General features: G+C 45.1%; 1 protein-coding gene across 1 annotated transcript; it reads left to right on the top strand.

The window, feature by feature from the left end:
• Positions 1–9,149: 9,149 nt before the first annotated feature.
• LOC119821134 (prolyl endopeptidase) lies at positions 9,150–117,074 on the top strand. Its single transcript, XM_038340013.2, has 15 exons — positions 9,150–9,318; positions 14,835–14,909; positions 33,784–33,917; positions 37,143–37,273; positions 39,336–39,545; positions 42,861–42,982; positions 60,349–60,454; positions 71,638–71,829; positions 73,454–73,651; positions 78,635–78,738; positions 105,867–106,003; positions 108,256–108,350; positions 110,710–110,841; positions 113,723–113,879; positions 116,333–117,074. The coding sequence occupies exons 1-15, from the start codon at positions 9,268–9,270 to the stop codon at positions 116,625–116,627; spliced, it is 2,139 nt and encodes a 712-aa protein (XP_038195941.1). The 5' UTR covers positions 9,150–9,267; the 3' UTR covers positions 116,628–117,074.
• The last annotated feature ends 27,105 nt before the right edge of the window (positions 117,075–144,179 follow it).

Consider the following 144,179-nt stretch of genomic DNA (forward strand, 5'->3'; position numbering starts at 1 on the left):
GCCATACCTATTCAAACTACCACAGTCAGGGTGAAGGTCTTAGCTGGGCACCAGCTTGATTTCACCAAGTTTGATGACTTATTTGTTTCTTTAGCAATAGAACTTGGCCACATGTTATGAAGATTAACAATAGCCTTGGCAAAAGCCTGTAGCATTGAGGGTGGGGCGGGGGTCAATGGTGCCCCTTTCACCAATGACTCAACAAGTCATTCCTGGCACTGGAGGTTTTACCTGGTAGCATAAGATGTCTAGTTGGGGTATGGTCTCTCCCATTATGTGACAACTCTGTTTACATTTCTTTCATATATGCACATATCTCCATGTTTAGCTTGTGAGTCAACTTGTCAAAGTTTTATCAAGGTTTTCTAAGATGGGATTTTGATTCCTTAAGATGTTTTGTATTTGTTCCATTGTTTTCAAGACAGATCTTCTTAGGTAGCTCAGATTTGCGATGAAACTCACAGTCTTCCTGCTGCAGTGCCAGCATGTGCAGCTTAAAATGTAACGTGTGTGTGTGTGTGTGTGTGTGTGTGTGTGTGTGTGTATGTGTGTGTGGTTTTTCAAGCCTGACTGAGGCAGGAGTTTGTCAGTGTCCCTGAAATCCATCTTCTTTTCTTGGCCACATAACCAGGGTACTGTCTTGAAAAACCAAAAACCAAACAAAACCAAGGAGAAATTTAAAGCTTTCATTATGGTGGTATATTTGCTCCTAAAGACTGTACCACTTAGTATTTACTTTACATTTTACATTGCTTTACATAAGATAAAGTGTTATGTGGTTTTAGCAGTTCATGTTCCCATCAGCACCATTTAAGATTTGCATCCTTGGTGTGTGATACTGCATGTTTCCTATGTCCTGGATAGGTAGAATATAGACTTCACTGTGATTTTGATTTCTTTTTTCCCAGTTCTCTCCCACTCCTTCTTTTCTCCCCAGTCCCAGCCCTCTGTGGAACCCTGGCTGACCTGGAACACAATGTGCAGACCAGGTTAGCCTCCCACTCACAGAGACTGGCCTGCATCCTAAATGCCCAAATTCAAGGTGTACACCACCATGTCTAGCTTTCCCAGTCCTTAATGTGACTGTTCATCTCTGAGTGTTTGCTGACTGTGTTTCCATTACTACTTGCCTTTTCTGTTGTTTATCCATATTTTAGCTGAAGAGGGACTGTTCTGTGGAGCTCCTCATTACCTGTCCTACATTTTCACTTCTCCTTAAAGGCCATCTTTTTTTTTTTAACCCACAGAAATACTTAAATGTCCTTACTTTAATATTTCATGGCTCCCTTTCTTCACACCCCTTGCTTGCCTGTGTTTATGTTCATGGAGATTTTTTTCCAGTTTACAAATTCTAGCTACATATTTAACCTATCCACGATTTTTGTTTTACCAATTTGTTTTCCATTTCTAAAACTTAGATTTTTATTTCCAAATTTAGTTGGTCATTTTTGTTATTAATTCTTTGTGACTTACTGTGGGGGGGGGTAAGTTTTTTTTGTTCCTCTCTTGAAACATTTACTATCTAGCCCTATTCATGTTCTATGCTTTATCTTTCAAATACATAAAATCTACAGACAGCCTAAATATAATTTTTGTCATTTTCTCTTGCTTATATTCATGGTAGAGACTGTCAAGGAGGACAAACAGGAACTACGCTAGATATTTTAAGCAGACGGAATTGACTGTTTATTACTCCTTATCATACTTTTTACTGTGGCTAGGATGTAAGAAAACCAAAGTCCACACTCTCACTGATTCCACAAGAGCCTGGCAACCTTCCATCCCTTTGAAACTGCTCAGGTAGCTGCAGGTGCTCCTGGGATGTTCCCACTCCCACTTTACTGACCAGAACCACTGCAGCACCAGAAAACAGTGAGCTGCAGCTTCCTGCCCTCGGCAGACCTAACTGAAAGAAGTGTCTTTCTTTATTCCCTCCTCTAATCTATTTCCTTCCTTTGATAGAACATGAAAAAAAAAAAGCTAACAAGAGAACTTAGGAAAGGTAATTTACAGGCTCGAGCTTCAATACAGAGGCCGAAGGTGTGAAAACATTGTTGAATTATAACAAACCCCCAGCCAGCAGAGTCCCTTGCTTAGTTGATTGAGTTACATTGTGTTAATTGAATCACAGAAGACCTCTAAGTTAGGTCTTCCTGAAAGCGTTTGGATGCTTTCCTTCAAAGAAGGCCATTTGTGACAAGAAATTCTGACACAATCATTGTTTGCAGGGTGAAGGCTCATGAGTGCGTACCAGGGAACCATTTAGTAAAGTGTGCCTAGGTTTGAGGGTTTTTTTGTTGTTGTTGCATGTTTTCATATGGTCTGTGTGTGCATGCATGTGTATGTGCATGTGCGTGTGTTTCTGTTGATCTTTCCTGGCATTAGGAAACCAGTGATGGTTTATTCTAGCTCCCTTGTCTTATTTTCTTTCTTCTGATGGTCTCCCTATTCTCCTACAGCTCTAACTTTGTAGCCAGTGATTTTGAGCTGATGGTTTCCATTGTTTCCACTTCTCAATTCTTAATTTAAAGCAGCAGGTGGCTAGATGATATAATTGTTCTCTATAAATAAGCAAAGTTCATTTTACATGCGGAATCATACCTGAATTCTCTCCTATAACATGGAAAAGACTCTTCTCTTCCAGTCACAAACATGTCTAACTTTGGAACTTCATTAGAAATACAGTAAAGTTCTATGACTGGCTTCCTCTGCCCACATTGTTATCTGGATTGAATTCTACCCTGTGTTCTCCTTCAGTGCTTAATTCAGCAGGGGCAGAAATGAGGTGTAGACCTACATATCCACATATTGCTCATAGCCTTCAAAGACAACTGAGACTTCATCAGAACGTTAGAGTGCATGGAATGGTTAGTCTAGGGATTCAGCATGGATGACAGGCCTTCACTTCGCATCTGTGTCCAGGAAGGGTTTGAAACAGAGAAAACTATGAAAATCCTTTCACTGGCTAGATGATCATTCCATCTGTTTATGACATATGGGCAGCACCCGTCAGGGAAATTTCACTAATTCAGAGTCACTTGTGAAGATCCTGTGTAGTCCAATTAATAAAAACCCAGAGACAGAAATTGGAGTTCAACCTGAAAATCAAAACAGCCAGCCACTAGCTCTTACCGCTACCTCAGTCCCAAATGGCGATCCTGCCTCCAAGAATCTCAGAGTCTGAGAGCTGTCTCCTCCTGTCTTATATTCCTCTCTAGGCCTGGGAATAAAGGTGTGCACCACTGGAATTAAAGGCATACACTACCCGGTTTCGATGGCAAACTAGTATGGCAAAGTAGTATGGCTACTGGGATTAAAGGTGTGTGTCACCACTGCCTGGTCTGGAAGGCTGACCAGTGGGGCTGTTGTACTCTCTGATCTTCAGGCAAGCTTTATTTATTAAAATACAAATGAAATGTCACTACATTCCTACATTATGCTAGTTCACTCACAGAGTAGCTCTCACTTAGAAATATTATTCTTAATTTTATGAAACCATAGGGTCCAAAATTTTCCAGATCTTTATATGATAATATTGACTCAAAAAGAAGGTGAGGAAGCTGTTAGTGATTTGGCCTGAAAGAGGACCTCACTCTTTCTAGGACCATGTCACACTCCTAATAACTTGCAGAGTTAGGTACACAAAAATGCATGTGAATTTTCAATAACAGCCACACTGGGAAATACCTTACATATACCTTCGCAGGAAGGCAGCCAAAAGGGCCGCAGGACAGTGAGGCAGTTAACTTCCTGCCTGGACACTGGGGTCAAATGGAAGTGTAGATCATCCAAAACAGTATCTCCAGCATCATTCCTAAGGGATGCTGAATGTGGCATCATTTCTGAGGGATACTAAAGGGCGGAACTTCTGTGGAAATCAGAAAAAAAATGTCTTTTGGCAAGGACAGGCCTGCGAGAACACAGATCCTCCTTGTTCCAGGTGAACATAGCCAGGGCCTGTTGGTGTAGGGCACGTGGTGGGCTGGATTTTGGTGCCCTCCTCACCCCCACCCTCTTTCACAGACTACAATGCTTTGGTGGGAGGAACACTTTGATAAGCAGTGTGGAATGGTATTGAGCAGCAAAGAAGTACCTGATCACTAGCCGGCCTCTGCGGGACAACGTTTGAGGTGATGCTATTAAGAGGCTGCCAAAGGCTGCCCTGGAGGTACCCCGTGTCTCTACCATGATTCATGGTAATGGAGGAACTCTGGTGTTCATTCCGGAGACAGCACCTCCATTTCTAGAATGGTTCTGGTGAACTTTAGGACCAACTGAAGAATGTAAACCTTGGGGGTTTTGTATTTAAGTAGCTGAGATTTCTTTTCTGCTTCTGTTAAACGGACAGTGCCACAGGATTAAAAGGGACAACACAGATCTAGAACTTGGAAACCACAGAGTGCATGCAATCAGGGAGTGTAGAAGGAACAGCGGGCCACTTCCCACTGCCCAGCTCCCGGCCACCGGCTAGCTTTACCCCAAATAATTACACAGAAACTGTATTCTTTTAAACACTGCCTGGCCCATTATCTCTAGCCTCTTACTGGCTAACTCTCACATCTTGCTTAACCCATTTCTAATAATCTGTGTAGCACCACAAGGTGGTGGCTTACCGGGATAGATTCAGCATGTCTGACCTGGTGGCTGGCTTCATGGCGACTGCCTAAGGGCTTCTTCCTCCCAGCATTCTGTTCTGTCTTCCCCGCCTACCTATGTTCTGACCTATCAGGCCAAGCAGTTTTCTTTATTAATTAACTAATAGATAGAAGACCCTCCCACATCATTTCCCCTTTTTCTGTTTAAACAAAAAGGAAGGCTTTAACTTTAACATAGCAAAATTACATATAACAAAACAGTTATAAGGCAAGAATTACAGTTACAATATTTATATCTACTTTATCTTTTATCATAACTAAGGAAAACTATAACTATCTATTTATTCTTCAACTCCATCAAAAACTCCAGAAGGATATAATATTCCCTAAGTAAACAAGAAGCAAGCAACTTCCAAAACTCTAGAAATCACAGAGACATCTCACTGTCTGGACAGACAGCCAAAGTTCTTTTGTACTGTTGGGGCATCCATCTTCAGCCTACAGGCCCATAGTATCCAGCAGACATTTCCATGAAGCAGGAAATTTCAAAGACAGTTCAGTTACTTTCTGCTGTGTCCTGCAGAATGTCTAACAGACTCTTTCATGAGTCAGGAACCCCAAAAGACCATCTCACCTTTAGGCAAGTTCAGCAGTCCTCTCTCTGTGGGTTCTTTGTGTCCAGTTTATGTAACAGTCCAGGCAAGAGCAGTTTCTTGCCCAAATGGCTATCAAACTCCATAAGGAGCCTCTTTGATGCCCATCTTCCCCTTGAAGTAGATTGGTGCTGCCAAGAGCAGATGTGTCTCATTATCCTGAAAAGTCCTAAGTTATTAAAACATTTAAAATGCCATATTCTCTCTAGTCTTTGGAAGATATGAAGAATTCCTATTTAACTGAAATATATCTCTATATATCTAGAAAATCTAACTAACATGACTACAAGCTTGACTATTATCGACGATTATCCATTAACAACCTATATTTCCTGATTATACATTACATTTTTTTTTTGGCTTTTCAAGACAGGGTTTCTCTGCAGCTTTTTAATGAACTACACAATCACAATACCTTAATCAATATCAGAAATACATATAACAAGATTGACCTTAAATTAGTATCAGTAAACCAAGATTCATATCAATCCAAATTATTTATATTTTATTATCTCCCCCTTTAAATGTAAAAGAACATTTATAAACAATATTTGGGAATATGGGCAGAGTTTTTTCTCTCCAAACTGCTTTGTGCTGAATGGGGGTGCTGTTAATTATGTCTTTTATGGTGTAACCTGTCTGCTAGGTTCATCTCAGTCAGCAGTTGAGTGAAGTAATTTTTTGAGGGTGATCACAGCAACCTTTCAGGAGGGCGTGGTCTATCATACCATATTGGGATAGAAACAATCCACAGGGTCTCATCCTCTGTGAAAACAAAAGAACTTTTCCAAAGTAACATAACCTTAGATCCAAATTTTGAAGTCAAGGTATTTTCAAAATATATATCTTGGATTAGTTCAGCAGCATTTATAAACAAATATCTTTTAGCAGCTGTTGCTTCTTCCTCAGCATTCAAACAATTCAAAGAGAGCATAATAGCATACAGTATCAAGATTCTCTGTGTATTTTCCATCTTTGTGCAGCTTTACTTAACCTCTATTTCTTTTTTTTAACTTTTACTTTTTGAGACAGGTTCTCTGTATATCTTTGTCCTGGAATAACTCTGTAGACCAGGCTGTCCTTGAACTCTCAGAGATCCATCTGTCTCTGCCTCCCAGGCATTGGGATTAAAGGTGTGTTCTAACACATCTTGAAGTCACAGAGGTCAATCTACCTTGCCTCCCAAGTGTTGGGATTAAAGGTGTGTACCACCACACCCAACTACACTCTTTCTTTTTTTTACTTTAAGAACTTTAACCTTTAGCCTACATATATTTTAACAAACTGTAAACCATTTACAGTTTTTTTTCTTTGAGTCTCTCTTTACTGTATATCTCTTCTTTTCTGACTACATGAGTGTTTAAAGAGAGGATTAAAGCTGTGGCTTTGACGGCTAAATCCAGCCCATTCCTTAGCTTTCCAGCCTCGTGGCAGAGGTACCGCTGGAGCCATTTTTATTGCCACAACTCTATGGCCTTTCAAGGTCCGTGCCAGCAAGCAAGCAAGCTACAGCATTCTGCTCACAGACCATACTCAATTGGACTGCCTGCCTGAAAGAGTCAGAGTTTTCCCTGGCAGGACGGCCCAGAAAGCCAGCATTTTAAAACGGCGCAGCTTTTTTCCTGCTATGGCTGAAAACCGAAAAGCATGTGTCCAGCTTTTCATCAACACTGTTTAAGTGTTTCATGGCAGTACCTCTTAAAAGAGCTGCAGGGTTTTGCAGCTAAGGCTGAGTCAGGAAGCCTCTCTTAGATGAGAGTGCTTGCAAGCAGAGCCAGACCCGAGAAATTACTGCTACCAAGAAAAGATGCTTTACTCTATTCTTCCCCAAGCTTTCTCAGGCTTTCTGTGGATTCAGTTATTCACGTATGGGCGCCATTTGTAATGATGAGGTGAGCAGGCCCACTTTTCATCCCGCCCGGATCCCACACGGCTAGCTTTACACCTGAAATAACAACACACAAATTCTATTTATTTAAACACTGCCTGGCCCATTATCTCTAGCCTCTTACTGGCTAACTCTCACATCTTGCTTAACCCATTTCTAATAATCTGTGTAGCACCACAAGGTGGTGTCTTACCGGGAAAGATTCAGCATGTCTGACCTGGTGGCTGGCTTCATGGCGACTGCCTGAAGCCTTCTTCCTCCCAGCATTCTGTTCTGTCTTCCCCGCCTACCTATGTTCTGACCTATCAGGCCAAGCAGTTTTCTTTATTAATTAACCAATAGATAGAAGACCCTCTCACATCAAGGGAGTGCACATTTCCATCAAGGCCCAAAGAGCTGGGCACTTGATTGACTAAAAGGAAAGAAAGTAAATATCCATTCTTCCTTGGGTATTGTGACAGCTAATCTTAGCAGCCTGCCACACCTGGGAAGAAGGAACAACAGAAGAATTGTTTCTATCAGATTGGCCAGTAGGCACGTCTGTGGGGCATTTTCTTGACTGCTATTAGATGTAGGAGGGCCTAGCCCTCAGTGGGAAGTACCATCCCTGAGCAGGTAGGCTTGGGCTCACAAAGGCAGGTGGCCAAGTGAGTCAGCTTGTAACCTCTAAGCAGAAATAAACCCTTTCCTTCCCGCATTGATTTTGGTCAGTGTTTCATCCCAGCAACAGGGACCCGAAACAGAGGGCTGCTACTGCAGTTCTGAAGCTATAAGTAGTCAAAGTCAAGCTTCTCCTGCTAATAAGGAGTGCCCTTGAAAACTACAGGCTGCATCTCTCTTTGCCTTCTGAGAGCAAGGCTTCAGAGGGTTAGAAATGAATGTTAGCACCGGAGACAGAATCCGGGTTCTCTCTCTTACACCCTACTGTTTGTGAAACTCTGAAGAAAAGAAAGGGACAGTTTATCTCAATAGTAAAACTGGGACAATAACAGTTTTCATTTCCAAGTTTAATGAGGTAACAACTCTTTGTTGTCTGGGTCGAGTGTCCTTGGGATAATCGTTTAGAAGCACTCACAGACGGCAGGAGCTGGACTGCCTGGCAGTCCCTGCCCGCTGGGTTCAGGAGTGCTAGCCTACAGAGTGAGTCTTGACTGCTGGAAATCAACAGAGCCAGGTCTCCCACAAGGCAGGCTTTTTCTGATGGCCCTTTCCTCCCCAGGACTGGTAAGAAGGAGGGGGGCGGGGGGAGTGGGGGGAGGACGACGACACACTAGGCACAGGCAATACTATGAGGACTGGGGCTAAAAGGCCTCTTCTGGATAGTCTACAAATCGAGGCCCGAACACAAACCATCGTTAGCCCAGGGGTAAAGAAGTGCAGTTATTCAATTTTCAGGGGTCATACTGGTTGGTATCTTGCCTCTTTCCAGCACAGCAACATTGGTGCTCAGAATACAAAACCCCGGGCAGAACGGAGGAGCCAGGTAGGGCAAGCCGAGAACCCAAGATAACCAGCAGCCCTCCCACCTCGTTCCCTGTCAGTCAGTAAATCTCCAACACGGGCACATCCATCGTCCTGGCAACACCTCCAAAGGACCTCCGCAGCCTGGAGGTCGGTCTTCCCGAGCCCATCAAGGGCTGGGGTGGAGGGAGGTGTGCTGCCTTCACCTTGAAGCATACCGTCCTCCAAGTCCAGAGTGGCAGGCGAGGGAAAGGCCAGGGCCGGGAAAGAGGCAAAGTTTCCCTTGCCGGTAGGGAGGGAGGGAAGGCGAGGGGCGCGGCTGCGGGAGGCTGGTCGCCGGGCGGCGTGGCGCGCTGGCGTGGGCGTGCTCCTCCGTGCACCCTGGCGGCGCGGGCGCGGGCGCGGCCGGCGAGCCTGCAGAGGGAGCTGTGCGCCCGCTCAGGCGCCCGCGCGGCGACACCTCTCCCTCTTGTCGCCGCTTGGGCCCGCCCGCCGGGGAGGGGCTCCCGGGCTCGCCGACAGCGTCTTCCTGCTTGGCGTACAGCCCCGCCGCCGAGTCCGCCCGTGCGCGCCGGCCGCTAGCTGCCCGCTCGCCCGCTCTCTCGCCCGCCGCCCTCCGCCGCAGTCCGCGCCCATTCTCGCCCGCACCCCCCGCAGCCCGTGCCCGGCCATGACCATGCTGTCCTTCCAGTACCCCGACGTGTACCGGGACGAGACCTCCGTGAGTACCCGGCTCGCGCCGCGCCGCGCCGCGCCTCCGGGCCCGCGCCGCCCGCAGCTCGGTTCCCGCAGCCCCGGCGTCCCTGTACCCCGCACCGCTTCCCGGCCTTTGTTTGCCGAGCGGGCTGGGGTCGCGGGGCTCCTCCCAGAGCGAGACCGGCTGGCGGCCGCGGCCCACGTGCCCGAGCGAGCCTGTGGTCAGCGCCGCCCGGCCCCTAGGGCAGACCGGCAGGCATGGGCGCCTGGTGCTCCTGGGGACTCAGAATGTACCCCTGTGTCTCTAGGAGGGCAAGCCTTCTGGCTTAAATATGGTGGTAGGAGAAAGTGGATGCTGGTGTGCGCGCGTGGGAAATGATGTAAGATTTTAAAACAAAAGCAAACTTTGAGAACTTGGAATTTGCAAGTCCTTACAGTTGAAGCTCATTCATTCCGGTTTAAGGCTGCCCAGCCCCGAGTCGGGTGTTGGGCGTTGGTTGCTGGGGTGCAAGTGAGGAGACAGAGGGGGGGGGGGGGAAGGAGCAGGGGCTAGACTACAGTGTGCTGAGACCATCCAAGTTTGCTTAAGAAGGGAAGTTAGGTCAGGGAAGGCCTTTTGCAGAGTAAGTTTTGCCCCAAGAGTAACTGTTTACCTAAGCTGCAGGTGAACTTCAGACACAGTGAAATTCACAATTCTGGGCAAACACGTGTGTGTTTGTGTGTGTGTGTGTGTGTGTGTGTGTGTGTGCCTGTGTATAAAAATTTGGCATTGAAGAGGTGGATTAAGTCCAACAAATATTATGGCTGTGATTCCTGCTCTCACAGGCCAGTTTGTCAGGTTACTTAAAATAGAATCATAGTAAAAATATTTTTGTATAATACAGTTGTCTTTTTTTTCCTGTTTTCTTTGATCCGGTTTATGCCAGAAAGTGTACTCTGAAGCACACTGAGGTAAAGGCTTGAATGTGGGACCATCTTGTTTTCAAATGAACTTCAAGTATCTGCTGCAATGTTTCTCTCACCAGTGACCATCTGGTAACCATGTTTCTGGCCTGTTCAGCTGCTTGCTTATTGAATTTGTCTTAACCATTCAGGAAACCCTCTTCCTACAGGGGAGGGCTGCTTCTGTTGCCTATAGGAGTAAAGTCATCCTGGTGGAATGAGGAAGGGGACTGGTTAGCTCCTAGAAAACCTGTATGCTGTTCTGGGGGTGTCCCTCACTATCTGGGCAAATCTCATAGCTGTTACGGGTCTCCTTTCTCCTACATGGACTGTTCGGGCTGACATGGGACTTGCTCATGGAAGACTTGTCATTCAGATAGCCTAGCTCTGCAATGGGTCACATGGAAGATGGGGAATTGTCTTGACTCAGAATCTTGACTCTTGATTTTCAGGTGTGTGTATGTATGTGTTTGTGCACATATATACATATACACATACACATATATTATCAGTAATATAAATTATATGTATATATAGCCACTACCATTTTTGTGGTTTTACTAAATACAGTCTTAGTGGTTTTTTTGGTTTTTTTGAACCTTGGGATGGGTTGAGGGTAGTGTTGGTTCTTGCTTAATGCTTCTCTACTCCAGCCTGTACTAATCTTGTAGTGTAACAATTCCCAAAGGGTCAAATAGGGATTTTGTGAAGTTTTCTAAAGGTTTTCACACAACTGTAAAGAGGGTGTTAGAATTTGATAAACTGTAGTTCCTTCTCACCAAAGATCTCATGGTACCCCTAAGCCTGTGGCCTTGGTGAAGGAGTAGGAGCCAGGTGCAGCCTGGCCTGTGGTTTTTGTGGAGTAGTTGTGTTGGCTTGATGGCCTACATGGGAGATGTTTTCCTGCTGCAGGAGGAGTCTAGCACCAACTCCCAGGCGAGACTTCATACATTTGCTCCATTGTCGCTTTTGGAAGGGGCTTGGCCCCTGAAACTTACTTTGGGAATTTCTGTAGTTCTGTCTCTCCCTTGAGCACCTTTTAGCCCCGCTTATCAGTTTCCCATAAATGAGTAGCTGGGGCATGAAGCCCATGTGTGGACCTGTGTCTTCATGAGCAGAAATGTGAAAGTGTGGCCCTTCTCCTGTAATGCCATTGACTCTTCTACATCACTTTCTCATTTAGAAATTTAGGCTTCCTACAGGACACGCAAGCCCTCATGGAAGGGTGCTGGAGAACACAGAAAAGGGTGGGGTTAATTTCTATTAGAAGGAGGAAATAATATCCTAATTGAGTCTGAGAGTTGACCGGCTAAGGGAGAAAGGACATTCTTGAACCTGAGATTAAAATAAAGCCATAGTTGTTCAAGTCTGAACAGCCATGAAGTTGATTTTACTTGAAGGGCAGCAGGAAGACCCTCATGCCCACACCACCTGTGGAAAGACAGACTCAGAGGCAGCTGGATAGAGAAGCAGCCCAGTGCAGTGTGGAACAGCTTTAAGCAGTGCAGAGTCTTCTCCAGGCTCTCATAGCCCCTTGGGGAGGTGAAGGACGGCTTCTAGAATTAAATCGTGATGAACTGGATGTATGTAACTTCTATTCAAAGGGTGTGGCTGTGAGATTACTCTGTAGTGCATGGTATTATTACGGGGGGGGGGGGCAGTGAAGAGGGCATTGTGGACTGTGGCTCCCGGGGTTCGAAAGTGGGAGCCACCTGGAGAATTGTTTCTTGTCTTGATGAATGTCTGTATGGTAACCATCATCGGAAGGCGGTGTTGGATCTGGGAACATACGGGTGTTGACTTCATGTCGAGGGCGATTTGGGAAGCACTCTGGCATGTAATGCTCTGGGTCCAGCCATGTACTTTCTGGGCTATGCCTGATTGATCAGGCTTAGTAGCTAAGTACATAACGAAGTGTTAGGTCGACAGGCTTTGGCGGCAGCCACAGAAAGGCTGCACCCTACTTGTTAGCCCTCAGACCCTGGTTGCTTTAGCTCTTTCTGGCTTTAGTTTCCTCACCTCCCAGCCAGGTCTGGTTGAACTAGTGTGGAAGAAATCTGTAGAGTATTATTAGAGTATTACGAACTCACAGTCTCCTGTCTGTACATAGTAAACCATTTGACCTCTGTTCTTACTAACCTCTCTGAATTGTGTTTTGCAATCTGTAACCTGGAAATATCAACAACTTTTTTTGCTGTTTTTTTTTGTTGTTGTTGTTGTTGTTTGGTTTGTTTGTTTTCTGAGGCAGGATTTTTCTGCATAATGTCCTAGCTGTCCTCAAACTAGCTCTTGTAGACCAGGCTGGCCTTGAATTCACAGAGATCCTCCCTCTGCTTCCCGAGTGCTGGGATTAAAGGCGTGCGCCACTGTCACCCAATAACAACTTTTTAAAGTAAATCTGCCCGTTTTTATGTAGCAAAGCCGTGAATGGTCAATAAATGTTCAGTAAATAAACACTTCATCCTGGATGTGGAACTGCTATCATTTCTTAACTTTTGTACTTTCTTATGAAAAGTTAATTTGGGGGTATACCCCCGGGCATTTTCAGAGTGGTCTGTACTAAGGGCTGGCTGGCTGGTTACAGCCCTGTCCCTGAATGTGCATGGCTGCAGGCGGGCTACTTAGTCCTGTGTTGCCCAGAGCCCCTCAGAGGACTCCCAAACTCTGATTTCTGTGTTGACAACAGAGAGAAAGTTTTTACTATCAACCTATTATATAGCCACGCGAGATGCCATGTGGGAAAGATTGGTAGATGAGAAGATCTTAAAATGCTTTCACTGGCGATCAGCCAAAATTGAGAGGGATAAAGGTGAAAAGTCAGTTTTACGAAGACCCTTGCTTGGGGAGCGGGTTTAATCTGTTTCTAGGTCTCTTGCTCTGGTCTGTCAGCTCTATAATGACTCCTGCCAGACCTGCCTCCTACTCACCCAGATTCTTGTGTGCATCCTCCAGTTCTCTTAGGCGGCTCCAGATAGGGAGAGATGCAGATAGTTTGGGCTCTGGGCAGGAGACCCCGAGTGTGGAGGAGCACTAGAAAGGACATTCAGATGCCCTTTCAGGACAGTTTGCCTTCCATGGGGAATAACCCTAGCCTTCTGCTATTGTGGCATAAAGCAGCAGACAAGTTACAAGTTCATCGTGATAGAGGTGACCGTTCCACTGCCCAGTGCCAGAAGTCTTACCCAGGGTTAGGGTCACCCACAGACCAAACTGGAGAAGCTGACAGTAGTAGGTTTTAGTTCATTGGATTCATTTTGACCCTGAGGTGGAGAGATTATGTAATGCTTTTTACTTTGGATTGTGTCTTCAGGCGTGCTCACATGGAGGTGATGAGGAGCAAGCTTGTGTCTTCCAGTCCCCTTCTCTGGTCCTTGGGGTTGGCCAGGCCTTGGACTTTGTGCTGTCAGAAGCATCTTAGAAGTTCCAGAGGCTTCCCCCTCACCAAGCTCCGACAACATGCAGCAATTTTATTTCTTCAGGTGTCTAAGTGGTGGTGGCATTTGTGCTGTGTGTGTGTGGTGGCATTTGTGCTGTACATGTGTGGTGGCATTTGTGCTGTACATGTGTGGTGGCATTTGTGCTGTACATGTGTGGTGGCATTTGTGCTGTGTGTGTGGTGGCATTTGTGCTGTGTTGTGTGGTGGCATTTGTGCAGTGTTGTGTGGAGGCATTTGTGCTGTGTGTATGTGGTGGCATTTGTGCAGTGTGTATGTGGTGGCATTTGTGCTGTGTGTGTGTGGTGGCATTTATGCTGTGTTGTGTGGTGGCATTTGTGCCGTGCATGTTTGGTGGCATTTGTGCTGTGTGCGTGTGGTGGCATTTGTGCTGTATGTGTGTGGTGGCATTTGTGCTGTGCATGTGTAGTGGCATTTGTGCTGTGTGTATGTGGTGGCATTTGTGCTGTGTGTGTGGTGGCATTTGTGCTGTGTGGTGGCATTTGTGCAGTGCGTGTGTGGTGGCATTTGTTCTGTGTGTGTGTGGTGGCATTTGTGCTGTGTATAGGTGATAAAAATGATCTCACAACAGTACAAAAGAGGCTGTGGTTTGAGCACACCTCATGGTGTGTAGGCCAGCTTCTGTAGCGGGAAGCAGAACCATGCTATGAATTAGAAACTTGCTTTTAGTAGTTCAGACCCCAAAGCAAAACTGATCATATGCCATGTTGGAGGAGCTGATTTCATTAGCCAGGTTAAGTGTGACCAGGAGCCTATGGATGTGTGTGGTGACTCCTTCCAGATGTGACCGTCTCGTGTGCACCCTGCATTGTGTCCTTCCGTGCTTCACCCCAGCAGCACAGTTTTGAGTTTCTTTAGCCCAGCAGCCGGCCTTTGTTCCGTGTTGTAGAGACGGAGCCCTTTCCTATTCAGACCTTTCATCTTTCTTTCCTCCCCTGCTAAAACATTCTTTTCATGAAGAGTGGCTGGACACCGTTGAGAAGCTGCCAACTTTGGTTCATGTGGTAATTTGGGCAGACGTGTTGCCAATGAGCCCATTAGTATCATTGTCTGGCCCTTTCCCGTTTCTCCATCACATAGAGAGTATATATTTTTAACTGGTCTTGGGCACTGATTACTCAAGACCTCATTTTATCTCTTGCAGGTACAGGATTATCATGGACATAAAATTTGTGATCCGTATGCTTGGCTTGAAGACCCAGACAGCGAGCAGACAAAGGTAATTTCGGCTCATGATCAGCAGCCTTAGTGACCACACTCACCTACAGATGTCTGTAGCTTCTAGAGCTTTCCCTTCCTGTGTCTTTCTGGGACAGCGTGTGTACCTGGGGGTATCCCAACTTTTTGTGAGGGGGGAAAAAGGAAAAAACACATTCAGTCCTCAGAGTGAATCAATGTTAAGGAAATGTGGCTTGTCCTGACGCTGGTGAACAGTGTATTTGCAGTGAAAATATGAGAAGGGATGGAAGAAGAAAGTTTGTACTAAAGAAAAACGTGGCACGAAGGAAAAATGGCCTAGTACATCTTGGGGTGGGGCAAAGAAATAAAAATCCTGCACATTAGACAAACGGTAGTTTTGATAAATCAAGGCTGGTTTTAACACAACAAAGAAAAAAACTAAATTGTGAATAGGAGAATATCGTTAGGCGTTGCTAAAGTCAGGGCAAGGGAAAACTCTTAAGAACATAAGACTTCTTTTGTTGTTGTTTTGGAGAAATGTTTCAAGGGCTCAGCTGAAGTCCCATTTCCCTAGTGAAGTTCTGCCCTAACTCTGTGAGGTGGAGAGTGTTCCTTTGCGTTGTCGAACTTCTCAGTATATATGCTAAGTGATTAGGTTTCCTTGAGAGGGACAACTGTGTCTCAAATTCACCTCTATGTTCCCTTTTGTTTTTCGAGGCAGGGTTTCTTTATTAATTTCTTTCCTGGTTGTCTTGTAACTCTGTCTGTGGACCAGGCTAGCCTTGAATTTAGGGATCCTCCTGTCTGCCTCCAGGGTGCTGGGATTAAAAGTGTGGGATAAAACCACCACACCTGGCTCTCAGATTCATCTTAAGTTCCTAACCTCTTTGAGGTGTAGCCACACACTTTGTCCCTGAGGACGTGTGTACTGGGGCTGGGAAAATGGCTCATCAGTAAAGTGTCTGCCATGCAAGCCTGCAGACCTGAGTTCAGATCACCCACACTCATAGAAAGCTGGGTGTACCCTGTGATCCCAGAGCTGGGGAGGTAGAGTTGCCAGGATCCAGGGGTTTTGCTGGTGAGCCAGTCTAACAGGATCAGTAGACTTCTGGCCTCCATATGCACTCAACACAGTTAGGTGTCCTTAGGATTCTAGCACATATGCCCCCCTTAAATTTTTTTTTTCAATTTTTAATTAAAAAGAAAAAAAAGTCACATGGTGCCCAGGTCATTTTTCAGCCCCATCTCCATATCCTGTATCTGTGTGTCATGGGCCCATGGCACCATGCCATTCAGTGAACTGAATTCAGATTTGCAAATCTGCCTACATTCTCTGGAAAGCGGCAGCTGGTAGAATTGGGCTCTCCCTGCTTCAGCAAGGAGAGAACTGGTGTAGGCTCCCCAAGGCCATTGGCAGAGGAGGGATCGCTCTGACCAGAGTTCACGCCATCTCTGCCTTCTTCCTTCCAGCCCACGAAGGGGCTTGCTTGCTCCACTTGGGTTTGCCAGCTTCCCCATCCCATGTGACTGGAGCCGCCTTCTCTGTTCACCATGGTTCTTTCAGCTTCTTTCCTGCCCTGCATTCCTGAACTCAGCGCTCCTTCACCTTGAGGTTTTCTAATCCACAATCCACCATTCGTTTCCCAGCTCCCCCTCAAGAAAGACCAAATTCTCACAGTTGAGGAGTGAACCTGGACTTGAACGTTTCTCTTAAGGGTTTCCGGCATTTTGTCCAGAAAACTGCCCCCAGTGAAGTGATGATTCCTTTGCCTGAGATGTCTGGTCCAACGTGGGTTTCTCCAGCCTTCGACGCTGGCTGTCCAAGTACTTCAGTACTCTGAGACTGGCCAGACGCACTTGGTGTGTTCCCCTGTTCCTAATGACTGGCCCTGTGGATTATAAGCCACTTATTAGTGGGTGCCAAGCTTCCAGTTAATAGATAACATTTTGCTAATTAGTGATGCGGTCAGCCTTTGATGGATGCTAATAACGCATTATTATTTTCATGGTTCAGATTTATTGTATGCTTACTCTGTGTCAAACACTGACAGCTTTGCCTACCCTAGCGTATTTGATTCTTGGACTCTGAAGTAGATCTTTCCTCCAACATTTTATAGTAAAGAAATTGAACTACTAAGTGTGAATTAAGTAACTTGTCAAGGTCACCTTCTGGTGTATTTCCAGCAGCAGAGTAATTATCAAAAATTAAAATAAAAATAAAAGTGGAAGCCAGGTGATGGTGGCGGTGCACATCTTTAATCCCAGTACTTAGGAGACAGAGGCAGGTGGATCCCTGTGCGTTTGAGGTCAGTCTGTTCCACAGAATGAGTTCTGGAACAGCCAGGGCTACACGGCTGTTAAAAACAAACAAACAAAGAAAGAAAGAAACAAAAGTTGAAAGACTGAAAGAAAAATCCCTCAACCATTGGGTTGGATGAGCCTTGGGGACTCTGGCTGAAGGGACATATCTGTGACTGTGCCTGTCACCCTCCACTCCATGGTCTGTTCACACAGCAGCTGTGGCTACTCTGCCTGCTCACCGCTTCACGCAGCTTCCTTGTTCCTTCTAAAGAGGCCCCTAAAGGCAGTCCAGTGTCTTTAAATTGATTGAGTTAAACTTTTGTTTTCAGATTAAGAGGAAAACCGAGGAGAGTGTGTTTTCTTTCTTTGGGTGGGGCGGTTTTAGGAGATGGGACACAGGGTTGTCCTCTGTGTGTGTGTGTGTGTGTGTGTGTGTGTGTCTGTTGTCGGCCCCAGTGAACCTACTATTTACTGATTTGGCTAGATTGTTTGGCCAGCAAGCCCAAAGGACCCTGTGGTCTCTGCCTCCTTAGCCCTGGGATTTGGGATGACAGGGCATGCCACGTCACCCAGCCTTTTATGTGGGAGCTGAAGATCTAAGCTCAGGTCCTCACACTCGTGTGCCAAGTACTTTATCAACTGAACTGTCACCACAGCCACTCAAACCCGGGTCCCCTGCCTGCTGAGCAGACGCTGTGCCCCCGAGCTGCATTCTCAGCCCCTCAGCGCATCTTAGCAAAGCAGCAGGAGCATTTTCCACTCACGGTCGTCAGCGGTTCCCCAGAGGAGTGTTAGCCACACTTGGTGGCAAGAGGAGAGTTTTTACACAGATTGCACAAAACAGCAGCAAAAGCCGACTTGTCAAATTTTCAGTGAAACGAGTCAGAAGCGAGAAACGCTTGCAGCTTTTTTGTACTGGGTCCTGAAATGGTCTGTGATTTAATCTAGTGTTTAATGTAGGCTAACTCTGACTGGGCACTTAGTGGACATATAACTTGTCCCAACAGGGACAGGGTGACACCTTTTAAGTTGTCACTGCTGAGGACCCATTTTATAGCAGTGCACAGTGAGACAGCCTGGGAGGGAGATTTGGCTGGGCTTCTAGGAGGCCCCACATGACCTGCCAATCATGTGCCCTCCTGATCTGAGAGCAGGTGGCCCCAGAGAGGAGACAGGCGCCTACCCTGAGGTTGTAATGCTAGCTTTGGGGCCCAGCAGGAATCAGCTATGTCTCAGGGATGAGAGAGCCATAGGACCACAGGGAAAGACCACATTACGGAGTGGAGAACTGCGGTCATCACTGCCACAGCTGAACAGGCTTTGCTTCTGAGGGTGAAGGTTTCCGTGTTTTCTGATGCTTGTTTGTGTTGTCTGATGCTTGCTCGTGTTACTGTTCAGCAAGTACTGAAAAAAATAAAAGATGCTTTTAAAAAAAAAAAAGGCTCTCCCATTGTCTTAAAAAGCTCAGCGTTCCGTTCCTTTAGCTTCGATTTCTAGGTGTGTCCTGGGAAGCAGTTATATATTGATGTTTGGGTTGTCCTGCTTGCTGGCTCCTGTGACTGCCCTACACCCCTCCCCCAGGTCCCAAGTCCCTTAGCCTCAGGAGGAAGCACTACCATCCCTTGGCCTGCTTTTGTCTGTGAGTGTCCTTGCCTCAGGAGAGAATCTGCTCAGCTCTGTTAGAATGGAAGGGTTCTTTCTGTGCACAGGAAAATCTCATCGGTTTATTTGAGAATCAGGTAACAAGGGCGTTTTCAGCATGAAATGCTTGAGTCTCAGGGAGGTTTGCAGTCCTTTGGTTCTTACCTGTGATGTGAAAAATAAAGTCAGCCTGTGCTTCCTAGTCACTCTGGGCCAGTCCACAAGCAGTTCCATGTTCCTGGATGTGCTTCCCTTTCCCCTCTGTCACCTGCCCCAGACCCCAGACAGGCATTGATGAAGACTTCCTGGCTTTGCAGCGCTACAGTAGGGAAAGCAGTGTGCGGTGAGCGGCAGCCGTAGTTGGGGTTTCGAGTGTGTCTTCCTCAGCTGGTGACAGAGTGTGGGGCTTGCTGGCCATAGTGGCAGCTGTGGCCCCAAAGCGTCCAGTCACGGGAGTGAGAGTCAGCCACCAAGGGCTCACAGAGTATCGTGTTGCTAGTGCTGTACCTTGGTAAGCTGGGTCTAGTAAATACAGTTCCGACTTCGTTTGAAATGTCCCATGGGTTTATCAGGTAAGTGAAGAGCTTCTGTAAACCACTGTCTTAAAGATCAGTGGTAGCCTGGCTGCCAAGGCCAGCACCTTTCAAAAATCACTATGCCTTATACAGGAGGAGCTCTGGTCTCCTGTATATCCTGTAAGGGGACCCTCTTCTTCCTCTTCCTGACCCTTGGGTCTTTAGAGTTGGCTTCTCCTGCTTTTGGCTTCTTGGGTCACTGTAGGAGTAGTAAACTTATGTTTGTTCTACCAGGAGCTGGCAGCAGTCCACAGGACAAGTTTTATTGTCTGTCCCTGTGCCCTCCAACCCCCCACTGCAATCATTTCTTCTTACTTCCCAGGCTTGGCTTTGCAGCCCTCAGGTCTAGATTGAAGTGGCGTCTGTAATCACGTTCTCTTTGTCCTGTGCTTCTTAGGATATCTTCACCCTTTTCACTGATTACCTGGAGTTGGTACTGTGTGGCTGAAGGAGATGGGCATAGAGAAAAGATGCATTTACACCTTTCAAGAGATAACTGCTTAAATTCTGCCTGCCCAGTCAATCTCTGATTTCATCAAAACACCTGGGGATTGGGCACTTGAAGAGCCAAATGGATAGCCAGCTGCATGTCTCCGATGGCTTTTTTTCTCTTGAGAGCTATTTCTGGCAAAGAGAGACTAGCAGTTCTATTTCCCTTCTGTTTCTTGAGAGAATTCTTAATAGCGCCCAGAAAAATCGATACAAAGCATTGTGTGTATAGTTCTCCTTTCTAAACAAAGAAGATGAACTGCCATTTGTTTTAGAGAATGTGTAGTGTCAGTGCCCCTTCCTAGAGCATCTCGTACCTTCTCTTCCCTGTCTCCTGTTGACTGGGCTCTTTATGGTACCCATTACACCTGCTGGCAAGGGGCTGAGAAGTAGGACAGCCCGCCTTCCATCTTGGGGACAAGAAGGTTGGACCTTCCTTTTTTTTCTTTTCTCCAGTGTCTCTCCTATCCTTGTCTAGGACATTTAAATAATCCAATAGTTCCTATGAGAATAATGACCTCTATGGGTCGACCAGCAGAGGACAGATTTCAGGAGAAAAGCGCCCATTTTCTCTGGCTCCGTTCCTGCAGCGGCTGAGATCAGTTTTCCATGTGCTTGGTTTGTTTTAGTTTTGCTCTCTGGTGTTAAACCAGGAGCTGCTGTGTGTCTTAGTCTGGCCTAGGTCTACCTGGAGCAAGAGCTTTCCCTGGTGTGGTCCAGAGCCAGGTGAACAGGCATCCCTCTGACTGCATCATCCCCCCATGCAGGTTTCAGGAAAGCCATGGAGTGGAAGCTTGCCCAGAGGACTTCCAGGGCTGTGAAGTAGCCGTGAGTGCTGGCGGGAGGCACGCAGAAACTCAGCTGTAGACTCGTCTGGGTTACTGTGCTCTTTGAAGTCTTCATGACAGATGGAGGTGTCTGCTCTGCTCCTCCAGCGTAGAGGATGCTTTTCTGTGGTGGAATGGAATGTTTGTTAGTGACCTAGAAATCACACAAGCAGGCCCTGAGTTTTATGTGTGCTTCTGGGACCTAAGGAAGCTATTAAGTGTCGCGTTCATTTCCTTTATAAGAACAAATGAATGGGCGCTGGGGAGACAGTTCAGGGGTAAAGCGATTGTTGTGCAAGCGTGAGGGCTGCTATGCAGGTCCCCCAAACCCATGTAAAAGTGGAGTGGATGTGGTGGCTTCCCTGTCATTCCAGTGCACGGGAGGAAGAAGCCGGGAAGTTCTGGACAGTGGTTCTCGGGCTTCCTAATGCACAACCCTTTAATACAATTCCTCATGTTGTGGTGACTCCCAACCATAAAATTATTTTCATTGCTTCTTCTTAACTGTAATTTTGTGACTGCTGTGAGTCGTGACGTAAGCATGTGTTTTCTGATGGTCTTAGGTGACCCTGTGAGGGCATCGTTGACTCCCACGTTGAACACTGCTGCCCTAGAGCACTCTGGTTAACTAGACTAGTTGAATCAGTGAGGTCTGGAGATCCTGCTACAGTATGTAGAGGCCAGTCAAGGAGTACACCGACAGCAACCTTTATGTATGCATACGCACGTGTGTCTGCATGCACAGGTGTGGCCACACATGTGTGAACACATACATGTGTGTGTGTGCACACACACATAAAAAATAAAATTTTGTTTATTCATGTAGCTGTGGCATTATGACACCTGTGTGAGAATATGCACTATGTATGTGAAACTTCATTTAACATACGTGCGGTGAGTAAACCAAGACCCTCCACAGTGTACAGCATACCGGCCCCCCCCAGCTTGCTTTTCTAGTCAGCACCTCAGTTTAGCTGTAAAGACCTTTCATCTCGTCTGCAAACTTAGCCAGATTTCCCTTTGAGTTTAGATTTTTTTTTACAAAAAAAAGATAGATTCTTTGTCTTGATTGCCACCCTATTTGAAAACTTGATTTCAGTGTCTTAAGTGTGATGATTAAACTGGACCAGTGGTCACCTCAGAGCTGTTTGGTGTCTCCCTTCTAATTGGTACATTGCGAGCCCCACTGGCAAAGTGGGCCTATGAAAAGCACTCCTACCCACTCATTAATGTCAGGACCTGGATGGAGAATTACACTGTGTGCCACTTTATCAAACGGAGACAGAACATGCTCTGAGTAAACATACGGCCACATGTTACTGCAGCCTCCAGGACTTCTGTTGCAGATGGCTCATTACCTCCTGTGGGAATGAATGTGTAGCCAAGTTCCGTTGGTAAACATACTTTACCTAAAACCACACTTGAGATTGCGTATTTCGGGATACAAATCCCTTTTGATCTCTCACTGGTAAAACTGTCAAAAGTATGAGGAAGTTGCTGGTGCCCAGCGACTCCTTCCGGTTCGCTTTCTCCTTGCCTGCCTCTGTCCCAGGGTTTCTGAGTTATTTAATTTTATTATTAACGCTTGTGTGTATGTGTGTTTTGGGTGTCAAGCTCAGGTCCTCAGGATTGTGTGTGTGCCAGCTCACTGGCCTTGTACCAGAGTTTTTGATGTAAGCAGTAGAAACCGATTCTGGACAAGTTAGACAAGTGAGGAATTCCCAGCCAGGATTTGAGGGCGGTTGCAGGGGCAGGCTGAGGGCTACACGTGGAGCAGGCAGGCGTCCATATAGGAACTCAATGTACAACCACCAGCGCTAAGGCTGTCTGCAGTGATGGAGCCCTCTGCCCCTTGTTCCAGTAACTGTGCCCCGGGGATGTCATTCAGCCTCCACACAAGTGCTTGCTCTTGGCTCTCCTGTGGGAGTAGAAAAGGTGTGGTGGGAACCCAGGAAGGGAAGTACATGGCCGCTGCCCCAAGTCTCATTCTATCATCTTTCTTCCCCTGTTCCTCACCTTCCCTTCCCCTGTCCTCAGCCCCCGTACCAACTCTTAGGTCGCGTATGCAGTGGTGTGCAGTGTGCCGTTGTGAGGTACGCAGGCTAATGTGGGCTGGAGGGACCGGAGGTCAGTGCTGAGGGGACGTTGAGTGGCAGCTAGCACTTCAGTCCCATTTGGTTCCCATCTGAGCAAACTCCTTGGTAGCAAAGCCGACCCCAAGGCGCTGGTAAGATGTGTAAAGACACTGGCATAGAGCATTTCTGTTTTCCCTGTGGTCTGTGCTTCTTCTATGAGATGCTGGCATCCGGTGACAACTGCAGCTAGATGTGCTGCTCCCTGGTTATGTGTGAGTAACGTGCAGGTCCCAGTCACTCGTAGCCCCAAAGAACTAAAAGGTCTAATGCAAAGGGAACTGTCTCTCAACCTCTTGTTCTCCCCCCGCCCCCCCCCACACACATTTAGTTGCTCTTAGTCCATTTGCAGTGGACGACACTGGAGGCACCAGTGGAAGGCACTGGCGCTCTTCTTCTAGAGCGCCCTGCTTTGGTGGACATCTCAGTTCCCATCCTTAGTTTTTAAGACCTAGGAAGCCTGGGAATACTGACTCGAGGAGGCTAAGACTGTGATTAGAGGAAGTAATGGCCGCCTTAGGTTTATGTAGGGCCCACTTGCCAGGCCCTGCAGCTCTACTCCCTCTCTTATATATAGCATCTTTGTAAATCCCAGCATGTGTAGGAGTGTGTGTGGGGGGGGAGGATGGAGGGGTTGGCCTAGTTTTTCTCACTGGGGAAGCCCAGGTATCAAAATACTTGGACTTCTGTGTGACCTGAGTGTTTGGACCTGGGCTCTTGAGTTACCGCGAGTCTCCGAGTCTCGGGCACTCAGCTGTGCCTGCATACGCTCCCCTTTCTCCTTGTTCTCACCTATGCCCACCGTGGGCTGGTTGTGCATTTAGATGCTTATTAGCTCCTTACTTGGTCTTCCTTTCCATATTTTTCTTTCTACCCTATGGCGTCCAACAACTCCAGAGAACCCTTATAGACCTTGGGATCTGAGTATTCGAGTGGTAGTATGTAGTCATTCAGTGCACAGCTTTAGAGGTAAAAACAGGGCTGACGTCCAGCTCCACAATTTGAGTGGCCGTGTGGTCATATTTTTACTCCTTTTTCTTACCTTGTAATGTGAAGAAAACCACCTCACATAGTTGTGAAAATTAAATGATTAAATGGTCTTGAGCCTCTTATCAGAGTTGCAGGCACTTAGCAAGTGCTCGTCCTTGCACTCCCAGTGGGCAGTTTATAGAGCATGGGAGTTATCAGCTTCTTGAGGATTTGAAGACTGGGACAACTCCGTATGTTATGATTAACTTTTGAGCCTTTCCGAAGTTTTCTGCCACTCTGTTTGAAATTTCTGTTGGATCAGTTTTAATCATCGGTATTTCTCAGGGACTGTCCATTTTACAAAGGCGTTTTAGTTTGCTAGTGTGAGGTTGGGTGTTATGCTCCACGATCTCCCTTTTTTTGTTTCTGTGTCCCTTTTGAACTCTGTCTCCTCACTCCCATTTAATTTGACTAGAGCTGAGGCTGAATGTACTTTTTCTTTTAAGCAGAAAAGTTCTTTGACTTACAAATTATGGCTTTTAAAATTTTTACTCATAAGTTTCTTAGGTACTTTTTCTTTTTAAAATATGAATGTTTGGGGCTGGAGAGATGGCTCAGAGGTTAAAAGCAGTGGCTGTTCTTCCAGAGGCCCTGAGTTCAATTCCCAGCAACCACATGGTGGCTCACAACCATCTCTAATGAAATCTGGTGCCCTCTTCTGGCCTGCAGGCGTACATGCAGGGAGAATACTGTATACATAATAAATAAGCAAATAATTGTGTCTTAGGTTCCCTTAATAAAAATGTATGCTTAGTTTAGTTTCCCTCAATGATAAGTTCTTTGTTGTAGACATTTTTTAGACTTCTCAGTCGGCCCTGGAACAAGCTCCTGTCAGCCTCTCCTGGTTCTGGGTGACCATTCTCACCTTGTTCAGCAAACTGTGGGCTCCTAGAACTGTCTGTCAGGCCTTGGGATTAGCATGGCTGAACCCCAAGGAAAGCAGCTTGTAGCAGAGTTTTGCTTCGTGGAGCCCAGGGTATGTGTGTTTTCAGGTTCGGTCTGATCTGGGAGTGCGTGTGGTGTTTTCTGGAACCTGGCTCTTTGTTTATTTGGTCATTTCTTGTTTCCTATCTGCTGATGTGGTGGTGGGGAAAGAAGGTCTTGCTCTTGGGGTTTACAGTCCTTACAGCCTGCTGCCTCCTAAGATGAAGTGATCTGTCTACCAGTGTTTTCCTCCCATCTCAAGAAAGCATCTATTTAGACCAGAATTGCTGGGAAACTGCCCTTCAGATGAGCTGGATTTACTTACAGAAGAATGCAGAGAGATAGCACAGACTGGAGATTGCATGTAATTGTAATGCCAGTCCAGCCGAGGTGCCAGCACTAGGACCCTGGATCCTGAGGTGCACATGATCAGGCCTCGTGAGGCACGAGCTGACTTTAGAGTCTAAGACTTATCCTGGCGATCTGTGGGAGTACAGCGCACACCCCTGAATCAGGTGCTCGTCATTAGCACCGTGAGCTAGATCTCTGCTCTCAGTGCTCAGCGTATCCAGTGCGCTCAGTCCCAAGCCCTCGCCCTATGCAGCCCTAATGAAATCCTGTGGACTAGAGCAAGTGGCCTCTGCCAGTGCCTGTGAGAGTCATGCAGGTAAACCTTCCCCAGCTGCAGCTTCTCCCTTGAGGATTCTGCACTGGCCTGGGATCTGAGTAGATACTCTGCTTGGCCAGCAGGGGTCAGGCTTTCTTTCCTAAAAGTACCTAGAAGAATCACTTGATCTTTGGTGGGCACTATGATCTTTAGCTTCAATAGTCAGTTCGTCTCCCTCCCTCCCTCCCTGTCTCTCTGTCTCTATCTCACACATGCGCGCGCGCACACACACACATATTTTCTGGCCAATTCTCATGAATTTTAATTTATAATTGTCTGTGTGTGTGTGTGTGTGTGTGTGTGTGTGTGTGTGAGAGAGAGAGAGAGAGAGAGAGAGAGAGAGAGAGAGAGAGAGAGCGAGAGCGAGCGAGCAGATAATGTTTCCATGTAAGTTAGTATGCATGAAGTTGTCACATGTGTTCACTTCATTTTTGAGACAACTCTTGCTCAGTCTACAGCTCCCCAGTTCACCCAGACAGGCTGACTGGAGCCAAGCTGAGTGAGTCCCAGCCTATGTCCTCCAACCTGCACAAATCACTTCACTGAGCCATACCTCCTACTCCATGTCTTGTTTTTATTTTCCAAATATACTTACTGTATGTTGGATATGCTTATTCAGGAGAGGATGTGTCTTCTGTTTTAATTTTTCTTACGTTTTTTATTTTTTGTTTTTTCAAGACCGGGTTTTTTTTGTAGCTTTGGAGCCTATCTTGGAACTAGCTTTTGTAGACCAGGCTGGCCTCAAACTCACAGAGATCCACTTGCCTTTGTCTCCCGAGTACTGGGATGTTTTAATTTTTTAATAATTGGGTATTTAGGATTGAATTTTAAACTTTTTACCAGACTTTTGGTCAGTAAAGCCTCAGACCCAAATGAGATGGAAATTTTAGCTTTGACTAGGTGATGAATGGTGCCTGACTCTCTGGTCAAACGAGGGTTTCTTCTTTCTCTCCCTTTGGTTGACAGCAACTAGCCCCAGTGAGAAAACAAGCGGAGTCAGGGTTAAGCAGAACCCTGGAGGGAGACAGGTTGCACTTCTGAGAGGCCCATGTGGCCTGCTGACCATGAGCCCTTCAGTTCCTAGGTCTCTTGGCCTTGCGGGCAAGCTCTACTGTCCCTTGGGCTGCTTTTGTCTGCCAGTGCCCTGCCCTGGAAGGAAGAGGAGCTCGTGAGCTCTGCCGAGTAGAAGGGATCCACATGTCTGTCCCACTGGCTTTCCAGACACTCAGCTCTGTACTCTGGCTGGATGTAGTTTCCTGCCAGGCCTTGCTGGACACCAGCCACTTCCTCCAGAAGCTGGTTTACTCGCTAATTATGATAATCACTGGGCATCTGCAGGGGGGCTGAGTCCAAGGCCTTCCACGAACACCAGACCCTTCGAATGCTCAGGCTCCCAGGGTAAAATGGCTTGTGACTGCACTTTACCTGTGCACTGCAGCCAACCCCGGATCACCTGCAAGACCTCGTACAGATCTTTGTAAATATCTGAGGTATTGGTTAAGGGATAATGACGGGGTGAGGGAAGCCTGTATGTGTCTAGTACAGATGCAGTTGTTTTTCCAGATTCTTTGATTCCTGATGCGTGAATCCGAGGGAGGGTGTGGAGGGCCGATGTTTGTGCAGCAGGAATTACTCCGGTCTCTGGCATGTAGACGCACTGTCCTTACGTGATGGTGGCGTTTGAAAAGGCAGGATTGTGGAAGCCCCGACCCCAGTAACCCTGGTCACTCAATGGCCTGCAGGCCACATCCTGTCCTGGAGGTGGCTTCTCCTTCCCTTGCTCTTCTGTAGCTTGTGTCCTGTCCCTGATTCATCTCTCAGCTGCACACCATGCTATGTGGACGATGCTATGTGGAGACGTTTAGTTACTGGGTCACGGTGGGCATCATGTTTATTCATTTATGCAAGAATTGTGGAAGGGATATCTTATTTTAGTGAGCCGCATTTTTGGTTTGTTCCTCATCTTAGAAAGGCAAAGTAAGAATGCACACATTTATATAAGCCAATCAGTAGTGGATCTGCACCCCTCCCCTCTAATGTGTGTACGTGTTTTTATTGACAGGTTAAAAGTCAGTTGTTTGCTCTTTTCAATCTAGTCTCATGCATTAAGAGGTTGCAAATGTCTAAACCAAGCTGTGCAGCGTATTTCTCTGGTGGAAACAGTCTCCCTAGCCAGTTTTCAGGTGTGCAGTGCTGTCGTCAACTCTGGTCACCGTGATATACTAGATTTGTTGAGACTTCTCCTCCTAACTGAACTTTCATGTCCTTTGACCAACACCTCCTAAGTGACACCCACTGTCCCACCACCCTGACCTCTGACCCCCGATAGCCTCCATTTTACTACTCCCACTGAAGGTGACTTCTTTCGATTCCATATCTATGTGAGATAGGGATGAGTTTGTCTCTGCGTGGCTCTTACCGCCAGACTTGGTTATTTTGTTTATGAAAGAACAGTGTGTCAGGGACAACCTGAAATGTTGGGTCGTAGAGTCTTCAGCTCCCAAACAGCCTTGCTCTTATCTTCTAGTTGTGTTAAGAGTGCACGTCACAAGCTCTACCTAAGATGAGGGTGTACCTGCCTGCTAAGTAAATGTAGTCACAGTGCGTGCTGCAGATCTCTAGAAGGCAACCATCTTGTGCAGTTCAAATTCCCCTCTCTCCTTCTGTCACCCATCTCTTCCATGAGGTCTCATTTTGTATCCCAGGCCATCCTAGAATTCATGACTTGTCTGCCTCTGCTTCCTAGGTACTGGCATTACAGGTGTGGCCACTGCTCACAGCCTGGGCTTCATTGTAAATATCATAATAACAAAGCATATAAGATGAGGAGAGTTTGTTGCTTTGAATAAACAAATGTATTCATCTGCAGACTAAGAAAAAAGCCTTGTTTTTACCCGCTTCAGAGACTCCCCGAATATGCTGTGTTAAGGGGCTGTGTCTCAGTGATGACCCCACTGAATGCAGAGGCTCCCCACATATCCTGTCTTAAGGGGCTGTGTCTCACTGACTAGTACATTCTACTTGTTACTGTGGTGGTCAAAGTCCCTGGAGAAGCAGGGTTTGAACTCCCTTCACTCGATCACATCTTCCCAAACCACCCGGCTGCGTTCCTCTCCTTACTCTCACCCTTGACCTCTCTTCTCCCAAACTTGTTCTTATTCTTAGATCAAGAAGTCAGAACTATGATATATGTATGTACAGTATATACTGTATGTAATTAAGAGCAAAAGAATTGGAATCCCAGGAAAGCCAAGTTAAAATGCTCTAAAGGAAACCCACCCCCACCCCATGAAGGGCTCTCTAAGTTATGAAGAAGGGATGATGATGAGCTTTACTGCTGGGTTTTGCATCTCAGCATTTGATTTGGAAGATGTCAGTCTTTAAATATTGCTCTGTTTAAAGTAGTCGTCTAACATTTGTGGGTGGGAGATAACAAAACTGGACTGAGTTGAAAATCCCTTGCAGCATGATTCTGCCCCGGGGTAGCAGTTGCATGTCCCTTCCGAGTGGGGACAGCTAGGGTGAGTTCACAGTGGGGGCACCTGTTGTGGTCCTGGGGTGTGGGGCAGGGCAGAGAAGAAAAAGGAAACAGTGAAGATCACAGTCTGTTGAACACTGACTCCCCAGACCCTCTGAGGCCAGAGTGCAGCCTGGTGCCAGGCTGAATGTACAGAGCTGAACGCCCCAAGTAAGAAGGGGGGTATCAGACAGATCCTCAGCTTGCTGGGAGCCTCGCTTACGGTTCAGACTGTTTCCCTTAGAATATCGTGGCAGGGCCCTCTAGAAGTGTTGCCCTTAGCACTGCAGACCGATGTACGTTGTGCCTCATCTTTATTTCCACTTCAGGCCGTGGATGCTCCTATTTCTTCCAGAGTCCAGCTGCTCCACCGACTTGAGTCTAGCCTGGACCTTTGCCTCAGTCTCCCGCCTGGGTCTCTCTCCGCTTTTGTAGTCCCATAGTGCACTCTCTATGAAAGTAGGGTGCTCTTTAGGAAGATAACCGTATTTCCTGTGCCCATGCCCACTTGGGGCTCATTTGTCTTTGGATGAAAGACTAAACTTTTATATTTGCGTCCTGGACACAAGGTCATCCAGCCTCAGTTGGTGCCTCCTCTCCTGCTCATTCCCAGCATGCTGGCCTTTCTCTTCCTCACACCTGTCAAGCTCTTCTGTTGCCAGGGCCACTCACCTGCTGTTGCCTTTGCCACGCCTCTGCCCTGCCTTGCCTGGCAACTCTCCCAAGCTCTCAGACCTCAGTTGAGGACATTCCCTCCTTCACCAGGAGTTTCCCTGCCTGGCCTCCTGATTGGTGTCTTCAAGTTCTACAACAATTACCTTGTTTGTACATTTCCAAAGTAGGGTTGGTTGTTATAAAATATGACAAAGATGTCGCAGGGTGTCAAACTGTTACAAAGATCTCAACATTTTCAGTTCCAGCCCTTGTCTTGCCTGTTAGTAGCCAGCAGTCGAGGGACTAGAACAGTCGGGGGGTGGGGGGGGGACTAACTTGGTCTATAAGTGATTGTTTGAGCAGCAGCCTTGCTCCACTGAGCTGAACGCCGAACAACTCTACAGCTTGTTTTGTGTCTGTCTCAGTAGATTGTGGGCCCCGTGATGGCAGAGGTTTTGCCTCAGTTCCACCTGTGGCTTCACAATGCCAGGATCTGTATTAGTACATGCTAGGCCCTGAGGATGGCAGAAAATGTCACAGGTGGCTCAGGCCACCCATCCCTTCTCCCTCATCTCCATATCCAGTATGTGTCACTGTTCCTGTTGTTACTATAAAGCAATCCCAGTCTCCACTATACTGTTAATATAGTCAGTATTATAATATGTATCACATATATATAAATTTATTATAATACAGTCAAGAATAATAAACTGCTGAGTCAACTTGATGTGCGACTTTACCAGGTAGCTTTAACACCTCACTTCTGTCTCTGTCTTTGAAGCAGCATAGTGTTCACTTCCTCAATAAAATTAGTCCACACTCTTGGACACCGATCTCCAAATTGTTGCTCCTGTGTGGATTATATAAAATCAGCAGTTTCCTCCGGCATCCTTGGTGAGACAGCAAACTGCAGTGCCACATGGTAACTGCTTTTGTCACCACAGTCCCGTGGCCTTTCCCCATCTTCAGTTCACTCTCTCTTTCCTTCCTTCGTTTGTTTTCTCCTCTTTCTTCTCTTTTCCTTCTCCTCCCCTTCTTTCTCTTTTTTTCTTTCCCTCAAGTACTGGAGATCAAACCCAGGGTCTCGAATGCTAGGCAATGAACAACACCCGCTTAGCCAGCCCTCTGTCCAAACCCTTTAAGAACATAAAGGAACTGGGTAGCTGCCCATTGGGTAAGTCTTGCCACACAACCATGACTTCAGGTTATCAGCACCTGTATAAAGAGCCAGGCATAGCAGCACACACCAAGAATCCCAGCACTGGTGAGGCAGGAGGATGCTTCCAGCTTGTCAGCCAGGTGGTCTAGCCGATTGACAAGCTCCAAGTTCAGTGGGAGACCCTGTTTTCAAGAAATGAGATGGAGAGCAATTGAGGTTGACCTCTGATCTCTACACGTTATTGTGTGACAAAACTTCCAGGGGAGATGCAGCATTCATGTCTGGTCACAATAGACCAGAGTGTGGACACCACCAAAGTCCAGCTGGGTGAACCATGAGGTTCATTGGGGTAACTTACAGGAGCAGAAGTGACTCAAAGACAGCTGCTCCACCAAAGCCCACTCCAGCATGACTGACAGCTCACAGAGCTGGGTACCTGGAACACACTGCACAGCCTACAGGAAGCTCAACAGCTTAGGGTATCTTTTCCAGGTGCTTCAGTTGATCTCAACCTATTCCAAGCAGCTTGGCTAATTTCTCCTTCTTTCTGGCAGCTGGTCTGGTCTAGGAATCTTTGCAGTTCAGCTTGTTGTGAGTCTTGGCAGCTGGACTCCTCTGAGATTCTTCTCTGTAGCTTGGCTCTGCTTGTGCTTGAAGCAACGGGGCTTAGTGAATCTGGTCAGCTTCAGGGACTTCCTGAAGAGTTTTTGAGTTTATCTTCCTGTTTATAGAGCTTCCCTGAAGGATGCAATGTTTTAATCTAGGAGGAAACTGTTACACAATACACAGACATGTAGTACATGTCCACACACATACATGCACAATATTAATACACAAACCTATGCACACACGCACACATACACACACACACACACACACACACACACACACACACACACACACACACACACACACACACACCTTTCTTAGCTGAAGGACCTTCCAAAAGCAGAGCAGGACCAAACCAGTCCGATTGTAAGCAAGGCCTGATTCTGTAGCCCAGAGATGAGCAGAGTTTGCCCATCCATAGCAATAAACAACTGAGAGTCATATTGTGAGGGACTCACTTTTAGTTTGTTTGAATTCTGTTTCTTGAATTACAAAACCCTTGTTAATCACTATATTCATATGCAGCATTCTTCTCTTTTGAAGTCATAAACACTAATGGGTTTTGGCACCTCTTTTCTCGGCATGAGATCACAGTAAGAGAACCCAGACTTATCTGTCCTCTTAAAATAGCACGAGGAGCCTGGATGGGCCCCTGTAGCTTAAGCTGTATACAGAAGTGGACTGAAGGGGATGCTGTGTTTAGCCATCTAGCACATCACGTGCTCTGTTATTTCCTGGCCTCTCATCTGCCTGCTGATGAAGCCCGCTGAACATAGTTCCAGTACAGTTACACCTGCTTCCTTTCTAATGACACACAGACGTGGTTTACAGGGGCACTTAGGTAAATGAAGACAGGAGAGGGTAATGGGGTTCGGTGACTAGTTCAAAGTACATCATATGCATGTATGAAGAAGCCACGGTGAAACCCAGTATTCTGTACAATCAGTAAGTGCTAGCTGAACTGTGACTGCATTACAGGATACGACTGACTGCAAGGATGAGGCCTTCATCCCCAAGGTCTCCCGACTTCCTGCAGCCCCTTTCCTTTTCTTATAAACCATGATTGTTGACATTCTTACCCAGCACCACTTCCATTCTTCTAAATATCTAAATAACTTTCAATTGCACATTTTAGTGAAGTTCTCTGATGAGAGTTGACTTAGTGGTAGGTTTTAGATAATATGATAAAGCAAAGTCATTGAAATGCTACCTAGGTATTTTTTCCTAAATTTGACCTGGGGGCTTTAAGCTGAACCTTTGGGACTTTATAAATAAAGTCTAAGGATATGACTAAGCTGTATGGTACAGTGTGTTTATTAAGAGCATAGATCAGAAGCCAGCTTCACTCCCTAGCTGTATAATGTTGGATAGTTTTCCAGCCACTTCAAGATCTAGCTTTCTTCTGTGGAAGTCGGCCTCATGAAAGACTCTGCTCCGGCTGGAGACTTGGCTCAGTGGGCAAAGGCACTTGTCTCCACCAAGCCTGATGGCTTGAGTTCCAGTCCTGGACCCACATGATGGAAGGATGACCTCCTCGTAGGTGCTGTGGAATGATCGATCTCTCTCTCTCTCTCTCTCTCTCTCTCTCTTTCTCATAAATAAAAGTTTATGTCCTACCCGGTCTTGCAGCTGTTCCAAGGAAACACACAGAGGCTTATATTAATTATAAACTATTTGTCTTCTTAGCTCAGGCTTATTAATAACTAATTTATATTAACCCAAAATTCTTATCTATGTTTAGCCATGTGGCTTGGAACTTTTCTCAGTAAGGCATTCTCATCTTGTTTCCTCTGCTTCTGGCTGGTGACTGCGTCTCTGCCTTTCCTCTTCCAAGTATTCTCTTAGTCTGGTTGTCCCACCTATACTTCCTGCCTGGCTACTGGACATTCAGTGTTTTATTAAACTAATACTAGTGACAGATCTTTACAGTGTATAAGAGCATTATCCCACAGCGTGCACAAACACACACACAAACACACACACACACACACACACACACACAGGCTCGGGACGGAGGAAGGATAAAAGAATCTTCTCTAAAGGTGAGACTTTAATGAGTTGATACTTGCCCTGTAAGCATTAATTGAGGTGGTGCCATGTAAGAGTCAGTTGTATCAAGGGGAAAGTTATATTTTGCTTGGTTATTGTATTAGGATATCCTTCTGTAGCCCATGCCAGTCTGGAAATACCTAGATAGCATAGAACACACACACATTCTCTCTGTCTCTGTCTCTCTCTGAAGTCACTGGTCCTCCTGACGGAATGACAGGCAACCTCATGATCCATCCACCTTCAGAAGTAACACTTTTGCTGATATGCGCTAAAGGATAATGTGTCACATGGGACATTTTATATTGGATTTGCCTTTTGTCCTTTGTAATTCTCTGTAGGCTTTCGTGGAGGCACAGAACAAGATCACGGTGCCGTTTCTTGAGCAGTGTCCAATCCGAGGATTATACAAGGAGAGAATGACTGAACTGTATGACTACCCCAAGTACAGCTGCCACTTCAAGAAGGGAAAGCGGTATGTGAGGGTGCTTGCATGCCTTCCTCTTCCCTTTCCAGCTTGCTGTTTTCTTTCTTTCTTTCTTTCTTTCTTTTTTTAAAGTTTTGTGTTTTGTGTGTGTGTGTGTGTGTGTGTGTGATATCTATATGTATTGGTGTGTGGGAGAGTGAGGGAATCTGCACACACGTGTGTGTGTGGTGTGTGTGTGTGTGTGTGATATGTATATGCATTGGTGTGTAGGAGAGTGAGGGAATCTGCACACACGTGTGTGTGTGTGTGTGATATGTATATGCATTGGTGTGTGGGAGAGTGAGGGAATCTGCACACACGTGTGTGTGGTGTGTGTGTGTGATATGTATATGCATTGGTGTGTGGGAGAGAGGGAATCTGCACACACGTGTGTGGTGTGTGTGTGTGTGTGATATGTATATGCATTGGTGTGTGGGAGAGTGAGGGAATCTGCACACACGTGTGTGGTGTGTGTGTGTGTGTGTGATATGTATATGCATTGGTGTGTGGGAGAGTGAGGGAATCTGCACACACGTGTGTGGTGTGTGTGGTGTGTGTGTGTGTGTGTGATATGTATATGCATTGGTGTGTGGGAGAGTGAGGGAATCTGCACACACGTGTGGTGTGTGTGTGTGTGTGATATGTATATGCATTGGTGTGTGGGAGTGAGGGAATCTGCACACACGTGTGTGTGTGTGTGTGTGATATGTATATGCATTGGTGTGTGGGAGAGTGAGGGAATCTGCACACACGTGTGGTGTGTGTGTGATATGTATATGCATTGGTGTGTGGGAGAGTGAGGGAATCTGCACACACACGTGTGTGGTGGGTGTGTGTGTGTGATATGTATATGCATTGGTGTGTGGGAGAGTGAGGGAATCTGCACACACGTGTGTGTTGTGTGTGTGTGTGTGTGATATGTATATGCATTGGTGTGTGGGAGAGAGGGAATCTGCACACACGTGTGTGTGGTGTGTGTGTGTGTGTGATATGTATATGCACTGGTGTGTGGGAGAGTGAGGGAATCTGCACACACGTGTGTGGTGTGTGTGTGTGTGTGTGTGATATGTATATGCATTGGTGTGTGGGAGAGTGAGGGAATCTGCACACATGTGTGTGGTGTGTGTGTGTGTGATATGTATATGCACTGGTGTGTGGGAGTGAGGGAATCTGCACACACGTGTGTGTATGTGTGTGTGATATGTATATGCATTGGTGTGTGGGAGAGAGGGAATCTGCACACACGTGTGTGGTGTGTGTGTGTGATATGTATATGCATTGGTGTGTGGGAGAGAGGGAATCTGCACACACGTGTGTGGTGTGTGTGTGTGATATGTATATGCATTGGTGTGTGGGAGAGTGAGGGAATCTGCACACACACGTGTGTGTGTGTGTGTGTGGTGTGTGTGTGTGTGCGTGTGTGTGATATGTATATGCATTGGTGTGTGGGAGAGTGAGGGAATCTGCACACACGTGTGTGTGGTGTGAGTATGTGTGGTGTGTGTGTGATATGTATATGCATTGGTGTGTGGGAGAGTGAGGGAATCTGCACACACGTGTGTGGTGTGTGTGTGTGTGATATGTATATGCACTGGTGTGTGGGAGAGTGAGGGAATCTGCACACACGTGGTGTGTGTGTGTGTGTGTGTGTGTGATATGTATATGCATTGGTGTGTGGGAGAGTGAGGGAATCTGCACACACGTGTGGTGTGTGTGTGTGTGTGTGTGTGATATGTATATGCACTGGTGTGTGGGAGAGAGGGAATCTGCACACACCAGAGGCTGACGTTAGGTTTTTTCCTTTATTGCTTTTCACCCTTCCTTTAGTTTTCCTTGAATCGGGTCTCTACATAGCTCTGACTGTTCTGGGATTCACTCTGTAGGCCTTAGACTCTGGCCACAAACTCACAGAGATCCACCTGTCTCTGCGTCCTGGGGGCTGGGAATAAAGTCATTCACCACAACTCCCTTCTTCTACCCTAGTGAGGGACAGGGTCCCTTTCAGACCCTAGAGTTTACCAGTGCTGGATTACGACATGATCCATAGTGCCTAGCTTTGATGTCAGTGTTGAAGATTCCAGCTCAGGGCTTCATGCATTTTACACACTCAGCCGTCTCTACATCTCTGCAGCTCCCATGAATGGCCAAGTACAGGTTAGGTGTGGTGGCGCAAGCCTTTAACCTGAGCACTTGGGAGGCAGAGTTCCTATGAGTTCCAGACCAGCCGTGGCTACCTGTGTCAAACAAATGAAGTGCACCTTTGCACTGACTTACCAGTTTATAAAAGGAAGTGATTGTTGTGTTTGAACCTGAGCATAGTTTTTGTACTGTGAAGTGCTGTGCATTCATATTTATAAAATAGCCGTTAGGACTCTTGGCAGGGATATAGCCAAGTAGGTTATGGAGAACCCTCATTTTTGTGGTTAGTTGGTGAGCCTGTGATTCGTCAACAATGGGGGAGATTTGGTTCCACCTAATATTATCTTTGGCTTGTAGTTCTCAAGAACATTTTATTATATGTACTTTTTTTTTTTAATCCAAGAATGGGCCACAAAGTGGAGCCCGTGATTTTAGCTCTCCTGTTTATCTCTTTCTCGCAGCCACTTGTACATGACGTATTGTTCTTTGGATGCACCTTCACGCGTTTACTCTGGAATTTCTTAGGGCCTCCCCATCTCACGCAGATAACAGCAAAGTCGCCAGTGTGCCAAGCTCTGCGACCACCTGCTTTTATAATTAAGTCTAACTGGAACACAGTCCTGCCCGTTTGTTTGGTTGTTTGGTGAGTGTGGTGACTTTGTGGCCCACGGAGTCTGAATGCACAGGCCCTTCTCTCTGAAGAAGTGCGATGACCTTCATACCTGGCGGCCAGCCAGGCTGTGGAACTGGGCCAGAGTGCTACAGTGGGAAATCCACTTTCTTCTCCATTTAGAAGAAGTAGGCACGGCTGTATTTGGCTGCCAGTGTTATTTTTAGCAAACTGGTCTTCATTTGTCTCCAGCTCACATGCCAAACTACAGTAAATTATTTGCATACAGAAAGAAAGCCGTTCAAGTAACAAACTGTCACATAGGAAGCCGGAGGGACTTCCATCTCATCTGCTGTCCCTGTCTTGGCTTGATTGCACCTATTTCTTTCTGTGTGTGGTCTTGTGAAATTTGCTTCTTCGTGTGTTTGATTCTTCTCCACAAGCGGAAAATACCATAGCTAAATACAGGGAATTTCTGTCCCCAGGTATTTTTATTTTTACAATACAGGTTTGCAGAACCAGCGTGTCCTGTATGTGCAGGATTCCTTAGACGGGGAAGCCAGAGTGTTCCTCGACCCCAACACTCTGTCGGATGACGGCACAGTAGCACTCCGAGGTAAGTGCTGCACGCTGGCCCTCAGGAGTCCTTGCAGCGCAGCTTGGAGCTCTGAAGTCTTGAGATTCCAAGCTGGGTGTGAGCCATATTGTAGAGCAGATGCACACGGTATCAGGAAAGCTAACTTTGCATACTGTATTTAGAACACATGGATAGTCACATTCATCTTTCTCACCCCAGTGGCATGAAATAGAGCTGGAGAATCAGTCACACAAGACCCAAATTCACTTCTGGGATGTTGAATTAGCGTTATCATTTCCTATAACATCTGAGACCCATCTGACTAGAAACACTTAGACCCTCGTGCAAGAAGCTTCCAGCTGTGCAAGAAATGTTCAGCTATAAATGGGGGAGAGTGATCAGAGTATTAAAGCCTAGGTAGTTCACAGTTAGAATTAAAAGCAAAAACCCCCAGTTTTGTAGAATTGAACCTTTTGGTACCCTGTCTCTGAAGATGTTGCCATACAACCTGAGTCTGAGTGCATCTTGCCTGCCGGTGCCCCATGTCTGCAATAACTGCTCCCAGTGTTGCCTCCTGCAGGCTGTAGAGAAGATAAACCTCGGTTTGTACTATGGTTTAGTAATTTTATGGTTAAATTACTCCTTGACATGCCAACTGTTCCTAATGAGGTGGGCTAAGTGTCTCTCTTATATTGTCCAGTGGTCTGTGCCAAAGCACAGTGCAGGTTGACTCCCTAGAATTGTGAAATTTGAATAGTGGGGTCTGCCGCTTAGTAGGAAGGGAATGACAGACCCGTTTCACTGGATCCATACGAAGACCTTTATGCAGGTATTTCCTGCTATTTCTAGCTGTGTCTGTTACTTGGTGGCCCTCTTCGTCCCTCCCAAATAGGCTTAGTGTGTAACTGTTTTGGAAGTGAGGCACCAACAATCTTGGTAAGAGTATATTATATTAGTATTTCCATGAATCTGAGCCTGTGGTTTAGAATTAATTTAATGCTATGGTTCCAAGGTAGTCACGTATCCTGTATTAGAATCTGTGTAGTTTTCACTGAAGTCTGCCTCGCAGCCCATCTGGGAGGGCTGTGTCCAGTACCTCTTACCCCAGTGATGCAGGGCAATGCTTTCTTTAGGTGTCCGCTGCAACCAAGGACATGATTGACACAAAGGTGACCTGGTATATGATTCCTTATATATGATTTTAATCAAAATAATTTTTTCCTTTTTCCCTGAAAATTTTCAATAAGTGTGTTAGCAGATTTTAAAGTAATTTCCTGCTAATTAAAGCTCCATGGTAATAATTGAGCCCCCTATAAATTTTAGATCCTCAGTAAAGTTTAGCAAGCTTCCCAGGAAATCACTGGTATCTGAATCTTACTCTACAGGGATAACTTGGTAACATGAACTGTAAAAGCCAACATAAAGCATGACCACTTATCAAGAAACTTTCGCAGGTGGATGGGAGCCTTGTTGGGTCCCCAAGGACTTAGACCTGGCAGTCCACCGACCAGTGCTTTCTGCTTCTTTCGGAATGTGCACACCAGGATCCTTCCTTGCAAACCCTCCAGCTATATTTACCCAGGCCTGTGATGTCATGCTGCCAGTAATGCTCCAAAAGGAGGCTGTAAAGACTCATCTCAAATGCTTTGGAGTCCATCCCAAAAGTTACTTAATGGGTACAATTTAATTCTGTTATATGCTATGTATCATAATTCAGTCAGTACTATAAAGGCAGACTTCCCCCTGCTTACTCCCTTTAGGGCATAAATAAAATATGCTGCTTGTCCCAGATGAGCTCTGCTTTTAACTGAGCTACCCATTGAATTATAAAAATTTCAAAATGGAAGTGTCTTAATGGGCATATAATCCAAGGCGTCATTTTATAAAGGAAGAAAGCATGACCTGAGGAGGTTAAGCGACCATGTCATCGTAATGGTAATTCCTTCCAGACCTCAGCTGGTCCCAGGTTTGCTCACTACTAGCTTCCTATTTCTTCCATTGCCACGTTCATTCTCCAGGCTATTTCAGGCAACTTTGGTAGTGTGGACGACGACAGCGGGCAAGATGGAACAGTTATATGCCACATCTCTGTGCCCCGTAGGTTATGCCTTCAGTGAAGACGGTGAATACTTTGCCTATGGTCTGAGTGCCAGTGGCTCAGACTGGGTGACGATCAAGTTCATGAAAGTCGATGGTGCCAAAGAGCTTCCTGATGTGCTGGAGAGAGTCAAGTTCACCTGTATGGCCTGGACCCATGATGGCAAGGGGATGTTCTACAACTCATACCCAAAGCAGGATGGGAAGAGTGACGGTATGTGAACAACGCTTCAGGGAAGCACGTTATGCGAGACCACGTGGCTTCTTATGACTGAAAAGGAAGCTCATTTGATTGACATTGCATGTCTAACCTTTTCACAGTGCAGCAGCGTTGCTGTCCACAAATACATGCAGTCAGGTTACCAAACATACTCTCACATTGTTTACTATTTTATATTTGGCTCCATTCATTGCATACAGCCCCAGGTGCAGTAGCAGCCTGGAGGCCGCAGGTAGGTTAGTCATTGTGATTGGTTTAAGAAGGCCATGTCTCTCAGCTGTTACTTTGCTGTTCCTTTTTTATTTTATTTTATTTTTTGGTGCAGTATGTAAAAGTCTCTCAGACTATAATGGAGGGGTTTATGATTGATATAAGCAGTTCATATTGTGCTTCCTACCAGCGTTTCTTAAAGAGTGAGTTTATATAAAACTCTTTTATTATTATAAAGTGTTTTTTACATTTTGATAATATTATTTATTGCCCTGATAGCCCAGTACATTTTTACAACGAGAAGATAAAGTTTAGTCTTTTAATAGTACTCAAAATCAACAAATATACATGAATTACATTATGGTGATAGGCAGCTAGTGCCTAACATTTTTTTTTAAAAAAATGAATTAATTCATAGTAGAATTAAAAGGTATACACATGTATCTTTGGTGTCTTTACTAGAGTGAGGAATAATTGATAATTTATAATTAGCAAACCTGCAGTAACACATCATCATTTTTACCCAGAGTCTGTAGTTTATATTAGGTTTAATTTGTTGTTGTTGTAGGATTTTCAAGGCAATCTTTCTCTATGTAGCCCTGGTTGTCCTGGAACTCACTCTGTGGACCACGCTGGCCGCGAACTCACAGAGATCCGCCTGCCTCTGCCTCCTGAGTGCTGGGATTAAAGGCGCGCACCACTCCTGGGTTAGGTGTACTCTTGACATTGTACATCCTGTGCATGTTATGGCATGTTACGGCATGTCCCCAGTGCAGTGTCGCGGGGATGATTTTCATTGCCTCGAAAGTATTTTGTACTCTACCTAGTTCTTTCTCTCTTCCCTGTTGCCTGGCGGCCCCTAATTTTTATTTTTTTTTTTCCTTTTCAAACAGGGTCTCACTATGTTGCCCAAATTGACCTTGAACTTAGATCTTTCTGTCTTAGCCGAGAGGTACAGGAGACACAGGCTTGTGCCACTGTGCTGGGCACACTGGCCTTTTCTGTGTGCTTTAGTTCCATACATGGCGCCATACAGAATATAGCCTCTTCACGTTGAAAGATCCCCAGTGTGGGGAGACTCTCACTCAAGTCTCCGAATAACACAACCCCCCCCCCCCCCCAGTAACTCACGAGAGACCATCCTTGCTGCAATCACACGAGGTTTAATCAATGAGATGAGACGGGAACCAGTGCACTGGGGCCGAGACTCATAACCCACGCAGGGGAAGAGTTCGACCCCCAGTGGCCGGGAGAAGGAGTTTTTAAGGGAAGAAACCAAAACCCAGTGATCCGAAAGGGACAGGGAGGGTGTAGAAAATTCCGAAAATACCACTGAGGACCACAAGGGGGGCAACTCCCCGCCTCTCAAGATTACTCTCAGGGTCATAATCAGCTAGTTCCTGAAACACAGTATTCCAAAATACCAATGATAATCACAAGGGGGAAACTCCCTGTTTCTCCAGATTATTCTCAAGATTACAATCTAACTTTATCTTCAGCTAGTTCCTGAAACACAGTCACTGAACCGGCTAATCCTAGATTTCTGATTCTTCTCTTCCTGCTTATATTTTTGGCTATTTTCTTCCTGCTGGGGGTGGGGGGTGGGGAAACCTGAATTTATCCAGGGCTTTCAACATCAGCTCCTCTCCTTAATTCTTTGTTCCATACGCCATGATTCTTGCCCTCCATCATTTATTATTTATTTATTTATTTATTTATTTATTTATTTATTTTAGTTTTTTAGTTTTTCCAAACAAGATTTCTCTGTGTAGCCTTGGCTTTTGTCTTAGGGTTTATTACTGTGAGGAGACACCACAACCACTGTGACTCTTATAAAGAAAACATTTAGATGAGGGGGCTCGTTTACAGTTTCAGAGGTTCAGTCCATTTTGATCATGAAGGGGAGCACGGCAGCATGCAGGCGGACATGCTGGAGCTGAGAGTGTCACCCTGAGGGAAGCCTTATGCAAGAGACCCCAAAGTCCACCCCCACACTTCCTCCAGCAAGGCCACACCTCCTAATAGAGCCATTCCCTTTGGAGGCCATTTTCTTTCAAGCCACTGCAGCTGTCCTGGAATTCACTCTGTAGACCAGGCTGAACTCGAACTCAGAGATCCGCCTGCCTTTTGAATGCTGGAACCAAAGGCATGCACCACCATACCTGCCTGTCTCCTTTTTTTTCTGGGTTGTTTTCTTGTCTCAGCGGTTATGTGCCAAGTTGCTATCATAGGTAGATCTCCGTGCGGACGTTTGTGATGAGTGCTAAGTAGCACAGCTGCCAGATCTTAGGGTGAGAAACCGCAGAACCATCCTCCAAAGCCTGTGGCATTTGTGAGAGCTCCTGGCTGCCCACCAGTGTCTGAGTGAGCTCAGGGTCGGGTAGCTCTGTAGTAGGTACCTCTTGTTAGTTCACATTGCTATCCCAGATGGCAGCAAGTCTTGAGGTTGTACAGCATTAGTCCCCCAACCTTTTTCTTCATAGTTATTTTGAATCTTCATGTTCTTCCACGTATACTTTGGAATCAGTTTGTTCATGTCCTAGTTTGGGCTCTGTTGCTGGGAAAAAGACCATAACCAAAAGTAATTTGGGGGAGGACAGGGTTTATTTCACCTTAACATTGCAGGGTAGCACTCCATCATTGAGGGAAGTCAAAACAAAACATCATTGAGGGGAGTCAAAACAAACCACCAGGACTGTCCCTATCCACGGCTTACCATACTGGAATCTGGAGTTGTTTCTACGAGTTGAGTCCAGAGAAACTGATGTGCTGGTAGTCCTGAGCCTTCCTCTCCATGAGCGTGGAGTTTCTCTATGTGTTAGTTATTTTAGTTTTTTGGAATGGTTTATAATTTTCCTTATATAGACCTTGTACATACTTCGTTAGATTTATGGTGAGTTCTTTCATTCTGCTGGTTGCTATGGTAACAGTTCCTCATTTGTTGCTGGTGTGTAGAAGCCTGACTGACTTGCCTGTTAACCTTGTGTCCTGCCGCCATACACTCAACCTTTGAAGGGTTCTTAGCATTGTGTGATGGACGTAGTGCAGATTTTCTTGAAACTGCCAACTGTATTTCAGCGAACATGTTTTATTCCTCAGGGACAGAGACATCCACCAATCTCCACCAGAAGCTCTGCTACCACGTCTTGGGGACAGATCAGTCAGAAGATGTTTTGTGTGCTGAGTTCCCTGATGAGCCCAAATGGATGGGGGGAGCCGAGGTATTGTATACTGTGAAATTTCATCCTCAAAGACCTTGTTGCGTGGTTCACATATAAATATTCCTGTGATGTGGTAGTAGATGTCCCATAGATGGCAGAAGTACAGGAATGTTTTTAAAATAGTGCCATTCAAATTGATTATTAATAACGAAGATGGTAAACCTTTTAACTGTTAATTTCAACATTAAAATCTTTTCTTCTTGTATCCCCCCCCCATCTCCTCTCTGCTCACCCACCCCCTCAGAAAAGAGTAGGCCTCCCAGGACATCAACCAAATATGGCATACTATGCTACCATAATATCAGACACCAGCTTCATATCAAGGCTGGACAGGGTGACTCAGTAGGGTGAAAAGGGTCCCACAAACAGGCAAAAGTGTCGGAGACAGCCTGCGTTTCCACTGTTCGGGATATCACAAGAACAGCAAGTTACTCGGCCATAACATTTATGTAGAGGACCTAGGCCAGACCCCCGCAGGCTCTCCGATCTCTTCAAGCCCCCATGAATCCCAGCCAGTTGATTCTGTGGGCAGTGTTCTCCTGGTGTCCCTGACCCCCTCTAGTCCTATCCTTCCTCCCTCCTCTGCAGGACTCCCTGAGCTCTGCCTAGTGTTTGGCTATGGGTCTCTGTATCTGCTCCCATCAGTTGCTGGATAAAGTCTTTCTGGCCTCTTTGATAACGATTCTTCTTGGCTCTGGTTCCAAAGCACTGCAGGGAGGATACACTGTAGGGTGAAGGTTTTGTGGCTGGGTTGGTGTCCCAGTCCCTCTACTTGAGGCCTTGCCTGGTACAGAGGGGCCCAGGCTCCATGTCCTCCGTTACAAAGGGTCTTTGCTAGGGTTACTCTTGTAGAATCTGTGGAATTTCCATTGCACCCCCAAAATGCTCCCCAGTTCTAGTCATTTCAGTATTCCCCACCCCCCACTTGTTCTCTCCTGTCCCCGCAGGCAGTACCCACCCCCAGTCCACCCTCAAAAATCTATTTCCCCTTCTGAAGGAGATTCTTGCATTCCCCCTTGAACCATCCTTGTTACTTAGCTTCTTTGGATCTATAAATTGTAGCCTGGTTCTCCTTTACTTTATGGCTAATATCCACTTATGACTGAGTACACACCATGTTTGTCCTTCTGGGTCTGGGTTACCTCACTCAGGATGGTCTTTTCTAGTTCTGTTCTTTGCAAATTTTCTGATGTCATTGATTTTTTAACAGCCGAGTAATACTCCATTGTGTAAATGTACCACATTTTCTTTTATCCATTCTTCAGTTGAGGGGCATCTAGGTTGTTTCTAGTTTCTGCTTATTTCAAGTAGGTTGCTATGAACATAGTTGAACCTTGTGGTATGATAAAGAGTCCTTTGGGTATATGCCCAGGTATATGGTATAGCTTGGTCTTGAGGTAGGTTAATTGCCAATTTTTTGAGAAGCCACCGTTTTTATTTCCAAAGTGGCTATATAAGTTTGTATTTCCGACAACAGTGTTTACCTTGCTCCACATCTTCCCCAGCATGAGCCGTCACTTGTGGTTTTGATCTTAGCCTTTCTGACAGGTGTAAGATGGAATCTCAAAGTCATTTTTATTTACATTTCCCTGATGGTTAAGGATCAACATTAAAATCTTGATAAAAACAAGCAATGCTTATTGTTATACCCAGATTGCAGGGTTTCCCCAAAACCAGCAAGGAGACCGAGTCCTATACATAAAAGTAAGAGCCTTTATTCAAGTTTGAACTCGTTCTCTCCATGCATCCAATGCATTGGCATGATCAGAGAGCCCCTAGCTCAGTTGGGGTGGGGTTTTTATAATAGCAGAGGTTGCGGTGAGGGGTTTCTAAAGTTCAGGACCCGTGATTGGCTGACATTTGTCTAGGGGTGCCCTGGTGAAATGGGTGTGTTGGGCTAAGGGACTCAGGTTGGAACACTGGGGATTTCCTTTGGAACGTTAGGTGTTCTCCCTTTGGACGGTCCATTCCTGGGTGGTCTCAGTAACCTGAAACTCAGGCCTCTATTACACTTGCCCTGCTGAGCCCTACACTCGTGTGTAGAAGTAGATGGTGTTGTAAAGAAAAGTGAACAGTCAGAGATGAGCACCGGCGTTTTCTCAGTTGCTTCCTGCTGCCTCTTCCGTGTGCTTTCTTCATCCAGATTTTCTCCTAAGGCATCTTTTAGACATTTTCCCACTTTATGAATATTTGTGCATTCCTTGGGGCGGTCTTAGCAGTAATTACTGAAATGATATGCTCTTGAAATAGGTGACCAGAGATCTATTCTGTGTCCGGAGAGTCAGCTGTGAAGAAACTTAGGAATTCTCCCAGTAAGGTGGAGAGTTTCTGTCTGTGAACTAAGGGGAATTTGCTGCTAAAGGGGGGGGAGCGCTGTGTCCTGTTGAGAATGGGATGCAACATCCCACTGCAGGTAAGAATCCACCGGAGACATGTTAGCACACCGAGGACCTTCCCTGTGCCGAGAGGCAACATCCCACTGCGGGTAAGAATCCACCAGAGACACGTTAGCACACCGAGGACCTTCCCTGTGCCGAGAGGCAACATCCCACTGTGGGTAAGAATCCACCAGAGACATGTTAGCACACCGAGGACCTTCCCTGTTCCGAGAGGCAACATCCCACTGCGGGTAAGAATCCACCAGAGACATGTTAGCACACCGAGGACCTTCCCTGTGCCGAGAGGCAACATCCCACTGCGGGTAAGAATCCACCGGAGACATGTTAGCACACCGAGGACCTTCCCTGTGCCGAGAGGCAAGTAGGACTTCAGCTGGAAAGGAACATTTTAAATTTAAAACTGTTATTCCCAAGCCTGGCTGAAGGACAAGAGCAGTGGCAGTGTCTTGTCCGTGTGTCTGTTTGTTTATCTTCACGGTAGTGTTTCCAGTTGTTCTTTACCTGGATCAAGAGTCAGCACATCACCAGCCCTGGGCCATGTGCAGCCAGCTTTTGTGGAAGAAGCTTCCCAGGAGCCCAGGCATGCTCAACAGCGTTAGCCAGTGATCACGGAAGTCCCATGACCAACTCTGAAAATATTCCCTGTCTGGCCATTCTCAGGAAAACGCTCCCGATTTTAAAGGAATATGCTCAAAATGAATTTTTGTTCTGTTTCATCAAAATGCTTTTTTGCTGTGTCTTTTCTTTCCCTAGCTCCTCAGGGCACCAGCCTTTCCTGTGTGGTTACTGTTGGAGGGAGAGCAGCTTGTTCTTCCTGGCCACCCGGTTAGCTTAGACCCAAAATAATCACACAGAAACTGTATTAATTAAATTACTGCTTAGTCCATTAGTTCTAGCTTTTTACTGGGTAACTCTTATATTAATTTAACCCATTTTTATTAATCTGTGTATCGCCATGTGGCAGTGGCTACCGGCAGAGTTTTGGCATGTCTGACTCTGGCAGTGGCTCCATGGCGTCCCTCTAGCTCCGCCTTCTTCCTCCCATGCTATAGGCCAAGCCAGTTTCTTTATTCATTAACCAGTGAAAGCAACACATAGGCAGAAGCACTCCCCCACACATCAAGGTCACTACCTTCATTTTTTCTTACATGTTTGCTTTTCTCTCCCATCTCAGGAGACTGTTTCTGGTTAATTTCTTGCTGTGTGATTTCCTGGTGCTTATTTATACAAATAGTGCACATTTTCACCTTTGGGAGGTTATGTTACCAAAAATTTAAAATGTTAAGCAGTATGTATTCCTCTTTACCTTTTTGGACAGGTGTATTAATGAGGGGAACTTAAAATAGTATATTTAGTATTCAAATTTTATTCCCTCTGACTTCTTCATAAAATAGAAAACTCAATCTCCCAGAGAACTTGTAAACATTAGAAATAATAATTTCATGGCAGCAGAACATTTTTGCTTTGTTTTAATTTGAGATGGTCTTGTTATGTATCCCAGGCTAGCCTTGAGCTCTCTTTATAGCTGAGGATGAACTTGATTTATGACCTTGCTGCTTCTCACTCCAGAGTGCTGGGTGGAGGGGTATATGCCTCCTGCCAGGCTTGTGTGGTGTTGAATCAAACCCAGGTCTTTGTGCATGCTGGGAAAGCACTGTTCCCACTGAGCTACAGTCCTACTCCCAGCATATCTATCTTAATCAGTTTTATTTGGTTGATATGGTTGCACGAATGTTGAAATTGAACACCAGTATTCTTAATCCATGAAGGCAAGAAAAGGAGAGCGTAACACACAACTACTAGCACAAATCTCTACCTACGTCTGGTAGAAGCCGCTGGATTTGTGCCAGATTTGTTTTTAAACTCTAAAAAGTATAGAATAATAATATATATATATATATATATATACACACACACACACACACACACATACACACACATATATACACATATATACATATATCTACATAAACAAATTTTAACATATTAAAGTCAGTTGCATCCATTTGCAACCATATCCTCCATCCACCTGGACAACTTTTTTATCTTGCAAACCTGAAACTCACTGCCAATGAAAATTATTTCTTCCACCACCTGACTGCTATTCTTCCACTGTGTGTGTGTGTCCACTCTGTGTTCCCTGTGACTGCTCCTCCACTTCCTGTCTGTGTGTGTGATTATTCTGTGTTCCCTGTGGCTGCTTCTCCACTTCCTGTCTGTTGTGTGACTATTCTGTGTTCCCTGTGGCTGCTCCTCCACTTCCTGTGTGTGTGACCACTTTGTGTTCCCTGTGGCTGCTCCTCCATTTCCTGTCTGTATGTGTGACTATTCCGTGTTCCCTGTGGCTGCTCCTCCACTTCCTGTCTGTATATGGGACTATTCTGTGTTCCCTGTGGCTGCTCCTCCACTTCCTGTCTGTATGTGGGACTATTCTGTGTTCCCTGTGGCTGCTCCTCCACTTCCGGTATCTGTATAAGTGACTATTCTGTATTCCTCTGTGTCATTTTGTAATAAGCACATGTCACTCACCTGGTCCTGAAGTTTGACGCATATTGAAGACTTCCCTTTTGTTTTGATGCTGAATAAGATTTCACTATGTGTGCATACATTTTTCTTTATTCATCCATCCAGAGATAAAGGGGTGGGAGTCTACCTGTATTATTAACATGATGCTGCTATGAGCACCTAAGATTTACAAGTAGGAAGTATCTCGTGTATACATTTAGCTAAGCAAACAAAAAGAAAGGCAATTTAAGTACTTGTGGGCATCCTATTGTCTATTAGTCAACTCTAGTGTGTTAATGCTTAACATGGTCTGGACCACAGCGTTGAGGAGGAGGTGATTGCTTCATGCATAGATAGCATCAAGTTCCTGCACAGATACTAACACGCAGACCACGGCCAGAATTACGGATGGATGGATGGATGGATGGATGGATGGATGGATCCTTATGAGCACCGTGCAGATTGCCTCTCATCAGAAAGGAAGAGGCCACACAAAATAACAGCGAAGACCATTTAAGGAATGGCGGTACAGGAAGGGTGCTTGTTTACTACACAGATGTAGTAAGTTGAAATAAGTAAACAGGAAGTCAAAGTCCTTCCTTTCCTGTCCCAGGGCCCCAAGGGTGTGTGGGTGTGGGGTTCACCAGTGTCCCCGTAGTCTGGGGAGCTTGTTGACTGAGAAGATGACTTCTGCGTGTGAGTGAAGGAGGCGTGGCGTTCATGCTTGGGGTGAGGCTGGAGACAGGCTGTAGGGCAGGCGGACAGGTGGTAGGCACTAGAGTTCATTGTGGTGCAAGTTGAAATCTAATTTCTCTGCTGCCTTCCTGTGCCGGCTCACTTGGGTGTCAGGCGAGGTAGGGAAGGTGTGCTTCTCATTTTAGTTTAGTTTAGTTTAGTTTAGCCATAAAGGAACGAATCAGAGGAAGGGGTGGGGTGTCCCTTGCCCACAGCCATTTGCTGGCTTGGTTTGTGTTGGCTGCTCAGCTGTGGCATGTGTCCGGGTGCCAGCTTCCCAGTGGCACTCTTCTGTAGCAGCCTCTGCTGCTGTCCCTGGGTAGCCATTGCATCCTCCTGCCATGTTCTTCCTGAGGTATTTTTGTAAGGAGCACACCTTTTAGCAGGGATCTGTCAAGACGACTGAGACCAACAGCTTTCCCGGTGCCCCCTGTCCCACATCTGTGGATCACCTGGTCCCTCAGTCTGTGATCACCACTGCTTCTTCACCTGCTTCCCAGGGACCTCAGGCCACCTCTGTTCACAGTCCGTCCTGTGCAGTCACACTGCAGTGCCTTCCTGGGCCCCCAGGTCATAACACAAAACATCAGTTGTCGTTTGACTGGATGGGAAGATGTCGGCTCTTTGGTGTACATGATGAAGTGAAGTTGACGGGCACAGTGGAGGAAAGAGACTGGTGTGTCTTAGGTTAGCTCACACCTCCCCTGCCAAAAGCTTTATTATTTTGAAGTCACCGGTGAACATTTCAGGTTGAGACAACAACCAAAACCCAAACAAAAATCCCCACGTCCTGAGGCAGTGTCCCCAGCAGGGGGTGCTGCAGAGCAAAGATTGTGGAAAAGCGTAAAAGCTAGAAGCATGCAGACAGCTGAGTCCCACACTGGGGTCCTAACTGTCACACCTTATTCCTGAAAGATTTTTTTTTGTTGTTTGGCAATCCTGAATCTTAATATTTATCACATATAGCCATAAGCTATTTTTATACATTGACTTGTGATCCTTTATAATTAAAAATACACACTTATATACACAATTATACATGTTACGCATATATTCACAAAGGAAATTATACACACACACACACAACGGGCATGTAGCCTGCCCTGGAGTGTGGTTGGCGTTCTCATTGTAGTGATGTGAATAATAATGACCCCCCCCCCCCCCCCCCCCCCCGCTGGGCAGTGGTGGCGCACGCCTTTAATCCCAGCACTCGGGAGGCAGAGGCAGGCGGATCTCTGTGAGTTCGAGGCCAGCCTGGTCTACAAGAGCTAGTTCCAGGACAGGCTCAAAAAAAAAGCTGCAGAGAAACCCTGTCTCGAAAAAAACCAAAAAAAAAAATAAATAAATAATAATGATGCCCCCCCCCACAACTAAGGCTTATGTGTTTTAGTTCTTGGCCTCCACTTGGTGGAACTGTTTGGGAAGGATTAGGAGGTATGGCCTTGTTCGAGGTGGTGTATCACTGGGGGTGACCGCAGCCGCTCCCTGTCATGTGGATCTGATGTATGCTCTCAGCTACTATCCCAGCGCCATGCCTGCCTACCTGCTTGCTGTCATTCTCTCTCCCATGATGGGCATGGGAAACTTGAATTTCGTGGGAATCCTTGAAACTGTAAGCAAGCCTCTAATTAAGTGCTTTGTTTTATAACTTGCCTTGGCCGTGGCGTCTCTTCACAGCAACAGAAAATTATCCAAGACATCCTAGTGACACTCCAATAGAGAGAGCTGGTTTAATCTTTCCCAGCAGGTATCAAAGGCAAATAGCTTCCTGGTGGGACTTTAGCCCACTTCCCCTTCTTCGTGCTTGATTGCCTCTGGTTGAGTTTGTGCGGTCCTGTGTGCTGTCCCGGTCTGTATAAACTCATCCGTGCACCAGCCTGCTGTGTTGTCCACCACCCCAGGCTCCTACAGTCTGTTGATGGGTAGGTAGATGTGGGGGAAGGACGTGGGAGGAGGTGGGAGGGGAAAGAATACGATCAAAATACACTGAATGAAAAGAGTTTGAATAAATAGAATCATTTTTTAATAATTCTGAGAATTTTATGCATGCATGTAATATGTTTTGATCATGTCTACACACTACTTACACCCACATCTTTTTCCCACATGTTTCGATTTTTTTTTTCTTTTTAATAACTCACCAATTTGGATTTGTGCTGCCCATACATTCATGGGTGTGGCACCCACAGTCCACCAGAGTGTGGTCAGCCTACTAGGGGATACACCCTGCACAAAAAGTGACTTTCCCTCTGTTGGAAGCTATCAGTTGTCAGTAGCTCTTCAGGTAGGGATGGCGACTTCCTCAGTCCTGCCCTGACCAGAAGGCACTGTCTGGCTCCTGTCGTCTTCCCGCCCCTCTTCTGCAGTGGTCCCTGAGCCTTAGGGATGGCGTGATTCCATTTGTGTCAGGGCACTCCACTGAACTTTGATCATTGACTTTTTGAATTAACCATCACCCACCGCACAGAAAACAACCCAGCCCCTCTCCAGTGAGGTCTGAGAGCTGCATTAATCTGTGGGTTTAGAGATTCAGAGGGCAGTTTGAGTCTGTCCATTCACAGTTGTAGTTTCTGCTGTGGGTCCTATGACTGCCCCAACCATTGGTTCTTTAGAGTGTCGGGCATGCATTTCCTCCTGAGGAATGAATCTTAAATTCAGTCAGTTGGTTACCCATAGCATTCTTGCTGCTACTGCAGCCGTGGGCACACCTCGCCAGGCTGGTTGTTAGGCAGCCCAGAGTTGAACAGCTGGGTAAGACTGATGGCTTCATCACCCAGCAGATCCCTTCATTGCATACACACCCCAGTCACCATGCTGATTATTACAAGGGGGAATCTCGGTAGGGCCACCAGGGAGGCAGAACGGATAGACACCAAGGTAGACAGCCTATATGTGGGCAAGCGAGAAGGCCATGCTCTCCCTTAGAAAGCAGCTACTGGTGGGAATAGCATCCCATAGTGGAGGTTACGTGTCCCCTTTCTGAAGTGCTTGGGACCCATGTCCTTGAGATGTAATGTTTGTACACTTAATGTGACACTTTGGCGATGGGACCTTGTCTAGTTTACCTTTCTGCTGCTGTGATAAACACTAGAACCCAGGGAAGGGAAGGGCTTATTTCCCCTCCCTGGTTATTGACCTTTATCAAAAGGGCAGAAACTCACGTAGGAACCTTGGGCACAGACCTTGGAGAAGCTGCTCGCCGGCTGCTCTCAGACTCATGTTCAGTTCCTTTTCTGAAGAGCTTGGGCTCACCTGCCCTGGAATGGTACCATCCACAGTAGGCGGGACTCTCATAGACAGTTAACAATGAAGAAAATGCCCCACCGTTTGCCCACAGCCAGTCTAATTTCCTGGATGTGTCAGGTTGATCGCCAGGATGTGGCATTACAGGACCCAAGTCCATATTAATGTTTTGTAACATGTGCATCGCTGAAAGTTAGTTTTTAATGTGCCTGTACGTTGACTGCGAACTGTCGCTTGAGCTCGGAGTGGATTTTTCTATTTGTGGTGTCATAGCATCAGCATCCCAACACACATTTGTCTCAGTGCATGTGTGGAAGTCAGAGAACAGCTATCAGGAGCTCCTGTTGTCCATTATGGTGGTAGTACTCAACCCTCCTAATGCCGTGACCCTTTAATACAGCTCCTCATGTTGTGGTGACCCCCCCCCCACCACCATACAATTATTTTGTTGCTACTTCATAAATGTAATTTTGCTACTGTTATGAATCATAATGTAAATATCTTGATTTGCAGAATATCTGGCACATGACCCCAAAGGAGTTATGACCCACATGTTGAGAACCACTGCGTTATAGGTTCTGGGAACCAAACTTCGGTTGTCAGGCTTGCTCAGCTTCAGTCTTCATCTACTGAGCCTTCTTGACATCTCAGATTGTGGACTTTTAAACTAGAAATGATCGGCCTGGATAGCTGGCCGACTTTTTCTCTGATACATGTTAGGGAGGAAGGAAAGCAAACGGTAGATTCTTGAATAACCAAGCTTGTCTAACAGGAAAGAAAAGAAAACAGATGGATTAGAGCGTAAGTGGCTATACCTTGTCAAGAGCTGCATTATTTTATTTTAAGTAGGTTTTGTTTGTCCGCCCCCGTGCCACTATTCTAACTTACCAGGCAGCATTTCAAATGGTGTTTGGATAGACTCAGGCTCTCCCGAACTGTAGTATTGTACTATCTGGGGAACACTGGCTAGCCTGCCATATGGCTGCCTGTCAGAAATGCGTAGGAATGCGTAGGTTGGCCGTGCACACTTGCATGCGTGGCTGCTTATCCGCCCAACACCGCCTCTTATGCCATCCATGAATCCTATCTGAGAGCCGATCATTTGCGTGTAGTTTGGCATTTAAACGTTTTCCTTAATTAGGGATTGGAAACATGCTCAATATCAAAGTGATGTTGTTATGATTCAAAGCTGATATAAAAGGAATCCAATAAACTTGGTAGAGATTGCTGCTCTGAGAGGAACATAATTAACTCTGAAAGCTGTTGAAATCCATTTCCTTCCGCCTGTGTTTTCCTGTGTCAGGTGTCAGTGCTTTCCCTGCAGCTTCTACACACACAGTTCTATGACACACAGAACAAAGTACTGTCCTTTTCTTGAAGAAATGCCCATAGACACGAGTGAAAATAAACTTACTCATCCTCTTTTCTAAGTAGATAAAATTGAGATTTTTATGTCCTGTTAGGGTGCTAACATGGGCAGGGTGACTTGAGTCCAGAAACTCCAGTAGCTTGAATTCTTTTCTAATTAACATATGATGAATTGTTGTGTATGCAAAAGTGGGGTGTTTTTCCTGTTGTGTGATGTTGATGTAGATATTTTTGTAGATGAATGATCAGGAGTTTAAAATAATAATCGTTTTTCTGTTGATTTCTCCTTTACTCTGAGACGCAGGTAGAAAGGCTTGCTCATTTAGGTCTTTTGGGTCAGCTACCCTGACCGTGATCGTGTTTAGACTGATAATAGCTAAATGCTTCATCTTTAGATTTTTCTTGGTGCTAGGAGTGAAAGTCATATGGATTTATTTTTAAAAACACACCAGTGCCCTATTCTGCCTGCCGAGGTGGACACTGAGAACGAGTGCATTGCATACAGCCTGAGTGTGCACTAGATAGCTCTCTGGTGATGGTCCCTGACGCTTAGGACAAGCAGTTGTAAGGATGGAAAGTTTTAACCAACTGATTCCTCCCTAGGAATCGTGGACATCTTTCCCCAAAGCATTCTGGGATCTGTTTTTCAGTTTCTTCCATTAGTTGCTCCTCTCTGGCTGTCATACTTGATACTTCAGGTTACTCATGTTTAACGGCATGGCTCATCCTTTGTCTGTCTGTATGTCTGTCTGTCTCAAGCATCTTATCATGAGCTCTCAAAAACCTTGTCCTTATTTTCTGTGTATTCTAGAATTGAGTTCCATGGTAGCCACTGGATAGCCCCTCAGTAATATTGGTTGAATAGACACATCCTCAGCCCCAGCTCCTCTGAGTAGCTGTTCATGTTTAGTGGTTTGTCTTTGGGAGAGAAAATTGAAACCTGGATGATCCTACTAAAATCAGCCACCATTGGTCACACCGGAGCCCGGTCTACCCTCATCCACTCTGGGCAAAGGAATAGACTTTATTATCAAAAAGGTTTTGCTTGTAAATCTCACTGTGGTCACACCAGGATCTCCATTTTGTTGGTGGTTTATCCAGGTAACTATAACCAAAGCAAGCCGAGTCTTTCTCCTTGTTGGGGACTGCAGTGCTAATCCCTTGCAGGGCAGTGCACAACTGAGAAAGCCTGGACAAGAGAAAGGTGCCAGGAAATGGGTTTCCTAAGCTTGAAGGAGCAAGGCAGGTGACTATTTAGGCTCTTCGTTTGTTTCTCAAATATCCTGGTTGATGATAATGAAAACCTTTTACCCATAAATCACTAGATGTTGTTTAGCTCATCTGTAGAACTCCATGTTTTATGTACAGCTAGACATTTCCCTCTGACTAGGTATTTTCATATACAGATACCAGCATGTTGTTGTTGTTATTATTATTATTATTATTATTATTATTATTATGCCTTAGTTATTTTCTAGTTGTACTAAGTCAGCACTCTAAATGTAAGCTAGATGACGTCACAGAACCAGGCTGTCAGCATGCCAGCATATTAAACTTTATAGTAGTAAGAGTGGTGACTTCCAGCTTTGATCCCTACCGATAGTGTCAGAATAGAAAGTAGATCTAGTATCAGCACACAACTCTGTCTCATTTATAGTGATATTCTTGGGGGTTTGCATGTGTTAATGTTTTACCAAAAAAGTGACGATGACTTTAAGGGAATTTTGCTTAAAATGTTGAAAAATAAAAGGTGTGAAAACCAAAAAGTTGGGAATTCTGTATTTCATAATTGTGGGATTAATGTTACCATCTGTCTTTTGCTCACTGTTTTTAGTCAGGCTGCCTGCAGAAAGCAGGGTTACTATAGCCACAATCTTACTGCTGAAAACTGGAATACTTTGTAGCAGAGGCCCTTGGTCATCTCAAGGAGTCATGGGCTGGTTCTCTTGCGCCTTGTTTTCCTTTTCTCTGGCTTTTTAATAAAGTTAGCTTATGCATTAGAGTCAGAAAGACCTTCATGTTAGAGTGTTTGTCTTCCCAGCGATGTCTAAAAATAAATCATCTCTAAAATTGTCTTAAAATAATCTAAGAGGCTAAACATCTGTTGTTACTGGTTAATTTTTTGTAGAGAAAGGTATTGTTTCTAATCTGTACATTCTGAGGAAAACAGAAAATAGGTGTTTTTAAGGTTGCCGGCTTGAATATTGAAAATGCAAAGGTGTTTCCAGTTAAGCAAATTTTTGTGGCTCTGAAGATCTCAGAATTGTGATGATCCAGGAGGAAGGTGCCCTGGGACTCCTGGCTCAGATTAAATAGGAAGTGCTGTGAGTAGTAGTCTGTCAGTGCTGAGGGGAGTGCTTGGGGTGGGCTCGCAGCAGCTGCTGTCCAGGTCTGGCCTCTTGCAGGAATGCCGCTGTTGTCTCAGTTGACTGATGCCCTCCAGCTGAAGTGGACATGGTTTGTGATTGAGGCGCCGTGACTTAAGGAGCAGGCTGTACAGGTTCTGTCTGCGTTCCTAGGACAAGAGAACAAAGATGTGAGCCAGTGTTGAGGAGGCTGCTTTGGGTGATAGTTAATAAAATTATAATTGTGGATTTCTGATGCTCTTAAAATAGGACAGTCTAAAACGGTGGGACTAAAAATCTGAACATTAGCTCGTTAGCTTTCTTATTTAAAAGCTGAGGGGAAGTAAAATGTGTGACTTTCAAATCATTCTGAATGAAAAAGAAAAGATCACAAAGAAGTTGATTGTGAGTTGTCACAGTGTACGTGTGTGTGGTCCTAGCGCTCGGTAAGTGGAGAGAGGCGTCATAGTGTACATGTGTGTGGTCCTAGCACTCGGTAAGTGGAGACAGGCGTCATAGTGTACGTGTGTGTGGTCCTAGCACTCGGTAAGTGGAGACAGGCGTCATAGTGTACATGTGTGTGGTCCTAGCACTCCGTAAGTGGAGACAGGCATCATAGTGTACCTGTGTGTGGTCCTAGCACTCAGTAAATGGAGACAGGCGTCATAGTGTACATGTGTGTGTTTCTAGCACTCAGTAAATGGAGACAGACGTCATAGTGTACATGTGTGTGGTCCTAACACTCGGTAAGTGGAGACAGGCGTCATAGTGTATATGTGTGTATTTCTAGCACTCAGTAAATGGAGACAGACGTCACAGTGTACATGTTTGTGGTCCTAGCACTCAGTGAGTGGAGACAGGCGTCATAGTGTACGTGTGTGTGGTCCTAGCACTCCGTAAGTGGAGACAGGCATCATAGTGTACATGTGTGTGGTCCTAGCACTCGGTAAATGGAGACAGGCGTCATAGTGTACATTTGTGTGGTCCTAGCACTCGGTAAGTGGAGACAGGCATCATAGTGTACATGTGTGTGGTCCTAGCACTCAGTGACTGGAGACAGGAGTTGTCATAATGTACATTTGTGTGGTCCTAGCACTCGGTAAGTGGAGACAGGCGTCACAGTGTACATGTGTGTGGTCCTAGCACTCGGTGACTGGAGACAGGAGTTGTCATAATGTACGTGTGTGGTTGTAGCACTTTGTAAGTGGAGACAGGAGGATCAGGAAGGAATTGAAGGTCACCGTGGATGCATAGTGAGTTCAAGGCCAGCCTGAGCTACATGAGGTACTGTATCAAAAAATATATATTTTTACTAGAAGGTTGGGGTTGTAGCTAACTAGTGGCACCTATGCTTAGTGTGGATGAAGCCGCCAGGGCCAATCCCCAAAACAGGAACAAAGAAAAAAGAAGAAGCAGGATGAATAGAACACTTGAAAGAATTGATAACTATGGTTTGTAAAACTTCAGAGTCTCAGATTGGATATTGAAAAACCAAATTATGCCTTATTCATTTTAAGTAGGCGCACTGGACATTGGGGTGTTCGTCACTGGTCGCACCGGTGTGTATGGTTCTAGCCTCAACTCCTGCCCTGCATGGCTGGAGAGCACAGCGGGAGAGATCAAACAGCAGTTCACAGGACTTGGTTGGCAGAAAGTTGGGACTGATACGTTTGGGTCATTCTTATTGTCGCCCCAGCCTTCTGCCCCACAGTGTTTTAGGGACCGCAGCACAGGGGTGAAGAAAAAGTTTCAAAGAGACTGTAGCTACTAGAGTCTATTGAGTCAGGTGCTGAAGGTGGGGACGTCCCATGAAGGGTCACAGGGTCACTTGAGGGTCCCCTGTGGATTCAGCTGTTTATCAGGAGCTGTGTGCACTGAATGGTGCTCCCTGATTCAGGCTCAGCACAACACCCAGGAACTGTAAACTGTCCACTGCTGAAGGCTTGACAGGCTGGTGACCATGTTCTGACACAGTTAACAAAGCCTGAGCACCCAGGGGTGTGGTGCGCCCTAGAGCAGCCGCTTTCGCAGTTGGTAAGCGACCGTAGCCAGTGAGGCTGGAGAGCAAGCCTGGATGGAGCCAGCTGGTTTGCCGGGAAATTAATTGACTGAAAACATTTTATAGTCAGATTAGAAAGAAGAAAAAACTCCAGTGTTCCACATGCCCAGAATCTAATTCAGAAGTCAATACACATTTAATGAAGCAGAATAATGTGACCTCAAGCCAGAAAAAGCCTTAATCCTAGGAACAGATTCAGAAATGGCAAATGAGTTAGCAAAGATTTTTAAAAAACTATGGGATTAGTTTACAGAGGCTCTTAGAAAATGTTAGACAGGACCAAGTGAAACACAATGTGTATTTGAAGTGCTAGGATAGAGACAAGTGTTCTTAAAATGTAAAGGAGGCGAAAAAAGAAAAAAAAAACACCTGTTACATTTGATAAAATATACAAACCCGCAGATCCAAGAAGTGCAGTGAATCCAAGTACACCGTTACAGCCAAAACTGTTGTAATTGACTTGCAAATGCATGGATGTAACAAGAAAGTAGTAAAAGCCTCCAGATAATAAAACACTCATTACATGTAGATTAATAAAAAGCAACAGCCAGGCAGTGGTGGCGCACGCCTTTAATCCCAGCACTAGGGAGGCAGAGGCAGGTGGATCTCTGTGAGTTCGAGGTCAGCCTGGTCTACAAGAACTAGTTCCAGGACAGCTAGGACGGTTTCAGAGAGAAACCCTGTCAGGAAAAACAAAACAACAACAAAAAAAAGTGACACAGAATGACAGTTCTGAACTAAAGCAGTGACTGCCGTGACTGCCCATGCCAAGATATCTCCCTGTGGGGCCTGCCCTGGTGCTCTTCTTAAGACTACAGACCTTTGTCATGCACGTGTCCTGCCTCCTTTGCTATGATTCCTCCCTGTTGCTCATGCCATTTGTCCTTGAGTAATGGGTGGCACGATCCCATATTTATGTGTTTGTCTCCTTTGTTAGTTGTGACATTTCCTGAGTTGTTCACTGATACATCCTTATTATATAGAAACAAAACTTAGACATGAGCTTGTATACAGAGACCCTTAGACTATGTCTGTGGAATGACCAAATAAAAGAATAATAGTTGGAAAGTATAACAGGGTTCTCTGGGGAGCAAGAACCAGCAGTGTATGCATGTGTGTTCTTATAAAGACAAAGTATTTTAACAAATAGCCTTGTTACTGTGGAGGCCTGCCTGTTCTTGAAATTGCCGAGCGAGCTAGCAGATTGGGAATTCTGGGAAGAGTGGTCCTTGAGCCCTGAGCAGTCTGCTGCTTGTTCCATTACCACCCTTGGCTGGTTGAACAAGGGGCAGCGCATTGTGGAGGGAGGTATGCTTTGCTCCATGCCTACTCCTTTAAACACAACTCCACTTAAGAGCTGCTGTCACAGAAGCATCTGGAACACTGTTCAACCAAATATTTGGGCACTGTGGCTCAGCCAAGTTGACATAAAGTTAACAACCATAACAAGATTGTAGAGGTACCGGGTTTGCAGCCAGTGCAGCCAGGTAATGGCATAAATTGGTACAACCATCTAATCGAGTTCAGGATATGCACACCCAGCCACATATTACTTCTGTTTTAGAACCTGGGAAGCAGTTTAGGTCACGTGTATGCTTAAGATTTTTTTTCCCTAAAAAATTGTTTATAGTATGAAGGAAGTGGAAACAACGTAAATATTTAGTAATAGGGAGAAGGATTAGTTGGGTGGCATCCCTAGACTGATTGCAGAGCATCAAGGAGGTAAAAATGTACAAAACAGATTTATATAGACCAGTGTTGTCAAAAAGATATTATGTGAAACATGAGTTATGGGAGAATAAACCTACTTTGATATTGCTCGCATCAGATCTGACAACTCAGAACAATAATCTATTACTTGTTGAATTTCTTTTTAAGTTTATATCATAGGTTTTCGCCATGATTCTTTTCACTCCCCATAGGTATGCTTTTTCATACTTGAAATTTCCAGAAGCCAAGGCTCTTTACCTCTGATCTTGTGGTAGAATTGACTGGGGAAATCCACGAGGAGCCAGTCAGGAGAGCTATGCAGATGTAGCCCTTGGACCGCCATGCGAGCATCGACTCTGCCAGTCCTCACTCATTTAGAGCTGTAACCCTTAAAATGGGTAGCCCAAGAACAGACGTGTCAGTGTTCAAAATAGCAAATTACGTGTTCTTAAGTAGTAGACAAGAAATTTGGATAAAAATCGCCACATTCTGTCCTCCTAATGGGACTTTCTACTTAAATACCCATCTTCTTTCTTTTTTTAAAGCAACTTCATTCTCAGATCCTGAGTTTGGAGTGAAGATACGTTCACTTTTTTCCTAAGCATTTGTTAGAATTACGTGTGAAGTATCTATCCTCCACGGCCTCTTGAATGTTGGGTCCCCAGCTGCTGGGGCTGTTTGGAGAGGTTGTAGGCCCTCCAAGGGGTGTGGCCTAGCTGGAGGAAGTATGCCATTGTGGGGTGGGCCTCAAGGTTTGTAGTCCATCCTGGCTTCCCGTCTGTGTGTGTTTCTTGACCTATCGGATGTGAACGAGCTTCCGCTGCATGCCATCCCCGTCATGGCAGACTGTAACCCCTTAAGCCATAAACTCAGATTTGTTCTTTCTACCCCGAGGAGCTTCTTGTCAGCTGTTTGGTCATAGTGATGGGAACAATAACACCCACTGCACAGGCCGCTAAACAAGTCCACGTTACTCAGCCCCGCACTGTTTTCTCTCTGTAGCTCTCGGATGATGGTCGCTACGTCTTGTTATCCATCTGGGAGGGATGTGATCCGGTAAACCGACTGTGGTACTGTGACCTCCAGCAGGAATCCAACGGTATCACTGGTAAGTTGTTTAAGATTGATGTACTTCCCCTAGGATGCCCCGTTAGAAGGGTGGTATGTCAGTCTCGCAGTTGACTCTCAGTCAGCCATCTTCCCTTCTACCGCGTCATCTCAGGTCATGCAAATGTTTGTGCTATTGCATGTCATAAGGACAAGTGAGGTGAAGCTGGCTATCTGAATTTCCCATGTAGATGGGGATTAAGCGTGTCTTCTGCACCTGCTGGTGATGAAGTCCTGTGTGGCGAGGAGACACTGGCGCCTTGACCTGTAGCGGTTTATAGTCATAGAGTTCTTAGGATGCAGACTGTCCCAGGCATGTGGCTAATAAATACAAAGGTGGGTATTTACCACATTAACAGGTAATCACATGGTGGCCCCTCCCTAGCTGTGTACACAGTGACAGCCCACTTTTGCTTTCTGAAGCCTCATGTCACTGTAGTGTGCACAGAGCCAGCCTATTAAAATTTGAGGGCAGTCACCAGGCAGATGGCACCGGCCTTTAAGCCCAGCACCCGGGAGGCAGAGGCAGATGAATCTGTGTTCGTCTGTGGTCAGCGTGGACTGATGCTGATTTGAAAGGTGATCTGCTATAGTAAGATCAGGCATTTAAGCCATCGGCTCCATAATTTACGATGTTTGACCAGCCCTGAAAAGTTCTCACATAAGCTGACTACTAGATCCAGGTACCTAAGAAGTTAGTGTAAAACACGGATTATTTCAGAGAGGCTTCACATGGTATTCCAAAATAAACCATTCTAAATACAATTCTCAATAATTTATGTGTCTCACTGATAGTGTTCAACATTCTGATACAAAGATAATTCCTTTTGCTTGGGTATTACATCATTTAAACTGCTGAGCAAAGGTTAGTCATGCAGCAGGAGGGTCAGAATTTATGACACCAGTAATAAATGCATACATAGTAAAGCTATTTATTTTATTTTAAAAGGTAGAGATCCTATTTTAGTCTCAACTACAGCCAGCACATCGGTGTTCCCATTCTCTGTAAGGAGCAAGCCGCTACCCACATTCTTCACTGGGTCTCTGTAGAGCTGAGCCAACCTCTGGAGACTGCACCCAAATGAAACTCTGTGCCTGTCCTTGCCCATACCCTGTGTTTCTCAGGTGGTAGAAAGGATTTGGGCTTCCCCTGGTTTCTTAGAAGTCCCAGGAAGAGGGTTCCTTCTCAAGAGACAGGTGTTTTGCATCTTCTGTTTATAACTTCATCTTGCCTTTACATTATTAGGTAGGCTTGTGCTGTTAAGGATACAGGCTAACAAATTAAAAAGCACCGATTGCTCAACTTCTGATAGGTAAGGAAGCTCCGTCTACTTGTTTGTACACGGAGCTGCAATCGCTAGGCCCATGTTAATACCAGATAGCAGTGTTGTGTTTGTGAGGTAGGTGGCCCGTGCAGGTGTGTAGGAGAGAAGCAGAGACGGGGTGGGGAGAGAACGAATAGGAAGGGGACTGCTGCAGGGGGTTGGCGTCGTAGGAACCATTCAGGCACGTGTGAGCACTGTAGGGCCAGCCGTCAGGACGGTCTGACAGGCTGATGCCGCTGCCCCCACGTGGACTTTCTTCTCTAGGGAAGCCTCATGGTCAACCTTTGACTTTTGAGTTGTTGAGCGAGGCTCATGCCTTGTCAAGAGCAATATCCTGTGCTTTCTTTTACCTCAGCAAACACCCTGGCAGGAACACCTAAGGTAGTGCGTTGGGTTAGCTAGAGGCGTTAGGCTGGCCAGAGTAGTGGAGAGATGGCTCTGTGGCACTGACCTGAGTTCAGTTTCCATAAGGTTGCTGAGATGGACAGTTCAGAGGTCACTGAAAGCAGGTCATTGTTCCCTCCTCCTCAGAAGCTCGCTGACTTCTAAGTGACTGGCAGGGTGGGTGGAGCCAAGCTGTGAGCTGCTTAAGAATGAGCTTTCTGCAGTGACTGCCCTAGGCAGGTTCCTGAGTAGTAACAGGGCCTGCCATCTCTTTTATTTTATTTAGTAAATTTTTCTAAAGATTTATGTACGTGTGTGTGTGTGTGTGTGTGTGTGTGTGTGTGTGTGTGTAGGGGTGTCTTGCCTGCATGTTTGTCTGCAGTAGAGGATGTTGAGTTATGGACAGTTGTGAACCACCGTGTGGTTGCTGGGAGTCCACCTGGAGTTCTTTGGTAAAAAAAAAAACCCATGCTCTTTACTGCTGAGCCACCTCCAGCCTCAGCTTTCATAGTCGCTGCTTGGATAGCAGAAACCCCACAGTGGTTGGGTTGACCTACTGAGCCGCTCAGTTTCATACATAGGCTCAAGAGTAAATTGCAAGGGGCAGGGGTGGCAGCTTGTTGTTTGTTATTTCATAGTAATCACTGGTTCAACGTGGATCAGTCACATGGCTACAGTTATTTAAAGAAGCCGTGTAGTCAATTGTTCCTTGATGTGCCTGTGACTTGGATTCCAGCACTCAACTCCTGGTAGACACCAGAATCCACCTCCCACATCTGTCTGTGTTTCGCATCATCTCTAGATTACTGATAAGAGCTAAGGCAGTATGAATGCGATATAAAGTCGCTGTTCTGGATCGTCTAGGGGTAGTGGCCTGGTCTAATGTTCAGTAGAGATGCAGTTTTTCTTTGGTGTGTCTGTTCAGTTTGGCTGGTTGGATCAAGGACTGTGAATCCCACAGCAGTTAAGTGCCGTACTGTGTGTGCTTGGCTACTGAAGGGATTAAATCAACGTAGCCTCTACAAAGGAGACGGCAGATGGGAATGGTGATTGTGAAGGTGCTTACATGGTTCACTGTAATTACAGCTGAGTATCTTGATTGTTTTTCCCTTTCAAGATATCCATGTCTGCAAATGGAAAAAAAAATACCTGTTTTACAGGGAATTAATTATAAGCAATAGTGAAAATGCAGAGAAAAGGATGACCAGGGTTTGGCTCCATTCTTCCCTCTTGCTTTTCCTTGACAGAAGTGGGTTTTTGGAATTACAGTACTTTCATTGTAGACAACAGCATAGTAAGTTAAGGGCATATCAGAGGGCTTTCTGTTGTTGTTTTGAACTCCTAGTAATCAACTTACTCTAAATACAAGTTTTGGTATTTTGTTTACTGTCCCACTGATTCATAATCAGAAGAGTTCTCTGTGTGTGCATCTGTGGACAACTGGTGGGAAGGGTCTCAGGGTTTGTGTCTGATTGGTAAGAATGAATATCTCACTCTCTCACTCTTGCTTCTTATCTTGCTCCTTATCTAGTTTAGTCATGCTATTTAAAAGGAAGGAGAGCCATTGAATTTAAATGTACCTACCGTTTACCTCAAATGTGGCTGAATTAGTCAGGAAAATATGATAACTAAAAATTACATGGAATTAAAAAAAAAAATCTCTGTATTACCTGAGTAAAACCTGAGTATTCCTTTTGATAAGTCTGAACCTCAAGGACAGAAAAATAAATTAAATATTAAGACACTACAAAGTTGCCTAACTTAAGAAGTGAAAAGTTCACTTCAGTGAGCATGAGCCTAGACCTTGTTGTCTTTTACTCTCTGATTATGTGTGTGTGTGCAAGCGTGCGCGTGTGCGTGTGTATGAACAGCGCTTGATGGTCTCCTGATAGCTGCACCAGCTTGTGGCAGATAACCAGTTAAGGTCCCTTTAGAGACCCATGTCCAGGTACCCTGCCTGATAAGCCTTCCTCCTTCTGTACTAATAATAAAATCCATATTTATGCTATGTTTTTTTCTTAAACTTTTGAACCCTTTATATTAGATATGTCATGAAAATTGTGCATTAATTCATATAACCCAATGGCTTAGGGAACTCAATCATTTTTAAATTATTGATTATAAATATAGACTTTTCTTAGGAAAATGGCTGTATGCCTCAGTAGAGGAAAATTAGATTTTAAGAGATGACTTAAAGCCATTCTGTTCAGAGGCATCATGTTCCATTTTCATCACTTGGAGAATGCTGGGGTAATTGGGGTGCTAAATGCTGCATTTGTAATGTTTCCGGGGAGCAGGTTCAGAGCTACACATGCAGATCCTTGCTTTAGTCTTCTCAGCCCCTCTCCCCTGAGTGGCACTTTCTCTCCCCAAGGGGCTTGCAAGCCAGATTTGCTTCACAGCAGCCTTTAGAAACACAGGTGTATATGAAGGAAGAGGGATGGAAGAAAGATAAATAGCACTAAGCATATTTTTAAAAGCTGTAGAAGCCGTGTAATTTTATGTTATTCAAAGTTACTTTGTGTGTGTAGATTAAATGAAATTACACCGCAGGGTGATAATACCACACCCCAAGAGCCATAGACCATCTAGTGAAAATCCTAGTAACAGCCATGAAAAACCTCTTTTGGAGTGGCTGGTTGGGGAAGCCAAAGAGTTTTCCCCCAAAATATAGCTGCTCTTGCCCTTGGCGGCCTCCCAGAACTTGAAGGTAAGTACCTGTGGGTGTAGGACTTGAAGGAACAGAGCTGGAACTGAGCCTGAGGCCTAGCTCTCATGGCTAGGAAGGTGCTCTGCAGGCTGCCGAGGGAGAGGACAGTAAATAGTCCTGCCCAGCTGTGACACCCTTGAGTCACAAGAGTGACTGGGCCATTCAGTAGGAGGGAATTCCTGCCTTTTACTGTTAACTTAGCCAGTTACACATGGCTGCTGAATTCTTATTCACTTTGTCAAACCAGTGTAATTTCTAGCTACATTTTAAATACTTACCCTGTATTCAGAGATTAGTGTAGCTCTCACATCTTATTAAAGAAACTTATTTTTGCAACAGACAGACCAGTACAGAAAACTACAACTGATCAAAATGCAGAGAACTTCTCACTGTTAGGTGCCTAGCTCTAATTGAGCGTCACAGCCCCTACATCTGAGGCTTGGGGAATATCATCACAGTGGAGAGGGTGGAAAAGCTGGACGAGCCAGAGGACAGGATGCTCGCCAAGATTGTGTCTGTGTATGATAGAGAAGGCGCACCCTCAGCACAGTGGTCTCTTGAAAAATACCTAAACACAATAGCAGTTGACATGTCAGTATAGATGGAAGAAATCTTAGGACCCCCAGATGATTGGTGAGAGAGGAGGCCAGTCTTCTATTGGATGAGCCCCTGTGTGGTTACACAGTACCAAATGTAAGCCTTGAGAAGATATCCATGCAAGGACACTAAAGACACTGAGCAGGTCATATTGATACGTATGCATAACAATAGTAATTAAAGAAACAGAGTCCACGAATGGCAGGCACTGGAAGAGTTGGCGCGAGGAGGGGATGTAATGCAACAGACAAAGTTAAGCAAATAAAGATGCAGCTTCAGACCAGCATAAAGAAGTTCTTCACACCGGGGGGTTCCAGAGACTTCTCCCCACTCAGCCTCAGCATCTGATATCACCTTGAGTCTATTATCTATGGGACGTGCCAATCCTGTATAGTTTTTGTAAAATATAAAAGCATCTTAATTCTATTATTAGAGACGGCCACAATTTCCCCATGAGATGTAGTTAATATCATTAATCATATTTAAAGAAAGAAATGGAAGTATGTCTTTGCTCTAAGAAAACCATAAGAGGATTTATTTTAAGTTAATCTCCATCCAGTAGACAAATCAGTCCCCAGCGAGAAGCAGGCTTAACAAAAAAGCCACTTTAACTTTATGGTGGAGAGGTTTGGGAATTGAATTCTGTTGGCCTCAGAGTGAATAATGGCACTTACAGACAAAGTGAGCAAACCCTGAAAGGGTTAAGGAATTAAAGCCATGTCTCTTTTGTAAAACTAATTTTCATGTTATGCATTTAATTCAACAGGGTTCTCACTTGTAAATAGCAAAAATGAAAAAGCTCCCATGGTGTACCCAAAATACCTTTTGTTTATTCTTCCTCCCCCCAACCCCAGTCCCAGACCGGGTTTCTCTGTAGCTTTGGAACCCGTCCTGGAACTAGCTCTTGTAGACCAGGTTGGCCTCGAACTCAGAGATCCACCTGCCACTGCCTCCCAAGTGTTGGAATTAAAGGTGTGCACCAACACTGCCCTTCTTTTTTAAATGAATTGCTTCTTATTTTTCCGTCAAAGACTAGAGCAGGATTCTGGGGCACATAGGGCTTCACAGGCTTCCTTTTGACATGTTCTGCCCAGTGAGGGCCTGGCCCTGAACCGTTTTTCAACACTGCCATAGTGATATTTGCAGCCCATATGTATTGCTGGTGTTGTTGTTGCTTTCACTGTAGCAAAGAACTGGAGGCAACCTAGATGTCTAACAACAAATGAACGGATCATGAAAATTTGGTGTTTGTATCAATGGAATAGTATTCAGCTCTAAAGAAAAATGCGACCACAAATGTGCAGAAAAATGGATGGATCTAGAATGCATAATATTCAGTGAGTTCACATAATCTCTGAAGTAAAAAAAATGTGCAGTTTCCCTCTATAATGTGTGTATGTATGTATCTTTGTTTAAATATATATTTTAATGTATACTTATTATATATAATATGTTTATATATATTTAAACAGATATATACATGGGTGGAGTATAACACGTAGAAGAGAGAAGGAAGGCTAAGTACTAGGAGATGCTGTGATGGACACAAGATAGAAAGAAGATAGAAAGCCAGTTATTTTTCTAGTTCTAACTCTGTCATGGATGTTTCAGCTTTGGTGGTAGTTAAGTGTTTAAACACACTTGTGAGAGTGTAAAATCCAGCGTGGCACTCCACAGCTGCCGCACGTCTGTTCATAGAAGTCCATTGAGGTGCGTATATAGACCGGGTCTGGCTGCTTTCTGTGTGTGATGCTTTTAATCCCCAGGTTATTTTCTTATAATAAAGTTAATTTCAATGAAAACATTTTTACATTTTACACCTGTTTTTGCACAAATCCAGTCACAGCTTCTTGCTCTGATGTACCCCACAGACCCATAGTGTACGTTCGCAGCTAGTCAGCTCTTCAGAGGGAGTGACATGCCCATAGGCTTGTCTGAGGTGTTGGTGCGCAGCAGAACCTGATTGTTTGAGGAACGTTGCTTCTCTTTAGGCTCCCCTATGTGCACTACAAAGGAAGTTACTGCAGTGTTTGGGGCTGGTGTGTACTCAAGTGGCTTCACATGGGTTGGGATTGTGGTACATGCCACTGAGTCCACGACTTTTTCGAGCAGAAACCATAGACGGTTATGCTGTGGAATAAACATTTACGTCACGAATGCTCTGTTGGCAGGGGAATCTGACATTTCACTGGATCAAGATTTGGCATCCACAAATGTCGTGGTTCAAGAAATAGTGATTTATCATTTTTACTATAAACAAATGAAGCTTTTTGATTATCTTCAAATGTTTGATTGGTAGCTAGTGACTTAAATTGTTGCTGTTCTAAGACATGAGGGTGTGTGTGTGTGTGTGTGTGTGTGTGAGAGAGAGAGAGAGAGAGAGAGAGAGAGAGAGAGAGAGAGAGAGAGAGAGAGAGCAAGTTGCTGTTGCCATAAAGTGGATCCCCTACCGAGTACTCGTTTGAGGGGAGCAATTTGCTACTTAAAAAGTTAAGAAGTCTAGCTGTGCTTCATGTGCATTTTGACCTCATATGAAGCATAATTGTAAGGTCTGCTCTGGGAGTGTCTGAGTATGTATTCTGAGAAGTCTTTGAGCTGAAACAATCTGAGTACTGTAAACACTTACACAGGGCCTTCCAGACACATTGTTGTTGGCGGAAAGGGATCAGAAATCATAGAGAACAGAAATGGAATGTGCACGGGAACCCAGGGACAGAGACTGAGACTGACTTGTCTCAGATGTTTCTGCTGGGGAAGGAGGTGGACAGTCAAACCTGTGTGCTTCTCCGTGGTTGAGTCTGTGCAGGAGTGATTGATAGGTGAAACATGCAGTCGTGGAAGGCCTAAGGAAATTCGAATTTGGCATTAGTGATGGAGCTGTAGACAAGGTGAGTATTTTCCCCAGATGCATGAGAGACACTGGCCTTCTCATGAAGTCAACAGTGATGCCTCTTAGGTCTAGAACTCTACATGCCAAGAATTTAAAGAGTTCCCATGTTGGTTGTATCTGAAGAGGCAAGCAAAAGGAAATATAGCCCTTCCCTTGAAGATTGCCCCTTCAATCCGGGCCCCTAGGGGTCCCCAAAACAATGTTCCAAATGATATCAGCATCGCATAGTCAAAAAACATACATTCTGGGTGGTGGTTGTGCACGCCTTTAATCTCAGCACTCGGGAGGCAGAGGCAGGGAGATCTCTCAGCCTGGTCAACAGAGTGAGTGCCAGGACAAGCTCCAAAGCTACACATAGAAACTCTCTCTGGAAAAAACAACCAACCAACCAAAAAAGCAAACAAACAAAACAAAACCTACCAAAAAAACAGCATACAGAGTGGTGTTATCACATTACCAATGTAAAGTGTGTTAAACACACTTTTAAAAAAAATAGCCAGCATAATGCAGCTATTAAAACACAGAACAAACCAAAAAAAACCCTTGGAAGCTTAAATAAGAAATAAAGGCTGTAAATGACCATCATATTAGAAAACGACTAATACTTATAGTGGAACACATGGCCAATATCATTATGAATACAACTATTAAAGAAGAGATTAAACATGGCAAAGGAGAGATTTAGTGAAAGAGAATATAAATATAAAGAAATTACTAAAGTGCAGCCCGCCAAAAGGGGGAAAATCTGAGTTATTGGACATGAAGACTAACTTCCCTACAAATGATAAACTACTGGTTGGGAACAGCCATTCTGCAGAGGGCGCTTACGGGCGCTAATGAGGTGAAGAATGACTGGTCTGAGAGAATGCCATGAGAATGATATGACCATCTCAATAAATAGCGGAGTATAGTCTAAAGCAAAATGTATTACTAGACATGAAGCTTCATGACCATGGGCAGCTCCAGTGAGTTTCGTTTACGTCTGCTAATTCTGGGGATAGTAACTCACGGTCTGACCTCTAAGTCTAGGGATCACGTGGACACATACAAGTTTGGCTCCACAACTGTTACACCTGATTATTCCGGTTTTCTGTGGCCGATAGAATGAATGTCATGATCCCCTCGGATGCATAGTACTGAGCAGTGTGAACAGGGAATAACCCAGGATTATGTGTCACATCACTCCCAGCGAGTTTAGAGTGTTCTTTACTTGTGTACAGAACATAGGTTGAAGTCAGAAGACTGTTAGTTGAAAAGGATTAAAATAAGGTCTGATGTATTCTCTGAGCATAGTAAGGTTCAGACAAAAGCCGATACAATAACCAAAGGCTGAACAAACGTCACCAAGATAACATCTCGTGAAGGATGCGTGATAAACAGGGACGCTGTGTGGTGACAGTAAAGGGAGAGTTGTAGAAGGAGGCAGAACTAGTGTTGTGAACGTGCGCGGGAGGGCCAGAGTTGGGCTGGTCGGCCACACAGACAAGCTCCTGCCTTGCTGTCCTTGTGCGTTGCTTTCCCAGCTGAGTCTCAGAATGACGTTACATTCACATTTCTCTGTCTCCAATGGGGTCGTTGTCTCTTGGGGCTGTGCTGTGTTTTTATTGTAATGCTTCCTTAGAAGAAGCTCGGTGGTTTTGCTTTGCTTTTTTTGTTTTTTTGTGGACCCCACATTTCGTGCTAGGTCCATTCCTAGGTGTCCTATGACTGCCTCTACTATAAATGAAGGCCCTCCTCTGTTTTTAACTGGTTACTGCCAACATTTAGGAAGGTTTTAGATTTTTACTGCTGGTTTTATTGGTCTTAATTCAAACTACTTTTAAAAATAGCTTCACTGAATTTTTATTGTGCAGTAGATATACTAGCAACCACTTTAAAAATAATTTTTCATGTTTCCTGTGATTCTTAGTTGATGGTTGAGGAAATAAAGCTAGATAGGGAAAGAAATCATTCAAAATCACGTGACTTACCAGAGGGTGGGCTGGGATTTTGATCCAATTGTCTGACCACGGGACTGGTCTCCTGTGTTTGAATTACACTTCCCTGATATGTTTAAGTCAACGACACTATGTGTAAAGCTGTTCTGTGGTTGCAGATAAGACACAAGTACAAAGTACTTACCAAAGACTGGGGTAGAAACGAATGGTCCAGATTAAAATGGAAGTTTGCTGTGCAGTTGAAGTCAGATGTTTAGAGAGTATCTAAAGTCGTGGAGTTCTTTCATGGATAAATTCTCTAAGACTGTCCCTGAGCCTTATCATTAAAGTACACAGAGCCATTCCAGGATGATAGCAGATGTGGGAAAGATGTTTAGTGATGACCACTCTGTACCAGTTCTTAGGAATAAAGGATTTCCAAGTGTCCCTCGCGTCATTCAATACAGCTCTTATGTACTGCGAAATGCCTGCAAGCTGAGTGTGAAGTAGCAAGGAATCCACAAAGCTATATCTTGGGAGAGCAGTGTCACCAAGCGTGTGCTTGTTAGAAGTGACCAGCCATTTGAGAGTGGCCCAGTCAGAGGACAGAGCCAGTGGCATGCCTGAGTACCCCTAGAGCTCAGAGTTGGCATGTGCCAACATTGACTTAGGTGGGACTTGTGTTGTGTGGGGACTTTAGAGTGTAATGGGAAGGCACCATTGTGGACCAGGTTAGAATACTAAGTCATCCTGCTGACTGGGATAGAGTAAATCAAGAGTGGCTGTGGGAAACCAGTCAGAAAGATAACACTATAGGCCAAAGCTTCTCAGACTTGGCACTGTTGACTTTTGTTATGTATGGACTGACTTGTGGGTGGTAGCATTTTTTTAGCAGCATATCTCATCTCTACCACTAGATGGCAGTAGCAGTCCTCACCTCCTAAGTCACAGCCACCGAAACCAAAATATAGTCCTTGCAAATGCTGCTTAGAAGAGGTGTGTCTGTTACCCTGGTTGAGGGCCACTGTCGTGGAGCAGGTGGTGACTGATGACATTGTATGGTGGCAGGAGAGGTGGAAAGGCAGGCTTTGATTTCAGACTTGCTCAGAAGACGGTTTAGCAGGTGTGGGCAATGGTAGGGTGGGAGACGAGGTCCTTCAGGCCCCCTTAGCGCCAGAGTGTTCAAGCACTCTTTGGCCCCCACTCACAGCTAGCCCTTGCTCATACTCATGTGTTGGAGCTCCCGGTACCATCTGTGTCTTGTGCTTTATGGAAAGAGAAGAGCCCCTCACCTCCCTCCGCAGAAGCCTGCATCATTCTTTACAGTATCAGAGGTGACAGGAGTGCATTGTGTCTTCGCAGGAATCCTGAAGTGGGTAAAGCTGATAGACAATTTTGAAGGAGAATATGACTACGTAACCAATGAGGGGACGGTGTTCACGTTCAAGACGAACCGCAATTCTCCTAATTACCGTCTGATCAACATCGACTTCATGGACCCTGACGAGTCTAAGTGGAAAGTGCTTGTTCCCGAGCACGAGAAAGATGTCTTAGGTAAGAGCAGTGGCTGCTGGGAAATTGTGCTTGTGGGAGCATCATCAGGTTGGTCCACTTCACGGTCTGGTGACTAGTTCCTCAGTACCGAACCTTTGGCTTGTAATTATTAGGAATGTCGTTCTTAAACAGTGCGCACTTTCTAATAAAAAGAATGAGAACTCTTTTTGTGTCGACGTTGGCTGTTTCCGCCTCTTGTAGACGTGAGGGTGGATTTCCAGCCATCTTGCTAGAAAAGACACGAGGTTGCCCCTAAGTTTAATTGAAAGCTGCCACAGGCACTTAAGCATTTTATCAAAAATTATGTGCTGACTTATAATGTGTGCATGAACAGAATTTAACTAGATGATTCACTGGTCTAGAGAGATTATCACACAAGAGTTCAGTTCTTCAGACCAATGAAGAGTTTGCTTGTGGGACGTGGGCATCTATGGTAAGTTGAGTGAGGAACTGAGGCCATTCAGAAGTATACTCTGTGTAGGGAGAGCCATGCCCAGGTTGCAGAATAGCCCTTCTCAGCTAAAGCACTCCTGCGGTGTGGTCTCCAGGGAGTTAGACGTGTGTGCAGCCATGCAGATCCAGGTTCACATCTGGACCTGTGAGAAAGTCCTTCTCCCTGTCCACCGTGCTTTGCACAAATGTCTGATATTGCTGGTGTGGACAGCAGAGAGCTGATCTCAGGGTCACAGGCTCCCATGGTGTCTTTCTGCAACGTCCGTGGTTCTTGAGGAAGTCGAATTTGTTTGGCTTCTCCCCAGCCTTGGGCATTGGGCTGCACCCCTCCACCATCTGGTATTAAGTATTAAGATCCCTGCCTTGAACCTCCAAGCCAGTCAGACAAGCCCCAAGGCAGCCCCACCCACTCTTCCCTGCAGAATTCACACCTGCAACTTGAGCCCAGGTTTTCCACTAAGGTAGCAATTGGTCCTACATTCTCCATCCTGCCACAGTGTAGACGTGCCAGGCCGTAGTCTCTCCCAGACTTCTCGGCATGGGTAGAGATGCTCTTAGCATGCCAAGAGCACCTTCCTGTGTTCCTCAAAACCATCTACTCTGACCTTCTATATTTGGATGTTGAGTTGGTCACGAGTTACAGAGCAGGCTAGACCATTTTGGTCACGAGTTGCAGAGCAGGTGCTGGACCGTTTTATTCCCTTCGGCAAGATGGGCCAGAACCTTTCCACTGTCATGTGGAGAGCCAGGTGACCTGTCTATACTGAGGTAGAGCTATCCGCATGAGGTGGTACAGCCAGGAGCACTGCCGAGCTGCCATGCTCGGCACCTGCTCCATGGCAGGGATATTTGCAGCCACGTGTCTCATGTCCAGTCTGCAGGACTCACACAGCCATGGGTGGCCGTGAGTGCGACCTAAACACTATGCAGTTCTCAAGACTGAACTCTGTTGTTGTGTGTTGTGTTTTTGTGTTACCTTGAGTGCCGTAGGTGAACACAACAGCCGCCACTGTGCCGAAGACTGGGTGCAGGGTTAAAGCAGATCCTGAATGACTTTGCAGGTGTCACCACGGTACACACAGCAGGGCTTTAGCACTGCTGTTTAGTTCACTGAGCGACGTGCTCTCTGATTTTCAAAGCAGCATTGGGTTTTCTCTCCCTGTCATTTCAGAGTGGGTGGCTTGTGTCAGGTCCAACTTCCTGGTTTTGTGCTACCTCCATGACGTGAAGAACATTCTGCAGCTTCACGACCTGACCACAGGTGCTCTCCTCAAGACCTTCCCGCTGGACGTGGGCAGCGTAGTGGGGTACAGTGGGCGCAAAAAGGACTCGGAGATCTTCTACCAATTCACATCCTTTCTGTCTCCAGGTGAGAGGTCCTTCGCTGGTGGTGAGGTGGAGTCTTCTGGGAAGTGGAAAGGGCAAAGATGTTTGTGCCTAACACAGGCTGGACTATGGACAGAACCACCTAGAGGGAACCAGGAATTTAAGGCTGGACTGTAGACAGAACCGCCTAGGGAACCCGGAATTCAAGGCTGGACTATGGACAGAGCCACCTAGAGGGAACCAGGAATTTAAGGCTGGACTGTAGACAGAACCGCCTAGGGAACCGGGAATTCAAGGCTGGACTGTAGACAGAACCACCTAGAGGGAATCGGTAATTCAAGGCTGGACTATGGACAGAGCCACCTAGAGAAAATCGGGAATTCAGGGCTGGGCTATGGACAGTACCACCTAGAGGGAATCAGGAATTCAAGGCTGGACTATGGACAGAGCCACCTAGAGGGAACTGGGAATTCAAGGCTGGACTATGGACAGAGCCACCTAGAGAAAATCGGGAATTCAAGGCTGGGCTATAGACAGAACTATCTAGAGGGAATTCAGAACAAAGGAAACTAAAAACCGTATTCTCGTTACCTTCTGTGGGAACAGCTGTTATTCTCAGTGCCAACAAATGTAAGTCTTAGTCCAGGCCTTGATCTGCACAGAGATGTGCAGCAGGGGGTAACAGCAACAAACCCCTTGAACAGCCACACCCAGCATACAGAATGCCTCCCAGAATAAACTAATTCTAAAAGTGCAGTCTCATTGTCATTGGGGAAAAAAAGTGTGTTGTCTCAGGTCTGTTAGGAAGGAAGATACTTCGAAGATGAGATTTTCACTTTGTGATATGAGTTAACTTTTTTGAAAGTAGAACAGTTCTGTTTTATACTTTCTGCGGAGCTGGCCACATTCATCTTGCTTGTGTGGACTTCTCTCTCCTCCTCTGTAGAGAGTTGTGGTCTCACACGACTGTGTTTGCCCCAGGAGTCTGCTCAGTTGGCAGTTTGTAGCTGACCAGGCCGACCCACTCCCACACTTGTTCATTTGCCAGGCTCCTCCGATTTGGTCGCCGTTATTTGCTGGTAGACAGAGCTGTCACTGGAGAGAGTGGTGAAGTGGCCGTCCTTCCTTCAGGATTTGACCAGATTGCAGTGGTGCCTCATCTGGGTGCAGTTCTGTTTGCGCCTCTGAGTTCATAAGAAATCTTAGCCTGACAGCCTGCTGACAGGACTGTTACAGCCGAGAAAGTGATGCTCTATCAGCGGGTTGGGATGCATCAGGCCTTACTCCCCAAGTACCTCTCAGGGGATTGAGGGGAGCACAAGAGCCCACGAACGTAGAAGCAGACCCAAAGCTGGAAGTCAGGAGCCCTTACCCTTACCCCCCTGCCCAGAACCTGGTGCTCAGCAGTAACCGTTGAGCAGAGGGGGACACCCCCATCCCTGCTGTCACAGGGCCCACACTTTATTCTCCAGCTTTCCGCTGGGTCTAAACATTATGCTTTAAACTCTTGTCTTCAGTCACTTAAATGAATGAAGGAGAGAGAAGATAAATAAGGGTGACTCATCCGCTCTTAATAGAAATCCAGGGTCCCCAAGGCCTGCAACCTCCTCCAGTGACCCCATGTGGCCATTTATTTCATCATTATCTGAAGAAAAGGGCTTGTTGTCTTAGTGGGAAATGATGTTTCTGTGCCAAGCAAGGAACTGCTGCCTGTGGCCATGGCTGTGGAGGTTGGAGGGAAGCGTGTGTTCCTAGTTGCATGCTGCTGGCTGCTTCTGAGAAAGCCTTCATTTGTTACTGTGGTGCTGTTTGTCTCCCCATCTCCCATCTCCTCTCGCTCACTTCCCCCATCCTTCCCTTCTCTCTTGATGTAATAGACACCTAAAACCAGAGAGTGGAGTTTCCAGACTCAGGCCTTCTAAAGCCAAGTGCAAAGCAGCCATCCAATAATAAATAAACACATGGTTTGGAAAAGACAAAACCTTTTAAAGAGCCTTGGCTTTTGTATTTTGGTTTTACCCCTTTTTGTACCATTAAATCCTGCCTTGTAATATAGCAGGTAAGATACCTACCTGAATCACAGGACGCTGTTTCTCTTCATGTCGGCATCAGAGATCCTGCTGACACTTTTTTCCCACCTCTTCCTAGAGTGCTGTCCTCCCTAACTCCCCCTTCTCCCTTCTCAGCCCACACCAGCTACCCACCCCCTCCTCTCCCCCATCCTCAGCCCACACCACCCACTCTCCCTGCCTCCATCCTCAGCCCACACCAGCTGCCCTCCCTGCCTCTGTCCTCAGCCCACACCATCTGCTCTCCCTGCCTCTGTCCTCAGCCCACACCAGCCGCCCTCCCTGCCTCTGTCCTCAGCCCACACCAGCCGCCCTCCCTGCCTCCTCCATCCTCAGCCCACACCAGCTACCCTCCCCCTGCCTCCTCCCTCCTCAGCCCACACCAGCCGCCCTCCCCGCCTCCTCCGTCCTCAGCCCACACCAGCTACCCTCCCTGCCTCCTCCGTCCTCAGCCCACACCAGCTACCCTCCCCCTGCCTCCGTCCTCAGCCCACACCAGCTACCCTCCCCCTGCCTCCATCCTCAGCCCACACTAGCTGCTCTCCCTACCTCAGTCCTCAGCTCACACCAGCTGCTCTCCCTGCCTCCGTTCTCAGCCCACACCAGCCGCCCTCCCGCCCCCCCCCCCCTCCTACTGTTGGAATGGCACTGCTTTTTATCAGGGATCATCCTAAGGCCAGATACTTCCTCTACCTTAAGGAACTTCTATAATCGAGTCCTTCTTTCAATCTTGAAATCATTTCCTAGGCAGCCTTCTGCTGATTGTGATCCAGAACGTTTTCTTCAAGCTCACTTTCTCTACATGATCAGGAGAGACAGACATGGTTACAGTGGTTTACATTATTATATTAAGAATGTTCTCAGTAAACTAACCTGGGCTAACCCAGATGACTATGCACAGGGAATATTGATAAAATACGTTTATCATGGAATCCATCAAGCTTATCCCTGTCTCCTTCACAGAACCATTTGTGTGTGTTTGTCCAGAATGGAGGAAGTGTGGGCCACTCTCTTTAAATAACAGCCAGCCTCAGTTGTGTATTCATTCTGCCTTGAGAATTGTGTCATCTGAGTAAACAGGAATGGAGAGTCTGTCTCCTCTTCTTCATCTTTCATTAGGGATTTTAATTCCAGTTTCTGGTGGCTCTTAAGTCTAGCTCCTAAATCCTTCATTATTTGTGGTGACATCAAGACAAATTGGGTGATTGAGTGGCACATGCTTGCTCTTTATTCCATCTTATTTTTGTTGCAATGTTTGGAACATATTTTTCTCCCCAATTCAGAGGTGTGTGTGTATGTGTGTGTGTGTGTGTGTGTGTGTGTTTGTGTGTGTATATACCTTGTACTGATTTAAAAAACCAAAAACCCTCATTAACTGTCATAGTTACATATGTACAGAATATTGTTTCTCAGCTGCTGGAGAAATACCTACCATAGAGGGGTTCAGAGGAAAGAGAGCTGTCATTTTAATCCATGATCAGTCCATTTCACTGTGCCCTGTGGGATTCCAGCAAGCACTGGGGTCCTGGGACCAATTTGTCTTTCCCTTGACAGTGTATATTTAAAGTACGAGCTAAGGTTTCCACACCAGCTTCTCTGACTCACTCTCTAATTGTTTCTTTGATGTAATTAAGAGGGCAGCATTAAATTCAGGAAGTAGAATTTTCATTAGTGGTTTTAATAAGCTAAAATTCTTGGTATATATTAGTTACTTGGTATTTCCACAATTACTGGGACAGCTGAAAATTTGATTCTGAAATGACGTGTGATGGATCACCTTTGTTCCTTTGTGTCCTTGGCTGGGTGTGTGTCAGGTAGCGCAAGCCCAAAGGGACTGGTCAAGAGCCCCCCACTGGCTATAGACCTTGAGTAGATCATGGGACTTTCCCATCAGAGCCCTTTCAGGTAAATGACTCCAGATGAGTTTACCATGGGATTAGGGGGCATTCCTTTGTAAACTGGGTTGGAGAAAAGCTGTTGAGGTCAGTCAGGTATCCTACCTTTTCTCAAATCCCCAGGGATGTATGAGTTTTCTGCAGTGAGTACTTAGGGTGGTGTTGGTTTTAGTTAGTTTTCTGGTTGCTGTGACAAAATACTGGATATAAGGCTCACAGTTGAAGGTGTGGATTCCACTATGGTGGATATGGTGGTGTGAGTGACAATGGCCTCCATAGGCTCATTTATTTGAATTCTTAGTCCTAAGTTGGTGGAACTGTTTGGGAAGGATTGGGAGGTGTGGCCTTGTGGAAGGAAGTGAGTCCCTGGGGGTGGGCTCTGAGGCTTCAGTAGTCTGGTGGGATTCCCAGTCTCTGTCTGCCTGATGGTTGCAGATCAGGTTGTGAGCTCTGGGCTGTTCTATCACTCTGCCATCATGGACTCTAACCCTGTGAAACTTTAAGCCAGATTAAACCTTTTTTTGTGAATTACCTTGGTCATGGTGTTTTATCACAGCAATCTAAAAGTAGTTAAGACAGCGGGGAAGGCCTAAGAGTTGGCTTCTTGCTCAACACGAGGGCAGATCAGGTAGCAGAGAGTCGAATGATGGTGATCACCTGCCTTCTTCCTTTGTTCCCTTTATATTCAGTCCAGGACCCCAATCCATGGGATAGCCCTATCCACAGTTGGGGTGAGTCTTCCTTCCTCAGTTAAATTCCTGGAAATACTCTTTGCAACACCTATGGTGTGGCCACTGGGTGACCCAAACACAGTCAGCTTAACAGTAAACAGTACCATCACGGTGTTGGAGGAGGGGAGACAGTAGGTGGTGCTCATGAGGAGACCTCCACTCCGCCAGGGTACTGCTCATAGCAGACTCTTCTCATCTGCCTGCCACACCTACCAGGGTGCTGATGGGATAGGATCCTGCCTGGTGCTAGCCTCGAGTACCACCTAGCATCCCTGGGGCCCTTGTGTTTCATGAGTTTTGGATGCTAACCTGAGACTTCTGCCCCTTCTAGGTGTCATTTACCACTGTGATCTTACCAAAGAGGAACTGGAACCCATGGTTTTCCGCGAGGTGACAGTGAAGGGAATCGATGCTTCTGATTACCAGACAATCCAGGTATGGAGAAATTGATGTCTTTAGCAGGAAAGTTGGGGAATATGACTCACAGACTGCTGTTCACATTCTCCCTTGTCAAAACCCACAGAGCTAACCCATGGTAATACAGAGGACAAATACTTTTACAGCTCCCACTGTTTCTAGGCATTGAGCCAGGTGCTTAAGGCTCAGCAGTAAATAGGCCCTGTAGTCACTGCCTTTTGGGTTCTGCTCCCAGGGCTGTTGTTCTTGACAGAAAACCAACACCATTTGTCTGTGTCTGTATGACTACAAGCTAAGGTCTTCAAGAGATTTGCTCCATGTAAAGTGTCTCCATCTTCAGTCTGAAGTTTGTATGTCTGTGCTCAGTAGAGCAGGCACTCGCAGCACATCTGAATGAATGGACAAGCTAAAAAAAAAACATTGTTTGGGGGCTGGAGAAATGGCTCAGCTGTTAAGAGCATTGCATGCTCTTCCAAAGGACCCGAGTTTGATTCCCAGCAACCACATGGTGGCTCACAACCATCTGTAATGAGTTCTGGTGTCCTCTTCTAGCCTGCAGGCATATACGCAAACAGAATATTGTGTCCATAAATAAATATTTAAAAAAAATTGTTCAGACACTGTACTTCAGTCCCTGGTTGCTGTCTTTCCAGCATAACTCTCTTTTTGGCTTTTGTTTAGCTCCCCAAGGGTATTGAATCTTCCGGAAAATGAATTGTTTGGTTGACATGATGAAGAGTGTCTGTTCCTGGCAGTGAGAGATTACCCACAGAGTGCAGGGTGTTTTGAAAGGCTCCCCATTCCAGACACAATAGGACTGATGCACATATAACCTCGCAGAGACTATGGCAGTATATACAAGACCCACACAGGTCCCGCCCGCTAATGAAGAAAGAGGTCTATAATCAGTACATGCTGGCAAAGGAAAAACCAGTTTTCACCAGTGGAATCTCACTGGGGATATTAGCCACACTTCAGGTAGTTCCCATGTGCAAGAGTAGTTGGCCAGCTGCAAACAAGCTCAATGGGTTTTGTGTAGGCATTTTGCCTCGTTTTGTTTCGTTTGGGAATTTTGTTTGCCTGTATGTCTTATTGGTCTTTTGATTGTATATTTTGATTTGTTCTTGTGGGGTTTTGTTTGTTTTTCAGTGGGGTTTTTATTTTGCTTTTCTTTTAAAGAAAAAGAAAAACTTAAAATTGGGTGGGTAGGTGGTGGCTGAGGCTGTGTGTTCATTCCCAGACGCCCAGACCTAAAATAATTGCATAGACTGTATGAATTAAAACACTACTTGGCCAATTACTTAGGCATATTGCTAGATAGCTCTTATATCTTAAATTAACCCACTTTTATATTTTATACTTTTACCATATGGCTCATGGTTTACTAGGCATCTGTCTCCTCGGGCAGCTACATGGCATCTCCCTGACTCCGCCTACTTTCTTCTAGCATTTAGTTTGGTTTTTCCACCTATCTCTATTCTGCCCTATCACTTCTTTATTCATTAACCAATAAGAGCAGCACATATACAGAAGGACTTCCCACATCATTTCCCCTTCTCTGTTCAAATAAAAAGGAAGGTTTTTAACTTTAACATAAGAACATAAGAACAACAAAGCATTTATCAAGCAAGAATTATAGTTACAATATTTAGTCATTGACATTTGGCAAATTAAGGAAAATAATCTATTATCTATCCATATTTGTGAGTCTAAAGTTTTATATCTAATTTATCTTTTATAATTATAACTATCTCTTTAAAACTCCATCAAAGACTCCAGAAGAATATAATATTACCTAAGTAAATAGGAAATGCATTGTAAGCAACTTTTAAAACTCTAGAATTGACAGAGACATCTCGATACCTAGATAGTCACCCAAAGTTCTTCTGTACCATTGGGTCATCCATTTCAGCCTACAGACCCAAAGCAGACTTTCCCGTGAAATGGGAAATTTTAAAGACAGTTTCACCTATATTGGCAATTTGTCAGTCACTTTCTTCTGTGTCCTGTAGAATGTCTGGCAGAGTCTTTCATGAAATAGGAACCCCAAAGGACTGTCTCACCTTTAGGCAAGTTTAGAACTCTTTCTCTGTGGGTCCTGTGTGTTCAGTTTATACAGCATGACATCAAACAGTACAGGTTAGAGCTGTTTTTTGCCCAAATGGCTAACAAACTCTATAAGAAGCCTCTTTGATGCCCATCTTTCTCTTGAAGTAATTGGTGCTACCAGGAGCAGATGAATCTCATTGTCATGAAAAGTCCTAAGTTATTAAAACATTTTAAATGCCGTATTCTATTAGTCTTGGAAAGATTTGAAGAATATCTATTCATCTGTAATATATCTTTATACATCTAGAACACCTAACATGACTACAAGCTTGACTATTATAGATATCATCTATTAATATGTATTTTTTAATTTTACAGTACATTTTTAAATGAGTGCACAAACACAATACCTTAATCAAGTGCAGAAATACATATAACAAAATTAATCTTAAATTTGTATCATTAGGCCAAGATCCATACCAAGGCAAGAAGAGGTGGTGTGGGATTCCCCTTTGTTTGTTGTTAATATGTTTGATTGCTTAATAAAAAAGCTGCTTTTGACCAATGTCTTAACAGAATATTAGCCAGGCTGTAAAGGATATAGAGGGAGAGTAGGTGGAGTCAAAGGGAGAGGCCATGTAGCCACCACAGGAGACAAACACACTGGAACCTTGCCTGTAAACCCCAAGCCTCATATAAAATATAAAATAATAGAAATGGGTTAATTTAAGATGTAAGAGCTAGCGAAAAAATATGCTTAAGCTATTGGCCAAACAGTATTACAAATAATACAGTTTCTGTGTGATTATTTTGGGTCTGGGCGGCTGGGAATGAATGAGCAGCCTCCGCCAACAGGTAGGACGATAGGGAAGAACTGGTGCAGGAAGAGAAAACACAGTCGAAATTACATCGTGTGAAAAAAATTCAATTAGAACTTTTCAATAAATTTCTTTTAAATAATAAACATTTCAAAGAAGCTTAAAATAAAAGGTACTCCCACCAGGAAGGCTGAATCACGCAGGCTATAGATCAGGAACCAGCACATCGAAAAGACTGCAGTAGATCTTGGATTCAAGAATCTTGAATGCTCCCAAAGGTGTTCCCATGACACTAGAACAGCATTAAGATAGGGTGAATTGTCCTTAACTGTCTAGAACTAGTCAGTTGGTGGACTAGATACAGACTGTAAATAAAACTCTATTTACCAAAACAGGCAGAAGCTGGTTTGGTACAGGATTGTGGTTTACCCTCTATGTCCTGTTTTAGCTCTTAGCAAGCTAGCCTTTCGTTAGATTGGAGAGCAGCTGTACCCATGTGTTTATACACTGACTGCTGAGTGTTTTGCCTGAGTGGCTGTACCACAGACTGCATGACCCAATACATGCCCTAATTTATTTAGTATGGTAAAACACTGAAGAAACTTGGCTGGTGGATTGTGGTCTGTCTGAATAGTATTTAAAATGAGAAGCCCTTTCAGAAAGGCCTGAAATACTGAGTGGCACTGGGTAAGTCACATGGCCTTTCTGCCACTCTGTTTTCATTGGAAACAGTTTTCAGTATCCCTTTGGGGGTGTTAGAAGGTAATGCATATTACGAAGTAATATATAGATTAAGTACAATAGAAATAGCTAGTGTTCATGTAATTTTTCTACATCAGTTGGACATGTTGGACACCAGCTCCATTTGCCGTTTGGTCATCTGGGAGGGTTTCTGTATGGGGTTGCTGCCCCACACTCGTGTAACATGGCTCTGTAGAAAATGTACACTGTCAGCTGTTGCATTTGACTTCCGCAAGCCTTCTTCCTGCCTGGGGATCCCTGATGAGGATGGTTTATGCATTCTTTCCAGTTCCAAATGGGAGGGTAAAGCTTTGGAGCTGAGCAAGTGCTTGTGTGGAGTACAAACCCCTTAGCTGTGCGCAGAGCAGCTGAGATTCCCTGGGGACGGTGCCTGTGTCATTGCACAACTCCGAGAATCCCTCGGTCCCTGATGCTCCATGGCTCGAAGCCTGGCCTTCCTGGGTAGTTAGAGCTTTTTATTTAGGGGAAGTACAAGACATTCTCTTTCCGCTTTGGGCTGTGCAAATGCTGGATAAGTACTCACAATCCTGAGCCGTACTTAGCCTGTGTACATGTTTAAGGAGCCTGGGTAAGCTCACTGACTTGCGGAGGGGAGCGTGCTGCTGGTCCAGGGAGGGCTTCATGTGTGAATTAAGAGCATCCTGTCAGTGTGTAGTCAGATGGTAAGGAAAGGCAGCAGTTTTGCAAGAACTCTTTTTATTTTCAGTTACTCTGGGTGTTGACCCTTTCAATTCCACATAGCTTGAGTTTCTGTTTGTTCCGTGTGTAATTTGAATGGATCTCCCTGGGCTGCTTTCCTTCTGCCATCTGTGAGGTGTGTGACTGCAGAAGCAAGGAGTAGCCTGCAGGGCTGGTGGTCACTAGTCGTGCCCATGGCCTCCTGCATCCTAGAGGTACCCTCTTCCTGGAGGTGCAGCAGGCCGGAGGACCAAACCAAGGAGAGGGTGGGGAACAAGCAAGGAAACCCATGGCTAGAGCCTCCCCCTGGGGAAAGGGTGTTTGTTAAACAGTCTGTATTTCCCAAGACCTGTTCATTTTGCCCAGGAAGGTGAAGGATGTGGCGCTGCGTTTTGTCGGCAGACAGAACAAAGTCAATGTCTCCATCCTGGTGGCAGCTCTGGGAAAACCGAGTGCATCAGAGACACTTTTTCTGCTAATTGTCTAAGGTACTGTTCACAGCAACTTGAGAAACAAGTCTCTAAAAGACTTGCTACTCTCTCTTCTCATCTGGGGGTTGATGTAAGAATTATAGTTTTAGGTGGGTTTATTAAATCCCTAGTTGATCATCATTTCCTCTGCCTTTTACTGTGGAACAATCATATCTGGTTGATTAGGACCTGTCTGCCCAAGTCTTTTCAAAGGAAGTGAAGATGTTAGTAATGCCATCTTAGGAAACAGTTTTGTGAAGTTGCCTGAAAAACCTTTCTGTATGTATTGCCAGTAATGAGTCTCCCTGTTAGCAAAATGAGTTTACTTATTTAGTCTGTTAATAAATACTGTATTTATACTACTGCCAGGGACTATGTGAATGCAGCCATTCCATAGAAAAATGCAGTCAGGCCTGAGAGTTGAGCATAAAGATCTGAAGACACCTGAGGATGCTACTGCCGTGGTCCAGAGAAAGATGCTATTGTATGTGGAGATGCTTCTGGCTGGGGACTGGGAGGGGTGCGTAAGATGTGAGCAGTTTTATAATCACCGACCGTTTACCACCTCCTGTCACTCGGAGCATGCATCTGCTTCTTCATTGCTGTGAGATTCCCTAATTTCCCAGTCAATTCAAGAAGCTAAGCCTCTAGTCCTCACTATTCTGTGTGATAGCAGTGCCTTTGGCCCATGTCATCCGTAGATGGAATTGTGTGCTGTGGTTGAGCAGGGCATAGCAAAGAAATGGAGCGTAGCCAGAATACACTTCTGGCTTCTCACAGTCTCATTGTGCTTCAGCCAGCTGAGAGATTGGTTTTTTTCCTCTCGGACTGAAATGAAAGAAACAGATCATAGACCTGAAAATGGAGCAATAGCTGAATATACATCAGCGACTCTCTTCTCTAAGTGAGGGTGAAGAAATCTATGCTTAAAATGTATTTAAAATTTTTTGTATTTCAGCATCGCATATATTACTGAATTTTCTGTTCTATGTGATAAAGTCGCTTACGCAGGTGCAATATTTCCCTAGGAGTTGTGACTTTGGCAGGTGTAAAGACTGCTGTGAGCTCTGCTGATACTGAGGCAGGTACTCTGCCCCTATACCCCGTTGTCATGGAAAACAGTGGCATCATGTCTCTATTCTGTAGCATACTCGAAAACATCAGTGGCATAATGTGCCTGCCACTAGCCATTTTAACAATTGTTTTTAAAAATGAGATCAGTCTGGATGTAATTTCAGCTCTCAGACAAGAGGATCTTAAGTTCAAGGCAGCCTTCATCCTTTCTCAAACAGCCAAAACAAAACAAACAAACCAAACTGTTTTTCAGTGTAGATGCATCTCTGAACTCCAGGCAAAGTAAATCAAAATGTTCATGGCTTGAAGGTCATAAGAGAGAGCACAGGGGTCCTAGCTAGTCAAGGATTCCTCACCTCTTCTGTTGCTCAGCTTTGCATAGCCTCTATTCCCAGCATGACTCATGGTCTCATAGCTGCTGGGGGTTTGACCCCATTATACCCATTTTTCCGCCCACACCAGCTATGGCTGTGTGCTAGAAACATAGGTCTCAGCTGCTGGCAAATTATTGGAAAAGAGTAAGACCTAGTTGAAGGAGGTGTGAAATGTAGCGTAAATCCTAAGGGGAGATACGAGCCCAGCTAATACTTAGAGCTTATTGTCAAGGAAACAGGAGAGTGTAGGGGAAGATGACAACTAGCAGCTCCCAACCTAGGACAGAATAGGAGCCAACTAGGTATTTGGAATATGCCCTGAAACCAGAGGACTCCACGCCCCCTGATGGCCAGGTACCTAAATATCACTCTTAGAGTTGAAAAAAAAATAAAAACTCATAGACTATTGAAATTTTGTTGACTTCTTCTTTGACCCATTCATCATTTGATAATTGGTTGTTATTTAGTACTGAGCTTATGTACTTACTAGAACTTTGTTTGCTGTTGTTTTAGAGTTTACTGCACTGTGGTCAGAGAGGATGCACAGAGTTACTTAACTTTTTCCTGAATTTAAGGTTTGTTTTGTGTTCTGGCACAAGACCTGCTTTAGAAAGGCTTCAGCCTGCTGCTGAATGGAGCATGTATTTGGTGTTTGGATGTACTATTAGGTCCCTTGATGTATTATAATAATTCAGTTCCGATGTTTCTCTATTTTTGTCCGGATGATCGGTCTATTGGAAAAAGTGGGGTATTGAAATCATCTACTGCTATTGAACTGGAGTTGGTCATCTGTGTCTTTAGTTCTGGTGGCGTGCTGAACTGGAGTTGGTCTGTGTCTGCATGCTGTAGTCAGGCTGTCTTTAGTTCTGGTGGCGTGCTGAACTGGAGTTGGTCTGTGTCTTTAGGCCCGGTAGTGTGTTTTTTTGGATGTAAGTAGGAGTCCCAGGGTTCAGTGCAGGTGTTTAGGATTGTAGTGTCTTCTTGGTTAACTGTTCCATTGATCAGGATGAATTGTCCTTTATCTTTTCTGATTAGTTTTGGTTTAAAATCTATTTTGTTATGACAGCAGCATTTGCTTGCTTCCTGGTTCCCTTTGTGTGGAATACTTTTTTCCGTCCTTTCACCTTCAGGAGGTCTCTAGTTTAGGGCAAGATGATTGATTAGTGATCCCACAGTATAAAGACAGAAGCACTTTGTGTGTATGTGTGATGTATGTATATGTTCATATTTGTGTGGATGTGCACATATGGGTGATAGTTGCATATATGTGCGTGTCTGACTTTGAGGAGGATGTTGGGAGTAGGAACTGAGCTTCTCCTGCATGCCTAGCAGGCCCTTTACCAACCAGTAGTCTCCCCTGTCCAAACACAAGCTCTTGACAAGGACATGCTTCTCCTTCAAAGGGATAAATCTGTGTCTTGAGGATATAGACATATTTGAGGTTCAAGATGAGTTCTGAAGGGTTGTCTGGCTCAGTGAGGCCACAAGGGAAGCCAATGCCCACACGACTCTTTGGGCATTTCACTTGGTGCCAGAATCAGATTCCTACTTAAGATAACCAACTCCTCCTGTCTAGCCTGTGGACATGGTCCCTCCTTGGGGGGGCCTACTGTGAGGGATGGAGGCATGGCGCAGGTGAGCCTGTATCCTGGCTGGGCAGCTAGTTTCATGGCTACCCCTTTCCTTTTTCCTGCATAGTGTGCATGTCCCCTCGTGGGGTCTGGCCCCTAAGACAGAGCTGTGGTGTCTTAGATTTAAATGTGGTTGACGATGTCCCTGAAGAGTTCACACATAGAGAGGTCTCAGTCTCTAGAATGGCTGTTGTCTAAGTTAGTTGTTCTCTAAAAGAGTTCAAGGTGTGCCTTTGGTGTTTGTTTTATTTTGCCTCTGTAATAATTTGGATGGGAAAAAGACTAATGGGCTGTAGATTTCCTAAATTGTTGTTCTTGCCTCTGAAACCATTTCTATGTTCAGTGTCTGCTAAAGTAAATTCTTGTGGAACTTATTAAATAATAGAAATACTCTCTGTGTAAAGTTTACATGTTGTAAGTACATTATTTATGGCATAAAACTTTTTAAGAGACAGAGATCTTGTAGTATTTTCATGTTCACTCTTTCATGTTACTAGGGACTTCACTGGCTTGCCATCCACATATTTGTGGCTTATGCCACACAGCACACTCACACTTATTTACGGAGCCTTACTTGCATTTTTAAATCTTGATCACTGCACATGGAAGCTTGAGTCCATTTAAATATATTCAAAAAGGAATGGAAGCTGTGTATGCTTTTATTCTTGTTATTTCCCTCAGGCTCCGATTATGGAAGCTAACCTAAGATCTTGGCTCCTGTGCAGCGTGTGTGGGTAGCAGCTTCTGCAGCCAGGCAGGTGGCTTTCTCTTCCGCTCCGCCTTGCAGGTGTGCATCCACTCCAGTGTCTGTCCATATCGCTCTACCTTCTAGTAATTACTAGACCAAGAATTACAGGGCTAGAAACAGGACCTGACTGACAGAACCTATGTGTTCTCTCAGTCTGGTCCCTGACACTTGCAGGCTGTTCTGTCAGTCATTCCAGGAGGACATGGGTGGCCATCTGGACAGCTGTTCTCAGAGTCCTGCTCTACTCTGTGTTTCAGGGTAAAGTGAGAGAAGAGATGGTAGAGCCTGTGTGGACTCCTAACCTGCTCCCTCTTCCCCTCCGCTCCGCTCTGCCATGATCACATGGACAGGGATGGGTGGATGACAGTGTGTGTATAAATATCTCCAGTGCTGGGGATATTCCATTACATCCCTAGGGGAAAGCCATGGCGAGCGTAACTGACATTGGCCTGAGCAGAGGAATGGAAAGTTGTCCGTTTCCACAAGGGTAGCCCCTTGATTGTGTTATGAGTTCTCTGGCCTGTGCCTCGAGAGGCAGGCTCGCTCGTCCCAGCTCATGCCTGGTGTTGAGCAAATGTACGGTACAACATGGATGTGCTATCCTGATGATACACATGGAAGGCCATGTGGGAGTCCATGCTGGACACTCCAGGTCCTGGTCATCTTACATGGGTTTACATTTTGTTCTTAGAGACTTGGCTTTTGATATCCCTAAACAACGGAGTGTGCGCTGTGTACTCGGTGCCTGCCTTCGCTTGGCACTGCCCAGGTGCCGTCTCCCTGCTGAGCCTGCCGTCTCCAGGCTCACTTTCAGCTGAGCCCTGTGACTGCTGTTCTCATCCTTGTTCCGTTTTCCAAGACTCTGCAAGGTTCTCTTATTGTTCTTGCCCTTGGGAGGTCAGTCTGGAGCAAAAGACAGACTAAGAGCACCAGCTGTCATTTAGCAGCACAGTGTAGATGGTCGCACTGTGTGCCAGGCCTGTGCCCATGGGCCTCGTTTCTTGAGAGGAACACTTGAGTTGTTGTGAGAAGCTGTGCTGGCTCCCCGTGTCAGGCTCTCGCAGTCAAGGCTTGATGCCTTGGCTGGTTCTTCCAGATCCTCATGTCGAAGTTGATGTAACACACTGGGGCTTTCCTAAGACCCGAGAGACAGTTGCTTCATTCTCTTGATTAATGTTTGAAAAGAAATGCTTATAAGTCACCTACTCAGGCTAAACATCCCCTTGTTAATTCTGAAATGTTAAAGATCATCTCTCTATGAGGATCTGCTAAATCAAACCTCGGCTGTGGACATCTGCAAGTGTGTATGCTGGAGTATGTGTGGGTGTACTTGAAAGCGTATTTTTAAACAGGATGTGATCTTTAATCCCAGTTCAAATAGTAGATGATTCTGAAGTTGTACTTTTAAAGGAAAGTCATATCAGATACAAATGGAAAAGCCAATATATGTATGTGTGTTCTATCTGAATACAGACCCTTTTTGTGTAAGCTGTATCTATCCATTCCAGAGTTTTACTGTGTACATAAATGATTGAAATGTTTGGGAAAGGCTGGATAGAGCACATGTAATCTGAACCGTGGTGGAGTGGCCTTTGAGAATCTGTGGTTTGGTTTGGTTATGTTGGATCTGACACCTGCTAAGAAGCCTCAAAGGTAGGAGCTATGGCTGGATGTTCCAAGCATTGCCGGAGCTGCTTCTGCTTTTCCTTCTGGTAGAAGCAATGGCGGGGTGTTCCGGGTGTTGCTGGAGCTGCCTCTGCTCTTCCTTCTGGCTGCACACCTCACTCTGCACTCCATCAGAGAATCTGCCGGCTTTGGCTGGTGGGTATAGGATGGAGGAGAGCCATCCATCCATCCTGCCTGTTGTTTTCCGCTCATAATTTGCCACATGTCAAGCAGAGGTCTAAACACTGGATGATAGCAATGAGCGTAATGTGCCTTCGCCCTTATGAGGTCTGAAATAGAAAGTAAACATCCACAATGCATGTATCAGGAAGGCCCTTAATACGCTAAAGAAGACCTGCAACCAAGGATGGTGGAGGGGCCACTCCCCTCTGGAGGCCACTTATGTGGGAAACTTGGGGCTAACAAGGATTTAATCCTGTGCTTGGGGAGACAGACAGCTTAGAATGTTAAAGCAAAGGCTCTGGAAATACAGTACATGCTTACAAAGGAAGGGGGAACAAGATGATGGAGGGAGGCAAGGCACTGTAGTCCTGTTCAAAGTTTACATTGATTCCAAGGGTAGTAGGAGTCACTTGGAAGTCTTGGAGTGGAGAGTGGCATGGTTCTAATGAAAGTCCTTTTCCATCTTGCAGAGAGCAAATTAGTGGTGCTGATGTAGGAACGGGTAGAGACATCTATAGCAGTAGGCTTGGTAATAGAGAGGACAGCCTGAATGAGCGTAGAGACATTGGGCATTGCAGTGGTGAGGGAAAGGGACATAGCAGAGATGAATCTTTGACTCCACAGCTAAGTAGCTGCTACCATTTATCAATGTGTTGGCAGTAGGTTGGCTAGGATGGGTTCTGAAGGAACATGATTTTCAGTATGTCGTTTTGGAACATTATCAACTGTCATAAAGTGGTTATGTATTATATATATATATATATATATATATATATATATATATATATATATAGTGAGTGCTTTGAGTCTTACACTCACAGGAAGGATCTGAATTAGAGTTAAAAATGTGGGGCTCTTCATTGTGTTATTTAAAAACAGCGACAAGACACGATCACATGGTAGAGAAGACTGTAAGGCATGGAGAAGGCTCAGGACTGGGCTCTACGGAGGATGGATACTGGCGGCAGTTTGAACAAGAATGGGTCCCCTAGGCCCATATATTTAAAAAGCTTGGTCCCCACAGTTGGTGGACCTGTTTGGGGAGGATTAGGGGGTGTGGCATTGTTGGAGAAGGTGTGCCCCCTACGCCTCGAGATTGGTGTTTCAGCTACTGCACCAGCACCATGCCTGCCTGCCTGCCGCCATGCTCCCCACTATGACGGTCGTGAACTTTAACCCACTGGAACCATGAGCCCCAAATTAAGCATTTTTTTATGTTGCCTTTTTCATGGCGGTTTGTCAGGGCAATAAAAAAAAATAACTAAGACACCATCTTCTAGGGATTGGTTGGACAAGGAAAAGCCAGCAAAGGAAGAGAAACTGGTAAGGAAGGGAAGGCAAATGCAGATGTGGTAGATGCAGAGGCAGAAGAAAGAGTGACAGACTGCGCTCTGTGCTGCCACCTGGTGGAGCAAGGAGGAAAGATGGCTGACTGCCTTCCCTGCTGTCGGCTGCTGGAGTAAGGAGGAAAGAGGCGTTTCTAGATTTGACCATCACTGGTGATTGTAACGAGAACAGCTCTCGAGAGTGTCAGCACTATGCTGGAGAAAGACAGGAGGTCTTGTAGCATTGGCTCTTGATGGGCGCGCAGTCCCGCACTGATCCTGCAAGAAGGAAACTCCCTTGTGGGTTTTTTTGAACGCATCACACATTGAGCAGCTGTGGCCTACAGCAGCTTCCTGGTTGTCGTACTCTCTTACGTCTCTGGCTTACCTTCAAATTTATCATTTGTTCCCGAAGAATAATGTGCATAGCTGTGCCAAGAAAACAAAAATGTATTTTTCAATAAGATAAGTTTTTTTTTTTCCTTCTCATAAAGCTTATTTTATAGGCGAGGCTTTCAGTAGCTGGTGGTCTGAGCTCGGAGTTAAGGAAAAGTGTGAGAAATATTATACTCGGATTCCAGCCAGCGCAGCTTGTTCATTGCTGTTAATAAACCACTCCAGAGTGTCAGGGCCTTACAGCCAGAGGTCAGATAGTCACTCACTCATCCGTTCATTTGTTCATTCATTCATTTGTTCATTTATTTTGGGAGCCCTGGGTTTTGACCTTTTGTGTATGTTAAGTCAGTACTCTTGCCTGAGGACCACATTTGTCCACGTGTGCACGGCCTGTTATCAGACATCATCTCAGGCTCTTTCCGCGGGACTTCCACCAGGCCCTGCTTGCAGAGCTTTCCCTTGCAAACTTTGCTTCTCCCAGTGCCACTGAGGCATAGAATTTGACCTCCACAGTGACCTTCAGTCCTTTTGTCTAGAAGTGGCATCTCCCACAGGTCACATCAGACACCACCACCTCACAAGGGCAGACCTTGAGAGTAGACAGTGTGGGGTGGAGCCCAGGAATCAAGACAACCTCCGTGGGCTGTGTGGGTCACCTCAGTACTCTCTCATTCTTTTACCTAAGATCTTGTCAAGAAAAAAAAAATTATTTTGTTATTGTGTGTTTTCATTTTCCAAGAGCTTTCTTTAAAAATACAAGCATTTTTTTTAAAAAAAATTTCTTCTTTTTCTTTTCGTCCGTGGACTTTATTATTTACTTTCTCTGCCACATTCCAAATCGTGAGTGTGTATACCCTGAGCACAGTGTTCTTGCAGAGGAATGTTTCCTGCCTTGTGGGGCTTCCTGCAGGCATGCTTCCTGTAGCTCAGCCTGCCAGCATCTGTCTCTGCACCTTCTAGATCCTGGAAGCCGTGGTTAGGCCCAGTGTTGGGTCTGTGAGAAGAGGGGCTAGCTGAGGAGTAGAGGACAGACAGGAGACGTGATGACTGGTAGCCCCTCAGCCAGAGGGGTCTTGGTCTCCATCTGCCGTTAGTACTGTCCCTCTGGTCCCCTGGCCCTTCATCCTTCATCCTTCTTCCTGCTCCCTGTCTCTCCTGCTCTGGGGCCGAGCTCTGTCTGAAGAGCAGTGGCTTCCTGGGACTACTGTGTCCTCACAGCCACTGGATTTTCCCAGCTGCAAGGCCCATCTAGTCGCCCCTATCCTTGGGGTGGACTGTAGCCTCTTGTAAATGTATTACCTCGTAGGATGGAGAGTTCTTGTTGGGCTGCACAGGTGAGTAGTTAATGTTGTCTTTGATCCTGTAGCAGCTATCTTCCCTGCCAGGCTTGGTGCCCACGGACAAAGCAACCCATTCTTAGCTCACTGGTGAAGAGAACAGGACTTTGTTATGATTTCAGAGGATACTGTGACTTCTTAAGCCTGGCCTTGAGTAGTGCTCACAGCCCCCCCCCCCCTTTCTGGCTCTGGTCCTCTCTCCCCTTCATGTCCACTGTTCTCCCTCCTGCCTGTTTGAAGACAGCCATACTGGCCTCCTTGTTTGGCTTATAAACACATGCCACCCCAACGTCACCCTGGCCTGGCCACATATTCACTTTGTCAGTGTATTGGAGACACTGGCATGAACCACAGAACCCTTCCTAGCCCTTCCTCCCTGTGTCCAGCTTGTGTTTCTTCTTTGCTCCCACCGTGAGCTGACTTCATGTTTCTTTCTTCCCAGTGGAATGCAGTTTTGCCCACTGCTGTCTGCTCAGAGCACAGAACAGATGCACATAAATGTTTGGCTGAATGAGAACAGCCATGACAGGTGATGGATTGCGAAATACGCTTATTGCTAGGAACCTGGCATCACGGGGCCCTTCCTTCCTGCAACGTTTCTGTTAGACCACCTCCCTGTTCTCCTGGTCTTGTCCAGTCAGAACAGACTGGAAACAAAACAGACATTCGCTCCAGTTTTTCTGTGGCATTGTTTTTGTAAGAGCTAGTCTTTAGAAATGATTTTCGTCCTGCTTTATAGGGCAGGAAGAGCACCACCTTGCTTTAAGAGAAACAAAAACGAGACTTTCTTTATGATTCCTGGCAGCATTTGTGTTTCTTGCAAAATGTCCTTCTTCCTGGCTTTACTCTCAATGAGGTCCCAAAGTCACCCAATACAAGGATGCTAATGATGATGGTCGCTCTACTGACACACCCTGCTGTAAATAGTGTGGAATTGTAAAGTGAGAACCACCAGCACCCCTGCTTCACCTGAGTGGGAAGGGTGAAACATGATTCTTAGATCCTTTTTAAGCACTGTGCGTTTTATCTGGCAGTGTTGGTCATGCCAAGGCTACAAGGAAAGATGGAGTCTACTAGGGAAAATGGGAAAGTAATAAAATGTGTCTGGCAGTTTAATGTGTGTGGGGAGGTGGGGTGGTGGGGAGGTGGGGTGGTGGGGAGGTGGGGTGATGGGGAGGTGAGGTGATGGGGAGGTGGGGTAGTTGGGCACAGTTGTTAGGTCCTAAGGAAGCCCAGAGGAGGAGTGTCTAGGACCACTCTGGGAATTAGTACCTAGGAAGTGTTCCCAAGGAGAGCAGCCTGCACAGCAGGGAAGCAATGAACAGTGGTTCTGCACAGCTAGAACCAGTGACAGGAAAGCAGCCCACATCTAGACTCCATGGCCTGGGTCTGTCTCTGGCAAGGCAGTAAGGAAAGAGCCTGTGTGGGATACGCCCTGAGTCATCTACCTGCCAGGTACTCAGAGAGCTGCAGGGACATACATGCAGGCTGAAACTCCAGTAGAGTGTAAGATCTGCAAGGACACCAATCTGAAAGGTACCTGGTAGGAAGAGGAACCTGGACAGTGTGCACCCTGGAAGCCAGGGAGAAGTGTTGGGGGAGGGGATCTGATGTAGCAGGGCAGTGATGGGAGCACCAACCAGTTCTCTCCTCCTCTGCCTGGAGCAGGGGATGGAAACAGCACCCTAGATAGGGTTGGGGAGCCCACTTGCTGCAAGTGGAGCCCAGCTTTGTGTGTCAGCTGTCAGGAGTGTTCTGTGGAGCTCACTCAGTGGGGATTTTGTTCAGTGTGTGCTGGCTTTATAGGCAGCTTTCCTGCACACCGTGGTTCTTTATCTATCATCAGTATGGCATCCGATGTTCTATTCAAGACACCCATGAATACGATTCCATTATTCATCCCTGCCTTTTCGTTTCCTTGATTACCACTGATGATAAAAAGGCTGTGTGTGGTTAAAAGTATATTTTTCTGTGTTTTGGAACATTTCAAAGCAATAGACAAAACCTTTTTATCATGCTAGCTCTCAGGGTAAGGATACAGTTTCTCTCCTGAGATCTGCATCCACAAATACAAAGGGACACTTTGCACAGCCCAATTTAGAATATAAATCAGAAAGGAATTGATCTCGGACCCTCCCAGCAGGAATTTTGAACTTTGTGATTTGCTGTCCTCCTCAGCAGCCCTCTTTTTCCTTCCCCCTGGTGAGCCACCTCCTAGAAGCTGCGGTGTAATGCTGCTTCTGCACCCCTGGACAGTTCCTGCTAATTGACAGCTGCCCTGCAGCCTGCCACTGCCAGCATGCATCCAAGTCCAGCCTCAAGGACTGCTCACGTTTCTCAGTTGGGGGCTGCAGAGCCATGGTGCCCCTGGGCTCCTAGATTGTTCCTTAAGTAGCTTGAAACCATCCAACATGGACCCCTTTCTTCTGACTCATCTGGGGGATCTATTTTGGAAGTGTGTGTCATCCAAAAGATTCAGTCCAGAGGATCATAGGAGCCTTAGGTTTTTTCAGTACCAGATTCACTCACACCTTCAGATTATGACTATTTGGGATTTTTGTTTTTGTTTTTTTGTTTGTTTGTTTGTTTTGTTTTAAGAAAACTATGTTGTGTATTCTTGCTCCACAGTATCTCACACTAAATGAGTTTTATGTTGAATGTGCAAATAAAATAATGGTTATAGATGCTATGCTGGGATTATATTTCTAGGACATTTGGCAGCACCATCCATTCAGGGCTACTGTTTATGTATCCTTTTTATTCCTCCCATACTGGACCGCACAGACCCCACTCCCCTTTGTCCTCACTAACATCTTGCTGTCTTTAACAATTTGTCCTCTTAAGAAATGAATAACTACCGGCCACAAAAATTTAAGCCACACAGGTTCCCTTCTGCTCTGTAATTGAATGTTCTAGTCAGAGCATTTTTTTGTTACTTATTTTATTTTTCTAATACAATAAATAAGTGTGCTGCTATAGTTTTGAGTTAATGAGGATTTAAAATGAATTTCTGTATCTTTGTTGGCTTTATGATGCAGGTGCAATCTCTTGCAATAAATTACCAGAGCTAAACAGTTTAAGATCCATAAAGCTCTCTGCCCTGGATTGCTAAATTAATCGGTCAACAGCGAAATGTAAGGAAAATGTCAGATGTTAAATATTTTTATTAGTAGTAAGCTGGGAACTTGCGACCTTAAAAAGTTTATATAATCTTTTACAGCCCTCAGCCAAACCTAATTTTATTATTTTCCAGCAAAGCATTTTGTGGCCAGACTGTAGGCTACTGTGTGCGTGTGGATTTTTAATGAAAGGCCATTTAAAATACTTATTTTTATTGTAGGACCCAGCTGGGATATGAATCTGCATTTATCCAGCCTGTGGTTTCAAAGCACAGACTCTTCTAAGTACCATGCTAAATGCAGAGGCAGAGAGATGCATAGCCTTGGGAAAGGCCCAGAAGGAGCCCGCAGAGGTCTCAGGAGCACCCCTGAAGGAGTGGCCAGGGATTAGCTAATTCCTTGTCGACAGTGGCTAAGAACATGGAGTCTGAGGCCAGAAATCCTACTTAGACCTCAGCCCCATCATTTACAGGACGTGTGACTTGGGCTGGTTAATTTTTCTCACCTGTTTTCTTTTGCTTTTCTCATCTCTTCTTTTTTGAGACAGAACCTCCCTGTGTAGCTCAGACTGGTCTGAAAATGATGGTTTTGCTCGCTGAGCTGGGATTGCAGGAGTTCTTGACCACACTTAGGGGGCCAGTTACCTCCTTGTGTCAGAATGGCCCCAGCTACAAAGGAGAGAGTCCAATCCTTACACTAGTGTGGTACCCTGTAAGCACTACAAGGGTGTTCTTACACAAGTCCAAGTTTGCCAGTGTGCATCTTCATAAAGTTACAAATGAAGCAAATCCTATTGTGAAAACTACAGAGACCAGCTGCTTGTTTTGTGGTGTGTATGGGGGATGGGGGGTGACAGAGGACAACTGTCTGGCGTTGGTTCACTCCCTCCTTGACGTGTGTCTTAGTTAAGGTTCTGTTGCTGCGATGAAACACCATGACCAGAAAGGAAGTTGGGGAGGAAAGGGTTGATTCAGCTTATACTTCCATATCATTGTTCATCATTGAAGGAAGTCAGGACAGGAACACAAACAGGGCAGGAACCTGAAGGCAGGAACCTGAAGGCAGAGGTCACAGACTGACTTGCTCCACATGGCTTCCTCGGGCTGCTTTCTTGTAGAACCCAGTACCACCAGCCCAGGGATGGCACCAGCCACAATGTGCTAACCCTCCCCCCCCCCCATCACAAATCAAAAACTGCCTTACAGGCTTGCCTATAGCCTGATCTTACTGAGGCATTTTCTTAACTTAGATTCCTTCCTCTCAGATGACTTTAGCTTGTCAGCACAACATGGGTCCCAGGGATTGAACTCAGGATATCAGGCTTGCAATGCCATCTGGCCAGCCCCTAGTATTTGCTTTTGAACATAAGGTGATGTATTTAATTAGGTTGTGTATGGTGTACTGGTTTGGTCTCCGAGGGTTCCTAACTTCCAGTGCTGGTTTGTTTGTTGTCCTGTGGTCCAGGTGATGTTTTAACACTGTCAGGTAAGGAGGAACTTTCTAACAAGCTCTGAAGTGAAGTGAATGGTCGTGCACTAGCTGAGTTTTCTTTTTATGCAATAGGAATTCTCAAGGGAAGAGCACACCTGCCTGACCTGGAGCTCTGAAGTGTCTCCAGCTGGAAGTGGGGGAGGGATTGGTATAATGAGCTGCCAGGGGTATTGGAGTGTTCAGTTGTAATTAAGGAATGTGGCATTGGAACTGAGGCTTTGTGGAACAGCTGCTTCTCTAGACAGGAGGGTGGTGAAGCTAGGAAGGATTCATCAAGGGCAAAGGCAGTGTTGGCTCTGGAGGGGATGGAAACAGGTCTGTAATGGGGAGTCACCCACATTAAAAGAGAGGCTTTGGGGGCTGGAGAGACGGCTTGGTGGTTAAGGGCACCTTCTGCTCTTCCAGAGGACCTGAGTTTGATTCCCAGCACCCCTCATCAGGTAGCTCACAACTGCCTTAACTCCAACTTGGTGGGCAGGAATCCAGTTCCCTCTTCTGGCCTCTATGCCCCACACATAAACATACCTTAAAATAAAATACGTATTTGAAAAGAGAAGCCTGAGAGGTTAAATCCTGGAACAGGTACCCACAGTTTGAACGTAGTAGGAGTCTGTTGGAAGGCCCGTCTGCCATGCCAAGGGGCAGGAATGGTTTGAGCCCCAGGAACGAGCTGACCTAGGCATTTTGGATCAGAACATTTCTCAGATACAATTCTCCTTCTGTTATTCACTTAGCAGATACCGATTGATGGCAAGTGGTCCTAACCCTCTGTGTGCAACCTCTGGTCACATGCAGGAGCAGAGGGCACACATGCACGCCGTGAGCAGGAAGCCATGGCGTTCTCTCCTTCTACAGAAGGTGCTTCCTTTGGTTTCTTGCACATGGGGACATCCTTGCACATAATGAGAATGTCCCCTGGTGTGTTCTCACTGGTCACAGGAGTTCATAGCACTGGGTCTGGAATGTTTGTTTGATTGTTTTTTTTCTCTTTTATAATTGTGTCACGTAGTCACCGTAGTTTTGCCAGGCTTTTTATGCTCCTGACTCTGATGCAGGTGACCCACCAAAGGTGTCTCCCTAGGTTCAGGTGTGCCTCCAGCACGCCCTGCTCTCCTGTGCTGAGTTTGTCTTTTCTATTTCAGGGTTCACACCACAGCGTGAAACAGGAGGAAGCTCATTTTTTTCTAGAAACCTATAACCAGGCTTAACTGGGGAACTGCCACCGAGACAATGAGCGTAGCACATATACATTGTTGGCACTTCCCAATGAAAACAGGCTGGTATATAGGCCACTGTGGAGATTCCCGGAAGGAAATCAAAACCTCCCGTGCTGTGAGAATGCCCATCCATCCTTGACCCCCAACAGCGGTCTAGCATAGACTCTACCTGTGAACCTTCTGTCCACAGGTGGCTCTTAAGTTCTATCCCGCCCTCCCAAAGTTGAATATGGGAAGGACAGACGGATAACCTTTTAGGGCAGGCTAGTATTTTCAACCTTAGCACTCACAAACACATGTACTCCTCGTTAGAGTATGGCTTTAAACATGAAGCTACCTGTTAGAATATGGTTTTAAATATGCAGAATTTGAAATTATTTTAAATTTAATTCATTATTTGCTTAGTCTGGTTTCTGTAGCTGAAGCAAAATACCTAAATCTGGCTTACTAGTAAAGAATAGTTTATTCAGTCCCTGCTTCATGAAGCGGTGAAGCCCAAGGCCTGACTCTGGCGAGGGCTTCCTTGCTGTGTCATACTGTGGCAGAGGATGGACAGACAAGACACAGCAGACAGGTGTCTGCTCAGACCTCTTCAAAGCCAGTAGGCCACCTCTGATGACCTTTTCTAATCCCAGCCTTCCCCTCCCCCTAGCCATCACCTTCATATGCCATCAACATAGGAATTTGGGGAATTGGCTTTTAACCTTAGCAGCCTGGAGGGAATGAATCAGTAGTTAAGAGCACTTGCTGCTCTTGCCCAGGACCAGAGTCAGGTTCCCAGCCCATGTTGGGCATTCACAACCACCCATAACTCCAGTTGCATGGGATCCAGTACCCTCCTCTGCCACTGCAGCACCTACACACATGTGCCTGCATAGACATAAATAAAAAGAAATGAATCTGTGAGGTTTTTTTTAGCCAATCAACGTGAGTTGGGAATGCATGACAGTTACTTAGAAAGTTGGAATAAGTTTCTCTCTGTTCATTCTTGTTCCATCTGTGAAGTGAATTCTGTCTGTTCTATCTTAAAAATTCTGTTCAGACTTTTACTAGAAGGGTGTAGCAATATCCAGTGGGATTTTCCTTATTTAAGAATTTGTTTTTCAGCATGGTGGCCCTAGGTGTCTGGAGCAGGGTGGTCTTCCTAAGGAGACTTGTCAAATCGTGATCACCATCTCTGACAAATATGGCTTTTAAAGTGCGTCTCCATTGTAAGGGTGTGATGTCAACACAGCAAGCAAGAGCATCTCGAACATGGGACGCTTGTCCTATGGGTGCCCTAGAGGCTCCCATATGTTGAAAGGACAGAAATGGTGTTGTCCAGTTCCCATAGGAACACTGGCAACATTTGCATAGTTATCTCCGGTGAAGACATTTACGAGCATGGATAGGTCAGGGTGTGGGCAGGAAGGTGACAGGCTGGCAGACCATAGTGATGCTTGACAGCTGTCAGCTTTCCCTTGGTGCTGCTCAGATGAGAGGGTGAAGGACTGTGCTGATCTCTTAGACCTGGAGTGCCGGAATCATCACCGAGCTGATGGGGCCTTTGCTTACCAGAGGCCCCACATTGTGAGTGTGTCCATCTTTCTCATTCTCTCCCGGACTCCTGCTGTATCGCTGTTACACTACCATGAGTGTCCAAGATGAGCAATTTAAGTTTTTCCAAAAATATGCAAGAATGTGTAATTGCGGAAAACTCAGTAGTGTATATGGAGTCTAGAGTCAGACTCCTTGCCCTTTGCCCTTTGAGGCTTTGGGCCCAGTCCGGAGCCAGTATGCTGCCTCCTCCAGGGATGGCTGATCTTACCATGTTTGTTATAGGGATTGGGCGTGGCTGCTTCCACCAGCTGAGCTCATTTGATTTCTGGGTTAGCTAATGTGGAGGTGACCTTCACACAGGTCCTCTCTGGCCTAGATGACCGGAGCCTGGTCCTCCACTGAGAATGCATGAGGAAGCCCCATCTTACCACAGGGTGGGGCTCATACTGCAGGCTCCTCGCCTCAGCATTAGCCACTCTCAAAGGACAGGTGGCTCTTACTAAGGGCATCATCTCTGCAAACAGATTGTCTTTTCAACCTTATCCATCAATGTCTGCTCTTTCTCTGTCTTATCCTTATCTGTGTCTTATGAGCCAGCCTAGGCACCCGAGCAGCTTAACTGCTCCCCAACATCTGGATAAGCTAGGTACTCAGTCCTGGGTCTGTGTGAGCCAGGTGCTTGGTCCTGGGTCTGTGTGAGCCGGGTGCCCGGTCCTGGGTCTGTGTGATCCAGATGCTCGGTCCTGGGTCTGTGTGGGCTGGGTACCTGGTCCTGGGTCGGTCCTGGGTCTGGGTGAGCCGGGTGCTCAGTCCTGGGTCCGTGTGGGCCGGGTGCTCAGTCCTGGGTCTGGGTGAGCCGGGTGCTCAGTCCTGGGTCTGGGTGGGCCGGGCGTCGAGTCCTGGGTTTGTGTGGGTCGGGCGCCCAGTCCTGGGTCTGTGTGGGTCGGGCGCCCAGTCCTGGGTCTGTGTGGGTCGGGCGCCCAGTCCTGGGTCTGTGTGAGCCGGGTGCCCAGCCTGGGTCTGGGTGAGCTCGGTGCTCAGTCCTGGGTCTGTGTGGGCCCGGTGCTCAGTCCTGGGGCTAGGTGGGCTGGGTGCTCAGTCTTGGGGCTGGGTGGGCTGGGTGCTCAGTCCTGGGACCCAGTTCTGGGTCTGGGTGGGCTGGTTGGTCACAAGAGATACACTCAGCTGCTCACTGAGGATGGGCACTTACGGCAGGTGAGCTTTGCGCAGGCTGGCTATCCTGCACAGTGTCGGGGTCCTGGACCTGAAGAGAAGGCCTGCCTTTTGTCTGTTTCTTTACAGCAGCAAAGGGCAGAGCTCTCTCCTCAAGCTCCCCAGGATTCCAAAATAATTAAATTTTGAAAGGGGAGAAAAACAAATTAAAGGGAAAAAGCTTTCTTATTCATGGTTTAACTCTGGATTGCCTTGCCATTGTTTTCTGTTTGCATTATCTTTGATGAAAGCTCGTGTGTAAAATAGCTTTCTCGGGATCTAACTGTTCTTCCAAATGACATCTGTCCACATAGACTCTTGGTTGGGACTTAAAATCTACTCAAATAAAAGATGTGCCCATCACAGGCTCATTGAAAAGTGGATTTGTTGGATGGCCGTTTGCTGTGCCCCTGGCAGGAAGGTGGAGGCAGTGTCCTCAGGCATGTGATAAGCCGTTAGTCTAGGGTTACAGGCTTTTCCTGCCCCTCCAATGGGCACTTGCTAGCTCCACATAAGCTGTTGTTCTGTCCATTAAAAGTTTCCAAAAAAAACATCGTCGTCTCATTGTAGGGCCCACGGTAGACACCCTGAAAGAACAGGTGCAGAGAAAAGAGAGATGTTTTGAGATGACCCTCATTTGTGTATACAGGCTTGCTTTCAGGCTTATGGAAATGTGGGGAAAGATATATCCATGAATAGAGGTTGTGTGGACGGGTGAGGGGAAGACCAGAGTCCTCACTGATGACTCTTGAAAGAGCAGGGAGAGTCAGAGACATCCAGGAGGCACGAGACGGGTAAGCTGTGAGTCTGGGTGACACCAGGTAAGGTTGGCCCTGTGAGTCTGGGTGACACCAGGTAAGGTCGGCCCTGTGAGTCTGGGTGACACCAGGTAAGGTCGGTCCCGTGAGTCTGGGTGACACCAGGGAAGGTCGGTCCCGTGAGTCTGGGTGACACCAGGTAAGGTCGGTCCCGTGAGTCTGGGTGACACCAGGTAAGGTCGGTCCCGTGAGTCTGGGTGACACCAGGTAAGGTCGGTCCCGTGAGTCTGGGTGACACCAGGTAAGGTCGGCCCTGTGAGTCTGGGTGACACTAGGTAAGGTCGGTCCCGTGAGTCTGGGTGACACTAGGTAAGGTCGGTCCCGTGGGTCTCGGTGACACCAGGTAAGGTCAGTCCTGTGGGTCTGGGTGAAGGTAAAATTCAGCTTGAAGAGCAGATTGGGTCATACAGAAGGCGTTGTTGGAGACACTTGTCTGTTTACTTGCCCCAGAAAGGGAGAAAGTTCAAAGTGTAAGTAGTGATTGGAAGAAGGCAGTGGTGGAGGAGGAGGTGAGGGACAGGGACAGGGACAGGTGGGTCAGGTAGAAGGGGAAGAGGGAGCCAGTGTGGAGTGGTGAGAATGAACGAATGAACGAACGTGAAAGCCTAGGGAGCAGTTACCCTAGATCGACTTGGATAGTGGTCGGGAAGGGTGGGGCAAGGAGACATTTAGGGAAGACACATGAACAGAAGTGCACGGATTCCCACAGAGCAGGAACCCCATCGCACACTTTCAGGGCCAGTTAAGCTCACACGTTGCTAAATTGTGATGAAGTGACTGCCATTCCCTGGTGTCTGGCCCGCTGCTGGAGAAAAGAAGCCAGTGGGCTGAGATGAGAATGAAAGGGTTTCAGGAATTAATGACAGTCACAGGGCTGGCCAGGAATCCTAAACTGGGCAAGAAAGAACAAGGAAAGCTGACAGTAAAGAAGGCACAAGCGACTGACTGTCCTAAGAGCCTTAAAAGTGATAGATTGCCTAGGCAAGTTCCAGAAAATGTACCAGTTCTGAAGGTCTGGGGCTCCGTGCCTCTTGGAACATAAAATGATTCTTCATAGATGCTTAGCCCCAGCCAAAGAGGATGATAAAACCCCTGGGATCCACTTGATACAGAGTGTGTGGTGCTGTTTGTGAAGGGAGGAATCTCTTGGCTTCTCCTCATCTAGCAAAGTGACCACAACAGGAAGCCAGTGTGTGGTGGGAAATGCCTGGAGTACTTACTTACTTAACTTCCTGTAGAAGGAAGCGGTGGGGCTGCGTCCCGCCACCCAGCTTTACACCCGAAATAATTACACGGAAACTGTATTCTTTTAAACACTGCCTGGCCCATTATCTGTAGCCTCTTATTGGTTAATTCTCACATCTTCCTTTAACCCATATTTAGTAATCCGTGTAGCACCACGAGGTGTGGCTTACCAGGAGAGATCTTAACCTGCGTCCATCTCAGAGAGGAGAATCATGGTGACTGCCTGAAGCGTCTCCCCTCTCTTTCCCAGAATTCTGTTCTGTCTACTCCACCTACCTAATTTTCTGTCTCTTAAAGGGCCAAGGCAGTTTTCTTTATTAATTAACCAATGAAAGTAACATAGACAGATAACTCTCCTCCATCAACTTCCCTCCCCCCCTTCCTTCCTTGTGTTTTAGTTTTTATTGTATGTACTTTACTTGCATGTATGCCTCTGTACCTTGAGCGTGCATGGTGCCTTCAGAGACTAGAAGAGGTTGTCAGGTCCCCTGGAACTGGAGTTACAGACAGTTGTGAGCTACCAGGTAGGTGCTGGGAATCCACCCAGGTTCTCTGAAAGAGCAGCCAGTGCTTTTAATTGCTGAGCCATCTCTCCATCCTTGACTACTTTTAATGACAGTTTCCAAAATGCTTGCATGGGCTTTAGTTTAGGCTCAATTATTAGTAAAAGAGGAGTGGCGCATGTATTTTAAGAAAGAAATTGCCTTTTTACAGGGTGTTTTCTTGTCTTTTGACTTTGACAGTTTAAAATACTGTAACATCAGAACCATACCATCTTAAACCACGGTTAAGGGTCTTCACTGAAAACATGTGGGGCTTTGGTCCTAGAGCCAGGTGAGATTGGGGGTGATAGGCCAGCTCTAGGCAGTGGCAGTCTTACAGGATGGAGCAGCTATGGGGGAGCTGAAGTGTCGCACTGAGGGGAGCAGGTGAGGGTCTGAAGAGAGAGGAACATCTGTCCACCTGCCTGAGTGACAGTCAGGAGCTTCAGGGAGGGGAAGCTGAGCAGGGACTGGGGACAGTTCATGCAGTTGGGCATAGCTGGAGGGAACACCAGGTTTTGCACAGATGTTTCTGTTGTGATGGGGCACAGTGCCTCCTTTGTGCCATAGACGCCATTGCTTCTCAGGTGGCTCCTACTCTCTGATCCTGAGAAGCAATGTCCCTGCCACACAGCTATGTTTCACTAGTAGCATCCAGCGTAACTCTACACAAACTGTCCCCTCTGATTAATTCAGAATCTGCAGGGCATCTCCCATGATCCTACACTGCTGGATTTAGTCCGTGTTCAGCAGTGTTTCTTTCAGCAATCAAAAACAAAGTTGTTGTGGTTTTTTTTTTTTATTTTTATTGACAAGTTTAAAAAAAAATGGTTCAAAACCAGATGAGTACTTGACACTGCCCTAGTTGCTTTTTATTGCTGTGCTGAAGACACTATGACCAAAAGCGGCTCGGGAGTGGAAGGGTTTATTTGGCATCCACATTGTTTATCACCGAGGAAGCCAGCATGGGAGCTCAGGACAGAAACTAGGGCTGGCTCAGCCTTTCTCTACCATCCAGGACTAGCTTCCTAGCGGTGGCCTCACCCACAGTGATCTGGGCCTTCCCACACAATCAGCAATCAAGAAAATACCCTGAAGACTTGCATGTGGACAGTCTGATGGAGGCAGTTTTTTATTTATTTTGTTTGTTCTTTCAACTGAGGTTCCTCTTTCCAGATGACCCTAACTTCTGTCAAGTTGAGCAAAAACAACAACAAAAAATATAACCAGGATGCTACTACCCTGTAACACCTGTCCTGCCCATTCCTCTCTCCTGCTCCCTCTGTTTTCAAGGACTTTGGGATAGCTTTCTGGTACAGAGCTGTACCCCAAAAAGCCTCTGATGCGGTAACTCTAAAATAAAAGAGCATATGTTATCAGTTCTCAGCTTCCTAATGCTGCCTTAATACAGCTTCTCCAACCATAAAAGTCTTGCTGTGCTACTTCATAACTAATTTTGCTACTGTTATGAATTGTGACATAAATATCTGATATGCGACCCCCAAAGGGATTGAGACCCACAGGTTGAGAACCACTGGAAGCTCAATGCCCTCCAGCGTGACCAAGGTCAGCAGGATTTTTCCAGCCTAACTGAGCCAGGCCTCTTCCCATTGTCAGTTGGGGTAAAAATACCATGTCTGCTCAAAGAAAAAGCTATTTACGGGATTCTGTTTATCGCTGCCTGTAGCTTATCACTCAGTCTGTAGCTTATCACAGGAGCAGCATTTAATGTTCTCGTGCTTATCCTTTTCTTTTAATTCTTTATCCCAAAAATAATGAATATGGAAATGTTGGCTGAACTTACCCTAGATAGCCCAGATTTAGAAAAGGTTTATGAGGCTTAATTACCAACCCTGAGAAAATGGCTTTGTTTAGCCAAGAATAATAGGATTTCATGATGTCCTTGTCAGCTCGCTCAGCTAATCTTTTTTGTTCTTACTAACATTTGTTTAATAGTTGAACATAGAAAAATGAAGACATATTGAGTGTCTTGACCTTTGGAGAGGAAGTTGAACATGAAATTTGTCTTCAAGACAAGAAGTCTCCTTAGATTAAATAGATTGGCAGAGTCTGGCTTTCTAGTGCTGAGGGGGTGAGCAGCGGAGGACTGAACGCTCATTCTCTTTTGTGGCTCCATGAAGGCCCTGAGATGGTGTGATGGACACACGGGGTCTAAGGGAAGCTTAGCCTAAGGAAGCCCAGCTTGCGATGGGGGGCGAGGCTGGACTCCTCTCCCAGTATCCGATCCATGCTCTCCGTGCTCACCCGTCTCTGAGAAATGAAAATGTGTCTCGCTGTCCCATGCGCCCTTTGGTAGGTAGTACCAAATTTCTTCCTGCTGCTGCACACGTTGAACGAGAATTGAACAACTGGTTTTTTTTTTCACCTTTAAGGTCCTGTGCATGTTTTCCACATCATGCGGTAGCTAAGACTTCTGCTTTTCTTTATTGTAGGTTTTCTACCCCAGCAAGGACGGCACCAAGATCCCGATGTTTATAGTGCATAAAAAAGGCATAAAGTTGGATGGCTCGCATCCTGCTTTCTTATATGGCTATGGAGGCTTCAACATCTCCATCACACCCAACTACAGGTAAGCACGGGACACTTGACGACCTGGACGTGATCTTCTGCACTTAGTGGGGTCTGCTAAATCACATGGTTCTTGCTTGCTTGGTATTTCACAGAGGGGCAGGACTTTTATTTAACTTCTTGAATTGTTGTTGTTGTTGTTGTTACTTGATGCCCTCAGGAGGATGCATTGTTCCAGAAGTAGCTCTGAAGTCTACAGATGCCTAACTGCAAATGATTACCATCATTTGAGGTCTTAAGAGGACACTCCTGTCCTCAGGGCGTGTCGTGGGCTAGCTTGTCACTACCCTCTCACCTCTTCAGAGGAATGCCTTCATAGCTAATGACTGTATTTTCTCAGCAGAGGCCTAAAATAGATTGTTAATTCTTAGCCGTAAACACGTTTTATAAGTAGTCTACGGCTCATCCATTTTAAACTATTCTGTGATTATTTCTCAGATAATGGATGCTTACATCTAAATGTGTCCGTTGCTATTATTTGTTTAATTAGTTTGTCAGTTGTTTTGCAACTTCAGGATCCCATTCCTAGTATGTAGTAGAATTTGCCTTGAGTATTTTTAATAAAAGGAGTTCGTACTTGGAGCAGCAGTGTGAATAGTGCCTCATTTGAAGTCTGGTTCCAGATTGGCCCAGGATCCTTTCCATTTGTGAGGAGACTTGTGGACTAATGATGGCCGGGACACACTCATTCACACCCACAGCCAGCTGCCCTAAACCTAACTGCACAAAAGCTCGTGCCTTGTTGTGGACATCCAGTAGCTGAAACTGCTCATTATGTTAGAGTTAATGAAGCTAAAAGGTGGCCCCTGCCCTCAGAATCTTTTACATGAGACTGAACTACACTGAGGAGGTGGTTGTTTGCCTTGGTTGGCAGGACAAGGGACCTCTTGTATAAAATCATCATACAGAGCAGTATTCATGCTGCGGGTTCCAGTAGAGTGTCGTGGTGGTGGCACAGCCTGGATTTAGGCTGAAAGTTGCAGTCTGTCTGCTTGGAACCCTTCTCTGGGCTGCCATCTCCAATCTCAGCCGTATCTCAGTGGTCCAAACGCAGGCCACGTTGATTCTGAGGCAGTTATCTGGAAACTCAAGCTAGTTGGTATCTGTTAGACTATGGCATTGTTTGCTGCCACTCTTTATATAGCATTTCCATTGAGAATGCCGTTTACGTCAGGAATGGTGACACATGATTCATCCAGGGATAACAGGGCACACGCACACTGTTCCACATCCCCTTCACCCCGGTGGTCCCTGAGTGGGTCTACCGTGTCTAAAGCTAGCAGTCTCTCCATTTGTACAGTGAGTTCTTTTTAGACCTCTAGGCTAGGAATCAAGAGAGGCTCCCCAGACCATTTCATCCCTGTAGTGGATGTCGTCGTTTCAAGACAGACACTGTCAGGGATGCCTGAAAATGTAAAGGACCAAATCATTAAGTCATTTTGGCGAACTGGTCATGATTAGTCTAATTGTATGTACCTCACTCCGACTCCCTTTCATCTCCTCTGTGGCCCCACCCTCACCCCTCACAAATGAAGGAGGAGAGCATCAGAAATAGTGTTCAAAGCAAAATAATTATAACAGAAAGATATCACTGTATACCTTTAGGGTCAGAGTGAAAAAAAAAAAAAAAGAAACAAACCCAGGGTTTCAAAAGAGATATTTTTTTTCTGGACACTCCATGCTATAGTGTCTTATTTCTAGCACATTCAGCCTCGAGGCTTGTTCTTATCCCGTTCTGTGTGATCTCCATTCTTGCACATCCTGTATTGTCTAATTGCTGTCTAAATTTCCTAAGACACAGAGAGGTGCAGTTAAAGTCCTCCAGAGCTTGTTTCATCCAAGTCGAGCAGTTTAGACACGGTGTTACCTATTGACGGGTCTACTGTCGGGAGGGGCTGGGAGTCGCCTGGCCCGATGCTTCTGTTTGCCATGGTAGTCATTACATAGTGTGAAATGGGGTTTCTGATTGTTTCTGTGTAATGTCTGCACTGTGAATCTCACAGAGGATTATTTGCAAGGGCCGAAGAGTGAAAAGTTCTGTTTATGAACATGTATGCACTTTTCGGGCAAGTAGTAATCAGAAGTTATACATTTTCTGCTTTAATCAAGTAATATAAAAATATTGGACCTCTATATGGATGCTGTATTGCATGGAGAGATCTTAGGATACAATTTTACTTTGCAGTGGGGGGAAGAGTCTTGGTGCTTGTTGGGCAGTTGCTAGAAGATTAAACTCTCTTCACTGTTCCCCAGCGTATCCAGGCTCATTTTTGTGAGACACATGGGCGGCGTCCTCGCAGTGGCTAACATCAGAGGCGGTGGTGAATATGGAGAGACGTGGCACAAAGGTGGGGTGTGTCTCTGCAGAACCGTGTCTGACCTGACTAGGTCGTGCTGATCTTCCTGTTGGAAAGAGCTGGGGTAGAGAGAACTGAGAGCTTTTTGGCAGAACGAGAGCCCTTTTCAAACTCATTGCACAAGCCGTTCTTCCAGTAAAAACAGCTCTCTTCATATGTTGTTTTCCTTGGTAGCCTAGGATAACGAAGCACAATTTTTCAGACATGGTCCTCATAAAACATAATGGAATTTTTGTTTTTCAGCAACACCTGAGGTAGTATGGGAGATTGTGGGGGCTTCTGGTGTCTAGTTCACCTCCTGAAGGCCTTGCTTTTCAGTTTGGCATTATCTGGTTATCTCAGAAGAGGTCATAAAGCAGGCCAATTTCGGCTAGGAGGGAGAAAGAGCCCTGTGTCATGACTGCTTTCATGTGTGCCCAGCATTGTGCTGGGAAGGCCGAGTAGCCTTTAGGCACCAGAATTTAGCCCTTTTCTTCTCTGGTTTTTCTGTCTGTTTGCTGGTCCCATGGAACTCTTGGACTAGTCCAGCTTCATCCTAGAGGGCCAGGTTGGGATTGTTACCGATAGTCATTTGTTTAAATCCCTGTCTCTTCCTTCCCTCTGGAGCCTCTCACACCTTGTCCAGACTCCGTGCAACCAGACTTGTTCTTCACTTGTTATTTCCTTATGGTGGAGAACAAAGACAACTCTCCCTCCAGCCTCACTCTTCCCAAACTCTGCCAGCATTTACAATGCGGCTGAGAGGTCACTAGGGCTAGGAGTTGTCATCAGCACCAACCGACAGGCATCCTCTTTCACTGCAGGAACATCTGAGACCATTCTTCTCCACCCTCCAAGGCCTGGCTCCCCACATCAGTTCAGCAACAAGAGTGAACCTATAAAATGATTGTTCTATCTGCCTAGTAGGTCGTGAGAACCTGCAGAGGCCAAGGCCTGACTCTGGAGTCAGCACATCTTCCTAGGCTCCCTGACACTATTACAGCACAGTTGGTTACTCCTACCATACCCAGTTGTCACTGGATTTGAAACAACACAGGAGTGACTGTGATTTTTGACTTGATAGTAGGTGGATCACAGTTACACTGAATACATACTATGATGTGAAAAGATGGTTGAAAAAAATGTATACATAGCATAAATTTGACCTACATCTCAAAGTCATAGGCTAAGGGTAGCCCCTTTCACACATCTAATTTTGTGTGTTGTTATTTATACACACACATATCCTGGCCACAGTCTGATCCTGAGGCCAGCTCCAACTCCCAGATTTTCCCTCTGGGAGAATGGACCCTGTGGTCTAAAAGACAGGATGCCTTCGCCCTGGTTTGCTTCTACACACATCCATTAATTAGACCAACCATTGTCCAAAGCCTTGGGAGTCGACAAGTTGGAGCTTGACTACAGCCAAATTACTTTCTGACTGCTTCAAAAAGCTAATAAAAGGACCAGAAGGGGACCTTTTCCAGTTATAGCCTGGTATGCAGAACACTGATGTGTCTAATTCTCATTCTGCTCATTGAGCTTAAAATGTAATGCACTTTTAAAAATAGACATATACACCAAATGGTATTGTTCCTGGAAACTAAGTAATCCTAGCTGTTCTAATTCACCGGTAATTGCTTATTAAAATCTTAATAACATTTGTTTTGATGTGAAAAAAATTCTTTCAGTAGCACTGCTTCATGTTTAATTGAATTTCTGCACAAGTGGTTAATCTTGACTATCTAATTAGATCTGGGTCTGCTCTTTGTTCATTCCGAGGCAGTTACTTCAGACATCTTTGGGGCCTTCACCTGTACCTTCCCTCTGAGGGCTCTCTTTGGTTCCATACATAGGAAGGGTGATAGGTGATGGTGCGCTATGCGTCCCTGGGGAGACATGTGACAGTCAGGCGTCCCCAGTGTGCTCTGCTGCTGCACCCCCTAATCTCAGCTTTCCCTTGCACAACACTGCAGGGGGAAGGTCGTCTCCAGGGCAGGAAGCAGGTATGGCCCTTGCCACCGGCTCCGGTGGAGTGTGCTAGGTGGAGCTCAGAGGGCTGGTAGGCATGGGCGTTCTTGGTCCATTTCCCGTCCAGCTTCTTTTCAATGTCTTCTTTCACCGAGCAGATCATCTTTTGCTCTTTGGGGCTCTTGCCTTATAAGTTGTATAGTTTGTTAATAAAACACAAATTCACTATGTGGGCCTGCACTGTGGAAATGCTGAGATTTCCATAGTCCATAAAATTTAAATTGAGGCATTTCTATCAATGTGGCTTATGTAGCCATTGTTGACATTGGTCAGCAGTGGAAACTTCCGAATAGCTCAGCCTTGCTTTTTGTACTGTTTTTAATTGTCTCTCACTTTACAGGTGGTATCCTGGCCAACAAACAAAACTGTTTTGATGACTTTCAGTGTGCTGCCGAGTATCTCGTTAAAGAAGGCTACACGTCCCCCAAGAGGCTTACCATCAACGGAGGCTCCAATGGCGGCCTCTTAGTGGGTGAGAGCTGCGTTTATTCTTTCAGTCACGAGCTGCCCCCCATAGGTCTTTCCCCCAGCTCCATTTTACCTGGAGGCTCACTGATGGGAGTGGTGCAGAAACAGCAGAACTCAGTTGCATTTAAACCTTGGCTGCCCTGACTGCTCTACTCTCTATGGGCTAAAGCCACAGTGTGGCTTCCCCCAGCTGAACCTGATCATCCCCTGATGGTGCCACTCAGGCCTGGTAAGATGTGAGCCTCGTGGAACATTTGTTCAGACCTATGCTGTGTGAAGCCAAATGCCATGGACATAGAGAGGGGTACACACGAGGAACCTGTTAGTAGTAATGCAGAAGTGGAGGGAGTGGTTGGTATGATTACTGCCACCTGCTGAGCACCTTGTGACATAGATGTGCTATTATCCACATCTTAAAGAACACTGAGGATTAGATAGCCCCCCTCCTGTCACCGCACTGGGTTAATCCTGGCACTTTTCTAAGTTAGTGGTTAGTGAAATTTTATTCTTTGTTCCCTCGGTAGCACTTGGCATACTCATGATCATGCGCCCGGCAGGCTGAGTCCAGTGGGGTTTAAGGTGTTTAATGTTGTTACATGTGCAAGCAGCACAGTACATGACCATTTTCCACCCACTGCTCTTTGGCGTTGAGGGTTGAATGTTTATTTATCTTTGAAACATGTGGAGCATGTCCAAACATGAGTTTTTGTACTTACGCTTTCCCCAATAGAGCACGGTCTTTAGCCAAATGTTTTATAGCTGGTGATAGTTCAGTGATACCTGACATGCGTGACCTGCGGAAATCCCAGACACTGCTAAATAAGTGCACAGCTGGCTCATGAACGTCAAACTATAGTTGTCCAGAATAATTTGTTTCAATTTGGCACGGGTGAGGCTGAGAGAGGTGGCTTGGCTCTTAAGAGCACTTCCTGATCTTCTAGAAGGCCCAAGTTGGATTCCTAGGACTCAACATGGGGCAGCTCACAAATTTTCTTAGCCATCAAGAAATGCCAAGCATGTCTTTAGGTGTCAGGCATAGAAGGGCGAGCAAGACAGATGTCGCTATCTTCCCGGAGCTTCAGATGAGTCAGACATAAACCAAGGCCTGCAGGCTAACACAGACTATTTAGGGGAGAGGTAGTGGAGGCTCATGTCCTCGTGGATTCAGGTAGGTGTCCCAAAGCCAAACCAGAAAGGACACACTTGGAATGCAGCTCTCTCTCTGCTCTGAGAAGCAGGAAGCTTTGGGAGTCTTGAACCGATGGGGAGAAGGTAAGGGCTAAGAAGCTGAGCAGGTGAGAGGCCTCACTGAAGATAGGTAGTCAGAGCCTGAATAGATTCTGAACTACAAATAAGAGGGCCATCAGAACTACGGGTGGGTCCACGCTTAGTGGGAAAGAACATTGTAAAGGCCGTGTGGTCTGTGTCGTACTCTACTGGTTCACCACTAACTTTGCTTTGTCCCTCTTAAGCCAAGTCCTTTGAGAAATCCACAAAGACAGAGCCTTAGCAAGATGATGGGATGTTCGTTCTGGGCATGCGCATTCCTAACCCTTCAAGAGGATCTGGGCTTCTAAGGGAATGGCTCAGACGTCTGTGCTATTTATTACATGTGATCTAATTAGAATAGGGTGTGAACTGTGGGTTTTGCCAGAGGCAGGAATAGTCTAGATCTTTCTTTCTTTCTTTCTTTCTTTCTTTCTTTCTTTCTTTCTTTCTTTCTTTCTTTCTTTCTTTCTTTCGTATACAATATTCTGTCTGTGTGTGTGCTTGCAGGCCAGAAGAGGGCACCAGACCCCATTACAGATGGTTGTGAGCCACCGTGTGGTTGCTGGGAATTGAACTCAGGACCTTTGGAAGAGCAGGCAGCGCCTTTAACCACTGAGCCATCTCTCCAGCCCCTAGTCTAGATCTTTTGACTGACCCCTCATCATGTGGCCTTGATGATTCCAACAAGCCTCGCTGGCTGTTGTTTAGGGCACCGGCTCCACTTCATGGCACATCCGACCTTCTTTTTTTTTTTTTTTTTTTTTTAATATTATAGTCTTTATTCTTGAAAATTTAGGGTTTGACATTCTTTGTCAGTTGAGGCAACTGAGTCATGGGAAAGGAAGTGCCTTTTTCCCTAGTGCGCAGAGATAGTGACAAAGATGCACATGAATATGGTAGCACGGGCACACATGCATAGGAACACACAGAAACACAGGGTGTGAGGATACATGCAGTGGTAACCTAATGACAGATAAAAATGACTGAGCCATTATACCCTCACTTGGGGATGTCTTCTGAAGATTTATGATGTAGAAAACATCAGCTTTCCCTGTCCTGACTTCACTTTCTCCCTTCCTTCCTATCATCTCCAGAAACAATGAGAAGTATCTGACCTTCTTTAGCAACAGTGATTGCTGTGCTTTGTTAACAGCTCACTCAGGTCTCTACCCAGTACATTTGGTTTTATTACCTAGAAATGTTCTATTCTGTTACTTGGCAAATAATCAGTGGATTATCTGCTACAAAGCAACAACAAAACATCTGAAAACAGGATAGACTGTGCCAGCGTCGGCTAGAGCTGCATCTCAACCCCTCTTCCGCGCTGAACTGGTCCTGAGTCACATCCCCATCACCCGGGAAAGCAAGTTGGCTAGGAGAAGGGCCACAAGTAACGTTGCAGGTCATCCCCCACTCTTACTGGGGAGTAAATGCTCCATTACTGGGAAGACCCCGCCTTCTCCCTTGGGCTGCTTGGAGATTCATGCCTGAATCATTTACGAAAACTGCCTGTGTTCCAGGGATGAAACAACCAGCGCCCTGAAGATAGGAAGCACTGGGTTCGTCTAGATGTTGAATTATAAACAACTTCCCTCTTTTTGTCTCTTGGTTTTTAGCTGTTTGTGCAAATCAACGTCCAGACCTCTACGGCTGTGTTATTGCCCAGGTTGGAGTGATGGACATGTTGAAGTTCCACAAGTTTACCATTGGTCATGCCTGGACCACTGATTATGGGTGCTCAGACAGCGAGCAGCACTTCGAATGGCTTCTCAAGTATGTCTTCCTTAATGTTTGCCTATATGCTATTCAAAATCTGATATCTTAATCATGACCATTGTCAACAGAAGTAGCATTTGCTGTTTTGACTGCATGTAATTTACTGCAGCGTCACAGAGGTGGTGGCGCCCTCCTGTCTTCCTGGGTTTGTCTATCTGTGTTGGTGTTGGGGATTGAGTCCAGGACCTTGCACGCACTAAAGAAGCGTTCTACTGCTGAGTCACAGCCAAACCCCCAGATTTACTGTTTTCCATAAAGATGGCTGTTTAAGATTCCTGTCAAACACTAATGTAGGTCGTGCTATGAAGAAGGGATTTTTCAGGTGGCAAAAGGGTCCTCTGGAAGCTGAGATTCACTGTGATTCATAGCCATGAAGAAATGGAGACCTCAGCCCCGTAGCTATGTGAGACAGTTCTGCTCAGAAGTGGAGGCTGTCAATTCTTTCCCAGTGTTCCCAGGAGAAGCGCTGACCGCTCACACCTCGCCTGCTCTGAGACACTTGGAGCAGAAAGCTGAGCCGAGATCTATGGTGCTGATGGCAGAAGAGGGGCATGAGTCTCCTGTTCTATGCCAGTAGCCTTTGTTACTGGAGTTCAGATAGAATGGTCAACTGTATATCAGTAGAGACATTGCCTTTCTTAAGAACGTAGAACACAGTTAGACCATTTTTATGTTCAGTGTCCCCACAAATATTTGGAATTAGAGGCATTAGTTTATACACTTCTTTTATTCATGACCCTCAGCAGCTTTGAGGACAGCAGTGAGTAAGTGAGAGATCTTTCTTCTCTCTGGCTCTTCGCAGCCCACGTGGAACATTTGCAGATTTCTTAGCGGCTGTGTTTAGGAATTCCCTCAGGCTATACAAGAAACTCCTTTCTCATTGCAGTATTCTCAGAAAAATCATAAATTCTGATTCAAAAAATTTTTTAATTTGTCATGTTTTGTTTTTTTGTAGCTAAATTCCCTCCTTAGAACTTCATCTGAAGTGTCTAATTAAATGGTTTGAAACAACTACATTTTATTTTCAAAGGGGAGAAAGCTAAATGAATACTCTGGTTACTCACTGGTGCTCACTGGTATAACTGTGTCCAGAGAAGTCATAATTCAGATGAAGTGCGGATGTGCACCTGGAGGATCAAGACCTTTAAAATGATAAACTATGAATTGTATACCAAAGATGTCAGAGTACTCCATAGCACCGTATGGTGGCACATGCCTTTAATCCCAGCACTCAGGAGGCAGAGGCAGGGACATCTCTGTGAGCTCAAGGCCAGCCTGGTCTACAAGAGCTACTTCTAGGACAGGCTACAGAGAAACCCTGTCAAAAAAAAAAAAAAAAAAAAAGTACTCCACAGCATCTGATGTTTCCTAAATAGTTTTAAAAGGGAGGAAGGTTCTAGAAGAATTTATGGCACTCCTACTTCATATTTTCAGTGTTCTGATGTTGTTCATTCAAGATTGAACCTTCCTTTTCCCTGCAGCTAGTAAATGAGCACACAGCTCAGCCCTGCACATCAGCTAGAGAGGGCCATGCAGGGGCTCCTGACTGCATCCCTGTAGCTTAACAGGAATTATTCTCCCACAAGACTTATTTGAATTTTAATAGGCATGGTTTCCACGCTGTGCAGAGAGCTAACGCATATGCAGGGGTTGATAGACGGACCCACTGCCTTCCAACACCTTACAGCGGGAAACTGAGCCTCAGGCTGCTTGGACTTCATGTGAGAAGCTAAGCAGAATTTATGCTGTTTTCATACCTCACACTTTCAGTCTGTACTGAAAGAAATTATTACATCCATTAGTGTAAAACCGTGAAAACGGAGACATTAATAATGGGCAAAATGTAAAGGAAAGATACCTAGATGTTCCTTTCATTAGACTGTTAGCAATCATCCTATAACTTTTTTTCTTAAAGCCCTTCTTAATGACCTCACCAGTTCACCTTACCTTCTGCTTTAGAAGTGTCTCCTACTACTTTCTCTCCATTGGCCAACTGCAGTACAGTGGGGCTGGGTTGAGAACCACACCTTCTCAGTGTGCAGATTAGCAGCCAGTCTCTAATGCAGCAGCCTTTCCCTGGGGTACAAGGGTTAGAGCCACTAAAGGACAGACACATGGCAGGTGCCAGGTCCTTCTGCCAAGAGATAAACAGCTATATTAATAATACAGAAATGGTAAACTCTTAACAGTTCTGTTATTTCAGCAGCCCAGTGACTTCCTTTCTTATTCATCCTTCAAGGTTAGAGCTAAGTAAAGTGACCCAGCTCCCTAGTTTCCAGTAGCCCTTGACAGTCCTGGCCTAAATGGTGGCCCTCATGTGCTGTTAGCTCCACCCTCCTCGGCAGTCGTCAGGCTGGTGAAGCACAAGAATCCTGGTGCAGCGCTGGCCTCTTGTCTGTGGTAGCTCTGCTCTGGGTGTCCGTCCTCACGGAAGTACCTCTGCCTTGCAGATACTCACCGCTGCATAACGTGAAGCTTCCGGAGGCGGACGACATCCAGTACCCTTCCATGCTTCTCCTCACGGCTGACCATGACGACCGGGTAGTCCCGCTGCACTCCCTGAAGTTCATTGCCACGCTTCAATACATTGTGGGCCGCAGCCGGAAGCAGAGCAACCCCTTGCTGATCCACGTGGACACCAAGGCTGGCCACGGGGCCGGGAAACCCACTGCCAAAGTGATAGAAGAAGTTTCCGATATGTTCGCGTTCATAGCGCGGTGCCTGAACATCGAGTGGATTCAGTAAATGGGATTTCCGGCTCCTCCCAACAGCCACAGGAAACCTCAAGGGCTTTCTCACCATCCTGACCAAGAAACCACTGGGCAGAGTGCTGCCCGTGTGAGCACTGTGCCTCCGCTCACAGACAGCAACTGAGCAGAACTGCCGTGGATTTTATCTTTTCTAGGCTTCTCCTTTATAGCAAGCCCTTGATGTTTCATTTCTTTAGTTTTTTTCCCACTTTATCAAGGCACATATTTTAAAAGGGGGGAGAAGGGGGCATGTTTGGATAAGAAACTAAATGGCGATGCACATGATGTGAATATTAGACCCCTGGATTGAGTAGGGGTCGTAGTTGGGCATACTCATATATAATAATGAAGTTGCTTCTCTAACCATAGCATATATCCTTAAATAAATGGGAGACCTCGAGGGAGACTCCACTGCAATACTAATAAATGCTATTTAAGAGTGGAGGCTTTAGTTTTGGTTCCTTTGCAACGAGAGGCAGCCCTCAAAATGCGGATGACTATCACAATGAAGACTAACCTTTATGCCACAGGTTAGTTTCCAAACAGTTAGAATATTAGTACCACCCAAAAGAGGCTGATCATCCGCCTCATCTCACTTTGAGGGATGCAGCTAAGGGAGATATGCCATCTCCACTCTTACTACTCAGGTAAAGATCTGATTGAGATTTTTTCATTTTGGATGTTTCTATTTTTAAAGATCTCTCTGGACTGGGTTTCGGTACATGGCTCTGTGGGCAAGGTGCTCATTGTGAAAGCCCAAGGACCTGCTGAGTTTGAGTAACAGCACCTATGTAAAATGCTGGGCAAGGCTCTGTGTGCCTGTGACCCCAGCAGTGGGGGCAGCAATAGGCAGATCTTTAACATCCAGTGGCCATCCTAGTTAGCCAAAATGGTGAGATTCTGGTTCACTGAGAGATGGTGCGGTGCCAGAGAAGGACAGAAAGGCAGAGTCATTCTCCGGCCTCTGAGTGCACACCTGCACACTCACATGCTTGCACCACACACAAAGACCACATAAACATACCCGAAAAAAGAAAACTGTAAACTGGAGAAATTAAGATCCTTCACCTATTTGTCTGTGTGTTGACTTGGTTACAGAGTATTTGTGGAAATCAAGCTACACAAGTGAATGTCCAGATAGAGTCATCTACCCAGGTTCCCCTACACTGGGGCCTGCAGCATTTCCCAGCCTCTGCTCCCTTCCTCTGCCCTGCCCCACTCAGGTAATTTCTGAGGGAACAATGCAGATTCCTCAAACTTAGGCTTTGTGAAGAATATTCTGGGTGTATTTTAACATCTCACAAAATACTGTTCCTTGTCCCTCAGTTGGGGAATGCCAATCTGGTGTATAAGAAAGAGGGTCTTTGTGTGACTTTATCAGATGTGATTAAAAGAGAGATCTTAACTTTACACAAAGTTACTCATAACGCTACTTGTCCCAGTGACTGTGTCCAATCACAAAGCACATTATATATGCCCTTTAAGCAGTGTTGCTCCTCGAAGTCATTAGATAAGCATTTTTCTTCATGCCTGCTAATACACACCAAACAACTCAAAAGTGGGACAAGGTTTTTCTCTGTTCTAGAACCATGTTGTCTACTAATCCTTACATGAGTACCGTGCGCATTGAGTGCAGCAGGCATTGAACACCAGACTCTGACCCTTCTGGAGGAAACCCATGCCACCACCTGCAGGCCACACTGAGACCAGAAGCAGCAGCGTTAATCTAGAGAGATGCTGGCTAGTCAACAATGTGACCTCTGGCCAGCACAGCAGAGAGAAGGAGTACTTCTGCCCAGGGAAGTCAAAGGCCGCCTCTGCCGGCTACTGAGTTGTGTGAGGGAAGTAGCTGAGCTGTCCCCACACAAGGCACCTTCCAGCTCCCGCAGCATCCAGCAGGACCTCCCCACTGAGGTCTCCTGGACAGCTGGGAGTGGAAGTGTGGTGCCCGGCACCTGTTGCAGTGTCAGGGGTCTGTGTTCAAAGCCCAGCTCTCGCTGGTTGCTGGCAGTGATAGGGGATAAACAAAGCAATACGTCTCCAAGTGCCTAGCATATGTCACCTCTTCTTTCCAGCCTAATTTTCATATCTGTTTTAGATGGGTGCTGCTCCCGCACACTGACGGTTACCTTTACTTCTTTTCTTTTTTTTCTTTTCAAGACAAGATTTCTCTGTAGCTTTGGTGCCTGTCCCTGAACTAGCTCTTGTAGACCAGGCTGGCCTCGAACTCACAGAGACCTGCCTGCCTCTACCTCCCTAGTGCTGGGATTAAAGGCGTGCGCCACCACTGCCTGGCAAGATTACCTTTTTTTTTTTTTATTGTTTTAAGCTTTAAGCATAGGAGATAAGAGTGGTGAGGTGGGCTCAGTGGGTAAACGCACGTGTCACCAAGCCTGGCAGCTAGAGGTCAACCCCTGGGATCCAGTGATGGAAGGAGAGAGCTGACGCCTGCAGCTTGTCCTCTGGCTTATACATGCACATAGGACATATCCAAACAGTTTTAATTAGGAGCCGGGATTAAGACTGGAGGGCAGGTCTTTCCAGAACTGCCAGACAGTCTTCCTTACTCATTGCCATCGTTCTCTGTCCGTGCTCTGCCCATTGCCTGTGTGTGTGTGTGTGTGTGTGTGTGTGTGTGTAGCCTTGCTGAGCCTGCTTAGCATCTTACCCTTAGTAAGATTGATGATGTTTAATGTGTTCATACAGGGACTGTTGTGAATCCCTGCAGTTAAATCAGTAGGCAGCGACATCCAAATGGTACTAGTTGGAAAAGGAAGCTGACGACAGTCTCTACTGTCTAGTGACAGTTTTAGGAACCATGGGGAGCTTTCCAGGGAAGACCACACAGGGATTCTCAGAACAGGGTACAAACATCCAAGGGTGGGTTAATGATGGGCTAGAAAGCGGGGGTGAGGGGAGGGGGCTAGAAAAAGGCCATGAAAACATTGTCTGGGGGTTCAGTCAAGTGAGGACCAAGGCTGGTGGAACAGGGCCGTTTCCAGAGTCCATAGGTACAGAGAGAAAATCCTTCCTGCATCAAGTGGATCCTCCCAGGGAGATTCTAGATGACAGTGTTTCAGGAGTTCTCCCTGTCCTGCTCTGCACTAACCACCATGTGTTTTGAGTGTCCCCATGCAGCCCTATGAAGCCTGTGCTACACCCTTACATCATTTATTTAGGAAAGACCCAAGGTTTCCCAACCAGGAAGTACACAGAACCATAGCCATAGCAGTAGGGCCTTAGGGACTGTTATTGGGATGCTTCCCCATAAAACTTAAATATTGAAACCTCAGCTCTCAAATTGGTAGAATTGGGAAAGGCCTCTGGGTGGTTGGGAACTGATGCTTTTCTGAAAGTCAGAGTCTCCTCCACCTTGTCTGGGCACAGCAGCAAAAGAGCCGTTTGTGGACCAGGAGGGTGGCCCTATCAACAGACTGCTCATCATCCCCTTGATCTTGGACTTTTGAACCTACAGAGCTGTCATTTCTGTGTGTGAGCCACCGTGTGTGTGATGTTTTGTTACAACATCCTAAAACAGATGAAGATACTTGCCTTCTGTCAGTTGAGAAGTCAGTACACTGGAGCTGGAGAGATGGCTCGAAGTTAAGACTGCAGTGATGAGGCGAGCAGGCCGGCTTTTCATCCCACCCGGCTCACGCACGGCTAGCTTTACACCCGAAATAACAACACACATTGTATTCATTTAAACACTGCTTGGCCCATTAGTTCTAGCTTGTTCTTGGCTAACTCTCATATCTTGCTTAACCCATTTCTAATAATCTGTGTAGCACCACGAGGTAGTGGCTTATCAGGAAAGATTCTAGCCTACGTCCGTCTTGGATCGGAGAATCATGACGACTGCCTCATTGCCCTCTTCCCAGCATTCTGTTCTGTCTACTCCACCCACCTATATTCTGACCTATCAGGCCAAGCGGTTTTCTTTATTAATTAACCAATGAAAATAACACATAGACAGATGACCCTCCTCCATAATTTCCCCTTTTTCTGTTTAAACAAAAAAGAAGGCTTTCATTTTAACATAGTAAAATTACATATAGCAAAACAGTTATCAAGCAAGAATTACAGTTACAATATTTATATCTATTTTATCTTTGATCATAACTAAGGAAAACAACTATAACTATTTTTCAACTCCATCAAAGACTCTAGAAGGATATAATACTAATTAGTAAACAAGAAATAAGCAACTTCTAAACTCTAGAAATGACAGAGACATCTCGCTGCCTGGATAGTCAGCCAAAGTTCTTTTGTACCATTGGGGCATCCATCTACGGCCTACAGGCCCGTAGTATCCAGCAGACATTTCCATGAAGCAGAAAATTCCAAAGACAGTTCAGTCACTTTCTACTGTGTCCTGCAGAATGTCTCATAGACTCTTTCATGAGTCAGGAACCCCGAAAGACCATCTCACCTTTAGGCAAGTTCAGCAGTCCTCTCTCTGAGGGTTCTCTATGTCCAGTTTATGCAACAGTCCAGGCAAGAGCAGTTTCTTACTCAAATGGCTATCAAACTCCATAAGGAGCCTCTTCAATGCCCATCTTCCTCTTGAAGTAGCTGGTTCTTCCAGGAGCAAATGTGTCTCATTGTCATATAAAGCCCTAAGTTATTAAAAACATTAAATGCCATATTCTGTAGTCTTTCAAAGATATGAAGAATGCCTATCTGAAATATATCTATGTATATCTAGAAAATCTAACATGACTACAAACTTGACTATTATAGATGATTATCTATTAACCTATTTTTCCTAATTATACATTACATTCTTGAATGAACTACACAATCACAATACTTTAATCAAGAGCAGAAATACATATACATATGATAAAATTGACCTTAATTCTATATCAATAAAGCAAAATCTATACCAATGCAAATTATTCATATCTATATCATAGCCAGATGAAGGTGTAAGTCACAAACAATCCCACACCAGTTTGGAAATATGATTAATAGAATGGTTATTTATTTAAAGGGGAAAAACTTAAAGTTCACCATCCCAGACAGCAGCCCTCTGTGCAATCAAGAAGGGAGCCTAGTCATCGGATGCAGAGCCAGAAGCCAGAGAGAGAGCAGAGGGCAGTTGCTGCTTTTTTAAAGAAAGAGAGACCATGCCCCAATGGGCTGGTATCTCAGCAGCTATTGGCTGAAGGAGCGGAAGGAGCTCCCGCAACGTAAGATCACTGACTACTCTTCCAGAGGACCCAGGTTCAATTCCCAGCACCCACATGGCAGCTCACAACTGTCTGTAACTCCCAATTCCAGAGAATCTGGCACCCTCACATAGATGTGCAGGCAAAACATCAGTGCACATAAAAATAAAGTTTTTAGTTTTGTTTTTTTAAAGAAAAACTACCTTTTTTCACTTTACATACCAATCCCAGTTCCCACTCACTCCCCTTCTCCCATCCACTCCTCAGGGGGTAAGGCACGTTGCTTTGGGGAAGGTACAAGGCCCTCCCTACTATATCTAGGCTGAACAAGGCATCCATTCAAAGAGAACAGTTTCCAAAAAAAGCCAGTACAAGAGGTAGGGAAAAAATCCTGGTCTACTGCCAATGGCCCCTCAGTCTGCCCCAACCGTATAACTGTCAACCACATTCAGATGGACTAGTTTAGACCTATACTGTTTCCCTGTTTAGCTGGAGTTGGTAAGCTCCCATTAGCTCAGGTAAATTGTTTCTGTGGGTGTACCCATCATGGTCTTGACCTCTTTGCTCATATTCTCACTCCTCCCACACTTCATCTGGACTTTGGGAGCTCAGTCTAGTGCTCCAATGCAGGTCTCTGCCTCTGTTTCCATCAGTTGCTGGATGAAGGTTCTATGGTGACATTTAAGATAGTCATCAGTCTGATGACAGGGCAAGGCCAGTTTGAGCACCCTCTCCACTATTGCTTAGGGTCTTAGCTGGGGTTATCCTTGTGGATTCCTGGAAATTTCTCTATTGTCAGGTTTCTTGCTAACTCCATAATGGCTCCCTCAATCAAAATATCTCTTTCCTTGCTCTCATCTCTGTCCTTCCTCCATCTCAACTATCCTGTTCTCTCAAGTTCTCCCCCGCTCCTCTTCTCTCATCTTCCCCTTCCGCCCTCCCTGCACTCCCACCAACCCCATGCTCCCAATCTTGTCTAATATGTATTCTTAGGATTCACCTTGTTACCCACCTTCTCTAGGATAATCAACTATAGGCTCTATATCCTTTGCTTTATAGCTAGTATCCACTTATGAGTGAGTACATACCATATTCATCTTTTTGGGTCTGGGTTACCTCACTCAGGATGATTTTCTCTAGTTCCAACCATTTGCATGCAAATTTCAAGATGTCATTCTTTTTTTACCACTGAGTTGTAGAAGGAAGCGGCGGGGCTGCGTCCCACCACCCGGCTGCCCGGCTAGCTTTACATCCGAAATAATTACACAGAAACTGTATTCATTTAAATACTGCCTGGCCCATAGTTTCAGCCTCTTATTGTCTAATTCTCACATTTTCCTTTAACCCATATTTAGTAATCTGTGTAGCACCACGAGGTGTGGCTTACCAGGAGAGATCTTAACCTGCGTCCATCTCGGAGAGGAGAAGCATGGAGACTCACTATGGCGAATGCCTGAAGCGTCTCCCCAACTCTGCTTCCTTGTTCCCACAATTCTGTTCTGTCTACTCCGCCTACCTAATTTTCTGTCTCTTAAAGGGCCAAGGCAGTATCTTTATTAATAATGAAAGTAACACATAGACACTCCTCCATCACTGAGTAATATTCCATTGTGTAAATGTGCCACACCTTCTCCATCCATTCCTCGGTTGAGGGACATCTAGGTTGTTTCCAGGTTCTGGCTATTACAAATAATGCTGCTATGAACAAAGTTGAACAAATATCCTTGTAGTATGATTGAGCATCTTTTGGGTATATTCCCAAGAGTGCTATTGCTAGATCCTGAGGTAAGTTGATTCCCAATTTTCTGAGAAACTGCCGAACTGTTTTTCAGAGTGGTTGTACAAGTTTGTATTCCCACCAGCAATGGAGGAGTGTTCCTCTTACTCCACATTCTCTCCAGCATAAGCTATCATTGGTGGTTTTGATCTTAGCCATTCTGACTGGTGTAAGATGGTATCTCAGAGTTATTTTGATTTGCATTTCCCTGATGACTAAGGATGTTGAAATTTTCTTAAGTGTCCTTTGGCCAGTTGAGATTCTTCTGTTGAGAATTCTCTGTTTAGATCTGTACCCCATTTTTTAATTGGGTTATTTGGAATTTTGATGTCTAATTTTTTTAGTTCTTTATATATCTTGGAGATCGGTCCTCTGTCTGATGTGGGGTTGGTGAATATCTTTTCCCATTCAGTATGTTGCCCTTTTGGCTTATTGACTGTATACTTTGCTGTACAGAAGCTTCTTAGTTTCAGGAGGTCCCATTTATTTATTGCTGCTCTCCTACTAGTCTCTGCTACTGGTGTTATATTTAGGAAGTAGTTTTATTTAGGAAGTGTTTTTGTTAAAAAGAAAAAACCCAATATACAAGAAATTCAATTTCAGGACCTAAGAGCTTTGAATAGGACAGATGTGCAGTGCATGACAAGAAATGCTGTTTCATTCAATGTAAAGAGGCTGGATTTCAAAAAATTCCTGGGCAGAATGAGGGGACCGACTGAGCAATGGTGTGAGGGCTGGAGCCAGGGCAGAGCTGGAGGTAGGAAACAACCAAGCTCCCAAAGGAGAGCAGGGAGCAAGGCAGAGTTGGGCGTTAGGCCAGAAAGAGTAGAATGAACCCAGGAGAAGCCACTTGGGTGAAACTGAGAAGTGACCCCAGAGGAGCCTGAATGAAACAAGAAGGCCACGTGGATCAGATGGTCCTAACTCCTTGACCACGTGGATCAGATGGTCCTAACTCCTTGACCACGTGGATCAGATGGTCCTAACTCCTTGACCACGTGGATCAGATGGTCCTAACTCCTTGACCACGTGAATCAGATGGTCCTAACTCCTTGACCACGTGGATCAGATGGTCCTAACTCCTTGAAGGGGGCTTGGGGCTAAGAGCAGCAGGAACCCACAAATAACTGGGATGCTACATCATAGGAGAGCCTCAAAGACGTGCTAAGCAAAGAAGCTAGGCTCAAACAACCATGGGACATATGTTCTATTTAGGTGAAATTGCAGTTCATAGGGTCCATGGAGTTGGGGTAGAAATAGAGGTTTGCTGCTTAGCGATATTAGGGTCAAGGTTGCTCAGCCCATCAAACTTAGGACATCTTTGAACCATGTGCTTCATGAGAGTGCATTTCATGCTGTGGAAATTGTTCTTCAATAAAGACGTCAAACTGGTGGGGAAAGAGAAAAGCAGCAGTAAGTCTTCCTGGACGGGTGTCATCCAAGAATAGCCTGGGTATACTGCAATGTCAAGGAAGAAAAGCAGGTGACGGGCAGTTGAGATAAAAAGCTGGTGTATTACTCATGTCACTGACATGGCAGAGGCATTCATTCTAAGCAGGGGTCTTTACATCAGAGTTCACATCTCAGGACAAAGCTCTTCAGCTTCCTCTACTGAAATGGTTCCTGGCCCCAAGTCAGCCTGCTGATCTTCTTACTGGCTCCCACAAGTCTGCACGCAGCAGAGGCATCCAGGAAGCCCCAGGGCAGGCCATACCCACTCCTGACTGACTCCATTAAGTCTTAGCAAACATCCAGGCTTCAATTTTATCTGTGACATGGGGGGAGAATGCCATTTATAGACATTATCAGTATCAAATAACCCTTGGAATTGTAAACAAATACCTTAATGGCAGCAAGTGGCTTAGGGAATTGTTCACAAGCGTTGGCAATGGAAACAAAACTGTGCTTTAGCTCCTAAGTGCTGAAGGCTTTAGTAAATATCAAAAGGAACTCCCTACTCCCTATAACTAACAAGGTGAACTAAGGTTAGTTAAGCTGAAGTTGAAACCAGCATCAAGCATAAACACCCGAGGAAATTCCAGGGGAAAGGCTAAAGGCAGCTCAGCAGCAGGACATGGAAATAGGAACCAGCTTCAGAAGTGGCCTTTTCCACAGATCCTGGCAAACTGCCTCCTCAAATGCAGGATACAGAGCATATGGTTACCCAAAGCCAGCTCTGCCGCTGCTCTTCCCCTCTGCACTGGGAAATTTCCCAGTGATCTGTAGTGATGAGGCGAGCAGGCCTGCTTTTCGTCCCGCTCAGTTCCCGCATGGCTAGCTTTACACCCAAAATAACAACACACAAATTGTATTCATTTAAACACTGCCTGGCCCATTAGTTCTAGCCTCTTATTGGCTAATTCTCACATCTTGATTAACCCATTTCTAATAATCTGTGTAGCACCACGAGGTGGTGGCTTACTGGGAAGATTCTAACCTACATCCAACTTGGGCCAGAGCTTCATGGCATCTGCCTGACTCTGCTTTCTTTCTCCCACAATTCTGTTCTGTCTTCCCCACCTACCTATATTCTGACCTATCAGGCCAAGCAGTTTTCTTTATTAATTAACCAATGAAAGCAACAGATAGAAGACCCACCTACATCAGTGATCCATCAAGACATGCTAAAGTCTAATGGCTTTTGAGAGAGTGGGTGAAGACTTCAGAATCTGGTACCCACTGTACCTTCAAGTTGCCTTTAACTATTTCTTTCTTGGGAATCGCAGGTTGGTGAGGAATGGCACCACTTGGGTAAAGCTTACGTAAGGTTAACTTGGTGACTAGCAGTGTAGGGAGAGAAGTCCTGATAAGGTGTGGATTCCAGAACAGCTGTTAAAATGGACACAAGTAAACTGGCCTTTCCAGAATTTTTTGTCTTTTTATTAAAGATTTATTAAAAAATAATAAATGTGTGTATATATTCCTGCATGCCAGGAGAGGGAACCAAATCACATTACAGATGGTTGTGAGCCACCATGTGGTTGCTGAGAATTGAACTCAGGACCTTTGGAAGAGCAGCAGTGCCTTAACTGCTGAGCCATCTCTCCAGCGCTGTACTGCTGATGTTGGTGTCTATGGCTAGGAGTGCTTTCTTCCATCCTTAGCTTCAGCATGAGTCAAGAGCCCCGGGATGCAGCCTGAACCAGTCATGACTGGTGCTGAAGTAGAATCAGAGTAATTCCCAGTCCTGGCCACACCACGTGCACAGCGTCACAGTACTCACCTATGCAGTGTCACCGCAGTCACAAGTACATCACAGCAGTCACACACACAACATCACAGCAGTCACACACACAACATTACAGCACTCACACACACAACATCACAGCAGTCACACACAACACAGCAGTCACACACACAACATCACAGCAGTCACACACAACATCACAGTACTCACAACATCACAGTACTCACACACAACATCACAGCAGTCACACACACAACATCACAGCACTCACACACACAACATCACAGCAGTCACACACAACATCACAGCATTCACACACACAACATCACAACAGTCACACACAACATCACAGCAGTCACACACATCACAGCAGTCACACACAACATCACAGCAGTCACACACACAACATCACAGCAGTCACACACAACATCACAGTACTCACACACAACATCACAGCAGTCACACACACAACATCACAGCAGTCACACACAACATCACAGCACTCACACACACATCACAACAGTCACACACAACATCACAGCAGTCACACACAACATCACAGCAATCACACAACATCACAGCAGTCACACACAGCATCACAGCAGTCACACACAACATCACAACAGTCACACACAACATCACAGCCGTCACACAACATCACAACAGTCACACACAACATCACAGCCGTCACACAACATCACAGCAGTCACACACACAACATCACAGCAGTCACACACAACATCACAGCACTCATGCACACAGAGTCACAGCAGTCACATGGGTGGTGTCACAGCAGTCATGGGCACAGCATCACAGCACTCACGTGGACAGTGTCACATCACCCACATGCGCAGTGTCACACCAGTCACGTGGACAGTGTCGCAGCAGTCACATGGACAGTGTTGCAGCAGTCACATGTACAGTGTCACAGCACTCACGTGCACAGTGTCACATCGCCCAGATGTGCAGTGTCACACCAGTCACGTGGACAGTGTCACAGCACCCATATGTACAGTGTTCCACCAGTCACGTGGACAGTGTCACATTGCCCACATGCGCAGTGTCACACCAGTCACGTGGACAGTGTCACATCGCCCACATGCGCAGTGTCACACCAGTCACGTGGACACTGTCTCTACAGTCACGTGCACAGCGTCACAGCACCCACATGCAGTTTTCCAGCACTTAGGCTATGCCTCAGAAGTTACACATTTACAACATTCCCATACAGTGAACGTTGCTTGTATTTTTTTTGAGACTAGGAAAGTTGCTTTCTATGTACGAATGCATTGGCCCTCTCTCTCCCTCTCCTCATGTGGACGTATCCACAGCTAACAGACTATATAATGCCCTTAAATTATCCCCTTTTTAAACTTGAATCTTCTGTTCCAAGAGCCTGCCATGACTCCTTAGCCTCCAATCTGGGACCGTGTGCCTTTGTCTTTCTTTTCTTATTAATGGCAAGCCTTTTGAAGATTGTCCCTTCCTTAAAGCTTATCTGTTAGTAGAAAATAGATGTCAGTAATGGACAGGTTGAAGGGAATCCTATAGATAGCCCAAGTCCTGTTTTTTGTTACATAGCTTGCCGATCTGTTGTAAAACTCTGGCCCTTGCCTTTAGTATAAAACATTAAAAACTAACACAGTGTCTTTACTGACAGATGGTCATTAGATCATTCATGGAGCATGAATATTCTCAAAAGGCATGAGAAAATAAATAATCAGGAAAAGTATCCTGGTAGCTATTTCTCCTACTAGTCAGGCTGCCCCAAGTGCTGAAGTGTCCTCCAGGCTGCAGATACATTATTCTAGATCTATTAAGAACTAAAGAACCAGGATACTTTCCTGTACGTGTGCACTAGCAAGGGTCTGCATTCTCCTCACCCTCTGCCTCAGCCTTCCACCTTTTGGGTTTTTCTAGAGCATAGAAAGAAAAATATGCTAAAAGGGCTACCTGGTCCACTGTGACCTAGAACGGAAGAGGGTCACATCACCTCACAAATATGCCACCGATCCCCAAATACTCAGTACCTAAGACTTGGTAAATTTAATTCTCCAGTGCTGCAAGTATAATCCTTTTGGGGATCATGATGCAGGTCCTGGTGTGTTATTTTAAAGATCCTAACTACTGCAAAGTTGTTTCCTAGGCTTTGGACAGGGACAGTAGGTTGGGCTGGGGCTGTGAACATCATCATGATTCCTAAGACTCGAAGACAAGTACAGGCCATCTACTGATATGTTACTTTTTTTAAAAATCCATTTTCAAATAGAAATGAAAAGGCAGTGTATAAAGTCGAAGCTAGTAGTTGTTTGTATCAAGTTCATCATTCGTTTTCTTACTGGAGTAATGTTTTCTGTGTTAGACTTATAAAAACCTCCGCGTAATTGTACATGGTTGACGTTAATTCCTTAATCTCCACCCATCAACCCTGCTCCCAGCCCAGGCTGTTTCACTATGTAGATTTCCATTGAGTAGTGCGGTGTGTCCTTGCACTTGCAATGCCCTGTCTTGGTCCCCCAAGCTCCCAGGTGCTGGGATTGCAGGCATGCTCCACTGTTCCAGGCTCCTTTAACTTCATTTCCAAGGCAGCTTGTGGATGGGGTTGAACCCCACACCTTGTTCAGCATGTAGGAAGCCTCACGTTCAATCCCCAGCACTTACTCTTGTAATCCCAGCACTGAAGAGGTGGAGACAAGAAGATCTTGGTACTCACTACCATCCAGCTTGGCATATACTAGGCAAGCCGTGGGCCAGTGATTTTCTTTGGGGCTTACTGGCTGTAGGAACTGGGCAGGACAGACACCCCAACAAGCAAGGACCTCATGTTGCAGAATGGCACCCAACGTTTTATGCAAATCCTGAAAAATATAGAAGAAATGGAAAATTCCTAATCAAATAAAAAATAACAAAATTGAACCAAGAAGAAATAGAAAATCTAAGCAGAGTGATGGGATATAAGCAGTAATTAAGTCTCCTAAAAAACAAAACAAAAAACAAATATCCAGGACCTAATGGCTTCACCAATAAAATCTATCAATATATATAAATAACTAGTTGGAGTTCTTAAATTATTTTAAAAATATCAAATGGAAGAAAATCTGTACAACTCTTTTAACAGGGATCAAAATTACCCTGACTGCAGGCCAAACAAAAAAACAAATAAATGAAAAAAGAAAACTATAGACTCATACCTGTGACAGAGCCCAAAGTTCTCAACATAGCACACTAAACTCAACAGAACATCAAAAAGATTATATGGTGATACAATCATGATTCAGCACAGACAAACCAACACGTATGATCTAACCCTTCAGCAGAATGAAGAACAGAAAGCATGGGCTTGTAACAACGGATACAGAAAATGTGTTGAGCAAGATTCAACACCTCTCTGTGAGTAAAAATTCTGTACAAGTTAACCACAGAAAGGACATACCTTAAAGCTCTAAATGCTATATAAACCTGTGCACATGCACACATGGGCATATATACATACATGTATCTACCCTTACAACTACATGGTCAGTTGATGTGGGATGGCCTTCTGTATATGTGTTGCTTTTATTGGTTGATCTATAAAACTGTTTAAGCCAATGTCTTAACAGAATAAAGCTAGGTGGGAAATCTGAACAGAAATATAAAGAGAGTAGGCAGAGTCAGAGAGACTCCCATGTAGCTGCCTAAGGAGACAGATGCCACAGGAACCTTACCAGTAGGCCACAGTCTCATAGTGATACATAGATTAATAGGAATGGGTTAATTTAAGCTATAAGAAGTGGCTGGAAAACCAACTAAGTCATCAGCCAAACAGTATTGTAATTAATATAGTTTCTGTGTGATTATTCAGGTCTGAGTGGCCAGGAAACAAAGTGCAGTCTCCGTTTACAGTCAGTATTACATAAAGTGTTTTCTCTCTGATCTGAAACAAGAGAAAGATATTAACCTCCACTACTCTCATTTAGCATAGTACTAGTTATAGGCTGCATATGGCTCAACAGATAAAAGCACTTGCCACAAAGCCTACTGACCTGAGTTTTTCTCAAGAATACATGTGGTAAAAGAAGAGAACTAATTACTGCAAGTTGGTCTCTGACCTACACACACACACACACACACACACACACACACACACACGCTCAAGCACACAGGCGCGATCTGTGTCCACATAGCCTACTGATTTTTATGAAGGTTCCATAGTAGATAAAATTGGCTCTATATACATAGGAGCATTGACTTAGATCCCTCTTAGTGCACATTCAGATCAGTTACAAATGGACCAAAGGCCCTAACATGAAATGAACAAGGACTGTAAGAGGCTAACATAGGGAATAATATTTGTTCAGAAATGACCCTAAAAGCACAGAAAACAGGAAAAAAAAAACAGAAAAACCAGGGAAATTAATTATTTTCTATATAGGGAAAGAAATAACTGTGTTACAAGGCAATTTAAAAGCTGGGCAGTGGTGGCACACACCTTCAATCTCAGCACTTGGGAAGCAGATCTCTGCAAGTTTAAGGTCAGCCTTACCTCCAAAGTGAGTTTCACAACAGTCAGAGCAGTTACAGAGAAAAAAAATGGTGGGGCAGGGGCATCAAACCACCATCCAACAGGAGATCTACAATATATTAAGTACTCAAAAGACTGAACATAAAAACTCAAAATATAAACCAATTTTTAAATCTGAACAGAAATTTCTTAAAATCAGATATACAAATGGCCAACAAGTATATTTTAAATTTTTAATCTTGCTAATGATCAAAGAAATGCAAATGACAACCACAGGCAACATCAACGCAACCCAGTTAGAATGGTTGTCATCAGAAGGCAAAAGGCTAACCTACACTGGGCAGTAGGAATGTCACTTCCTACAACCATTATGGGAAACAGAATGGCAAATCTGCAAAACAAAAACAGAACTACCACACAGTCCAGAAATTCTACTACTAAGCATATGCACCAAAAAAATAAAATCATTATGTTAAAAATATATTTGCAAAAATAAAAGAGATATTTTCACACCCACACTTTCCACAGCTGCTTAACTATGAAACCAGCCCAGATGCCTGTCAGTGGGTGAATGGAGAAAGGCAGTGGTTGTGTACACAGTGGGATACTATTCAGCTATTCACAGAAAGAAGTCCTGTCATTTGCAGCAGCAAAGATGGAACGGCAGATCATCATGTTAAGTAAAACAAGCTGGGCACAGCAAGACAGTGTGTACTGCACATTCTCACGCATCTGTGAATGATGAAATCAGCATCACAGAAAGATGGTATAGCACAGCAGTCACTGGGAACAGAGGATGAGGGGAGAGATGGTGCCGTGCAGCACTGTGGGGTGACAGTTGGTTTAAACAGTCTAAGACATCTCCAAGTGTCCAGGAGGGTGTCAAATCCCCAACACAGAATTAATGTTTGATGAGACAGAACTGCCTATTGCCTTGGCTTGATTACACTCTCTATTCTACTCTATTCTTGTGTTTATGTATCATCATGCAATCCACAAAGATGTTCCAATAGTGTATCTCAGGATTTAACCAGAGAAGGACTCTTACCACATGTCTGGATCATTTTTGAACCTCTACCAGCACCGAGTGAGAGTTCCTGGCATTCATCCCCAAGAGCATTTGGTGAGGCCTGTTGCAGATTTGGCCATTCTGATGAATGTGCTGTGGTCCCTCACTGATGTTTTCATTTGCATGTTCCTGATGCCGTGGAATGTGGAGAATTTCCTGTGTGTTTAGTTGCCATCTGTATATCTTTGGTGATATTATAACTTTCTCAGCTATTTTGTTATGAATAAGTATATACTCAAAATGCTTTTCTAAAGACATTTATGTAAGCATATTATGTTTCTTCTTTGGTCCATTGATTTTTTTTTTTTTTTTTGGTTTTTTGAGACAGGGTTTCTCTGTAGCTTTGGAGCCTGTCCTGGAACTAGCTCATGTAGACCAGGCTAGCCTCGAACTCACAAAGATCTGCCTGCCTCTGCCTCCCAAGTGCTGGTATTAAAGGGTTTGCCACCACTGCGCAGGCCTGGTCCATTGAGTTTTAATGTTGAATCAGCTCTAGACAATTCATTTCTACATTATTGGATTCTACTTGCTAACATTTTGTTGTGTTTTAATCTATTTTTATGAGTGATATTCACTTTCAGTTTTTGCTTTTTACAATATTCACAAAGATTCATTTTATTTAATTATGGCTGGGCAGTTGTGTGCACATGCATGCAGTTATCCATGGAGACCAAAAAAGAGTGTTGGAGTCCCTGGAGCTGGATAAAGGTGGGTTGTGCTATCCAAGTGGGTGCTGGGAACTGAACTCAGGTTCCCTAGAAGAACAACAGTTAGTGTTGCAGCCCCCTTCTCTGTTTTTATATTAGTCTCAGGTAATAACTTAGAAAGTATTATTTCTGTTGTCCCAGCAATTATGGAAATTGATCCACTTACTTCCTTAAGTGTTTAATAGACTTCTACAGTGAACCATGTGGGCCTACTGCTTTCTGCTCTGGGAGGTTATTATTATTTATTCAGTTGGCTTAGAAAATACGGACTGACTGGGGTTGCACTGGATCTATAGATTTCTTCTTATGTGAGTTTAGGCAGTTTATATCTCTCACTGAGCTGTTCCATTTCCTCTGGGCTATAGTGTGTAATCACAGAGCTGTTCGGTTTTCCTTTATTACCATTCCAGTGCCCATGGGGTCTGGAGCAGTTACTTCTCTTTCACTTCCTATATTAGCAGCCGTGCCCTCTTTTCCTGATTCGTACTTACTCTGGTTAGAGACTTACCAGTTTTACTGATTTCTGTAGACTCAGCTTTGGTTTACTTTCTCTATTTATATTCTGCTTTCAATATCTCTTGACATTGAAACTTTTTCAATTCTTATTTATTTTTTGTTGCATTTTTATTTCCTAAGATGAAAACTTAGAAGCCTGGTTTTCGATATCTCTTCCTTTTTAGTACATGCAGTTTATGCTCTAAATTTCCCTCCAAAGCAGAACTATCTTGTATACCAGCACCACATGCTGTATTTTCATTTTAATTTACCTCCAAATAATTTAATTTTTTTCATGAGCAATCTTTGACCCAGGTGTTATTTAGTCACCACTTTTAGGAATGTCTCTTTTATCAGTTACTGACAAAGCTAGTATCATATGATTGTTTGTTTAAACTTCGTTAAAATGTATGTTATGGGCCAAAATGTGGTGTGTCTTGGCAGGGGCATTGAGGGCATTGGGGACCTGTCAGCCTGATGTGTCTCGGCAGGGGCATTGAGGGCATTGGGAACCTGTCAGCCTGATGTGTCTCGGCAGGGGCATTGAGGGCATTGGGGACCTGTCAGCCTCTCCTTGCACTTCTACTACCTTTTACCACACATGGTTCGACACCACCCTGTTTGGAATTACGAGTTTCTGTGCTTCAGCAAACTGGCCCCTTTATGCTTATGTGATGATCTTATTTATTCATGATAGCTTCCCTTGTTTAAAAATCGCTCTGTCTGAAATTAGCATAGCTGCTTCAGATTTGTTCCTGCCATAAGAGGGGGTCAGATCTCCTGGGGCTGGAGTTACAGGTGGCAGTAAGCCACCTGACATTGGTGCTGGTAACCAAGCTCTGGTCTTTTACAAGAGCAAACTGTGCCTAACCAGAGAGCCATCCCTCCAGGCCCCAGGGCCTTGGACTTTTATCTATTCTAACCATGTCTTTTAACTGAAGCATTTAGATAATTAATATTCAGATACCCATCATAGTTGTTTCAAGACTGGTAATTGCAACATCCTTGTTATGCCTGTCTCTGATGCTTGCTCTCACTCTTCCAATTATACTTTATGCTTTAGTGTGTTTTGCAATTTTTGATCTCCATAGATATTTGGTGGGTAAAAGGAAACACCATGAATTGGCTTTTACAAATGAGGTGGGGAAGGTGTGGAGTGTGGGGGGTGTTCTGCAACCCTCTGAGGAGGCCCAGTGTTTACTGCATCTAGAGACCTTTGTGCTGAGCTCCACAGATGCTGGACTCCACAGGTGCCTCCCAGCTCTCTTTCCCCACTTAGGTGGTGCAGGCACAGAAAGCAGAGGGGTGACTGAAACTGAGTGTCTGTTTCCCCTGGCCAGTTAGGTTCTGACTGACTACTCTATCCCACAGAGGAGGTTTGTTAAGGACAAGTTTTCTGGCATAAGAGGATTTTCCCCCTTGGGATTAGTTACTTTTCTCACTGCCACAATAAATACCAGACAAAGAGTAGCTTAAAAACCAGAGTCTGAAAGGAAACATTCTGGCCAGGAGGCAAGGCAGCAGGAGAGTGAGCAGCTGCTCGCTCTGTCTTCAGTCAGGAGGTAAAGCTTAACAGATGCTGGTGTGCACCTGAATTTCTCTCTTTGTCCCCTATTCATTCAGTTGGTGTCTTAGCTAGAGTTTTTATTGTTATGAAGAGACACCACGGCCACAGCAACTCTTAAGAAGTAAAGCATTTAAATGAGGTGATTCGCTTACAATTTCAGAGGTTCAGTCCATAATCATCATGGTGGGGAGCACAGGGCTACATACAGGCAGACATGGTGCTGGAGCTGAGAGTCCTTACATCTTGACTCACAGACAACAGGAAATCGACTGACTCACTGGGTGGTATCCTGAACACAGGAAACCTCAAAGCCCACCCCCACAGTGACACACTTTCTCCAGCAAAGGTATACCCACTCCAACAAAGACACACCTCCTAATAGTGCTATCTCCTATGATTAATGGGGCCAGTTTATATCCAAACTACTACATCCCATTCCTTGGCCTTCCATAAGCTTGTAACAATGTCATAATGCAAAATGAATTTAGTCTAACTTAAAAAGCTCCCATGGTTTATTATAGTCTCAAACTTGTTTCAAAGTTCAAAGTCTCTTTTGAGACTCATGGCAATCTCTTAACTGTAATCCCTATGTAAAGTCAAAATCAAAAGGCAAATCACATACTTCCAACATATAATGGCATTACCATTCCAAAACGTAAGGAAGGGAGCACAGTGAGGAAATACTGGACCAAAGCAAGACTGAAAACCAGCTGGGCAAACTCAAAACTCTGCATCTTCATTTCTGATGTCGAAACACACTCTATAGCTCCAATGCTGTTCAGCTTTGTTGATTGCAACACACTTTTCTCTCTTGAGATGGTTCCACTCTCTGTTAGCAGATCTTGGCAGGTATCCCACAACTCCGGCAACTCTAACATTTTGGGTTCTTCAGGGCAATTTGGGCTTCAACTTCACAGCTTCCCACAATGTTCTCCCCACGAGGCCTCCGTTCAGGGACACTCCTGACACATGCCTAGCCTCTGCAGCTGTATTCCATAACTCCTTTTTTCTATCCTTAACTCCAAAGCCAGAACCATATGGCTGAAACTAAAGTTCTGCTGCTTGCTGGGCTAGAACATCACCACCCTTGTTAAATTATATCTTCACGGACTTTCTGTCCTTCACTGCCTATGACTGGCTGTTCTGAAACTCGCTCTCTAGACCAGACTTGCCTCAAACTCAGAGATCCACCATCCTCTGCCTTCCCAGCACTGGAATTAAAGGTGTGTTCTACCATACCCAGCTCTAAGCTTTTCTTTAGTTTCATTCCAAGAGTAGGAAACTTAGTTGGGTGGGCTCTTGCCCTGAGGTCATCATTCCCTTTGTTACATTTCTTAATCTGTTTATGTCCTTGAACACAGGATTTAGCTCCATTCTTCTTCTTGGTGGTCTTTTACCTCCTCACAATTTCCTTTTTGTAATTTACCCTGCTCAGCTTGCTCCTTTTCATTATATATCATCATAAGTGTTACCACTAATATCCATATGATACAGTCTATACTAGGCTATTTTGTGATTTCTCCTGCCAACACATTTAATCCAAAACTCTTCACATTATCTTCAGGCAGTCTCTTTGAACAAGAGCAAAAAACACTCACTTTCTTCACCAAAATATTATAAGAATGATCTCTAGGCAACATACTTAAATTCTTCCCCTCTGAAACATCTTGAGCCAGCCCCCCCATAGCTCAAATAACTCTTAAGCACCCCTGTCTTCCATGCCTCTACTCGTATGACCCATTAATCAGTGCTTAAAGCATTTCAATGCTTTCCAAACTCCAAGTACCAAAGTCCGTATTCCTCCAAACAAATGCACGGTCAGGTCTATCACAGGAATACCCAAGTACCAGGTACCAACTTCTGCCTTAGTTAGGGTTTTTATTGCTGTGAAGAGACACCAGGACCACAGCAACTCTTAAGAAATAAAGCATTTAATTGGGGTGGCTCAGTTACAGTTCTAGAACTTCAGTCCATTATCATCATGGTGGGGAGCATGACTGGAGACACGCAGAGGTGGTTCTGGAGATGGGAGTCCTTACATCATGACTCAGAGACAACAGGAAGTCGACTGACTCACTGAGTGGTATCCTAAGCATAGGAAACCTCAAAGTATGTCATCCCCACAGTGACATACTTCCTCCAGCAAGGCTATATCCACTCCAATAAAGCCACATCTCCAAATAGTGCCACTCCCTATCAGATTATGGGGGTCAATTACATTTAAACTACACCATAGTTGGAGATTCTAGACTACATTATGTTGTTGCTTATGCTCAGAGTGAGTCTTCCATCTTCAGCTAAATCTTCCTGGAAACACTCTTTATACACATACCCAGAGATAAGTCTTTGCAGTGACTCTAAATCCAGTCAATTAATAAAGAATACTTTCCTATCAAAAACAGAGATGGGTTTTTTCCTGGTGCTTTCTTTGAGAACTTAGCCAGTCCCCTTAGTGATTAGTCTCATAGTACTAGGAGTTCCCTAATGACTGTATTATCCCTATGTTCTAACTCTTAAGGGTGTCAGTGACCCTCCAGTGCCCTTTAGTTCCAGGGTGATTTGTTCACACCTAGGCCAGTCTTTGGAGGCTCCTACCTGTGTGTGCATTTGCCCTGGTCAATCATGATTGCCTAAAGCCTTGGAGGTGACAATAAGCCCAATATCTACCAGTTGCGTACAGACTTAAGAAGATGACTTGGTTTTTTCAGATTTTAGTTCAAAATGTTGTTTAGAACAAGATGAGTATGTCCAGGCTACTCATATGTAGAATAAGAACTAGGAAGTCCACAAATCAATAAAATTTAACTTTGAAGAAAAACTACGGAATTAAATAATGAAAAAGATCATAAATGAGACATAAAGATCCCCATGGGTAATTTTTTTGTTAACTGGTTAAAAAAAACTGATGAAGAAAAGATCTTCATGGTAGATGCTGATCAAATGCAAATGAAAAAACTTTAAAAATGAACAAAGCATAATGAATTTGAAAATGCAATACTCTGAGTTTAGAGTCTCGGTTGTAAATCCAATAAACTCCAGATGAACGAGTCGTTAAATGATCTGGGAGAGCTAATCAGGGATTTCCCCGTGTGGCCCTTTTATGTTATGTGGGATTTTTCTTTTGGGATTATTGTGGCAGTCTATTAAAAGGTGACTGATTAGATTGTTACACCACAGGCCAAATCACACTGCATTTTATTTGGAGTGTAGAACTTGGAAGAATTATAAGGACCCTTTGAAATAAAAAGACACAGAAAAGTAGAAATCAGAAAGAACAACTTTAAACCTCAAAAGAGCAGAAAAAAGTTGAGCACATGAATGAATTGCCTGAGTTGAGAGAACTGGGGTTGAAGAAAGAAGTGGGCATTTTGTTCCTTGGTTTCTGTCCCTATCTGGTCTTCTGGCCAGTATGACCTGTGTTTGTTTGAACAGAGGATATCTATTCGAGTTGGGGGCTGGATTTCTGATGGCTGGAAAGAGCCCTGGTTGAGCAGGAGCTCTCTACCTGGGCTGGGGGTTGGGGTTTGGGACACAGACATAAGGAGGGATGGGGAGATTGGGAATAGGTTGGGGGTACTAAGGTGGGGTCCCTTGGTGGGAAGTCTTCCTGGAATTCTAGTGGCCTGCATGGCCTCTGGTTGATCAGGGTGTCTCTGTATGAGTTGGGGGCTGTGACATGGCTACCAGCAGGAGAAGGGGAGAAGAGGATAGGGTAGGCAGGTACCCAGATAATGGGGGTTGGATCCCGTCTTCCTTTTGGTTAATCTGTCTAAAGGTTTGTTAATGTGGTTAATTTTTTCAACATCAATTCTTCATTTTTTACAGTACTATTTAAAAATACAGTGCAACCCTTGGGATAAGAACTCCCAGAAGAGCTTTTCAAGCCCTTCAGAACTACAGAAAGCTCTTTTGCTGGCTTAACAGTTATTTGCCATTCCTAAGATGTTCTCATTTCCAACCACTTTTAGATTGTTTTGTGAAATAATTCAGATTTCTTGTTCAATTTCTCCACTTCCCACCCCAGGAACACACAGTCCCGTGAGGCACACACAAGGAGATAAGCAACCACATAATTAGCTGTAAGTAATCAGAAGCTGGGCCTGTACAAAATGTGATGTAAGTGTTATTGGTGAACTTAAAAGTGGCTCTTCTCACATGCGATGTCATACCAATGTCACTAAGTCATGTTCTGGGGAATGCCCTGTCTCCTTTTAAAGCCAGTGTAGAATGAGATGCCATGAAACTGAGTTCTCCTAGAGCTACCTTGAATCAAAGCATCACAGTCAAATTCATTAGTTCCTGATCAAATCAAGGGAACTGAAGTGCATGCTCTACGCCAGTCTTTGCTAGAAAGAGATGGAGGTGGGAGCCGGTGTAGAAGTCTGCTGTACTTACGTGGTGGTCTAAACCACTGATTGTGATGGGCAAATGCTCTGGGGACCAAGTAAGCATGAGATCAGGTCTCTGCTGTACATGAAACTTCAGACCACGCTTTCTAGCACCAGAATTTTCATCTGGCAGAGAACTGTTCAACTGAAAGAGGGACTGCGAAATGAGACAAGAAGGATAGGCAAGAGTTAGCAGTACAAGCACATCAAAGCAGTATTAGAAACAGGATGTCCCTAGTACTAAACATTGATGCCAGAAATATATGCATTTGATAAAGCTGGGCTGGGGCAAAGGAGACAAGGGACTTAAGAAAAGAGAAAGACCCTGTAGGAGGATGCTAACAAACTTATCAGGAGACATCAAGCACTTGAGGGAAGCAAGCCAAATCTTCATCGGAAAAATGTTGCTAGAGGTTGAAAATTAAAATAGATGCCTTTACGTAGACACTTGCAGGCCTCTTATTTCACATCATGTGCTGGGACCTGGCAAGGCTCTATCGGAGAAAGGGCACAGCTCTAGCCCTGGGCTACAGCCAAAGAATTCCAGGCTACTTACTTCATCCTACCATATCTGACAGCAGGAGTTATGCTCTTAAGAAAATATTGTTCAGCCTAAGAGCTAGAAAAAAAGTCAGAGACAGAAATGAAAGTCCTGGCCAGGCGTACAGGAAAAGGGATGCTAATTTTGGTTATCGTGTGTTCCTATGCAAGTGTAGAATTTGGTGTTCTAAGGACCCGTTAACTTAGGGAATTTGAATTAAGTGTCAACAAAACAAAGGGCAAAACCACAAAAGGTAAAGAAAAGAGATTTCATTGAACATGAATGTATAGTAACTGGGTCAATGATAAATATTGGCATACTCTTTGATTAGAATGAAAACATTGTAACACAACAAAAGTCGGAAAGACGAAATACAAATGTAAGCTGGGAATAGTGGCACGTGTCTGTGACACTAACATTCAGGAAGTTGAGGCAAGAGGGTAGTGAGTTTGGTCAACTGGGGCTACATAGTAAGACACTTCTGTCCTTCAAATAAGAAAGTGAATTTGGACTTTAATGGAAGGAAGAATGAAAAGCAAAACTAGTTTTCAGGCTCACACACACGGAGCAGTTGCTTGCTGTCTGTTTCTGTGTTTTCAGGCTCACACACACGGAGCAGTTGCTTGCTGTCTGTTTCTGTGTTTTCAGGCTCACACACACCGAGCAGTTGCTTGCTGTCTGTTTCTGTGTTTTCAGGCTCACACATACCAAGCAGTTGCTTGCTGTCTGTTTCTGTGTTTTCATTGTACATGCCTCACAGAGCAGCGTGCTGGCAGTGATGGACAGAAACCTGATGACGTAAGGTTCTGAAAACATTCACCTCTACATCAAGTTCAAAAATGCATTCTTTAGAGTAGAAAATAGCAAGATCTGAATGTCAAAGATCAAAGCACACCCAAGACCAAAAGGTGGCACTGCAGAGATGGGGGGGGGGGGAAGACAGGGATAACCCAGAAAGAGCACGCTAAGTGAAGCATTGCAGATATCATCGAGGTCAAGGATCTGAGATAAACAGGAAAGTCTTATCCCATGGGAAAGAATTGATGGAGACACTGAAGAAGACAACATACAGCTCTCAAATAGTATCTTCCACCTGCCTAGACCCTCAGTCACACAGCTAAAAACTAAGGACCTAGATTAGATAATCCCTTAGAGCAGACTAAGTTTAAAACATTCAGTTACTGATGTAGAATAACATAAACCAGAAAAACTAGGTGAAATCAAAGTTACCTATTGAGGCATTTTATTAATATATGATAAACTACACTGTTCAGTTAAAAAGCCACTGCCCTGACACAGAATTGGAACAGAGAGTAACATGTGAGTTGGTTCTAGAGTGGAGCTTAAGCTCTTTCCATTTGCACATTTTTCTTTTCCCTTTTCACCCAAGAAATCAAGTGATCCCGACATATAAAAACAGACATGCAAATCAAACATCTACTGGCAAGAAATCACAAAGAAATTTAGTTTAAAATAATTCTCTGGTATACATAGAATTTTTATCATTTATTGAATTCAAAAGCAAATTTGCATACTAATGAAATGGATATGTTAATTTTTGTATATTTAGATCTTGCCTGGACATTTGATATTGCAGGATGTAGAGTGCTTTCAATATTTTTCAGATTTCACAGATATTTTTGATTTATAATCAACAATGAGAATGTTGCTTCATATACATAGTACAAAAATGGCAGAAGTATATAAATTTCATAATTGTTGAAAATTTTTTCCTAATTTCAAGTCAAAGGTAACTGAATGGTTTCTGAAGTTCAAGCCAATAACTCAAACAGCAATATCTCAAAAGTCAAACATTTTATCACAATGTAGTGCAAGGACATTTTTGATAATTACATGCTAAGGAATGATGCTGGGAAAATATTAACTATCTTCATTTTCCATATTAGACCATTGTGTTTCTGTAAGAGTGGAAATTTTATATGTACAAAAAACTACACACACATACACACACACAGAGAGACACACACAAACACACACAAACACCACTGCATTCCAAACATACAAAACTCTCAAATCTGAGCGAGGAGTCTCAGGCCACATCATTTGGTATTATATGAAATGACAGCATATACTGTGTTAAGTGCTCATGTGATCAAAACCAAGGCTGAAGTAAAGTCATGACATACAACACAGCAAATACTTACCAGAAACATCTCAGATCTATTCCATGTTGGATTTCGTATTAATTTTTGGTCATTGTACATTCAGAATTATTTCACTGTTGATAATTTTTTTTAACACCCAATGTTTAAGAAGTTGGGTCGAGCAGATCCTTAGGAGGAAGACATGATTCAAGGGAACACTTGTGGACAGCAGGAAGAGAGATGCAAACAGTCAAGTTGAAAGGTATTATTTTAAAATGAATTGGTATTTTTCAATTTCATTACACACCTTAATAAGAGCTAAGGAAACCCATTGAGAGATGACAGTGCATGCCTTTAGTATAAAAATGAAAGAGACATTGAAGGAAAGAGTTGCCAATGTTGCTCCTTCTCCAATCAAGCAGTGTGGTAAAAAGTTCTTCCTACTTGGGAAAAGGAGAAGGCATTCATTCCAGATCTTAAACTTCAAACCCATATCAGGCCCACCATAGGGAACCTACAACAGAACAGAAAGACCTACATCCAGTGGGCTTGGCTGGTAGAGTTTGGGCTAGCTAGGTGGAGGACTCCAATCTCAGATGGCAGAATGAAGGCAAGACTCCCATCAGTGGGGAGCAGGGAACAAATGCTAGCCCAGAACACGTGCTGTTCTGTGTTGAGATTGTGGTACAATGCAGAATTCAACACCAGTGCACCAGAGCTCACGGTGGAACCTGACTTGATATCAGGCAGGCACATGCCAGAAAGATGAACTTGAAATTTGATCTCCATCATTGCCAATATTGGGTTGGGCTTAGGGTGCCCACTGTGCAGGTTCTTACACCTTTGAAGCTAGGATGCTACCCAGTCAATCTAGATAACAAAGGGACTGCTTTCATCAAAGCTAACTCAACCTTAGGCACCATCGCATAGAACTAGACTCTAATTAATGAGAATAGAACAGGGTTTAGAGCAAGAATTTGCCTTTTATCTCAGTACTATGGTAACAAAACTAACCCCAGATAGATCCTAACAGTATTTGTGTCCAAGCCAGTCCACAAATGAGTCCCCAGGTACAACCTACAACCACATGTTTTGAGCCTGTTAGACTTTTAATCTGGTCAACATCATCTGTGGTTGCTTATATTGGACTTGAGCAAAAATTTCATCTTATTAATAGCTGTGTGGACCTTGACCCTTCCTAGTACTGTGTTCATCTAATGGGGCTGCTGTGGCCTCAGTGTGACATGTCTTATAAGACTGGTAGACAAGAGGGTAGATATAAAAAGATATGACTGGTTGTTCCATAGTGATTGTATCTGGAGCTGAGCTAGACAGAAAAATCACAGTTCCTATTATAGGCTGGTAACTGGGAAGGAACCTGAAAGTCTATTCGAGTCCAGGGACAGGCTTGGAGGATAAATTTCCCTTTTTAGTACATCCCTGGTTTATGCTGTACAACTTATCACAACAGACCTGGGCTTGGATCCCCCTCTACTGCTAAAAGAATAACAGCACACCAAGCTTCAATTCACTGCAAAACTAGATGTGGGTCTCCATCTAGTGTTGACATAAAAGCAATGACTGCAGGCTGAAAGAAAATAAGATGAAGAACTTCTACAAAGACCAGCACACAGATGGATGTAGAAGGAAATAGGCACGCCTGCCTTCCTGTGCCCACGTATACATCCATTTCAAGTAGGGAGGCCCAACTCCCCAACTCAATAAAATGACTCTGTATAACATACCACTATACCCTTAGATCAGTACCTCACTCAGCCCACATCAGAGAAGCTTCTTTTTCCAGTAGATGAGAATTAATACGGAGACCAGTGTTGACAGAGGTTTCTGTCCCACCTTATCCTTTTTCAATGAGGCAGTCACATCTTGCTTGCTCTGTGTCTGGGTGACAACTGTAGACTGAATCTTTCCTCTCCAGAATTCTCATCACCCCGCCTCTACTTCCTGCCTGGTCGCCCAACCTATACTTCTTGCCTGGCTACTGGCCAATCAGCATTTATTTAAAATACAAATGA

Source organism: Arvicola amphibius, chromosome 8, assembly GCF_903992535.2.
Source record: "Arvicola amphibius chromosome 8, mArvAmp1.2, whole genome shotgun sequence".
NCBI classification, from domain to species: domain Eukaryota; kingdom Metazoa; phylum Chordata; class Mammalia; order Rodentia; family Cricetidae; genus Arvicola; species Arvicola amphibius.

Excerpts from the sequence above, each read along its gene's own strand:
- LOC119821134 (XM_038340013.2), top strand. The coding sequence starts at position 9,268 with ATGACCATGCTGTCCTTCCAGTACCCCGACGTGTACCGGGACGAGACC. Across the intron at positions 78,739-105,866 it reads CTGATTACCAGACAATCCAG|GTTTTCTACCCCAGCAAGGA; the intron begins GTATGGAGAAAT and ends TCTTTATTGTAG. Across the intron at positions 106,004-108,255 it reads TCCATCACACCCAACTACAG|CGTATCCAGGCTCATTTTTG; the intron begins GTAAGCACGGGA and ends ACTGTTCCCCAG.